Source organism: Amblyomma maculatum, chromosome 3 (genome assembly GCF_055883805.1).
Source record: "Amblyomma maculatum isolate TAMU_Amacu chromosome 3, ASM5588380v1, whole genome shotgun sequence".
NCBI lineage: Eukaryota > Metazoa > Arthropoda > Arachnida > Ixodida > Ixodidae > Amblyomma > Amblyomma maculatum.
Genome location: NC_139346.1, coordinates 127,873,681 through 127,995,576, shown reverse-complemented (window position 1 = coordinate 127,995,576; position 121,896 = coordinate 127,873,681). Strand labels below are relative to the sequence as shown.

The 121,896-nt window shown below is 45.3% G+C and overlaps 1 protein-coding gene across 1 annotated transcript; it reads left to right on the top strand.

The window, feature by feature from the left end:
• Nucleotides 1–424: 424 nt before the first annotated feature.
• On the top strand, nt 425–65,447 carry LOC146195983 (uncharacterized). The gene is made up of 6 exons (XM_084597986.1): nt 425–579; nt 35,196–35,487; nt 38,629–38,772; nt 48,483–49,588; nt 52,335–52,482; nt 64,227–65,447. The coding sequence occupies exons 2-6, from the start codon at nt 35,235–35,237 to the stop codon at nt 64,376–64,378; spliced, it is 1,803 nt and encodes a 600-aa protein (XP_084454112.1). The 5' UTR covers nt 425–579; nt 35,196–35,234; the 3' UTR covers nt 64,379–65,447.
• Nucleotides 65,448–121,896: the final 56,449 nt, after the last annotated feature.

Below are 121,896 nucleotides of genomic sequence, written 5' to 3'. Positions count from 1 at the left end.
CTGCGAAATAACGTTAACCGGCATTATTAACAGCTTTTTGAAAAAAATAATGGGCTTTTTTATCTCATATGGAGAGTCCTTGTCTAGGCAGCACTTTTGTGACAAATAGTCTGTGCTTGACCATGCTTTGCGGCCAGTGCCTCTCCCTCGACCAAACCACAGTTCGTATCTGCGTTGACTTTTGTTCCACAAACGCCACGTGCGCTTCCAAAAACAACAACCATGACCACTGATTATCGTGGTTCATAAATTGCACGAACTGCATCCTGTGTACGGTGCCAAAAAGGAGACTGCTCGACAGAGCTTCGCTGCGTTCCTATCGCACGCCTCGCTTCCTCTTCTGCTGTTATAGAGAGCAGAATGGGCTAGCATCCAAGCAGCCGTCGACAGCACCTGCACTGCCCGTAAACACATGCGATACGGGGTGTGCGCATGAAAACAGAGACGGCGCGGCTTCGTGCAATGAACTGCCGCACCTCAACGAATGCGTTTTGCTTTCCACCCTTACGCCGTTCAAGTTCGCCATGGGATGCCTGTGTGACCATGCTTCAGGGGTCGGCGCTTGATGAAAACGACAAGGTGAGGAAGGTTGCTGATGCACCGGCCAATGACTCTTTTGCTTTAAAACTAGTACGCTGATCGTTACTACGCTCACAAACTCATGCAAAAAAAATTCGAAGACATTTTGGCGACTAAAGTGATGAAAAGCGAAAGCCTGAGTGTTGTATTCTGCTACGCGATTTTATCGAGTGCGCGGCAATAAATAGTAATTAAATAATTATTTCGCAAAAGTCACTAAATAGTGATTATTATATAATAGTCATTAGGTAGTTTTATTCAATTGGTAAATAATTAGTAACTGATCATTTATTGACATATGGCCACATAAGGAGACAATAATTAGTAAATATTTATTAGTTAAGCAACTGCCACCATTTAGTAACTAATAATTTGTAAATAATAATTGAAATTATTTATACTATATAATTATTATTCAATAATTAGCAATTGATCATTGATTGGCATCTTAGGTGGCCGCAACGACCGTGTGCATAACACCAGCCGTAAATACATATTCCTGAAGGGGAGGGAAAGCAGGCAACATGTTGCGAGCTTTAAGAGGGGGAGCACACTTGCAAGCTCCTTTCGGTGACAGACATTAGTGGGTACGGTGGTTCACTCTAACGGTACTGATAGCACCCAGTACGCGAACGTATGCAAACAGGCATAACAGTTAGATTGCGTGTGGGAGTCACACTCAGCCTGACTATACCCACTGCAGGGCTAAGGCTTCTCCCATGTTCCTGCAATTAACCAGGTCGTGCGCTAGCAGCATACACTTGACCCCTGCGAGCTTTTTAACCTCATTCGCCCATCTACCTTCCTGTCGCCCCCTGCTACAATTTCCTTCACTTAGAATATAGTGTGCTATCACAGCGACCATCGGTTAATCTCTCTTCGCACTACATGTCTTGCTCATGTCTATGTCTTCTTTATTTTAACTAGAATTTCAGTAACTTAAGTTATTTATCTTACCACAAAGGAAAGTGGAAACGCTGAGTCACAAATGAAACTAGGTTCACCAGTACATTGAGAAGACTTGTAAAATCTATAGAACAGAGTGAATAAAAAAGACGAAGTCACCATACATTAAAAAAATATACCTTCAGCCTGAATGCTGGAGTCTCAAGTAACACTTGTAGCGGTGGCTTAATCGTTCTGATTTTTAGCGGTTAATCCTTAAGTCGCAAAGAGGGGGGGGGGGGGGGGCATCTGCGGAGGGGGCTTTCTCGTGGAAAAAAAAAGCGTGTGTGGACAGTGGGGTCAGCGCCTGGTGGCGAAAATTTGGAAAGCAGAAATATTTTTTGGCGAAAAGAATGCAAGCCTGATTAAAGGGAACTATTGCGGTACGTTGCTAAATTGTATTTGAGGAGGGACTTGTGGACGAGCGCGAAAGCAACGAAAATCTGAAATGACTCTAAACATTGCCATTACCGAGCTTCTCCGCACTTCTCCGGCCCTGCCAAAGACCTGAATATCGTTGTACCTTTTGTCCGCTAATGTATATTTACTTCGAATTCTAGTGTAGAATAATTGGCACATTCCGAATTCCAGCTTCACACATTCGAACTCTCTGAAATTTTATTGAGTACTTGAAAATGAGTCTGCGTCACGTTTACTGCGAAACGTTACTGAAAATATACAACGCAATAAGCAGAGCTTCCATGAGCCGTCCCTGTTGCAGTTTTTCGGTTGTTTCCCACAAGCACTGCGAAAATATGTACAAGAAATATCCCTACTGAATGCTATATTTTTTCTTCGGTTAGGACTGCTCAGTACTTTGCCGCTGCTTCAGAAGAAAGAAAATAAGCAGTACGGCAGGAAAGTGAAAAAATGAGATCTGTTTAAACACAGCCGCCAAAACAACCTGCGTGAGAAAACAATTAAGCATGAAAGAACCCCAAGCGCCACAGTGGAGAGGCTACCAGCACGTTAACCAAAAAAGTAGAAAACTGCGTCTCACTAATATCGTGCACTCAAGTTGGCGATGTTTTTCATTTTAGCCAGATAATGCCTGCGGCCAACACTGCTTGCTACATTTGCTAAAATCACCCTTAGCACACCACTCTGCAGGGTAGTGGTGAAAATCTTTTATTTAACAATAAAGAGACATGTGAAAACCTTATAATTGGAACCTATATACTAGGTGGCGTGCCTAGTCTCGGACATTGTTGGTCAAAGTCACCGTCCTGGACCAAATCACTTTGGTCTTGTATGTCTGAGCAACACAACAGAGAAACCTCCCAGTCGTCTAGAGCAGGGTTGGGGTTAAGGCTGAAATTTACTAGTAGGCCCATACCATGTAGTAGCTGTCGGCTACCTCGCCGCAGGGCTGGCACCTACTGGTGACCGCAGTGTCAAATTCCTTCGTAATAACCAGACGTTATGTGGCCTATCCGCCTTAGAGAGTATTTAGGAGTAAGGGCATGCGGTGACTCATACCTCTCATTAACTTCCCAAAAGCGCCGTTTGAAAGTGCATGCTGCTCTATCTGGGTGGAACTCGCGGAACTTTAAGTCAATTTAATGTCAGTTAAGGCACCGCAGACACAGAGATTGAAAGACGCGCGTTTACAATGGTATGTTGGACCGGCAGTACGCGTTGTTTAAACGACTGGCTTAGGGAAAACTTTGTTCTTCCTACAAAAACGGCTGCTCTAAATTAGCTGAGCATTGGAGACAGCGTGAAAACACGTCACCTCGTTGCTTCATCAGATATATGTTACTTTCGTAGATAAGCATCAAATAGTCAGAGATAGTCGTAGGATATCACATTGAAAAGCGGGGTTCCGCGCGCGTCACAAGGCATTTGTTTTTACTGGTTAACCGCAATTTTGCCCTTCCTAAGAAACTGTCCGAGGTCTTAAACAGGAAACAGCTGTTTTTTTTTTTGTGTGTGTGATTCGCCTAGTGAAAAATTGTCAAATGTCGTCTTTTGTAACAAATCTGCAGATGAAAGTCAGTGCTCGTGTTATTCTTGTTCCGTTCTCGTCTTTTTATTTTCGCGCTGTTTGAGGATAGATAGAGGGCCCAGCGCACGTGCGGCTCAGCGGCCTTACCAAGGACGAATAGAAGGGCGGATGCCTTGGTGGCGGCGGTGCGCGTAGTCGTTCGTCCTCGTGGGCACATATAGCCTCCATTCCGCCTTGTTGCTGGGATGTTCTATACTTTGAGTTGCGTCGCCTACCAGAGCGGCGCTTTAAATCTGCATGAAATCAGCAGAGTTTTCTGTGCACCCTCTTGACTGTTTTGACACACACACAGAAATATATCTACTGCCGGTATGTCATCGCCGCTTAACGCATGCTAAGTGGAACCAGCATCGAAACGAGAAAAAGTGTTTAGGATAACGTATTGTCTCACATATTGTGGGCAGTGCGACTGAAACAAAGCCAAGTTGTTTGAAATGTACAATATGTGTTCCTGTCGTGCGTGGTTAGAAACAGCCTGATAGGCTAAATTACGTAGCACTCGCTGTAGGAAGGGAGTACGTATCTGAGCGAAACTCAACCCGAAATGCAGTGAAAAGTCCTAATTACAGTTGTACTGAGACTGCACGCCTTTGCATTAGTCAAAGCATTTGTCCCGGAGCTGGATAAGAGGATGCTGCTAGAGAAGGAGAAAATATCTCTCCTCGTGAGAATCTAACAAACTGTTAAACTCCAATAAATGCGCATTTGCTCTTTCTTACTTCCCTTGCTTTGTGGTTTTGCATTTTTATCCTTTTATTGCATTTTCAGTGCCAAACACCTTCGTTTACTTATCTTCTCGATTTCCAGGCTATAGCTGCTAAAGCATATGTTCAGCTCTTCGTTCATTAACATTAATATTTCTTTTGCAAGACACAGTTCACTGCGTACCAAAAGCAATCGTAGACTTCTTGGGCTCTCCCTCTATTTATCCCAAATTTTTGTATGTCTACTTCATACCGCACTTTTTTATGGTTTTGTGTTTCGAGACAAGTCGATATCTGTTGCTTAACTATTACCCATTTGTAGTTATGTCTGCGATGGATGGGGAAAAGAGAGAAATCCGCCTAGGGCTGGAAGCGCTCTGGCGTGAAACAAAAACGTTAAAAATTCGACTTTCGAACACCCAACGGACCTACCTCGCCCTAATTATGACTTTTACGAGTGAAATGATAGTGTTTAAATCATCGCATGTAATTCTAAGTAAGGAACGATGCATGTATGAATTGACCCCTTCTTGTAAAGGAATATATTTCCTTTAAGGGTATGTTCCGTCAAAATTTCATCCTTTAGCTAGGACCTAAACCCACGAGTCTTTCGGTGGTAGCAAGCAATTTTTCGTAAGGGTGGGAACTAATGGGTTCATACATGTAAATTGTACGGCTTTTGATTTCAATATCTTACGACTGTAGATAAGTTAACTCGGATAATGTGGAACACATGAACGTGAGAATGGTAACTGTAGAAACTGTAAACTGCTCGCCTGCCAGCCTTTTACTTTCGTTCAACTGTTCGAAAATGTTCAAGTCGCTCAGCATGTGACTCCTCAATGTGTTTCCTTTGGCTGGCATATGGAGGTTATCTCGCCCCCTAGACTAAGGTTATGAGGGACTGTCGTTGAGAAGTGATCCGATTATTATCAATCACCTGTTGTATTTTTTTTACGTGCACTTACCTATATTTCAATACAGAGCTGTTATTTGGTAGCAATTTTCTGCTCCTAATATCAATTATCTGTAACGGGTGAGAAAGAAAGTAAAGAGGTTTATCCTAATCCAGTAGCCATCATATATCAGCTGCAGTACTTCGTGGAGAAGCAAGTTTGGAGTCGCTATTGCATAGAAATAGCATCAGTCGGTTGCGTTTTTTTAAGCCACGAAAGAAAAATTCAAAGCCGCAAGCATCTATTATTGGTCAGGTGACGTTATAAGCCATAAGAATCTGTTTACTTTGCTTCGTTTTTTGAGAAAAACAATATGTAAATATTTTTTCCTCGTGTGGTAATGAATCGAACGACTGCAACAGTAATATTGGTTTAAATAGAGGAGTAGATATGTTCCAAGGAGTGATAAATCGCTGATGTAAAGATTGTTTCTAGAAACGTGATGTTTTTGAATGAATTGTACGCCCGGGCAGCGACAACCGCTTTCGAGGGAGGTTAAAAGCAAAGCGCTTGTGTGCTATGCGATATCAATGCACGTTAAAGAACCCTAAATGGTCGAAATTTCCGAAAGCCTGTGCTGCGACACTCCTCCTAGCCGGAGGCGCTTTGGTGCGTTAGACTATACAAACCAAAGCAAACCAGCATTCCACTTCCACTCTTTTCTGTATGTAATTTTGTTGCGAGCGCCTGTTTTACATCAATCCCATAATCGACAATTTACTAATGTTTACTGAAGCGAATACTATATCTCTGCAGGGTCCCTTGAAATGGATTAGATGTATTTAAAATAAATAAATGTAATAGTATTGCGGTTTTTCATCGCAATGCAAAGAATGTGCTGGTTAGCGTTGCGTGCGTCTGACGTCAGATACACTGAGAGGTGATCCAAATTAAGGGCACTTGCACGCATACCAATTTTATTTTGCGCCGAAGTTGAAATATTTTTGCACGCATTTCACTTACCTGTTGAAATGAGATTAATGTTGGCAACTGACATCGGAACTGGAGAGAAGAAAATGTGGTTCAAACTAGGATATGTGTACCTGTGTTGTGCTTCTTCCATATGTTCGTGTAAGTTGCGCCGCAGTTCTGTGTGGGAAATAGGCCATTTTTAAGACAGAAACGCACCCAGTAGGCGTGTGGCGTAATTCCCACTTCCTTCCGAGTATAGTGGTGTTTCGTCGAGAATCAATATTTGTCCAGATTCTCTACGCTTTGTATATCTGCCGGCAACCGCCAGCCGACTTTTATTGTTAGGCTTGCTTCCTGCGAAAGCCAGTGTTATCACAAGTCTGCGCTGTGTACAGCCGAGCAGCTGACATGTGGCCTTGTAGCGTCCGGAGTTATCTGATAAAGTTATTTCCGCCATCCGCAAGACAATGTGTACTTGTACGCCATACTTGCGCCATAGCTCGGCTTTTTTGCACAGCTTGCACACTCTTCGCGCTTTCAGGAGTGGCTCAAAAATTATGATCGTTTGGGGCTTTCGGCTGTGCAAGCCACGCAGCGGTCTTTTTCTTGAACTCGTTCTGCCAAGTATTCAACGCATGCCCAGCTGGATATTTAGCTTGTGTGTTCCTAAACTATTTTGCTCTACGTTAGAATAAAAGGACCGTAAGAATAAAAAAACACCTTCGGCCTCGGTACACCGCAATGGAAGATCTTTGAAGTGCGCATCACTAATATAATCATAAATCTGGCAAGATATGGAAGGGAAAAGGCATAAATCACTTTGACTCTCACTTCAGCTCTTGCTATCCTTGACTAAAGATTTGCTTCGATAAAGTAACATTATTGAGCAATCAAGTAGAGTACACGTCAAGCGCTCATAGCAACTTGACAAGCTGCTGTCATGGTGCTGATTCGTGCGTTACTATCTGCGGACTTCAGGTTACGACGGTTACGAGAGAAAAATTGGCAAATCCTGATCCGATCTGAGCAGCTCATCTTGAATGCAGAGAAGTCAAAATTAGAAAACAATGTTGGATTACCATGTGTAGCAAATTTCTTAAAAACGGTCCACCGTGAATAATAGTTTGTCCCATGAATGTAAGGTTTCTTTTTGATTTTGAAACTGCTGGACCTCCAGAACTAGAGTTAAAAGCTGCATGCCACAAATTCCTCACATAGAACAGCCTTGCCAGCTGCTCACTGGTATGCAATACAACAAGATAAATGACAGAATACGTTTTGCTTCAGACTAAAATAGTTGAAAATCAGCACAGGAAAGCTTTTTTTGAATTCAAACAGGTGATACAGTAAAATAAATGAAAAATTTAATTTTCTAGCTTTGCTGAAAATATACATAGGACACACTTTAAATTCCGTGCAGCGAATTTTAGCAAAGGCAAAAAATACTAGGCTGTGTTACTGTTGTGACTAAAACATCAAAGGCGAAAATTAACGATGCATAATTCATCACTGGCGTGGCTTAGGTCATGTAATGCAGCAATAAATCCACTTATTCAGTACAGACAATTTAAAAAACGTTAAATTTAGAATATCTACTGTCGAGCATCACTCCCTAACCGAACAAATTTTTTTTGAAATAATAAAGACGCATTTAGCAGAGTTTTTTCTTTTAGAAGTTTGACTATTGCTTTAATACTGTGCGAACTAGAGTCACTATAGCACGGTGGAGGATAAGCCAGGTAAGATATCAAAGCGAAAGCGGTTTTGATTAAGCTTTCTTCTTGACGGCTAAAAAGAACTCCACTGCAATAAAGGCGTTAAAACACAATCAAGGGCTGTCGTTTTGAGATATTTGTTTATAATGAAGTGGAATGCGCGACAGAAACGCTAGTGCAAGAGAGACCTATCGAATTTTGAAACACGAGTTAAACGGGAAAAACAAGGACTATAATACCACGCGGGTGGTGCACTAATTAGTTGAAGAGAAGAGATCTTTAGAAGGCATAAATGCGTTTCATTTTCAATAAGCCTGTCATGAATAATTTTTAGTATCTTGTTTCCATCTAACCGGGCACAACTTATATGTAGCGCCACTATCTACATTAGGTAATTTCAAAATCCCTTCAGGGTAATAAGCGCTACATTTGCCTATGTTTCAATGTGCTTCAAGTGGAGAAAACTCTGTAATCTGAATCGCCCATACCATAAAGCTATCTCCCCGTCGTAGAGATCGGGAGAAATCAAAACACAAACACACACACACACACACACACACACACACACACACACACACACACACACACACACACACACACACACACACACACACACACACACACACACACACACACACACACACACACACACACACACACACACACACACACACACACACACACACACACACACACACACACACACACACACACACACACACACACACACACACACACACACACACACACACACACACACACACACACACACACACACACACACACACACACACACACACACACACACACACACACACACACACACACACACACACACACACACACACACACACACACACACACACACACACACACACACACACACACATACATACATACATATATATATTGTTACGCCGCGTAGAGGCGCACTGTGAAGCAGCAGAAGCAGAAGAAGAAGCGCAGACGATCCGGGTTTTCTCAGCCGTGTGCGTCCTACCTTCATACGAAGTTCATCTGTATTAAAATCATTTCATCCGTTGCAATATATATATATATATATATATATATATATATATATATATATATATATATATATATATATATATATATATATATATATATATATACTGGGCGTTACATATAATTTGACCCAAGGATTAAAAAAGAATGGTGCAGTGCAGCTCGGTGAAACCAAAGGATTATATGTTTCCGTCATGTAGTGTTCCTCAGAGTATTTTTGCATTTCACTCAGTTAACTAACAAAGAGAAATTTTGCAAAACACATATTATTTAATTTGGGGCTAACTGGATTTTATCACGTTGTGGAAAGAGTTTGGAAACAACGTATTCAGTTTTTTCTATGAACGTACCTATCAGATGGCCGTGTTTCCGGCATTTGAAGAAAGCCCGCGAAATACTAAATATTGTCACGTGATTACGCCCGCGCGTTTTAATATTCCAGCATTCCCAACAACGTGTCGACGAACGAAACGTACGCGGTGACCGTGCCCAAGTGAGCGGGCGCTGCTCATTTTACAGGCTGCAACGTGAGAAGAATAAAAAATCTAGCCTAACTTGAATTTTGTGGTTTGAGCGTTTTTTCTTTCTTTTTTTTGTTTCGTCAGTATGATAGCTCGATGCAATCTCCTTCCACGATTGCTCTCGGTGGCCTGCCCATCGCTTATATCTGACCGTTGCTCGGGCCTTTCGTGCTCCGGCAAAATGTGCGGACGCAGTTTTGAGACTACACTGTTGTGACTGGGGCTACGGCCGAAGTTTGGAGGCGATTCTCTAGCATCTGAAGACAGAGACGGGTCTGGCGGAAATTGGCCTGCTACTGCTGCAAAATGCGTTGAAGCGGCGGCGACGGCGGGGGAGTGACCCTTTGTCTACTGCAGCAGGACTACATCAGTTGAATATCGTTTCCCCAGCTAGAGAGGTGGGGATAACCGACCCTGTGGCCCACAGTGTCCAAAAGGTTGTCCCCTCTCGCCTGTTTTGTTTGCTTTCAGCTTAGTCTTATTTAAGGGCTATCATTACAGACCAGAGTATCCATGGTCTTCTTCTCCTAGGATGTCAGAGGCTGCGAGTAACTATACGTACGCGGATGACATTGCGTTGTATCTGTGTGATTAAGCGTGCCTGAAGCGCTGCCTTCCTCTTTTTGACAGATACGGCAAGGTGTCTGGGGCTGTTTTTAATTTTAATAAAAGTAAGCATTTTTGAATTGGCCGGCGAGAAGACGCCTGACTGTGCCATACAACTTATACAGAGCGACATAATCCGCATCCTCGGCATTGATCATGAGACGCGTGAGAATGTGCCTTCGGTATAGAGTTCCGTTTTAAACGAGGTGAGCGGCAGGCTGGCTAAAGGTAGTGTTGGAGAAACGCTACCTTGTCGACACTGTTTTTTATCGGCGCCGAGTACAGTACCTCGCACATGTAACGTATCCTCTTAGACTTTTACGGTCCCTTCAGTCTCTTGTGAGCTCATTTTTCTTGGGAGGAAGGGGGGGGGGTGCAGGGCGCACAGAACTGGTATGCCGCGCGGCACTCGGCCAGCCGCGTTCAAAGAGTAGGATCGCCTTCCCTTCTCTGGCTGTCTGCTGCCGACTGCTTGCTCTGCGCTACCTTCTTCATTTGCTGCAAGATGATGAGTGCTCAGCGCAGGTCCTCGCTTACTATTATTTAGGCACAAGTGTTAGGAAGCTTGTCCCTGATATACTACTCAACAAGTGTCCACAGGCTTTGCGGATGCCGGTTTTTGTATTCGTTTATTGTGGCAATTCAGCGCCATGCATGCCACGTCTGTCCGGATTTATACATCTCGGCAAACAAGTGGGGGATCTCGCCTACAAGAGACAGGCTGCAACGATGGGCATTGCGCGGACAGCGCAGTGCCCTAACTGCCCGCTTCAGGAATATAATCGTCCCATGGCCCAGCAATGCATCCTTGCTTGTCGTTTGGAGGGCAGTTCATGCAGGCTTCAGAAGTATTGCCATCAATCGATTTCAGATAAATTATAAATGCCCTCGCGGTAGCTTTGCACGATTGCTGATTGTAGCTGGCACTTTCGCGTTAAGGTGTAACCATTGTGAGGCTATAACCTCAAGCCGGCATCAATGTGCGCTTTTCCCGGTCGTGGCTCTTATGCCAAAGGAGATAGTGAGCTTTCTGGCTGATCAACTACCCTTCCTCGGGGAGCGAGAGTTCCTTCGCCAATGGTCTTGCCCTTTTGTTTCCGTGTCGGATGAGCAGGTTCGGGTGGTTTTCAGTCCCCATTTGGTACTTGTAATATAATGTAAATATTTATGTCAATTCACAGCAGTATACATCCCCAAACACATGTGTAATACACACTGTGCATGCGATTGCTGTATATGTTTGTACATATATTTATTTGTGAAATTATTGTACACTGTGTATAACTTCATTCACATTGTCATTTAAAATTCTATATATCATCATTACTAGCACCCAGTGTTTTTCCGCACTGTAAATAGTGAATTTTGATGTATTTCCTCGACTTGATATATTATATGTGCAGTAGCTACTGTTCTTAAGAGTGACGTCTTAGGTTTTGTTCATTTGTCATCCCACACGTCAATTTATAATGTCTATTAAACGTTTAATAAACGTATTCTTCCATTCTCATTGAACAACCACGCCGGCCTGAAAGGTGAAAAATAATTAACTTCACTGTATGTTGAGTCACTCCCAAATAGTTTAGGAAGTTTAGGAACATGTTTCAGTGTTCTAAAAAATTGGTGTCGACTACAAAACACAGTAGAATATTGCCTTGAATCACTACTTGACAATGTTTGATCATTTAATTACTTCACGCAGTGTGCTCCTGTATTCTAATTCGGCACCATATATAGACAGCTAATAATAAGCAATATTTTTAGCGCCATATTATCCTGTCATCAAAGTTGATACTGACGAGTAATTTTCGTCTGGAATGTCCTTTACGCATACGGTATCTAACGTAGGCCTACGCGACAAACCATGCAGATGAGAAATTGACACGATAAGACCATTCGCGTGAAAGCACATGAGTAGTGCTTTCTTCATTATTCTTCATAATTCATTCACGTTCATGCACTTATAAATAACTTTCATCGGCTTTAAAACGGCAAATGGCGTTTTCAACAGTGCTTCCCTGTCTTGTGCTTTTGAAGTGAGCTGCCACTAACGCACAGCACACTTGTTCAAGAGCCTTACAAATAGACGCTGTTGGATCAAGCATTGTGAGCAGTATATGCAGTGACTGCAATGTAGCGTGGGTTACAAAAAAAACCGACGTATTCTTCAACGTTTAGTTCATTTCCTTTGCAGGATCAAATTCGACATCACCTATTATTATTTTGGACGTAAAACTATCTTTTTCCGGCTCTAAATTACGACTGAGCTTTATAAAAAACCAACTGAGAGGCAAGAACCCATGCAAGCCATTATGACCCGTATATCATATAGCCAAGCACTTCGTTTTTGACGAATCTGCTCAAAAATTCAGTTTTTTAATACATGTGGGAAACTTCGTAATGTCCTAACAATACAACGATGTCCAGTGCCAATTATTGACGACGCAATAAAATGTGCTGATGTAATGGACCGCAAGGACGGGATATATTCAGGCGTGATATATTCGCCCCAGGTGCGCAGCCTCCTCAGTCCAGGAAGCCACAGACCAGAGCCATGTTCCTAGTTCGTTCGACGAGGCTGCGCTGGTCATCTATGCTGGGGCTTGACAACTGGGTCTTCCACTGCTCTCCTCTTAGCTCTCTGGCAGTTATGGAACTCTATGGCCCGTTGCGTCCCCGCACCATATGTAGTAGGGTGCACATGACAAATGTGTATTAACCCAGTGAACACAATCTTTGTGTGCAGTGTTGGTATAATTTTCGCTAAGCCCGGTCCTGAAGAGGGGCGAACATTGCCAACACCCTACCAACACTAGTCCCAAGATTTGTGCTGCCTGGCATATATGTCTGTGGTTGACGATATCATGCGTAGTATAGTGCCATGAACGTAAATGTTGGTTTGTATTCTCTGGAGGGTGACTGCTTCTTAGAATAAAAAGGTTTGGGGCCCCACAGCCCCTTTTAGCGTTTCAAACCGCGCTCATTTGTTCCTGTTTGTGGTGGCGTTTGCCCGGGAAGCGCAAGTACCCATGAGCGAGCTGCCTGGGGCGGGGGCGATGCAGGGGCGGCATGTTGTCTACGCGAAAGTTAGGGTAGATAAGTGCGTTGGAAGCAAGGCTTGAGGCTTTTGACCCGGCGGGAGGACAGCGAAGGGCGGTCAGTGAGCGTCACGGATGTGCACGGACGATGGAGCGAGGTCACGACAGACGAAGACTGAAGTAGTGCCTACAAGAATGGCTTAGAGTATTTGTTTGAGCTGCTGCCACTCGTGAAGCAATGTTTTTTTCCGGCTTTGCCCTATTACTGGCCCTATTCGCGGCGAAGTAGTAAAGCCCTGACCCTGGTTCTGTTTTATTCCAGGGAGTAGATAGTCGCGCACCTGGACTGCATTTTTTCAGCACAGTTGCGTCCAATTTTTTTCTTTTTAATTTAATGCTTTTCTGTTGATCCAAAATGAACCGGCGTTTTTAAGGAAGATTTGGTTTTTCACTCGTCTTGCGAGACCATGGCACACGGACCCGTATTCTAGAAGGTGGAGCCTTCAAACGGTAGCGCAATATGGACGAGGATTGATGAAAGAAACCACAAACACGAATGCTACTTACTCCCAACGTTACTAACAACTCCCTAAGCGAGTTATTAGTAGCGTTCATGTTTGTGGTCTCTTTCCACTGTCCTCGTACTTACTGTACTACCTTTTTATTCTAAGAATGTCGCCAACTCGGTCAGCAACAAGTTTTATTGTCTGCTTCTTCTCTGATTAGTTTCGGTAAGGTGGAATTATTTTCTCCTCTCCAGTGTTTAATGCAGGAGAATGACAGTATACTTTCTGAGTACATCCTGGGCTCTCCCCAAAATTTCCGGAATAGTAAGGTTAGCTTGTCCTCCAGCTGGGAAGTTGGCGGCCTCGTTTTCTTTATGGTAGATATATCCCGGAGTCACTGTGATGTAAGCGTCTGTGATATGGCGTCCTCTGTTGCGACTGAGGCTATCGAGTGCTGTGCTGGAAATTCTCTCTTTTGGTAAGGCATGCATGCAGACGTCGGATCACTCAGCAATATTAAATGTTAATTGCACGAGAGGAGCAAAGGCAACTGCACCCTCTTCTGCTGCTTTCGTGTTATTTGTTTAAATAGTGGCAGACATTTTTTCTTCAAATTTTGAATATATGACGCTATTGCTTTGTCCATGCCTTTCCGTGTACTTCCGTGTACAAAGCACCTACACACTTTGTGATATGTAGGATGCTATTTCACGGGACAGGGGCTGCGGTAATATATGAGCTGATGTCATCAAGGATGGGCAGCTTAGTGCAATTTTCTTCAATGCGTTCTCTGTATCAGAGTTTCTTGGGGATTCCACGTCCTGTTTCAGTAACTTTTAAGCATGCCATTTGGTTGACATTGTGAGCCTCGGCAAGCTCCTCCCACTTATTGTGAAGGGCAAAGCGGAGGAGGCGTTGTGTACAGGTCAGTTCAGATATAACAATGGCGATTTTGATGTTTTTGCGAATGAGAATGTTACGTTTTTTAACTTCTGTTTTCTTTACATCTAAATACGTTCTTTCATTGGCTATGCGGCGAATGACGAGAGCCTGGATGATGCTTATATTGTATCTTCTTTCATGCCATGTCCTCTGCTTACTACACGGTGTACCACGTGTGCCACTTGAGCTTTCGGTAGACTGAAGTTGCGGAAACGGAGTGGTCCGGGAAGTATTTTCATCATGTTTAGGATACGAATGCGGAGACAGTCGACTTGAGGGATAGAGGTTCCCTCAAGAAAGATTTCCGGCTCAGGAGTTTCACATCTTTGGGGTCTTCCTCGAGTTCAGGCTTTAAGAACCAGGAGTGCATATTTCTCTGGTGCACAAATGAGGCCACATTTATTCAAGTACTTATTGGTGCATTCGAGGGCTTCTTGCAGGGCGTCTTGAGGCGGGCCTCGCAGACGCCTCGAATAGAAAATATTATATCGTTGGAGTACAGAGCGTGTCCTATGCCGCCGATTTAACAAGGGGGAGATTCAAAATAACGATATTAAATAAGAGGGGTGATGGCGGCTTACGTTGGCTTGTAATTCTGCAAGAATGTTTGGTCTTAGGTATATAAATGTTCGCTTACCGCACTTCGTGTCGTGCAGGTAACGAAGGACTCCTGCATTTGAGACATTGTCAATGCCCTCTTATTATGTATTGCACGAATTGCGCTATTGCTGTTTTTCAAGCTAGTCAATTAGGATCCTTTTTGAGTTTAAATAGGAAGCTTTGTGCTGATCTATGACGCAAGGTAAACTGGATGTCGTCAAGCGAGAAATGGGCAGATTGAACATTGATATCATGGGCATCAGCGAGCTCAAGTGGACCGGAATGGGAGAATTTAACTCCGGCGACCATTATGTCTTTTATTGTGGACACGAATCCCAGAGAAGGAATAGGGTCGCTCTCATAGTAAACAGAAGAATGGGCAAAGCAGTGCTAGGGTACAACCCCAAAAACGACCGAATGATTTCACTTCGGATCCAAGGTCACCCTTTCAACATAACAGTTATCCAAGTCTATGCACCAAACACTACTGCTGAAGGAGCTGGCGTTGAGAGATTTTATGCGGACCTACAATGCCTTTTAGACCGCACCCCATCATCAGACTTCGTTTTTCTTATAGGAGACTGGAATGCTAAGGTCAGGAGTGAAGAAATATCCGGAATTATAGGCATGTTCGGTCTTGGCGAGCCAAATGAAGCTGGGCAGAGGCTAGTAGAGTTTTGTCAAGAAGACAACCTGACCATATCGAATACTCATTTTCAACAGCTCAAGAGGCGCCTGTACACATGGACTTCACCGGACGGTCTGTACAGGAATCAGATCGATTATATTCTTTGCCGGCAGAGATGGAGACGCGCTATACAAGCAGTAAAAACAAGGCCTGGGGCCGATTGTGGCACCGATCATCAGCTTCTTTTTGCCAAAATTAAGCTTCGATTGAGGAAAATGCAGAAAACTAGAAGGCCTTTCAGGTATGATCTGGATCAAATTCCATTAGAATATGCTGTGGAGTGAGGAATCGATTTAAAGAATTAGATCTAGAAGACAGAGAGCCCGAAGAGATGTGGACTGATGCTCGTGATATAATACAAGAAGTTGCTACTAAGGTAGCTCCAAAGCAAAAGAAATGCAAGAAAGCAAACTGGTTATCTGAAGAGGCTTTGCAAAAAGCTGAGGTAAGGAGGATGGCAAAGGTTATGGGGGAAAGAGAAAGATACGAGGTTCTCAATGCGGATTTTCAGAAAATAGCAAGGAGAGATAAGAATGCCTTCCTGAACATACAGTGCCAAGCAGTTGAGGATAACAGCCAATTAAGGAACACAAGAGCTCTTTATAAGACAATCAAAGATATCAAAGGAAGCTTCTGTGCTAAGCTGGGCGTGATAAAGGACAAACGAGGCAAGTACCTCACTGAAGCCTCAGAGATAAACAAGAGGTGGAAGGAATACACAGAAGAACTGTACAAGAAGGACCCGAATGTGCAAACCCAAAATAAGACAGTTGGGATTACTGATCTCGAGCCGGGCATCCTGAAGAGTGAAGTTGAATGGGCCTTAGCCAGCCTTGCTAAGAACAAAGCTAGCGGAATTGATGGCATTCCAGCTGAGTTGCTTCAAAACCTCAACCATGACGCTGTTAACACTCTGCATACATTATGTCAGAAGATTTGGACAACCCTGCAGGGGCCACAGGATTTTAGGAGGTCAGTTTACATCCCCATTCCAAAGAAAGACAGTGCCAAAGATTGTTCCAACTACCGCACGATCGCGCTTATTTGGCATGCTAGCAAGGTGATGTTGAAAATCCTCCAAGGTAAGCTGCAGCAGTATGTGGATCGGGAGCTCCCAGACGTGCAAGCTGGGTTTCGAAAGGGCAGAGCAACTAGAGACCAAATTGCCAAACTTCGCTGGATCATGGAAAAAGCAAGGGAGTTCCAGAAACCCATCTACTTCTCCTTTATTGATTATGCGAAAGCGTTTGACTGCGTAGATCACGGCAGATTGTGGCAAGCTCTCCAAGAGATGGGAGTTCCAGTTCACCTCATCTGTCTCCTCAGGAACCTCTATGAAGGACAAGAGGCCACAGTCAGAACTGGGCATGGTCTTACTGATTGGCTTCCGATTGAGAATGGAGTGAGGCAAGGCTGCATACTGTCGCCCTGCCTATTTAACCTATATGCAGAGTGCATCGTGAGTAAGGCCGGTCTGGATGAGTCTTCAGCGGGAGTGAAGATTGCTGGAAAACGTATCTACAACCTTAGATATGAGGATGATACCAGTTTAATGGCAGAAAGTGAAGCGGAACTCAAGAGACTTCTTATGCGCGTGCAAGAAGAGAGTGAGAAGTTTGGGCTTAAGCTGAACATTAAAAAGACAAAGATCATGGCGTTTTGCCCTATCAAGTCCTGGAGCATCAATGGACAAGAAGTGGAAGCTGTGACAGATTTTCTCTTCTTGGGCTCCAAGATTACCTCGGAAGGAGACTGCAGCCATGAAATTAGGAGACGCCTGCTTCTGGGAAAGAGAGCAATGGTTAGCCTTGACCGCCTAGTAAAGAGAAGATACATTAGTCTGCCAACCAAAATCCGTATAACTCGTGCTATGGTCTTTCCAATTGTGATGTATGGATGCGAGAGTTGGACTGTGAAAAAGGCTGACCGCCGAAGAATTGACGCGTTTGAATTGTGGTGCTGGCGAAGAATCTTGAGAATTCCTTGGACAGCCGGAAGATCAAATCAGTCGATATTGTCGACCATAAACCCTAACTGCTCATTGGAGGGTCAAATTCTAAAGTTAAAGCTCAGCTACTTTGGTCGTCTGATGAGAAGAGAGGAGTCGCTGGAGAAAGATTTGATGTTGGGAAAGGTTGAGGGTCGTCGGAGAAGGGGTAGGCAGCGAACGCGATGGTTAGATGGCGTCCTCTAGGCACTGTAGATGAAGTTATGTGATGTTAGGAAGATAGTGAGAGACCGGAAGGCGTGGCGTGACATGGTCTATAGGGTCCCGAAGAGTCGGATACGACTGAACGACTGAACTGAACTGATCACCTAATATGCAATATTATGAGTGAACTAAACTTTGTGCTGATAGGTGTTGTCTAAAGCCCTAAAGTGTATAGGGGATGTGTCTTTGACCTTCTCCGTCGCCATCGACATGGTTCAGGACCATAGGCTCGTAAAGCTTCCCTGCGCATGAAGTAAGGAATATAGGTAGCATGTTAACAATTCCTGCTGGCTTTTTTGGGCCAGGAAATTATAACCACCACAGCATGTTTCCGCTTTTCTTGTATATCCCCTGTCACACGGTTGTTAATTTTCCCAGAGGAACGGCATTGCTTCTTGATTAAGTGTTGCATACAATTTTGTTGGTTATCCGCTCCTTTCGAGGCGTGGTATTTCGGGTGAGTTTTGTGTATGCCAGTAGTTCCATTTTAGCAAAAGACCAGTCTAGTGCTGAATCTCGGCTCTCTCGATATTTTGTGTACAAGGGTGTGGTGCGGAGGATAATGAACTGTCATTGGCGAATTTCTTTTTTGTCGCACTGAAGATTTCTAGCTCCGTGACATCACGGGCATGTAATAGTCTAGTGAAGTTGTTGCTAGATTTTGATTTGCACCCCATGGTGCCAATGAGAAATTTGAGAATTTTTCAAGTAATATGCGTACTCAGAGTTCCTTGTAGACGATCGTAAAACTGGCATCAATTTTGTCTTCCTAGGTGATTGGCATATTCTTCGGCCTATTCGGTGATTTGGGCGATCCGAATGTTAAATTTTAGTGTCCGGTTTCTTCCTGCATTCTCCCTCTTCGAAGGAGTTTTCGCCGGGCGTCCAAATGATTGGGGAGATGAGTATAGACCACTGGTGTTCCTGCCGTTGGGGACATTAGTTCAGTGTGGCGTTCGTCCTTTTTCATTAAATAGTTTGTGCACGCTTTGAGGTTGGCCATCGGTGGGGAGCGGTGTCTCTCCGGAAGGCGTCCCATTTCGTAAGGCGAGCCTTGCTGATGCGAAGCTGTGTCTCTTTATGGGTAATTTAATTTTGTATTATTTAGTGGTCACTGCCAAGAGTCTCTTCAAGCCTTGTTTATGTCACTTGTGAGATTCCCCTGATGAACATCGTTAGGATTTGTCCGTGGAAAAACTGTTGGCAATTCTGGTGGACGTGTGTGGTTCGTTTTACAGGGCTAATTGGTGATTTTGCATGGTGTCGTGTATCCGGGAATCCTTTTTGTCTCTTATTTGTCCCCCCAGGTAGGGAGGTGGGCGTTTAAGTCTCCAACTATAATAAGCCTGTGATCTTTGTATCAGTCCATTTCCTTGCCTTCTAGGAGACCTCTGTGGGGACTGTACACATTAAAGGCGAACAGGCTTTGCTGAGTCTTCTTGTGCGGGTTTACTCCCACAAAAGTACACAAGTGTTCTCGACGGAGATGCTTACGTAGTGGTTGAGAGCCTTGCTAATATAATGAATCTGCAGTTTGTACTATCAAAAGCGAAATTTTTATAGCATCGCATACCGGGTCAGTAGGTATGGGTTTATTTATGGCTACGATGTACGTATGGTCTTGCGCAGTAAGCTAGGAAGCGTTTGTTTTTTCGATGGGACAGATCTGCACTTCAACTGCAATATTTTCAAAATTAGTGGCATTGTTCTTTCGTTAGTGTTGCTGGAAGCCACAATGTGTACATTTAATTGCGAAAAATTTCTAAAGCAGATTGATGAGCTTTTATTTCTAAATTGTGCATGTTTTAGCTGTGGTTATTAACCAACCTTCAAGACTCACAAACAGATCTTGATTTAAGAACCATCCTCAGTACCTTTTAGGCCTCCATTTCTAATTTCATCAGGTTGCTTTAAAGAGATCCTGCTTGAAGGATTCATAAAAAACTAATTAAATATTGAAGCCCCGAGGAAATATCTGTCATCAATCTTTCCTGAATTATATTACAGTGCTCTCCTTCGCGAAATATATAATTGCCAGGTCGCTTTTAGCCTAGCTGCTTTTACATTGAAATGAAAGCACATTCGCCCTACTGAAGTACTGAATAGATTAGGTTTCCATCTTGAAAGCGACATAAAGCCTAAACTATATATGTGCATCACCAACAAGACGGAATGCATTCCGATGAGAGGGGTAAGATTTGTTTTCTATAAACTTTTTAGCACTGGTAAAATGGCCGGTATAAATATTATTGTATAATTTATGAGCAATCAGACATATAAAACGATGTTCTGGCGAATATATATCTTTAAAGGTTTCATAGTTATGCAATTCTAGTCAACTTGTTTTAACCAATACACTGAAAGAATGCAAGTTTAGCTACATTTAAGAGTAGAATTGCAATGTATATACGGGGTGATCCTCTTTTAGCTAATACCGGGCCACTGCTTTAAAAGCACCATTGCGTCCGACCCGCCCATTCCATAAAGCTAGGTGGCAGGCCATGCGAAGCATCACCTCCGGGTCCCACTGTGCATATATAGCTTTGCTTCGATAAGCGCCTGCATCCGACGCAATGCTGCTTTGAAAGCAGTGACTGTGTTATAGCTAGAAGTAGATCTTCCTGTACATCATAAGAGTGTTAATTTCGTTAATGACATATTTTTCCTCGAAGCTTTATAGAGAGGCATGAAAGGGAAAGGGTTTATTAAATATTGCTTACCAGGGAGCGATCACAATTCTATTTATAGAGTAAACAAATCTAGTTGCACACTTGAAAACAGCAAAAAACACTATCTTATATGTAAGCAATCATCACCACAGAACGTGTTCTGCAGCACCATGATGTGTCATATTAAAATACGTTTTCCTTTTCATAGTATTTTCCAGGTTATAACTCATGCTAGAACAGAGCAAAAGTAATGACGCATGAAAGCTAACCCTGAATGGCAGCCAAAAATCGTTTTAGAACATGGCTATGCCTTCAAATTTCGAGTTTTTAGCTGTCGCGTTGTATCTGAAACCTTTTAGAAGACACAACCGCATGCAAATGTACTGTACGTAGCTTCCGATGGATGTTTTTAAATATCCAGTTGTGGAAATATTTATTTGTGCCATAGTTATTTTTCAGAATGCTTTTACGCTTCCAGTATGTTTTCATAAATCAGTCCTTAAACCTCAGGCCACGACACCCCCAAAATATACGTAATGTATCGTGACAAAATTTGGTGACTTTAATGACACGAGGAATGAAAAAAATTAGCCATTATATATTCATCATAAAAAAATTGATGATAACGCACTTTGTGAACAGAAGAATACCAATGATAGGCATATTAACAGACTACATGCAGTTCCCTAAGCGATCCCCAAAGATCGTTGTACAACATCCAGTATTAATATCAGTATGCGTGTCAAAAACAATTGCCCGTTGGTGTGATACAAGCAAGCCTTGACAGTGCCCTGTTGATTGGACGCTGTATTGCTGTATAAGGCAAAATGCTTGCATTAAAACAATTTCTGTTTTTACTTTTTGATCTAAGCATTTATTCCTAATTGAATTCTTGTAAGTCTCTCTGCTTTTAAGTGGTGTACGCTTAATGGAATAATAAAAGTTTACTACGAAATTATGTAATCAATATTTTTCTTCCACCACTACCCTCCTGGTTAACCAATTCTAAGCATATTGCAGTCATCTGAGTCATTAGAATTGGTTATGTGCGGTTGTTCACAAAACGCCGGGGGTGGAAATCATACATAATAGTAACAGTAACTTGTAGGAAGAACTTACGCTGACCGGAGCCGACAGAATTACTGGCCAATTTAAATATGGTGAAAAGGAAATATTCAGCAAATAACCGTTCGTAAGAGAAAGTGTGGAACACAGGTAGCGAGTGCAAATCAAAATTAGAACTATCCAGAAGTTACAAGCATCTACAAAACTACGAAAGGCTACATTAAAATACCACCGTGAAAAATGGACAACCTCATTGTGGATGCCGGTTTACCACATTTAATTTCTATTTAGACGATGTGAGGCCCCGGATACACATGGTTGAAATGTCTCAAAATATAGGGAGCCTGATCGCGAAGTGGGCTGACAAATTATTATATAGGTATAGAATGGGGGGACGAAGCAAAGCCTTTTGAAGTGTTATGCTGTCATTTTACACATTCTTGCTGTCCAAAACTAGCATCTCTCAGTAATTAATCACTATCCTCATAAGTTCGGCAGATTACGCGTACAGGAGTTGCAGTCAAGTGAAGATATTAACGCACTGTTCCCGAAATGCAGTGCGCAGGTATAATCGCTTCAGAATTAGATATTCAAAGATATAGCATTTCCTGTGCCTTCATGCGGACATGATCTTGGGTAGGGATGCGTACAGTGTGTCCACGTGTATTTGTGCTCACGGATTCAGTCAACGAAGTGGCATGTAAACTGATAGCCGACAAAAGGGGATCTCCCACAAACCCTAGAGGACGCTGGTGGTCACTTCGCTTGATGCTGTTGGAGAGCGCTGAGGAGCGGAAGACTCAGCGAGACTGATTAGGAGTAGGCATATTCCAAAACGTAGAGTTGAAATTTCGAATTTATCTGTATCATATTTTCTGCTCATATTGTAATGTTTTAACTTTTATGAGCGAAATAAATTTTACATCACCTAATAACGAATTGCAACTTGGTCCATGTCAGTGAAACTTCAATTAGTGTTACGCTATCACACTAGATTTACACAGATTTATTTCATGATATTTCATCAAAATGCTTTTATGTCCTAAGTGTCGGGATGTGAAATTTAAGTGTTTAGCTTGACATTCTCAAGCAATTGAATAAAAAGTGACCTGATTGTGAGTTTTGTAATATGCTTTAAGGATACTTTCTAGAAACCGTTTTATTGCCTTATTTTTTTTTAAACTTTGCTGTTCTTTTTTTCGACTTCAAGTCGAGTTCGGTTCACGTGCTTTTGAATGCGAGCTCCTTCAGTGTCTAATGACTATCAAGAGTATTTGTACATTCCCGGATGGTGTAACACCATCATTCGCGATAAATAAATAGATTGATCAGTAAAAAAATTGACTATGAGTTATAGAGTGAAACAAAGTGTCTGTGTGAAAAATTGCCATAATATGAAGTGTTCACTTAATGAATTGACACCAGAAACGTCAATTTAATGTGAAAATAACCATGGACGTCGATTCAGTGTGCAGACGTCAGAACATCTACGGATGTCTAAATTATGCAAACAACGTGCAAAAACGCTGTGATGTCATGCCTCGTCTTTGTGCTACAGCATCGAAAATGTTAGTCATGAGTAAAGGAGGGGAAAAGCAGTAAAAGGAAAAAAGGCTGAATCAAGGAAACAACGCAAAGAAGGAAAAAGCAGAAAAGTAAAAAGAAAAAAGAGCAAGAAGGGAAAAAGGATCCCAAAGAAAAAAAGAGAATCAAAAGCGGCAAATCATTGCACACTGTCGTAGGAAAGGGGTTTGCCTTACCGCCCTTAGGAAATGTCTAAGTGCTTTAAATGATTTTTTTTTAATTCAAGGCAGGTGGGATAACAAGTTCTCGCGTTAAAGATATGAAGGGCTAGCTTTAACGGCACCTGTCTGCGGCTTGCCCAACGGATCCTTTTCGTGCATATTGTTATGGGGCGACAAGCGGATGTACCCAGTGAACAGAAACCGATGGTTGATGAATGAGAAATGATTTAATGAATCACGGCGGGTCTAGCGCGAGCGCTCTTGCCCGCTTCTTCCTCGTCCGTAACATTACCAGGACCCACCTAGCGGTCGTCCCGATCGCGGACGAGGAAGTTTGCTGATGTCGATGCGATCCGTGACATGATGATGGGTGTGACTAGAAGGCTGAAGAAGAAAAAGAAGAAGAAAGAAGACAACAGATTGCCGATACAATCGCTTCGGAAGAATCCTGGCCCAGGACGCTTTCTGGCCACAGGACGCCAAGACCCGGGGGTGGAGGCCCAGGTACGCACCGCATGGCATGGGCAGGGGTGATGTCTTCGAATGTAGCGGCGTCTTGGGCCATGGGGTCTTGGTCACTAGGGTCTTTTGTTTGCACATCGGGCCAGTGGGCTCATATAATGTTCGGCTCTCTCGTCGTGTCTTGAGGTCGTGGCGCGACCGTCTTGTGCCTCTCCCTCCTTCTTCGCGTCCTATAGTCGGGGCAGGGGAACGAAGCGGTGAAAAGGCAAGGTCACATCGGGTCCGGCAGGCTGGGGACCAGCCAAAGAATGCCTCCCAGACCATCTGCAAGCGGCGCGAGAAGACGCAGGGCGCCAAAGCTCTGGACCAGGATGAGGAGAGTTGAATCATCCCGCACCTCAACCAAATCTTACGGGGAGGCAACCGATGCACGCAGAGAACAGAGAGAAGATGGTCGATGAATGAGGGATGAATTAATGAATCACGGTGGGGCCTAGCGCGAGCGCTCTTTCCTACACCATTGCCCTCTTCTTCCTCGTTCGTAATAATATTTCCTTTACTTCTCACTTCAAGGAGTATAACCACCTAATTTTGGTGCCATTTTTCTTCTTGTTCATGATGCATAATACATTTCTTTATATCGATCACCACGTAATTTCGCTTACGAGCGCTCAATACTTTATAACTAAACTTTCTTACCTTGGGAGTTTCGGTTTTAGCAGCTGATAGATGTCTGGGACGTCACAGCGAAGTCTAGGTTCAGCGCAGCGAGAGAAAAACATATATAATCGTTGAATTTTCATTATTTGTTATTGCAGTTCTTGAGTCAGGCTGCCTTTAGTGTTGTAACTGATTGAAAAAGACAGAGGAATGATTGTATTGCTGTTTCCGTAATCCCTCAGCTGATCTAGACTTGACACTGACCACACTGTCATCTCTTGGCGCCTGAAATTGAAAGTGATACAGATGAGGAAAGAAATTCGTCTATAAGTTTTTCACCGGTCGTGCTCGAATATCACGTACTTACCCATTTACAGTAATGCCTTATCATTACAATGGATAAAATACGAACTCAAGAATTCGTTGTCTATACTCCCTTAAATCCCAATTCAATAAATTGTGCCTCTTTATCTCACACAGACAAATCAGCATGCAGCCGTAAGATACCACATTATGTGTCCGAGCACATAACATATTTATATAGCTGTAAACTAACCAAACCGGGATGGCGTCCTTACGTGGCCGGAATTTCGTCTCTTGCTCAATGGCTCCGGAATATTCCTATTTTTCTGAAATAAGATGACTGAGCTGGCAGCGCCTGACCCCCAGCCATTCCATGTAACTCGCCTTCATGGCTCACAACACCCACGACGACTAATCCAAACGCGCCGACAGTGAAAGCTCCGGATTTCACGGGTAATAGAGCCTTTAACACTGCAGCGCTAATAATCAAGTTTTTATGAACGTAGAAGAATATTGTTTGTTTATTTTGACTTCTTTTGTTTTGTCTTTGTAGCGTTCGCTCTTACTTGATTTTTAGTAAAATATTATTCAGATCTACATTACGTAACCCTGAACTGCCTTACATTTTTCCGTGTTAGAAAAATACTTGACCTACTGCTTACCTGCCTACATCATTTTTTTTTCCTGCCTTACGGTGGAGATGAAACAAAACATGCTTGCGGAAACAGAAATATCACAGCGTCGGAAAGGCGAAAATACAACGTCATTTTGTTGCCGCGCTTTATCTGCCAAAGCTTGCACTGAAGGTCGGTTCAATGCTAGTCTTAAAACAGCTGCAGCGGGGTAGCTTCCGGCCAACTGCAAAAGCCTCACTGCAAATTTGCAGCTTTCAGACCGTTCAAATAGGAACGTAACTGGCAGCCTTGCTTCCACAAATCACCGAATTTTTATTTCAAACCCTTTTGCTTAAAATTACTGAAAACACCACGTGCTTTCCAGATTCTGCTATATTGTGTGGTCTATATTTCCCATTTTTTGTTTGTTGTAACTGGAATGGAGCGCTTGAAAGTGAACCCTAATGTAGAAGACTGCGGACAGCTGACACCTACAGAGCGTAGCATCGAGAACTCCGTTCGCAATTGCATGTGAGTTTGCTTCATGAGAGGAATATTTAAAAAATACTACAGAAACATTTTTCCCACGCTTCACACCTTTGATCCTTTTAACGAGGCCGATCTTGCACACTGTTCGAAAAAATGGGTCGAAAGAACGGATTTCAATGAAGTTCTCTATCTCAGACAAACCATCCCTAACATACTGCCGGCCCGCCAAGCTCACCTTTCCTTGGAATCCCGTATTTTACAAGCAACCATCACTTAATTCGCGGTGCAAAATTGACGACATAATAAATGGTAAGGGTCCACTAGCACATGAAGCTCAATGCCAGTGAAACGATATGGAGTAAACGGGATGATATAAATCTACGGCTGACAGTGTGACAATAACGACAAACTCTGACCACCGTTTACATTCAAAAATGCTCTTTGGAAGCCTAGTCCAGTGTGCAGAAGCATGTGGAAAGAATAAATAGTTCGACAGTGCATTTGAAGAACTTTCAGCTCATGATCACATCGTTTAGAGAGGAAGTGGGGAGGAAAAATGTACAATTTCTAATATAATCCTGTGAGACCGAATTCGGATATAATAGATTCGAATTTTCCAACGAAGGTTGCCGTTAAATAATGTAATACTGCAACTGAAGTTATAACTGCGAGAAACAAATCTTGAAGCTCGGTTTTGGATGCTTTAAAGTTTTCTGTAAGATTAGAGCTATGAGGATTCCATACCGCGCAAGCGTATTAGGGTACCAGACAAACATTTGTTATCTAATGCAGTTCTTTACCCTTCTGCGGGCCTTTATAAAAATTTCGTCGAACGAGGTTAAGCATACGAGATGACTTTAAGGTTCAGTATTCATTATATCTGAGCGATATTAAATCTTCTGAATAATAGGCCCCGAGATATTTGTAATTTTGGACCTTTTCAAGAAGTAGAGCGTCGAAATTATAAACTGATCTCCGAGGAAAGCGTTTACGGGTTAATAACACAAGTTGCCACATAGCGCTGTTCTAAGACATGCCCCACTTAGTGCACCAAGCTTGAATTTTGTTGAGATCATTGTGCAACCTGCTAACATCAGAATCAGTTTGTACATTCCTGTATATATGGTACAATCATGAGCATATAACCTCACTTTTCATTCTAGAGTTTGTACAATATTATATTTAATGACTAAAAGTAGCAAAGCACACAGAACAGACCCTTCGGGCACGCCAGAGGTTACGATGACATGTGTTGATTTAGTGCCGTTTATTAAAACATGCTGCATCCGTTCAGACATGTATTTCTAATCTATTCCACTATACTAGAGTCTACACCGAGACAAGATAATTTATGTAATAGAGATGCATAAGGAACGGTATCAAAAGCTTTCCGGAAATCCAAAACATGAAGTGTACCTGAAATTCAAGGTCGAAGAGTGAGAGAGATCGTCGGGGAACTCTACCAGTTCAGTTGTACATGACAAGCCAGGCCTGAATCTTTGTTGAGTATTTGAAAAGAAATTATTGCTCTGAAGGAGTTCTATCACAGCACTTTGTATAGTGTGTTTCATTGTTCTGAAACATATGCAAGTTAGAGAAATAGGCCTGTAGGTTTCTAGTACACTTTTGGGACCGTTTTCATGGACAGGAACGACGCGGGCTACTCTGCAATCTTCAGGTAATGAAATGGTAATAATTGATCTAATAAAGAGAGCTACTGAAAATGCGCAATTTCTTGTGAGCAGGAATTTAATACCTGCGATGGAATGCCACCAGGACCGCCAGCGGATTTGTTGTTCAGATTGGAAAGTATCTTGACAACACAGGTATATGTGACAGTAAACATAGGCATATTCTCGTAGACTATTTCTTGCATTTCAGGTAGCTCACCAGAGCAAATCTCAGAAAAGTCTACTTTAAAATAGGAATTAAGACAACAAGCCTTTTCATAATCATCAAACACTGTTTTCTCGCCATTTGATAAATTAGAAACAGTGGTGGCCTCTTTACTACTGGTTTTATCAAATTTTCAAAATTATTTAGTATTAACCTTCAGCTTGGCGTGAAGCGATGAAATACAAGTTTGTTTATTTACTTTTATTTCTTTTTTATTACTGTAGCCCACGTAACGTATTTCCTAGAAAACTGACTGAACGCAAGTCTTTAAATACGAAGCATATAGGCGGCGTTTTTTGGTAGTCAGTGAACGAATTATCTTATGCACCCAATGTTTATCATTCTGGCCCTTGTCAAAAGTTTGGAAGGTAGGAAGTTTTCATTTAAAGAAGCCTCTACCTCACCTCTAAAAGAATCCAAGTTTCATTCATTTCCACTGACTGGCTGCCCTCATAAAAATAGGAAAAAATGAGGAAGCTTTCGTGATGAAGACGTGTAACCTCCACGGTCATAAAAAAAGACCTTACTAGGGTACTTATGAGCTGATCTGAAGCGGCACTACGCGTGGCAACAACGCAGTTGTGATCACTGATGCCCGGTATAACAGCTGCATTTTGGGTCAACGACTCAGAGATAGCGAAAACTAAATCCAAAGTGCTGGCAGAAGAATGATCTCGTCGCGAGCATTCAGACACTAATCGGGTTAGGTCATTAGTTGTAATGAACTTTGAAAAGGCTAGAGATGCAGGCAGTGGAATCTGTGAACACAAATTTTTGCAATTTCGCAGTCATCACCAGGCATGTTAAAATCTTTCCTATGTATATAATCACTATTTACGGTAGTTAAACAGCCTGATAGCTCGTTACCTGATTCCGGATTATCGGAACTAGGAGGCCGGTAAAATGAACCAACAGCGAGGTAACTGACATTGATCATTCTAACCCTGCACCATACAGATTCAGAGTAATTTAAAGAAGTAGGCAGTTCACTACTTTAAAGGCATTCATTGATAAGAAGAAAAATGCCGTATCCATTTGTGTTTCGGTCACGCCGGTGAACTTCCTAACCACACGGAAATACTTCTGTACTGGCAACGGATTCATTAAGGCAGGATTCAGTTGCAATCGCTATGTGCGGTTGGGCAGCGCAAAGCAAATCAGTGGACTCGTCGACATTGTTTTTCAAGCTTCATCAATGAACTAACACAGCATTGAATGTTCTTTTTCGCGATTGTCCTTTAGCTATCTTTTTATTTAGGTTACCATGATTTTTCCCGCTATCATAGCCACAAATTTTGTTACCTATGTGATGTTTATCAAAACGTAGCTTATGAGCACATTCGATATCATCTATTTCATAGTTTCTTCGAGCTGGGTCTCAAAAAACGCGACGGCTTTTTCTCAGTCTTTCCAACTTCCATTTTCACGAACAGATAGGCCAGAAACTCTCAGGTTAGTTCTGCGCGTCTGGTTGTTTTCTTCAGTAAGGGACGGTTTTTTTTCGATAATTTTTCGCAAATTTCCTGAGGACTCTTCCTTCGTTAAAAGTAGATCACTTTGGAGAATAGCGACAGTGTTTTGTAGTTCTTGTAGCGAAAAAGCCAGAGCAGATTGTTCTCTCTTGACGTCTTCCAGCTCGGAGAAAAAAAACGAGTCTGCCCTTGCTCAAGCCTGCGGACAATCGCATAAATGTCTTCAATACTAGCAGTTTCCTGAGTCCTACCAGCATCTGAATCAGGGCCAGGGTTTGATTCGACATCCCTGGAGAGAAGCAGAAGCAATCCAGAGAAAGCATGGTAGGCAAAAGCACGTAAACCGATACATTTTCTCACGTACTCCAATAGGCTGTCGGAGAACAACACCACAATCACATATCGATCAGAACACCGCTAACAAGACGTAGGTTACTAACCTGTACAGAAAGACGAGTTAAGCTCATGTGGACAGCGATGTCGCGCCCCGGCAGCGGTCCATCGAAGCAGCGCTTAAAAAGTGCTCCCGCCCTCCTTGTATCAGTTGAAATAGGCGATTGCTAGGCAAGACGAATGAATGTACCAAAGTGGGTGACTGTTAAATCATATCCGGGAAAGGCGATGATTGTGTGGCGTCACACGCGTCCGTTTGCCACGTAGAAACCGAAGGCGGAGGCAGGTTTTCAGCCACATTGAAGAAACCGTCGCCGGGCCACGAGATCGCTATGGCTAAAAAAACACCTGAGCAAAAAGACAAGGTGCGACATCGACAGCAATGTCGCACCCCCTGTCATAGTGCAAGCCATGATTAGCTGTGAGCTGGTGCCCTATTCTAGATAATTCGCCATTTGGTTCAAATTTTGACAATTGCGTGAGGTGCGCAGTAGAACGATGCCAGGTTATGTAAGCACAACAATCGGATTACGCATTCTGAAAAAAAAGGGAGAAAAGGTGGTAAAAAAGCGCTGTCGTTCGCTTTAATATTTGCACCAAATAATAAAAACGACGATCCTCCATGAACCGAACCGCTGCGGTGCACAGCAGCTGCATACGGAGAAGCTGAGCAAATTTAGAGACGCGACGAGCGTTACACCTGAAGAGCAAGAACAGTAACATAGTATTCGCAATGATTTGGCTCAAAATGGGGGCATTGCACCTAATAAGCGCCGCCAACCCCTCACATTCACTTATCAGCGGCTTTTACAAGCAGGAACTAAAATGTTTAAGGACCTCGATATAAGTAGAAGGTTTCAACAGATTTGCAAAGTAGCTCCAGGACTGGCGGAGAGGCGCCTGCGTAGCCGGCAAGGTCCATGTCCGAGGAGAACTCTCGATGACTGAAAGTTTCAATTACGGTTAGCTACTAGCTGTGCTGCCCACCGCTTTCGAACAGCCACATTATGATCTGCTACCGTGTACTTTCTAACATCTTGTGTCGGGTTAAGTTGTACAGGGCGCGGAAAGAAGCGCAGAGAGAGAGAGTGTGTGTGTGTCTCTTCCACACACACACACACACACACACACACACACACACACACACACACACACACACACACACACACACACACACACACACACACACACACACACACACACACACACACACACACACACACACACACACACACACACACACACACACACACACACACACACACACACACACACACACACACACACACACACACACACACACACACACACACACACACACACACACACACACACACACACACACACACACACACACACACACACACACACACACACACACACACACACACACACACACACACACACACACACACACACACACACACACACACACACACACACACACACACACACACACACACACACACACACACACACACACACACACACACACACACACACACACACACACACACACACACACACACACACACACACACACACACACACACACACACACACACACACACACACACACACACACACACACACACACACACACACACACACACACACACACACACACACACACACACACACACACACACACACACACACACACACACACACACACACACACACACACACACACACACACACACACACACACACACACACACACACACACACACACACACACACACACACACACACACACACACACACACACACACACACACACACACACACACACACACACACACACACACACACACACACACACACACACACACACACACACACACACACACACACACACACACACACACACACACACACACACACACACACACACACACACACACACACACACACACACACACACACACACACACACACACACACACACACACACACACACACACACACACACACACACACACACACACACACACACACACACACACACACACACACACACACACACACACACACACACACACACACACACACACACACACACACACACACACACACACACACACACACACACACACACACACCGCAAAGTAAAAGTCCCACGCTGGGCCTTAGACTTGAACTTTCATGTCCTGTCGCGCCAATAGGTTCCTGCGAACAGCCAATGATATCTGAGAGAGAGAGACAAATAGAAGAATGCAAAGCAAAGAGGTTAACTAGGCGATGCCCAGTAGGCTACCCTACACATGCTGAGGGAGATAAACGAGAGTGCGGAAAGAAAACAAAAGCTGATTGAGAAAATCGTGCCATGAAGCTAGAGCAGCGCTGCGCGTGCATATTCCTCACTGTTGAAAGAGTAAAATGCAAAGCAATGATTAAAGGGAGATTATTTTCTGGCAGTATTAAAAAAGCAGTCAACACAAAATGTCAGTAACCATATGATAATATTAGAGAGTATTGTGTTCTGGAGTACTTTTTTCTAATAACAATTCAGTAAATGGAGAGCATGCATGCACACCTGAACAAAACGTTACATGAAACACATCGCATGTGCAAGGCAAGAACACTTGGGACAAGTACATGGCACATACATTCCTTTATTAAAATAGAAGCTGTCAGCACTTTTACTTGCATCCCCCCCTCCACCCGTCGTGGCAACGCTCTTCAATTCAATAGTATTGAAGTGAGTGCACAGTGTTACACAAACTAAAAGGCAGGGTTTAGGGCCGGCGTTCAAGAACGTCCTTGGCGATCGCTCGTTGCATGTCGCTCTGAAGTTGCTTGCACAGCCACCGCACGATATGCCTCCTCAGGTTGTCATACTCACGAACCGTCCAGACAGATAATCAGCAAGCATCGTGGTGCTCTTTGCCTCGTCTCGCGCAGATGAACCGCTTCAGTTGGCAGACCGCCATTTTTGCGCTTTCAAAAACCGCGCGGTCGATCATTTCTCTATGAGGGCAAAGCGTTTGCAACAGGAGGGCCGCCATATCCGTCGTGCAGCTGAAAAATTTGCGTCTTTATTATTAATCCTCTAAATGATTGGGCAGGTGAAAAGTATCTTATGACGTCGTTTCAGTGCTTTGAGCAATTACAAGAATTTTCAGCTTTCTTCACTACACCCCAAACTGTTTACCAAACTGTAGTGATCTAATTGCCGCTTATACTTCAAGTCGAATTTGCCATGCTTTTATGCGCTTCTCTCTACGTGGTACCAAACGTGGCGCCCAACTTCCGCCATCAATGATGGCACACCCTTTGCGTCAGGAAAAGTCATTTTGACGTCACCGTATAATGCGTATGCATGACGTATTTCCCACTACACATTGTCAGCCAATCAGAATTCAGGAAACGCCTCTTTACTGCAAGCAGTATATTTTAGCCCAATCGTAATACAAGCACGCGTGTTTTCCTTTATACCATATTTATCTTCCTTTAAGGAAAGCCTTTAACGGCTCATACTCGCGGCCATGACACTGTGCGTTCGGCCACGAGAAATGCCACACTTCTTCGCGAGATTCCGCGGGATAACGCTAGATTGTGGCGTCATGATGATGTCATATGTCCGTCCACCGTGTGGAAGATAGATGAAAATAAATAAATAAATTCTGTCTCTACGGGGAATCGAACATCCATCCCTTGGACCCCCAGGCGAGCGTTTTACCAACTGGGTCACGCTTTTTTTTTGTCTGCTTACGTCAATGCATCACAACAGAACACAAGAAAAACTGCATTGGCGAACAGCTCACAAAGCGTTGCATGAGGTAAAACTATGAGCCAGACCTTGGCTGGCATCAACAGGCTAAAACTACTTCATGTGCACAATCGGCTAAATTATCGATACCTATTCAGATGCCGTGTACATATTCTTATGGGTTTTGGACGAACCTCGCTATGGACTCGCGGAACTAGTGGTGTCGGCCCGTCACGCCGCCATGCAAGCCTTACATATGCAGTGCAATCCCATCAGCATCACCACCCGAGACCCTGAAACACCCACCGTAATTCTCCTTGTGTACTGTGAGGATGATACTAACGATGACAATGACGCTGAAATTAGTGTTAAATTGGCTCGATCAAACACTCCCTAACGATAGAATTAATTAGAGATACGCCGGCGCATTCGACAGCAAGTCTCTTATGTTTCGCTTTTCAGTTCTATTTCCTTACGCTCGGCTTGTAGACTAAGCAGCCCGCAATCACGTGACGTGGAACAGCTCTCTGCAAGGCGTAATGCTCTGAAGAGTGAAAACGGCGACGTCTTCTGTGGGGTCGCGGTCAACCCGGACGCTCTTAGCAGAGAAAAGGAAAACGGCATCACAAATTATTCGATGGACACTTACGCTGGAATTTAAATATAAGACCTTACAACGTCGCGTCCCTCCATTTGGGGATTCTGATTGGAATATATGAACGCCATTACTCGCTATTTAATTCATTCCCCAATTTGTTCTGTTATTTTCTCCCAGATAATAGAATGCAGCAGCCAACCGCAGTGTTATGTGAAAGACTAACACCTGAATGTATTCAAACCGTGAGCTTCACGCCGGGGTGGCGCAGTGGTTACGGCGCTCGACTACTATTCCCAAGGACGCGGGATCGAATCCCGGCCTCGGCGGCCACTTTTCGATGGAGGCGAAAAGCAAGGCGCCCGTGTGCTGTGCGATGTCAGTGCACGTTAAAGAACCCCAGGTGGTCGAAATTTCCGGAGTCCTCCACTACGGCGTCTCTCATAGCCTGAGTTGCTTTGGGACGTTAAACCCCACAAACCAACCAACCAACCAACCCGGTTATAGATATAAAAATGTCGAAGGCGCATAAACGTGCCTGCGTTTCTTACGCGGGATCAAATAATTCTGATGTCAGCCTCCTATGTCTAAGGAGCTACCCGCATTGGTAATGTTTGCCGACTAGGCCCTGCCATACGCTTGAACTCGATTAGAGAGCCCCTTGACCAGTCATTGCCTGGTGATGGGACCTGCAATTAGCTCGCTCATTATTGTTTTGCTCGCAACGCCGGATTTTCCCCGGAATCGCGCCTTTGATTACGTGGGCCCTAGATAGTGTCGCCGAACTGGTGCCCTTCCACTAAGATTTCTGTAAGATAAGCATTTAAATTGGCTAGTGTGGTGTTTAGATAAAAGAAGACACATTGGAAAACAGCACGGCCATTCAGGCGCAATCAACAATCTGAGGTTTTGTTCTCTCTTTTTTTATTGTCATCATTATTTTTCGCGCTCTTGTTTGCTTTTGCTACTGAAATGAAGTAAAATGTCAGTAGGTAGATTGCGCTTAGCCATACGTGTATCAGTCTTCAACCCGCTCGTCGTCAGAGTAAGCAATGGAGGTCCTATATCTCATAAAACATTGAAGTTTATAGATCATTTTCATGCCAATACGAATAGTCCTACAAAGTTTTGAAACCTACCGGTCTTCGGTATTCTTCGCTAGACAGGCATCTTGAGGAGTGGCTAAAGAACGGCCGTCACTATGGCCTCCAGCCAGACCCAATCAGAAGTCACCAATCTACGGCAGGACGCCGCAGTCGTCCGGGAAAAACCACCTCGAGACGTGGACGTCCGCTGGAGTGTGGCTGTGGCAGCCGGCTTCATCGCATTCTTCGGAGTGGCGTCTCTCTCCAACCTGGGATTCTTCTACATATACTTCCTGGAGGAGTTCCACACGACAAGGGAGAACGCGTCTTGGCCTGGAAGCGTTCTGCAGATCATGGGCCACGTGTCCGGTAGGTGCTGGCAGCAAAGAACGTTTTATATCAACTGGCATATCGGGTTCTTTCTGTGTGATTAAGACTCTCATGACATTCTTGGCATCGAGCGAGCTGAAACTGCATTTCTTTGAGACTTCGCTGTCTAAAATGACAGTGACACAGGTAACAAAGATAAGCACTAGCAATTTAATGCGATTTACGGACTGACGTTCTTACGCGGATCAATTAGGGCTCCCGTCCCGTCGAAAACATGGCGTCAGTATTGTAGTCGGCGCTGTGAACCAAACTTCGCCTCCATGCCGCTCAGCTGGCAGTTGTAGGTGACATTATCGGACACTGTTTCGTCATTAAGCCCCTTGATTACATGAGCTCACATGGTATGGCCGACTTGGCGGTTGGGCAGGTGTCAGCAGGAGATAGGAATTGAAGCTAAGACCCTTGGATTCCAAGTATGGCATGCTTTATTTCCAAGGGCATGCAGACACGTTTGTATGGCTCAGTTGACGTTAGGAGTTACATCTATGTTGGGTAGTCTTTTCCATATTGTGGTAGCTTACTACTGTACTCCAATGAGTGCGTTGTGGGATACTAGAGTAATAATTGGGGGATTAGTGATAAAGTGTGCAGCAATTGTCGCATACGGGATCTAGTATCGCAAGCGAAGCTAACATTTCGACAAGGGGACTGTTCTTCTGGACCCAGAAGAAGGTGGCTAGGCTAGCGAACTGAGGCTCCCCCTCAACCCTTGTTCAGTGCTTTTTCATACTGTGTCGCCATCTTCTTTCTCTCATTTTGCACCAAAGTAGGGCTGCCTACATTTATACGTATAAGAAATTAAACAGATATCAGTTAATGGGAAAACAATACTGCATGCGCATAGTAGAATGTCCGGAACATTGCGATCGACCGATATATAAAAATATAGAAATAACAACAGATAGACTTCGGTGTTCGTTTCCGAAAAAGTCAAAAGTACAGTTTTAGTACAATGTCAAGCAAACAGCAAGCAAGCGGTCATCAAAGGGACTCTTTTTCTCTTTGGGTCAGGAGTTGGAATAGGGCGGTGGGAGAATATTACCCTTTAAATGCCCTATTGGCGTATAAAAATACCTGCTTTGGAGCTCAAAAAACAACGGGAACGGCTACTAATGTCCACATGATCAGGCTTTATGCTCTTCCGAGGCAACTTCAAACAAAATTATCATAAAATGCATACAATACCTAGCCTGACGAGAAGATTTCATAGCTGTTGCAGAAGCTCTTATTCTAATGAATTTCACATGCTTGACTGTGATAAGCTTTATTTGCGCCCACGTGTTCTACCACGGGAAAAGCTTAAAAAGTATTTTGAAAACGGTGCCATCATCCAAGCAATAGACGTTACAGATATGTCGACAGAGATTTGATTTAGTAAGAGAGTAGGGGCTTTTAGGGGCTGCGAGTATATAAAAAATAAAAGCCTTTAAGATTTTTAAATTTTTGCCATACAAAAGTATCTTCTGAGACGTTCATTCAGGTTCCACTACAAGGAATTCGAGACTTATTGTGGCTGGCCTTGGCTGCACGAAATATTGCTCAATATTTAGGAAAATAATTGGCACGCGAGAAGATGCGTATTATGCAGTATTATGCAAGAGTGTAGTGTCTCATGCTGTATCTGTCTTCTTTGCAGTGTTTTGAGAACAAGCACAATTTTCTTTCAATTCCGCTTTACACGTTACATTTTGTAACGACGTAATTTTCACGAAGCGTCAGTCCTTATTGAAGCAAGTTTGCGAAACTTCCGACAAGAATTAAACAGCCATTTTTTTTTAAGGATTCATTTTTTTTGCAGGGTTTCGGCAGTGGTAAATCCCAATATGAAGAAAGCAATGCAGAGGAGGATTGTATGCAGCATTTGACATGATCTGAAAGCACATTTCAAAGCCAAGCTTGCATTCAAGCATCATGAAAAATTTCACCAAAAGCTTTGTGGATTTTAAAACACCAAAGCCCATCAGAGAAAGAGCGAAGGAAACATTTATTGTTGGGATTGCAATTTTATTTTGTTTTTTCCGTCAATAACATCTACGTCTATAATCTAGAATATTAGTGTTGCTTATTTAATACGGCATTTGTTTTATTGTTTTTTAACCGACTTGCTGCAGGTAATTTCCGAAGCTGTGGGAGAGCGTAGACCGCAAGTTTACAGTGTTCCTTACACTGAAAAAAAAAATATATTTTGAAATTCGTTTATTGTATGTGTTTAGCTTCTACACGTATACAGCATTACTGCTTTAAACAATGCATATTGTAACGTAGATACACGGTAGCCTAGAGCAAGCACGGAACTCCGCAGCGGTCTTCGACTTCCCGGCTCTTTAGCTACGCCCAGCACCTCCACCAATAATGTAACGTAGATACACGAATGTATTTACAGATATTTACAAAGGGGTAGCTGACCAGACGAACAACTTCAGGCCAGCGGCTCCCAGCACGAATCACACACCCTGCGTCGTTCTCCACAATCCACGCGCGAGCACAGCACTTTGTCGTCGTCGTCCCTTGACAATATTGTGCTCAGAAATAATTTTTCTGTTTGTTTCAAGTTCGAGCAGTGTACAAATATTCGAACAGATTTCTGCCCATGTCCAAGTATAATTGCATACTGTTCAAGGAATGGCAGCATGTCAATGCATGTCAAGTTTTCATTTCAAGGAAGACTCCTTATTGTGGTCACTTCTAATCTCAGTTAAAGAGAAAGTACAAGGGTTTTATACTGTGTAAAAAAACTCGCTGGGTTTGGCAAAATGGTTTCAACCGTATTCATGTCTTGATCATAAAACAAATTTGAGCAGCGTTTATAAATATTAAGTTCAGAAAACATGAAGAACTGCAATAAATAATTTTTTATAGCTAGTTCTTCAGATATTAGTTGCACTCATGCAGGGCTAAAGGTTTCTACTATTACTATTACTTTCATCATGAGTAAAGTACAAACCTGGCGACTTGCCTAATTTTTGAGAAAGTATGGCCTGTTAAATGTAACAGCAATAATAATAGTAAATAATAATAATAATACCCAATTTAACCGCCTCCAAATTGTTTGTAATGATAGCCACGACGACGAATCATATCGGAACTCATCCCCGCGCTTACTCCAACTGCTCTTTCCAGGTATCTTCGTAGCCCTTCTTCAGCCCTTCATTTCCACTTTCTCCATTGGTATGGCTGGAAGCGTGATCCTATGGGTTGGACTGCTCTCTGCTGCGTTCGCTCCAAATATTACGTGGATGACGATCACATTCGGATTCTTGCAAGGTGAGAATACGTGAAACCTACTATCCTATTAGATTTCTGGCATATTATTCTATGCAATGTGTCCGATATATTTTTGCCACATTTTGCTCAGGAAATTTCTGTTTCAAAGCCATGCTGCGAATTCCAACCAAAGCATTTCTGAAACCTCTAACTTTCAATAGATGACGTCAACGACCGCGGACAGCACAGAGGGCGCAAATGAGTTAGATAAAAATACCACACGGAGGATAAGAGGGCAGAAACCCCGACTGCATAGGCTTTACGTAAGAGTTGAGAAAAACATTTCGCCAACACTTTTGCCTTTCTAGAGCATTTGATCTACTGCGTACATTTAAACCATTCCAGTTTGTCATCATTCCAACCCCTAGCATTCGATGTGTATTGCGGAGGGCACACACGTACTCGTACGCCTCAAGTTATTTCACCTCGTGCTGTGCAAGAAACATCGTCGTATTTATCGTCGTTTCGAGTCAAGAGAACACTGTGCTATCGCAAAACCTCGTTTAAGGTTCCAAACCACTATCACGCTGTGCATTCAGCATCGTAGTCTTGATGAGTTCTGTCGGAGCCGCTCAGTTAAACAAGCCATAAGCGTATGACGTTTGTCTACATGCCAACCATTGGGTGAAGGCAGCACTGCTAAAACAGTTTGCGCCAACATACAAAACACACGTCCTGTCATCAGCGATAAAGATTCTTAAGTACCACTCGATATTCATGTCGGGTGTTGTCGAACTGATCAATCATTTTCTCTCGCGATTCGTCAGAGAGGCGCAGGCGAATTAAAACAGATAACACTGCAGTGACCGTCTTGAGCGAACACCCTTCTTTTCAAAGATCGCCAGCGCTAGAGACATTTTCTCCGTGCTTCTGTTTTAACGCGGTTGGTTAGCGGGAGCGTGTGAACTTGAAGCTCGTGAGAACATGGAAACGGGAGCCACAGAAGCAGGCTGAGGTGTTGGAAACATCTTTTCCCTCCTAAATGGCCTAGCACTCCTGCACTCCAGCCTTGCACCTGTCGTTATCTTGGCTGGATCTTTCCTCGGGCGGAGCATTTTGCAGCAACCGCTGCAGAAAAATTGTTGTACATACTTCCGCTTACGCTGCACTATCTCCTCCTTTTTTCATGGATGGCTCCAGTGTCAGCAGCCTAGCGGCGGTGCATTCCTTCCTGTTATTATTTCACAGTACCGTTTTCCTCACATTTCCGCTAACTCCGGGCGGTTCACATGAAAATCTCTGTTTGCTATCTGCATACTTCACTTTTTCCTTCCACGCTAAGCGCCCTTTTTTAAAATGGCTCCGAGGATAAGCAACCCCCGGCTACGCGTTGATATACTCTCATGAAACCGTCTGCTTACCTAATTGTGCTCTCGCCATACCTTCCTCCTTCTATAGAAACCACTCAATTGTTACGCATTATTACATTGCCACTACAACATCTCCCTTCCGCGCGCTCATTCCCTGCACTCTCCTCCACTCCCTCCGGTTCTCATGCTGTTCATCCCCGATACCACCCTGTGACTTGTTTCCTTGGTGAGCGCCCCTGGTTGCCCACTATTATCAAAACAAAGCAAATCCGTGGAATTGTCGCTTAACAGGCTATCACTGTGACTTGTGGGCGTTTCGCATTAAACATCTTCGCATACGTGTTATTGCTCAGCCCAGGTATGTTGTCTTACCTTCGAAGTTCTGTGATTTATTAGGGTGAACTGTATCATTTCAGGCGAACAAATTCTGGTTAGTTGCTCGTTGTGGGCTAGCATACGAAATAATGTGCTATAATTTAACAACATTTCGTGCGATAATATGCGTTCATGAACGCTCAAGTGGTGCGGTAGAATGTAATTACGAGGTCGCTCAGTATGACAAAGAACATGATTTCAGCTCTTAAAAAAAAAAGGTTACTCCGCGTTATTTCGAGCTTTAGCATGAATGTCCCCTCTCACCCGTTCCACCTATTTCTGTCTGAACCACCCAAGCTCACGTGTCCGTGGTGTCTTTGGATGAACGCCTAGCATGATTTTAAAAATTGCGGAGAAGGAAAATTGAACGTTAGGAAGGCGACGCCAGATATGTGGTCTGCGGAAAGAAAAGCTTTGAAACGGATTAAGTGCAGAAGGTTGTAAGGAGCTGGCTTATCAAGACCAGTTCGAATTCCTTTCACAAACAGAAATAAAAGACGTTAAACAATTGTTAGATCGACAAGACAGCGAATACAAGTGCACATGCAGTTCCTTAGCATTGCTTCAAGGCATACGAAATCTTTTATTTTTGTGTCCAGCACACACTTCCTGCTTGTTAACAAGATTTGTTATCCTAGTACAGCAGGAGATGAATTCGCCATTTGCGCAAAATATTGTTCTCTATAACATTTGGAGACTCCCTGTTCGATGAAGTAGTGCCAGCCAACGGCAGTCACGCGCAAAGTAAGAACGAATTGATGCAACGCTACGAGGGCTACCACCTACAGGAATACAGATGTCATTATGGAAATATATACCTTACACCAATAGAAGAGCCCTGTTTATGTTGATGTACCGAAGATAAATTGTCAAAAATCTTGTCGACCTAATATTTCAGGCGAGTCGTTCATATATTGTGGTTCGCAGTAGACTGCGCAATTGAATGCTTTTCTTCGTCAAAACATTTACAATTGTAATTAAAGACTATACTGAATAATGGCCAATAGCACCAAGAAAAAAAAAAAAGGTGAGAACCTCTGCCTCCGGGGCTAGAGGCGATTTTATTCTACACTCTGTCACAGAATAGGCGGCATCCATTATTGTGCCCATGTTGCATTTATACACACGTGGAATTGTTCTGTAAACCCCATATGTTCACGGGACCTGTATATGTGACCATCGGTCGGGCGTGCAAGAACACGTACGTGCACGTTGCCTCGGAACAGTATAGCTTTCCCTGTGTTAGCTCCAACTCTCTCCAGGCTCGAGCAGAAGAGTACGTGGTGCCTGTGTCGTACGGCCCTCACTCAAAGTCACCCCTACTACATGCGCTCTACGTGCGCCTTCCTTTGTGAGTGAACTATTTTGTGCGCTCTAAGCTCTACGTGCGCCTTCCTTTGTGAGTGAACTATTTTGTGCGCTCTAAGTGTGTGTTTTGTTTCGGACTCCGACCCTGCACGCAAGGCATCATCGACAAGGGTTTAAAAAGAAGCCGCGGAGGCCCCAAAGTCAGTCCGCCCAGTTCGCTCCCGAAGAAGGAAACCCGAGCGGCCGCGTGCTCCCGCACCGCATCCTCAGACCGCGAGCTGCACCGGAAGGATCGTCGCCTTCGAGTGCCGCCCGTCTGCGGCATCCCACCGATGGACTGCCGCCGCGTTCCGCTGTCAATTGTATCTTCGAAGCTGCTCTGCACTTTCTTTCCCTTGCTGTTACTTAATTGTTACCTCCATCCCGGAAAAGCATGACCCTGTATACGTAATTCGAAGTATTTAATTGGATTGTTTCTTCACTCATGTCGTTGCCTTTTATAATGTTATTTGCTGCCCTCTAAATGTTTTGTGTATTTGTGATGACCTCCGGTGATTACCAAGCACGTGACACACTCCCTAGTCTCCTAGTCTCCCCGTGAGGACTAGACTCCTCGTTACGCCTAGTCTCCTAGACGTTACACTCCTAGTCTCCCTGTAGGTAACTAGACTCCCTAGTTACCTAGTCTCCCCGTGAGCAATCGTCTTCTTGTGTTTAGTATTTTTGTCTGCAGCTTTAATTGATTCCAGAACATAAATGCGCAAAATAATCAGGTTGCCTCCAAGAAACAAATCAACGTATAGGTTAAAAACAGTTTTAAAATATAGGGTGTTGGAAGCAAATTTATTTTAAAAAATAATGAATTAGCTAGCAAATTGACCCTCAATTATTAAATATCTTTAGTTTCCCCAGTCTAGCTGACGCTGACGGCCTATTTGCATCCAGGCAGAATACGGTGTCTTATTAGTTCCTGTCAATGTTCAAATTTTGATACTGCCATGTATATTCGCAATGTAAGGTTTACAGCACAAAGAAAGTGAAAAAAAAAAAAAGCAGGGAGCTGCGCGGGAAGTCTAGTTGCGATCGCATTGTTGCCTAGTGGCTTGTTAGAATACATAATGTGCTTCATACGAGCCGTCTGTACTTTGCACTGCCCATTAGCTCTTCAAAAAAAAAAAAAAAAACAGACAAGAGATTGGCGATAAATATTCACTCTTGCGCAGCGCGACGTGCTAAACAATAGCGCACCTGGCGATAAAATAACGCAGGTTCTACAAACCATAAATTGTAGAAAACGCAGCACCTCACTAGTGAGGTTGCTTTTACACCGAGATTCTTACGCCTCTGTTTCACTCTACTTACGTTTACGACAGTAAATATGTCCGCTCTCTTCAATGAAATGGTTTTCTGCTACACTTTCTTCCTTTCATAAACAGTGGGACAGTATATCTGCGGCTACGAACTTCCTATTTGTCCGATTCATAAGGTTGTTCTAACGACGTATTCGGATAAGAAACCGGTAATAAATATAGCCAGTTAGCATTTTTTATACTTCTATCTTAAGCCGACACTAAATATATGTTCTTGGAAAGATTTTGCCGTTCACAGCACGAAGTGGAGAGTGTTTACATTTGGCCCTAAGAATTCTGGTAGCAGTGCTGGCGTGGCTATTAAACGCAGTTTGGTGAGCACCTGGTAGCTCGCAACCTTTCATGCACCAAGTCATTATTACATATATTGTATTTCCGAGAGCACTGCATTGTTGTTGTAGTCGTATGTGTTTCTGCAGTCCCAGTACACACTGTCAACAATATGAGCTATGCTTACTGTGCGAAGACTGACAATCATGGAAGGAAAATTGAAATTGAATAGCTTCATATACTCTACTTGTTAAAGGAAGAGATGAAGGTCCACGAAATTAATTTACTCTTGAAGATAACATTTCTACAACGTTCTTACTGAAAACTAAGTTGGTTGCGCTGCCTACGTGTGTGGCCCCGAACGTTGAGCACTACTACTAAGGCAAGCGTGTAGTTCAGAGCATGGGTGAAAGAAATGACCTAGTATTTATTTTGTTATTTTTGTAGGGGTCCCCTTTATCGTCTCAGCAAGGCGCAGAGGATATCTTTCGTTTGAACACTGCATAATAAATTGCAAAAGTAATATTGGGGTCGCACATCTGCTCTTCATTGACTGTTTTACAGGCGGCTCGGCGCTGCGCGTCTGTAATTGGGACGAATGGGGAAGAAATACAGAGCTTAATACAAGTTTCAAGGTATTTACAAGAAGAACTTCTCGGCTACTAAGGAACCTCATTTAGATGGTGTACAATTACGCAATGTTCCTGCGTGGCTCTCGATGGTCTTTCAAGCCATGTCCGCTAACCATAGTATTGGTAATAAGAAAGTAACTACTCCTTAGCATTTACCATTGGATGAATACAAATCACTAATTAGGCAATTATCTGAAATCTGCTCCGCCCTAGGTGATTACCCTGAACATTCGGCCAAAATAATTAGCATTGGCAAATGGAATTAAGTGTATCCTGCTTGCAAAAAACTGTCGCATCCTATTAAATCATAAAGTGCATAGGAAGCTGACGTTCGGAATCGAACATCAATACAAATACTAAATTTTGAAGTCATATTACATATTTGGGACATTTTCACACCGCTAGATATTGCTTATTAGCGGTTAGATATTACCTTCGATGGTACTTGCACGAAAGCAATCGCTTCCACGAGATGAAACACGCAATGAATGAGAAACGTAAAACTAAATTTTAAGTAAAGATGGTTATTTCGCCCTTTTAATCTGCCTTTCTAATTTACGACATGTGCCGCATCTGCATGTGTTCTAGATTAGCACCAATGAATTTCTGTGCACATGGGATGGACATTAAGGCCAAAGAATTACAATGGTTCAACGCCGCTCAAGCGAATATGGAGCGAAAGCATTAGCTACGGGTGACCGAGCGTTATTCTTCTTTTCGGCTTCGTTTTCTTCCACGGATGTTCAAAGTCATTCATGACTGCGGTCACGGACTAAGCGACGGGCCGAAACCTGGCGTAGTAGTTCCTTCGCAATAAAAGCCTTTCTTGGCTCATCAGCTGCGGATATGTTCACAAGAAGTGCCCGCACAAACTGACACTTGAAGAAAAAATAGGTCTGCATCAGAAATCGAACCACGATAAAGTGCATCCCCAGCAGAGCGCTGAAACCCATACCCCTCGCCGTGCTTTTTAAGGCGAAAGCTTTTAATGCTCATGCTCGCGGTCGTGTTCATCCGTGCGCTGGAATTGTGGTGGTGGTGGCGGTAACTATGATGAGGGGGGATGGGTTAGTTTTGACCTCTCCTGCGCGCAGCGGCGCAACCTCCTCTCCTCATTAGGAACCGGCGAGCTGGTGGGAGCTGCAGCTGCGCATAGCAACCGTGACGTCACACTGTAGCGGTAGAGCGAGTGAGCGCGCGTGCGTCGGCGTCGCAGCTACACCGGCTCCTACGCTCTCGTTGCAGTCGAGTGAGTGAGGCGCATGGCTCTTGAAGCGATCCGGTGATTTCGCCTTAAGCGGTTCGGAGAAGCGGCAGCGGACGCCGGATTCCCCCATCACCCAACGCCATATAAGCACCTTTAGATACTTCAAAGGGAAATCGGTGTAAACTCACTGGGGCGCCGTATACAACTTGGTATATGCAGTGGGTTGACTACAAGGCTTCCGCCAAGCACATTTTAGAATTTCCAAAATGTCTTCGGTAAATTTTCTTCAGCCGCCTAGTTGGCTACTGCATCTCGATGCTTGCGTATGCCTCCCGACATTTTGACATTTATAATAGTGGGGAATCGCTGTGTTTTATCGGGCTTGCATTATGCATTCCAGTGATTCGAAGCGTGAGCTGTTAGAAGTTTCTTAAATTTTTCCCATGCAATAACCAAAAAACATGCTCTACGTTGGGCTCGTGAGAAACCGAACGTAATTTTCTTTGTCTAACGTGACAATGAGGCTGCAATCAGTGACAAGGGTAGTGACGACGATGATGATGATTATAGTATTAGTGATTACAATAATGGTGCATTTAGTTGATAATGATAATATCCGAGAGAGTGCTGATGATAGTGTAAAGATGACTGACAATACGCTTAAAGAAACAATCGTGTAAAGTGGGTTTCACCGTTTGCACTCTTAAGCTTATTCAAGCGCACCCTTGTACTTTTCTCAGAGTTATCTGTAGCAGACAATTGGTACTTTATGGGTACAAGTAAGACCGCTCTTTCCGCGAGGACGTCACACGGGCCACATTACAGTGAAAGGCTAACGAGAGCGCCCTGTAGTACCACACTAAGGCTACCTTATTACTGGTAGGAAGAAAAAATAATTTTCGGTGGATTTGTTGAGCCAGGACTGGATATACCTTGCAACCGCTATGGTACGGCGACGAAATCATTGAGCACTCGTAAACCGAGGGCATCGGCGGCTACCGACACCCGTGGCTAACGCTGTAAATAGCAATCCATTGTTTAGCAGGAGGACCCTTACACATGGTGCAAACGCTAGCTGTTCGGACCATCTTGGGAGGCTATTTGGGAAAAGCTAGCACTAAAGGTAAATAAATGGATGCACTCACCGTTGTCAACTCCCGCTGATGCCATAACATTTCGCACACGAAACGCACACACCCAAACTCATTATTTACATAGTCAGATTCAAACTTTCTCATTGTCGATGCGCTGGCCGCCAGCCGAATGATGTGTTCACTCATCCGGCGAGTTTTCTCGGCGTCTTGTGGTTATTCCAGCAATACTGTCTTTTCTACACTGCACCTACTACCTACTTCGCAGTGATTTGTTCAAAACGGAGAGCTTAAAAGTTCTTCTCGTCTTGCTCTCTGCTCTTAGTGAACTATTCATCGCGCCATATCGGTTCTTGTTAAGCCCATTCGAGGAAATGACTGCGTACAAGCTGTTTTGCATGCTTTCAAGTGTCTCTTATGGGAGCCATCCGGAACAACGACGTACAAAATGGTTTCATTATGTGGATTTAGGGTGCGTTGTATGCATGCGCGCGCTTTAAGTACTATAGGTTTTGAAATGCATTCCGCAGACTAGGTACAGCTTTATTGATTCGTCATGGAATCAAGATAGAAGGGGGGGATAGGAAGGCTAGTTGTCAAAACATTGAGAAGACAAAGGCAAGGAAATATGTTGCCCGCTATTATATAGACGTAAAGGAAGACATTAGTCTTTTAAACCAATAAAAAGGAACAGGCAAATCTTTTGATTATTTTTGGCATGGCAGAGAGAGAACAGTAGTGAACTGTTTTACCGCACTGATGATTGACTAAAGAACAGAGGGAAGGACAAACACAAACCACTGATTGGATTCAAGACCACAACCTTGACATATCACGTGCGGACCTCATTCAATCAGAAAGAGCGAAACATTGCGGACCGCGGTACCATCAGAGGAATGCTCTTCCTATTTTACAACCGAATCAAATATATGTAGGATAAAAATATTTAATCTCCTGCAGCGTGACATATATGAAGGCCACAAATAAAAATGAACACCTTTTGTCGTGCGCGTTGCTTGTTTTCAAATGTGGTTGGCATAATGTTTTTACAAGTGGACATTTAAATTTAAAGCTCATGAAATGGTCCTAAGTTTTTTATAGTTGCGCTTTTAAATAGAAATTTTTTTTAGGCTATTGTAGCCCGAAACATTTCACAGCTGCCTTGCAGTCTTTTCCCTTTGCAATCATTCGGTTGCCCGCACACCTGCCGAACTAGGAATAACGCTTCTCTGTCCCGTACCTGCACCCAAAATAAATTATACGACTGACTTCTATTGCTGTTTTGGTTCAATGGTCGTGGAAAAATTAGATTTTGTGTTAATAATAAAATAAAAGTAAGCGCTGCTTGCGTATGATGCTTGTGTGCATTTGCATATTATTGATGTGTTAACAGCTTGTTTTAGGCAGGGGAAAAAACGTTCGCGTGTAAGAAAGCCATTGAAAAACTTTATTTTAGAAATAATGGACCTCTTTTTTTGCTGCGAAGAGTCTTGCTGCAAAAGCTCTTCATAGGCTCAAACAAGGCCATGGCTAATATATAAACAAAGTGAACTGTAGTGGTAATAATTATAATTAACGTTAGTAAAGAGGATGAACCAGTACTTGGAAGCACTGATTTTGTGCACCACTTGTGCAACTAGTCTTTGGGGCTAGCTGCGAAATGCGAAAGTGAGAAATTGAAAAGTTGAATATTCGTTTTAATGAGCATCATTATTCTGCACGAGTGGCCTGATTGCTATCTCACTTATTGTTTCACGCAGTATAGTTAGTAACTATCAGTATATTACAACAAATAAGGTGTCAGCTGAAAGCAGGCCTGGCCCCACAGTCATGCTTGTGAAGTTCGCTTTAATAAATCAATTACTCACTAGTTAGCATCGCATGACACCTACAAAAAACGTTTTCCTATTACCTTCTCTTTTAAAGTCAAAACATCTAGATTTATATAATATCAAGAATTTTGAGTTTTTTTGCCCATTTCTAAAACAATTTTAACATTCAGTTTAAAAACTCTAGCATTATTTGAGCCCACGAAAACTTGCCGCAGTTTTCGGGCAGCGAACGCATTTAAAAGCTGCTATTGTCTTTAATGTTTATTGGGGCTGTGTATCTGCCCCGCTATTTCTAATAGTGGAATTCCTTTCCAGGAACTGGAATGGGCATCGTCATGGTAACCGCGATTGTTGCCATCATGACACATTTCCAGAAGTATCGTGGACTGGCAGCCGGCTTCAAATACACGGGAAACACACTCGCCTCACTCCTATTGCCAAAAGTGCTCTCCTCACTACAGGACGTCTATTCATTCAGGGGAACCTTGCTCATCTATGCGGCGTTCACAATGAATGCTACAGCATTCAGCCTCTTTCTTCGAGACCGCGAACCTAAATACAACGAATCAAAGCGCAGTCAACTAAATCGTGATTCGTTTGCGACTAACCGTACATCATGTTCCCCTGAAATTAGGCCTGATGACTATATTTCCGAAAGCGCAGCAAAGTACGAGTACGCTACCAGTGATGCCATTAACCAACCTCGCGGGTTAGATGGTAACCTGCACGCCGACTCTATAAATGGCGAAAACCCCACATCGAGGGAGTCAAGGGTAGCAGCAACAGAAGGGGAGCATCTAGATAGCAAAAACCAGCGCAAGGTGTACCACCTTACCGGAAAGATTAGAACTGTGATCACAGAAGAAAACGAGCGCTCAGTTAAGAAGATCGAATTCTGCAAGAAGCCTTCTCACGCTCCTAAAAATTCCAGTGACACTGCGCGCCATCTGCAGGCACCAGAGGATGACAAGATTAACGGAGGCAGCTGCGAAAAAAGTAGACATTCTGAAGGTTGGTATGGAGCCGTTGCAGACGTAAGAGAAAAACCGAACTCAGGAAGGCGTTCATCGCTTGCGTTACGGGAGCCTGATCCTTCCTCAAGCGGCTTACTGAAGATTTTGGGGAGACCAACATTTTACGTACTGGTTCTTGGAGCCATTGCCGCGGACTACACGACGCTCGTGGTGCACGGTACAATTGTGGACTACGCGCTCGACAAGGGCGTGGTGCGAAAAACGGCAGAGGTGTCTATGACGTACTGCTCAGCGACCGAATTCTTCGGAAGGCTCGCTCTTCCCCTAGTCGCCGACCTCCGGTTTGTGGGCCGCACCAACCTGGTGGCAATATGCTTCGCAGCGATGGCAACGACGTCTCTGGCGTTACCATACACCACATCATTCGTGAGCTACATCCTGGTGCAGGTAAGATATGGGTATCTCTTGGGTAATTAGCGGGAAGGGAAGCTTAAGCACTTGCAGAAAACCTTATTTTCTGGAAGCGTAGTTCAGTCACTAACAGTAGGCATAAAATATCAGTAGTTCAAAAAAACCGGTGGGTAGCAGTTTCGTTGAATATCCAAATCGTCATCATTTTTGAACGAAGCGTAATGCGCTTCGTGTACATCTATTAATTTTGTACCCTACGGGTAGCTAAGTTGTTAGGGAGCTCGACTACTGTGTCTGAGGCTGCAGGATCGAATTCCGGCCTAGGTGACAGCTTTTCGATGGAAGAGAAAAGCAAGGCGCCCGTGTGCTTTGCGATGTCAGTGCACGTTAAAGAACCCCAGGTTGTAGATATTCCTGGAGTCCTCCAGTATGGCGTGCCTCATTGTCTGAGTTGCTTTGAGACGTTAAAACTACGCAAAACAAACCTGTAATAATTTCATGTTTTGAGACTAAAATATGTTCCGTGTTAATTTTTGCGTTGACTTGAAAAGCGCTAGCACAGTTGTGTTTTCGGACTGGTAATTCAGGAAAATTTCCAGACCGTGAATTCACTGCAGTATGTCGGGCTAAAATAGATTTAACACGCGAAACTGCGTCAATGTGGCCAACATGTAATAATTCTCACAGGGCGAGGTAAATTTTAATATCAGTGGCATATCCGCCTGACACGCAACTGTTGTGCCTACATTGACGCATTTTCTTTTTATTTCCGCTATAAAAACCGACTGCTCTTGTCCCGTTGAAAGTTTTCCATGTGGATGCTGCGCTCTTTCTCCGTTCTGAAATAATATTATTGTCAAGAATTTCAGAATAACATTACCTTTTATTATTTAAATGAACAAGATGTCTTGCTAACTTTGTAAAGCTGACGAGGATGCATTTCTTATTTGCAAATTATTGTCTGTACTCCTTTGTTTCATACGGCAGATATCCTCGGCAAGCTGTGCGCAATCTGTCTCAGTTATAACAGCGAACTATGCCGATTATCGTCGCATAATGCTCGACCGCCCTTGAGAATAGCACATAGCTCGTTAAATCTGCTCTCGCTCATGGGCTGGCAGACTGGAGATGTGGCCAGCTACTAAACTTTGGTTAGTTGCATTAGTGTGACACAAAAGAGTGCAGGAGATGTGAGTCTTTAAGCAACGGCCCTTGTCGCTCGTTCGCGTTCTTAATGGCGGGGAGCATATAGGAAATTTCTTACGCCACAGCTCTCGATTTAATTTCGCTTTCTTTTCCAAACTATACAATGGAGACAATACTAACACAGAGGTGCAAGTCTTTCTTCATAAATGAGTGATAACCTCGTTTTTTCTATTTTACCAATTAAACTTTAATTACCCATATTACCGCAGGTGTAAAATGCTTTAGGCATTTTCCGACGTTAATCGCATGTATTACGATGCCCCAAAACTACCGCTTTCTATTCAAAGATAAAATATCTGATGTTATCAACGGGCTTTGGTGATAAAGCTAGTAGAGGAGTCATCTAAACCACCTTGGTAAGGAGACAATAAGTTTCAAATTATTGATGCAGCAGAATTAAAAAAGAACGGGGACGAAGAAAGAAACACATCGAACGTGGACTAAGCTGCATCAAAAAAGCTGAAGTATGTACCAGCTAGCTTAAATATCCATCCTTATAACTTTTAGCTTCCACGTCTCTATACAGATTTTTTATTTCCGACAAGCTGCCAGCTGCTTGACGATGGTCCTTAACCTTTGGAGATTTTAGGAGCACAGTTAAGCGCGTATCGAAATCACACCTTTTATTATATGCAATTTCTAAGAAATGAATTTCAAGGAAAGCATAGTGAGGTAGGTTGAAAGTAAGGTAGGCAAATGGAGATTGGGAAGAGTGGGAGCGCTGTGTTTGTCGTTGTTTGTTTCCTCAACTTTGTCCCGTTTATCGCACTGCAGGTAGAGAAATCGTCACCGATTCGCCCAATAACTCACCTTGTAGAGATAATCAGGTGACCGCATCTGGCTTAAAATAGGGCTGATTGCAGTAACATGTAAGAGCTTGTTTCATTTCGTGTAGCTGAGCTAGGCTAATATTGAACGGGAGTTCGCCGCGTGTTTATCTGCTGCCATATATTTTTCAGATCAGTTCCTTATATATTCTCCATGCATTTTTCTAATCGATAATCTCGAGTTAGCCTCTCACTCGTTTCGTTTTTGTGTACGGTATTCAAGGCCGTGGATGGATTAACCTGATGTTGCAGATTTACGTCACCTAGTTATTCGCTGCCAGGACGCTCTTCTTCTTACGTTTAGTTCGACTTGATTTGCTCCCTGCTCACTGTTGCTTTCCCAATCTAGTGCGTTCACATTAGCAAAATTGGCTCCACTATTTTTGTAACTTCGCTCGCGCTTCGATCATCATATTGAACTTTATAATCTGGACTTTTGGTGTGGCCAAAGAAATGCACTTCCCAGTTTCTACGCTTGTTATCTCAAAAGACTACCAATAATTACCGCGGTAAAGCCTCCTCTTGACATTAAAGGTTTTGTATCATTTTCAAATGTGCATTAAACAGTCGTTTGTCTTTGCGGACATTAGAGCTATAAAATTAAGCGCTCGGGTGGGCATTTAGCGCTAATGAGGTCATTTATCTGTGTTGGCGGAAGCCCATTCACGCCCAGTGCTACATTTCCCAAATAATGCTTCACTGTTCTGCGTTGTGCGCGTATGTTAGGTAACTAGATAATATTTGCGCAGGTAACCACGGCTCTTTTCCTGTCCTGTGTGTCTACTCTCAAAGGAGTCCTTGTAGCCGACAACTTCGGTGCCGGAGCGGTTCCTATTTTCTGGGGTGCCAACGGTCTCGCCCTTATTCCTCTGCTGTTGGGAAACCCTTTCATTACAGGTGAGTCTGGTAACTGCGGGAAGCGATAAGCAACAATAGCTGACAAAGGGCATCCTGCTTTCAAGTAAGAAGTCAGAGTAAATAACAGCAATGTTTGCGGGATTTCTCTAACGAGATCTGCCTAGTCAGGTACTGGTGAGGTACGTTTTACTGTTTAGCTGCAATGATTATTCGATTGGTCTTGTATTCGTATTTTGTACTTCAGCAGCTGCTCAAAAAATTGCGCGCATACAGCGCGGCTGCAGATAACGTTCAGTTATCTCAATGTCGCTACGACGCTAGCAAATAATACATGACGCATAAGCGTGCATCTTGCTGGGGGATGTCGTGAAATGGAACAACGTAAAAAGCTGAGAAGCGCATGATGTAATGTGCCCATCACCTCGCTATAAAGCAGTAGAAGCGAAAACTTAAAGCGCTTTTTGACGGCGCCCCTTAAATGGGTCATGTCGAGGTCATCCAGTATATTACTTTTTTTTTGTTTGGCCAACAATACTGGATATTGCTATTCTATTTCAGAAAGTTGAACTCCCTGTACGCATTCCGTATTTCGATATAGGTGGCTGAAGTTGACACCGCGAAGCTGTTCCCACCGACAGTGATCGCCATGTTGAAATACCTCTTGACGTCACTGAGCAACGTCGGCTACCGCGTCGTCTGCGGCGCTACCGGCGCCGATAAGCTGCAGATACTGTACTGCGTTCGTGCTTGGCTTGCTAAAAGACCGGAATGACTGCCAATAAGTGTGCTCAGCACGTTTCTGAGAACAGAGCACAGGCTGTAGTGAAGCGCGACTTAGCTCTTGTCCAGGCATCCACCTTTGGCGCGACCACCACTACCACTGTCACTGTTCGATGGTAGCACTGCTCCCACCGTCGTAAACATCGCCGCTCCGGCCACGGCAAACCGTCCGCGCTAGCGATACGACGGTGTCCGTGCTCTTGTACGCAAGCTACGCTGCTAAGGCGTCGCCGAAAATAATCATTTCATATAACACTGAACAGTAGTATTCAGAGTTGAGAAGTTTCATGATCGAGTGACCCATTTAGAAAAGCGCCTCGCTGATCTATAACAAAATGCCTTCCGCTGTAACTTCGACGCGAAGTAATTTAGGTCTGGTGATGATTAGGGAGAAGCAGACAGCCTGAGCTCTGTCGTCCTCCGCGCTCGCCGGTAGAGCCATTAGCTTGCATCATACGGTGCTGTAAGCCTCATAAGCCGCACGCAAGAGCATCGGGGTTCGAATCCCGGTGCCGCGCAATTCTCCACCGGATTTAAAAAGAAAAAAAGAATATTCGCGTGTCGATGGAATTGCATAAACAGGTTTGGGGCGCGACCTGATGCCGGTGAACACCTCCGGCAACGCACTCCCTCCCCAGAACAGGAGTTGGCCACCCGAGTGCAGAAATTGGCCGCAACCTCCTATGATAAGCTCCAAACCGGGTTAAGTGGAGAAATATGAGAGAGGCCTTCGCCTTGCAGTGGGTATAGTCAGGCTGATGATGATGATGATGATGAAGCCTCATAAGCTTATCATCTACTTTCATGATGTGGCTAGGGCTAGGCTTGGGCCTGAAAGTAAGCAGCGTAAATGATGCTGCTAGGACAGGAGCATTCGGGGCCTCGATGTAGTGCACCGCGACCGATACACTACGCTGCTGCGCTTTCGTGCGGTACTCGAAGATAGTAAAAAGACGCCGTCGGAGGGCATTATTTACGTTGCAAATTTTATGTGTAGCTTTTGGGACTTGTTTTAGTGTACAATGTGTATGCTGTTCAAGCAGGTCAGGTCGTGCGCCTTGCGTACTCGGGCGCCGACGTGCACCTGAGTCCCGCCCACTGATGCCGCTATTCCCTATAGGTGGAAACCGCTAACAGAGATCGACGAAAAGCTTAGTTTGCGGTAACCTCGGTAAGCGGCATGGCTACTGTCTCACTGGCATTACCGCAGCTTTGCGTAACAGTGTTTCACGCTGCTCTTGCACAGAAAATGCAGACGACGACACGGCTTCAGCACGTGTAGTGACCGGCTACGCCGGTTGCCAGATCACTAAGCAGTTGACGAAGAAACGAAAATACCTGTTTTAAAAATATCTGCAGCTCCGATGCAGCTCAAACTTTGAGGTTGAGTTGCTTGGAAGATCAGGAATAAGATGCAATAAACAGTTTATGTTCGAAAATAGGTGTCATGACCGCTTTAAAGGCAGGATGTATAAATCAGGCCACTGTCTGACGGTATCCGACCGTTGCGTGACGGTCTCCTCTCCCCTTTTCTTTCTTCTGTTATGTTCGGTATTCACTTATTTCCCAGTACCTTTCGATAGGAGTTACGGATGAAGGGTATCGATCTAATAAGGGCTGGTGCCTCTAATAGTGGATTCGAAATCCCCACCTATCACGACAAATATCGACGTTTTTGAGTTTTTGATACGCGTTAGCGATCTTTAACGTTATCTACATAGCTCGAGTATTGTGCGGAGTCTCTCCAATTCGCTGAATATTTCTCAACCTTGGACCTACGCTCAGGTTTTTGGCAAATACCTATGCACGAGGACGACAAAGAAAAAAACAATTTCACAGCTTTCAATGGACTTTACGAGTTTATTGTTATGCACTTTGGCCTTTGTAACGTACCGGCAACATTTGAAAGAATGATCGATACTGTACTTCGTGGCCTAAAATGGAGAACCTGTACGACATTGTTATCTTTTAGTCAACTTTAGAGACCATCTCACGCGCCTGAATTGAGTCCGCTCGTGCCTTGCTTCACCGGGCCTTCAGCTCAACACCAAGAAGTGCCACGTTGCACAGAAGGAAATTAAAATATTGGTACATCTGGTTAGCCATAGCGGCATTCATCTAGACCCTGAAAAAAATCGTCGTGGTCTTGAGCAGGTTTGCGCATTTTCTTCGCTGTGGCATCCTATTTCCGGCGATTTATAAGCCATTTTGCAACTAATGCTGCGCCACTTCATGAACTACTTAAAGCGCGCACCCCTTTCGTGTGGACTGAACAGGGCAACACTGCTTTTTACGGCCGAAAGCACGCCCTCAAATCAGATACAGTTCTTGGCCACTTCAACGACAGCGCTCTTATTATCCTGCACACTGATGCCAGTGGTCACAGCTTTGGCGCTGTCCTTCTGCAGCGCGATTCAACTTCGCGTGAAAAAGTGGTTGCTTTCGCCAGTCAAATCATGACTCCAGCGGAGAAAAACTACACCATTACCGAGCAGGAATGCCTTGCCGTCGTCTGGACTGTTCAAAAGTTTCACCCTTACCTATACAGTCGGCACTTCACAGTTGTGACTGATCGCCATGCTCTTTACTGGTCGTCTTCACTAAAACTTTTGAAAGGCCGACTTGGCCGTTGGATTCTACGCCTGCAAGAATACCATTTCTAAGTAGTTTATAAATCAAGTCGCCAACACCAAGACTCCGATGCTCTTTCTCACTGTCCACTTTCGGAATCAGCCTGCTGTTTTTCTTCGCAATGCTTTTTCACATCTGACCACAGCGGACCATCGCTTCCCCCGACGCACATCACAACAGTCTCTTTTGACGACTCTGAGAACAAATACGCTCTCGGCTCACAGCAATTAGCCGATGCCTGCTGCCGGCCTATCATCGACTGCCTCATTGGCGCTTCGAACTCGCCCAATGCTAGGCTTCGCCGACAGTTTCGCAATTTCAAGGTCGAAGATGGCATACTACGCCGCTACGTAAATTGCCCTGATGTTACTCGCTGGCTCTCAGTCATACCGCGTGTTCTTCGCCCACGTACACTGAAGGCTTTCCATGATCACGCTGCTGCAGGTCACCTTGGTTGTGACAAAGCATACGCCTACGTGAAAAGACGATTCTTTTAGCCTGGCCTATCTGCCACCGTAGCTAAATATGTCGCTTACTGCCATCTGTGTCAACGTCGCAGGCGGCCGACTTCTTCCCCCGCTGGCCTTGTACAGCCCCTTCCCTGTCCCGCCATGCAATTCGACGTATTCGGCATCGACTTATATGGTCCCCTACCTCTTTCCGATGGGGTTGGATTGGAAAACATTTATTTCTTCAAATGCAGATGCAGACGGTCCGCTCTAGATGGCCACCAGTCTATGGCTGGCGGCGACCTTAGTGGCCCACTCGGTGGCCAAGGCTTGAATGCCCGTTTCCGAGCTGACCAGAACGGCCTCCCATCACTCAAGAGAAGGAATTTGTACTAGAACGGCCTCCCATCGCTCAATAAAAGGAATTTGTACTAGATCTTCCGGTGGATGTTCTTTACATTGCCATAGTATGGGATCATACGTGGCTGTTTCGCCACAGAACCTGCACGCGGGGTTAAAGTCATCCGGGTACATTTTTGCTAATAGGTAAGGGCTAAGAAAGGATCTCGTCTGGAATCTCCTCCAAGCGGTCTCCTGTGCCTTATCCAACGTTTTGTCAGGTGGTGGAAATTTGTGCCGCTCTAGTCTGTAATGACTTGTGATATCGTGCAAAGATGCCAGCCCCTCCTTGGAGTAACCCATGGATACGAAGGACCCACCAACTCGGTTGACGAAACCTCGAGCCATGTTGTGGGCCGCCTCATTTCCCGGATTCCCCGAGTGAGCCGGCACCCATATCACCTCAATTTTTCTGTACGGTTGCCTAGTCAGAGTCAGTATTTTCTGCGCTGCAGTTGAGATTCTGCCCCCCCGCAAAGCTACGGAGAACAAATTTAGAATCGAAGAAAATAGTATCCGCTTCGGTGCTAGCTATGGCTAGTGCCACAGCTGCCTCTGCCGCGGTTTCCGAAGCTTTTGTGACTACCGTACCGACCCTGATGCCTGTAGCCGCCCGGGCACGTCCACCACCGCTGGTGCGAACGCTCCTCTTGTTGCCTATTCTGCCGCGTTACCATAGACAGCTCCTTCGCTCGTTGCGTATTTTTCGTGTAAAGCTATTGCCCTAGCTTTCCTCCTTCCTTCGTGGTAAGAAGGGTGTATATTCTTTTGTAGTGGTTTGGTCGTCAGTCGCTTGCGAAGGAGTTTGGGTAGCTGTGTTTTCGCGTCATCGGGTGGAAGTGCCACGCCTATACCTATGCTCTCTAGTGTGGCTCTGCCTGCCTTAGTGCGCTTGAGCCGTTCTTTTTGCATTTTGAGGTGAGCCTCCTTGAGCTCCTCTAGTTTATTAGGTATTCCCAGTCCCATGTGGCTTTCTGTCGATGTGTAGTTCGGCAGCCCCAGGGCTGCTTTGTATGCTTGCCTAATTAATGTCTCGGCTTTGCCTTTCTTCGCAGCATCTAGTTTTAGGTATGGTAGCGCATACACCATCCTGTTCAGGACAAATGCCTGCATTATCCTACAGAGATTTTTTTCTTGGACTCCTCTCCTACGGTTGGCAATTCTTCTGGTTAGCCTAATTGACATATTAACTGATGTTTTCAACTTTTGCAGGGTTTCTTTGTTTTTCCTGTTAGCTTGCAGATACAGCTCTAAGATCCTTATTGACTGCACCTCCTTGATTGGAAGTCCCCCCACGCACACGTTAAGCGGGGTTGGGGGCGCTTGGCTCCTGGAACCGGGACCCCTGGGTTTGGGTCTGATGACCAGTAGCTCTGATTTTGGGTGTGAGCATGATAGGCCTGAATGACATGCGAGCTCTGCGATAGTGACGTTTCCTCTATCTGACCGTCACTCCCGTTGGTGGTCCAGAGTGTGATGCCATCTGCGTACAATATATGTCTCAGCCCAGGAATGGCTTCCAGTCGGGGTGGAAGCTTTATGAGGGAGAGATTGAAGAGAAATGGCGAGAGTACTGTTCCTTGCGGTGTCCATCTACCCCTTAGCTGAAAAGGTAATGACTCTATTTCGCCTATTTTAAATATCGCGTTCCTATGGCTGAGAAATGAGCGACTCTATCGGAAGGTTTTTTTCTCCTGGGTTAATGTCTGAGAGGTTCTCGAGAATGGCTTCGCGTGCCATGTAATCGAAGGCCTTGGTGAGGTCTAGCCCTAGCACTGCTTTGGTGCCCGTGCATTTCCCAGTGTCTATGACGTCTGCGTGGACCTGAATCATGACATCCTGTGTAGATAAATTAGCTCTGAAGCCTAGCATAGTGGTTGGCAAGATCTTTTTGCCCTCTGCGTACTCCTGCAGTCTGTTTAGTATCACATGCTCCATGAGCTTGCCTGCGCAGGAAGTGAGCGATATTGGACGAACATTGGCTATATCTAGTTTCTTGCCTGTTTTATGAATAAAAGTAATCATTGCATGCCTCCAGGCTTGCGGGATTTCACCATTATTCCAGTACCTATTAATGAGCCCCGTGATTGCCTCTACTGATTTTGCGTCTAAATTCCTTAATGCTTTGTTTGTGACCCCGTCCGGGCCTGCCGCGGACGTGGTGCGGAGCTGTCTCATGACGAAGCGAACCTCTGCCTCCATTATTTCTGAATCTAGCTCTGGATTTGGGAGTCCTCTGTAGTCTGGCAGCTGAGCCCAAGAGGCCTTGCTGAGATATCGATCCTGTAGTTCTATCAAGAACTCTTCCGTGGTGCCCTCGTATTTATGGCTCAGTCTAGCCAGCTGATTTTTCTGCGTCGATTTTGTCTGTGTCGGATCCATTAGATGTCTGAGCATCTGCCACGTTTTTTTACATCCTAGTTGTCCATTCATGCGGTCACATATCTGACCCCTCTACTCTTCTTGAAGCTCTAGTGTGTAGGCTTCTATCTGTTTTCTAGCTTCGCTATACATTTCCTTAGCGGTCTTAGGTGTTTGTGCTTCCTCAGTCTCTTTTGCAGGCTGAGGTGGGCTTCCCACATATGGAGTAGCCGCGAGTCGGAGATTTGGCCCTCCTGTTCTATCGGCACCACAGACGTGGTTTGCTTTATATCCTTTTTAAGTGATTCGATCCAATAATCGGGATTCGCGATTTCTGTTTCGGCTGTTTGCTCTCTTAGGTCCCTGAATTTATCCCAATCCGATCCGTAATGTGTCTTCCTGAATATTGTTTTGTGCTTAGCCATTTCGAAGGTGGTGGCTAAAATATAGTGTCACTACCTAGTGTGTGACCTGTGTTTAGCCATTCGGCTCCCATTATATTCCTAGTAAGGGTGAGGTCTGGTGACGTGTCGACACTGATGCTATTGCCTAGCCTTGTGCATTCCTGTGGGTTGTTTAACACGGAAAGACCCATGTTCTGTATCGCTTGCCATACTATGTTGCCTTTTTGACTGGCTTTAACGTATCCCCATTCCGGAAGCGGTGCATTGAAGTCTCCGACAACTAGGAGCTGGGCTTTGGATGCCAGCATTAGGCTTCTAACTAGTAGCTCCGGAATGCCCGTTCCTCTATCTCTCGGCGTGCTGTTTAGATTTAGAAGAAAGAGATTTTTGTCATCTCGACTTTTTGGCACTATCTCGAGCAGAATGTAGTTTTCCTTGGAGCTGTCAATATTGTGCTGTATTGCAGTGCCATTGCGCTGCACCAGCGTTGCAGCGAACGCACCCGTGACGGTACCGGCGTCGTATCCCGGTGGTAGGAACGCTTTGTAGCCCGGAAGTTTTACGGCACCACTAGCTTCTTGTAGATAAATAACGTCTGGTGGACGCTGTAGGTTTTGTATGTGGAGCTGCACGTTCCCCCGCTTACGGCGGAAGCCTCTGCAGTTCCACTGCCACACTTCAATTTGCTGTCTGGGGGCCATGATGATGCGTAGCAATTGTGTGCATTGGCTGCTGACTAGGCAGCGGAGAAGGGCGTGCTTCCATTGCGCTTTCCATGATTCGTTGGAACGACATGGCTACCTGATTTTGGAACACCCTAAATTTGTTGGTTAAAGTATCCTGTATCCAACCTAGCCGAGAGGGTGTCTACTTTAACCTCCATGGTGTCCACCCTTTCTGTGAGTGCATTTACATCGTTCCTGAGTTTGTGTGGGGCTCTCGTGTGCTGCGGCATAATAGTTTCTGAGGCTTCTGCTACACGTTTACTGTTCTCCTCTCCGCTCGGGGGAGGGAGGTGGCCTTTTGATCGGGGCTCTAGCGTTCGTTTCCATCGCTACCACCCCTACCGGTGGCACCGGTGGCGGGGCTCGCGTCTCCTTAGTTATTGGGTGTTCTAGCGCCCTAGTATTCTTAACTAATTGGCGAAGCTCTGCCATCTCTGTTTCTAGTTTGGCAATTTTATAATCGCGTGCCTGTATCTGCTTCCGTAGTTCCTTCTCTTGAGTATTGTTAGTATGGGTGGCCGTATCCGGCCAGCTCACCTTATTATCAAGCTTGTCTTCGCTTTTTCTACGGCTCGAGCTTCTTTCTTTGCTGTTGCACCTGCCCCCTTCCTTTGTTCGGTAGCGGCGGGAAGGAGCTGGATCGGTTTCGGGGCTTGCTGTCGTGTCTCGTCCAGCTCGAGGACCTCTTTCTGTCCCTCGGTTGATGTTCCGCGTGGCGTCGCCCCGCGTGGTCGCTTTGTTTCTTCGCTTGTTTCCGGATCACAAGACGATGTTTGCAGTCGCGGCTCCCAGTATGATGCGTCCCATGGCACACTATGCAGTCTGGAATGCATGTTAAAGGTTCCCTTTCTGTAGGGACCGGGTGGTCATTACCACAGCGGCGGCATAAGTTTGCCTTTGGTTGTTAGCAGACGTCAGCCCTATGGCCGACCTTGCGACAATTGTAGCAAGTTTCCACTTGCTATCTGTATGGGAACACGCAAAATACTGTGTTCCAGTAGTATACGTGTCTTGGAATCTTGTTCCCTTTGAAAGTAATCTGGAGGGTTCTTAGTCGTCTTGCGTCGACGATGATGATGTCCTTGTTTCTCCTCAGGAAGCCTTCTCGGACTTCATCAGGCGAGGATCCATCGTACGCTCGGTAGATTACTCCTCTAATCGAGTCATCCGGCGCCGCGACGTACGACGCCACTTGCTTGGCATGCCCTTCAAGCTTGAGGACTTTCATATCGGCGTAAGGTGATGCCCTTAGGGTGTTCGGTGTGCTTATGGTGAACGTGTTGTTCACAATGTTTACACGTGTATGGTCTACGTCTTGTGCTTCCAATGGCGCCACGTTCGCTGCCGCCCGTATGGAACGCTCGAAAGCTCGTGGAGCGACGCTGCTCAGTTCCCAATTTATCGGTCGACACACGATTTTGTAGTCGTCCATTGGTAGTCTCGGGGACGGTACCCATGTTTTAGTGACTGATGGCCCACGCTTCTTTTTGGCTGTAGCGTCCGAGTTCGACCTCCCGTTGGCCTGACCCGGCTTAAGCCTAGCTTCGTCGACGTGGCTGTTAGCACTTTGTTTCAAGCGTCTGGCGCGAACTTGAAGACGGAAAACGGGCTCCCATTTTCCGTTTTTTAGCTCCTCTGGCGTTTTGTCTTCCCCTTCGACGGGGTAATGCATCTGCTGGGTTAGCAAGGTCTCGAACTTGCTCACGGAGCCCGTCGGCACGGAGCCAAGCAAGGCCTACACGCTAGGCCTAGCTCCCTTCGTCCCTTGGTCCGGGTAAAACGTCCAAAAAATACGGAAGCTGGGCGTCGACTTGCCAAGACTTGGTATCCATAGGGGCCGGGTGGTCCCTCAGAGATGTTCCAATAGATGACAGGTCCAAGAACCGAAGCGTTCAGCCAAAAGTTGACTTCGAGGCGGGTCCGCACTGCTCGACAGCCCAAGAGAATCGTGTAACCAATGGATTATAACAGGTGTTGACTACCTTACACGCTGCGCTGAGAAAGCCCCTGTACCGACGGGTTCCGCTTAAGGGACAGCTAAATTCTTTTTGCGATCAAATGTATTGCGTAATGGCGCTCCACGGGTGCTCCTAAGTGACCGCGGGAAAGCCTTCTTGTCGGCAGTCGTTGCCGAAATTCTTCATTCGTCATCAACCCTCGATAAAACAACCTCAAGCTACCATCCCCAGACTAACGGTCTTACTGAGCGATTTCATTGCACCCTATCGGATATATCCATCACACCGGATCATTGAAATTGGGACACTATTCTACCATTCGTCACATTGGCCTGACAGCAGTACAGCGGACTACCGGTTACTCTCCATTTTTCCTCGTTTTCGGCCATCCTCCCACTGCAATTCTCGACAATTCCTTCTTCTCTACGCCCGACTACTCTTCATCTACCAGCCCAGTTCTTATCCCGTGTGGCCAGATGCCGTCATCTTGGCCGCCTCAACACGGAAGCTTGTCAGCAAGATAGCAACAGTCGCTACGATTCTACACATTGTGTGGTCTTTTTTCGTCCTGGTAACAAAGTACTGCTTTATACACCACTGCACACCCCTGGCCTCAGTGATAGAATTCAGCTCCGCTATATTTGTCCTTACAAGGTCATAAACCAAACTTCCCCAGTAAACTACCAAGTCACACCGGTTGATCGCGAGCCGATCGACGCCATCGTGGAGCTGAACCTCTTCATGTCTCTCGCGTAAAGTCGTTTGTGCGCGACGGTGCGTCGGTTGGTGCTGGCCGCTTCGACCCCCCGGGCAGGTTGTCAGCCCTCCACGGATCTTCTTTCATTTGTACATACCACGATCTTCTTTCTTTTTTACATACCATCGTCATCGTCCTGCGGCGCCGGCTAGCGGCACACGCCCGGGTTCACCCTCGGATGAAACTCTGGCACGGCACACCTTGCCTTGCCATCACGACTTTGTCGTCTAGACCTGGCCTTCTTTCACAATATTCTATGGGTTCCTACCATCCATGCTTATTAGGGGCTATTCTGCTTTGAAAGCAGCAAAAGTGAAAGGTATGCACTCAGTGCACTACCGGGCTACCATTTGAATTCGTCCACGGCTCTAGATAGGCACTTCTCATTTCATAGCCATTATACTGCACAAATACAAGATGCTAACACCGCTGAAAATTATGCACCTAGAGTTATGCAAGAGTGAAACAAACACGATAGAAACGTTTTTCCATTTATCATACTTTGGGTTACTGTAGGTTTTTTTCTATTTCTCACTATTTCTTACTCCGTAATAAGAGCTGTTCTAATTGTTTTTCGGACATACCTAATTCTTCAGGCCTCAATTACAGTAACGCGATCAGGATACTCCTGTCCATGAATTGATGTGTTGTTCTTTTCCCTTAAAGAAGCAAATCGTTGAAACTACCTGAATACCTTGCTAACATAACCATAACACAAAGAAAATATATGGCAGAAGAGAATTCTTTTATCACGTGCTGTAAGGTGATTCCAGGCAAGTATGGGTGTTAGTTAATTATCATATTCTGAAAAATAATTCTGTCAACTTACTCTGTGTGTGTAACGCTTGTGGGCTTGTGTGATCATTGGTATTTTATTCATGAGCTTTTTATATTCTCCTATTGTTTTTCTTGGCGTTCGAGGCTTGGGTGTTGGTTTTGAAGTTTATGTGTGTGAAATAAAAAACGCTTTGTCCAGACGTGGTGGATAGGTGGTTAGGTCACTAGTATACTTCATCATGAACCACAGTTCAATCCCTCTCCGCGGTTTGGATTAAGCCAGGTGAAACCAGAAGAAACGCTATGCGCGCACATGCGATGTCAGTGCGCAGTAAAAGCTACCTGGTTGCCGAAACGATCCGACGCACTGAGCTACGGCATCCCTCGTAGCCTTAAACGATGGGCGGTCTAAACTATATAGACCAGGAACAATGTTTGAAGCCAAAGCTAGTTCAGTTGCGCTTCGGTCAGCCCCATAAAATTTTCGTACTTTTTAAAGTTAACACATACCTGCCTGTTCACGCTTTTCTCTTTTTTTTCAGGCTATTTTCGTGACACAATGGGATCCTACGACAATCTTTTACGTCTACTTGCAAGCCTACAGGTCTTCACAGCTCTGGGTTTTTTCACTCTTGCGTTCATCCAACAAAAATGGAGTGCACGAAAGCCCTCCCTACTCAACAATACTATATAAAATCCATATAGGAACTTTTATACACGTTTATTGCACAAGATCTCTTTTACAGGATTGTGTGCTATTACAGGAGATTCCGGAATGAAACCGCGCGGAGCTCTGATACTGGAATTGCCTGTGTAGGTTGATGGCTCTCGTCTTCGAAAAAAAAACTCGACGTCAGGCTGGAAACAGCATGCAACAATATAAAAAAACACGACTATATTTTAAAATAAATAAAAATATTATAAACAGAAAATAACAAATCTAGCGGCGACAAGCCTGGATTCGAACTTCGGTATTGCCGCTCTTGAGACAAATGCTTTCACCACTACTTTAGTTTTTTTTCTTTATTGTATGGAAGGACTTCCAGGAATTTAACCAGGTCGCATTCCGCAACCTATCAATACACTCACACTAGCATCGACTCTCACTTTGCTCACACAATAAAATTCCGGGAGACATTTACATGCATCAAGTAAAGATAACCAGGCAGGAGGTCGATCCTGCGCGTCATATATCCTCCGTATCATAGTACGTTGTTCTCTAAACAGACACTTCAATGAACGTAGTGGCTCTTCGTGGCTGTCATGCGGCTCTTCCACAGGCTAAAAAGTCCCATGAGCACAAAAAGGTCACATGGCGCCTCATAAGCTTCCATTGTAGGCAAAAGCTTATAGCATAGGGCGTAATATCAATGCGCTTTTTGAGAGTCTGTCGAAGAATGTCCAAAAAAGCACTGCATCACGGCAATACACAAAGCAATGATCTATAGTTTCTGCTGCTGACACAGGCGGCAGTCTACTGACCATGGCACAATAGCCCCTTTGCACGAAGCCACATTTTGACAGGTAAGGTTGATGTGTGAAGTTTAAGAACGAAAGTTTTTGCGCCTGATTGTATATACATTGATTGGACCCGCTTTAATACACTATTGTCTAAAAAGGAGAGGTAAGGCTACCAATACATCGGTAAAGGAAATAAAATCTCAATAAGAACTTTTGTCATCTCACTTCTTGATAGACTGTAAGGTATTCAAAGGAAAACCGTACAGTTAGGAAATGGAATGTTTCGGCAACTTCCTTAAGAAAACCCCAAAAAGGGCCCCATGACCAGTGGGCCTAAACAAATTAGGCAAATGGGCACTTCATTGTCTAATAAACGCAGCTAGGAGGAAAGGATGGTTAGCTGTTTTAAAAGGAAAAACCTTGAGAAAAGTTGATGAACAAACAAGTGTTCCACCAGCTTCCGAAGGGAAAAACAAATTATCTCGACGCATAGGCTTTTATTCAGAGCGCCACAAAAAAGTTGCAAAAACTCTATGCCTGGACTGTACTTTGTTTCTTGAACATTGTAAAACCTGCAATGCATAGATAAGCTTAAAAATCAGGAAGACATTGCAAACTTGTGCTCTTGCAAATAGAGACAGCTTCCTTTCCATCCATGCCTGGGTTTGTCGCCTAACTGATGAGATCTGAGAGTCTAAGTGAGGCCCACTATTGCGATATTGATGGAAAGGAACCACCAAATACTGTTAGTTTTCAGAATCCCACCTGATGCCGGCAAATATTTAGGCTTTGTACCTCTGTGTCCTAATCAGAACCCCTTTGATTAATCAAGGTTAAGAGATGCCCCAAATTATCACAAAAATGCTCAGTTACGCTCAAAACCTCGTTCACACTCTTTTTATCACTACAAACGGAACAATGTCATCAGCATAAACGAAAACCCTAATTTCACATTGCAATACTGAGAAGCCACGAACTGCTTTGTTTTTGATGATACTACGACATAAGGGCTCAAGATATAATGCTATTGCTAATAACAAAGACTATAGAGGACAGCCCTGTCGAACAGATGATTTGAGACGAATCAGTTTTGAAAACCAGTCTGGATCGCCAGATACTGTGCAGGCGGCGTTTTTTTTTCTGTTGCATCAACTTGAAACAGGTTTAATCCCGCAGCCTGTCTATACAAAGGTGTATCAGCATCGAGCTCTCATTTTGGCCACACATCAAAATTCCAGGACACATATACATGCATCTAGTAAATGTAACCAGACAGGAGGTCGATCCTGCGCTCATGCACCCCCTGAATTATTATGCTTGTACTGGTTACACTTCTGTATAAGTAGATAATTTTCCTCTTTAGCACTTTTTGTATTTTCTTTGGCTGTAGAATTTGTGGCCGTAATTCACCAACCGCCCTTTAAACACGCTGAATATTTTTCCAGGCTATCGCGATGGTTCACCAATGTCCCGTATCTTTATAGTGCGTGGCGTTATTGCAGGCAAACCTCAAGATATTATATTTTACTAGTGCTGATGTGTTTTTCATTGTCTACGAACGCATGTACGTTTTCCTATCTACAGAGATATCCGGCGCTCTAATACTTGTAATAATTGGCGTTTTAGCTTCACGTGCTGCCAGCGGAGCAGCAACGTCGATGAGTACACTTCCGACTGAGTGGTTGCAACATGTAAACATTCGTGAAAGCGTCTTCCGGTATGCGGCTATTTGGGCATCTTTCAAAAGTCAGTGCTGTTTGTTTATTTTTTCTCGAACATATTTTCGTCCTCGCTAGCGAAACGATACGTTCGCGCTTCCGCTTTCGAGTTGAAGGTGGCAGATATTCAGTCGCATATATAAAGATGCCCCGCAAGATCGTACGAGCTGCAGCGACTGTAGCGAGTGCAAGAGCTACGCGATGCGCGTATATACTTGCTAGCGCACACTTCGACGGCTTCATATTTTTGAGCTATTTGTGAAACGTCACGTGCTCTTTATATACAAAATATTTCTATATTATGTTTAGTTTCACGCTTATTTAGCGCGCTGGCGTGCTCCGGCATAGTCATTCTGGTTGAACTTCATCGATCCACCCTGCTTCTGTTCCGAAGCGGAAATACTCTGCCCGGTATCAGTTCCAGAAACAACGGGTGTGTCCGGTTGCTGGTTAATAGATACAGTCTTAACCGTCATTAAACCAAGCGGAGCACTGATTCCGGAAATTCCTGTATGGTCCATGGCCCTCTTTTCTAAAAAAACAAAGAACTCGACGCCAGGCTGGAGAAAGCACGCAGAACTATAAAATAACACAACACTGGTTTGGTTTGGTTTCTGGGGTTTAACGTCCGAAAGCAACTAAGGCTATGAGAGACGCCATAGTGGAGGGCTCCAGAAATTTAGACCACCTGGGGTCTTTAAACTGCACTGACATCGCACAGCACACTGGCGCCTTGCTCTTCACCGCCATCGAAAAGCTGCCGCCGAGGCCGGGATTCGATCCCACGTCTTTGGAAACAGTAGTCGAGCGCCGTAGCCACTGCGCCATCCCGGCGGGGTAAAAACCTTACAAGTTGCGATTCGAAATTTGATCTTCACGACCAACAAGCACGCTCTCTAACCACTCGACCACGGCGGGATGTTTCTTTTTTCATTGCATGAGAAAACTTTCGTAAATGAAAGTAACAACTCCGGCTACTTAAACTTGCCCATGTCTGAAGGTACCGGGCTGCTTAAACGAGCCCGCCATGTCCCTAGCTCGATAGTTCACCGTCATCAAAACAATAAAATTCTGGGAGGTACACTCATGCATCTAAGTACGGCATCCAGTTTGGAGGTTCTTGGCGTGAGGCATATACAATCCTCACCTAAGCTCACTGCTCCCAGAACACGGATTTGGACGGTCTTGGTGACCTGGCTTGCCTGTCCATCATACGGCTTTTCATAGAGAGAGCAGGCCCTATCAACACAAATAGATCATAAATCACGAGAGAATTTTTTCAAGAGGCAAAAATCTAATAGTATATGGTGTAATTTCAATGTCATTTTTTTAATTTGTTTATAGTATGTCCCGTTGCTTTGCTTTATCTTTTCATTTTAGAAAACTGCTGTATTTAAACGGGTGATTCCTGCAATAAAACCTCAGTTATTAGTAGCCCTGCGTTCTGTCTTGTTTTCAGTGTTCCTGTTCTCTTTTCTTCCCGCGCTTAACATCCAGCAAAATACATGCACCAACTAGCCTGTAAGAATGTTCTGGTAAAATCTTAAGTTCACATTGAGTCAGAGAGAAACCACGGATGGCTGCACTGTTAATTATACTGTGACAGAGGGGTTCCACATATAAGGCAAACAACAATGAAGACAGTGGACATTATTGACGAACAGATGATTCCAGTTGAATTGGTTTCATTAGCTCCCGATTTAAAATTAGTCTTGTATACGAGTTCATATCGCACAGCCTTATGCCTTTGAGCGGAACGTCACCAATGTTTCCAAGACAGCGAACAAGAAATTATGCCGTACTTTATCAAACGCCTTCGTGAGGTCAGTTTGAATCAGAAGTACTTGGCCCGTCCCATCTGAGACTGTCTTCATTACTGAACGTCAATACGGATGTGTGTTTGAATACTGCGTTCTCTCATACCACATACCTGATGCGAACCTATCAAGTTCATATGACCAGCTGCAGACGAAAACAAAGAATTTTGGCAAACATTTTATAATATACTTTACAGAGGGAAATTGGACGATATCCTTCGACAGTTTTGAACCGATTAGTACCTTTGCTTTTGGGAACTAATATTGTGTGACTGGAATAGAGAGTGGGAGGCAGGAAACCCGCATCTTAAGATGCTTGAAAAATTTGCATGAAAACAGGCGTTAGGCAATGCAAAAATGTTTTATAGAATTCGCTAGAAATACCATCTGGGCCTGGAGATTTGTAGCTTTGAAGGCCTGAAGTGGCAAATTTTTTTTTCGGCATGATATTTTTCGGAAAAGTGATGGGTCCCTCTACTATAGCGCTTCTCATCGTCTAGTCGAGGAAAGTTCTGAAGTAAAGAAGACTCTTGAGAGTTCCTTGGACTGCCAGAAGATCAAATCAGTCAATATTGTCGACCATAAACCCTGACTGCTCATTGGAGGGTCAAATTCTAAAGTTAAAGCTCTGCTACTTTGGTCATCTGATGAGAAGAGAGGAGTCGCTGGAGAAAGATTGGATGTTGGGAAAGGTTGAGGGTTGCCGGAGAAGGGGTAGGCAGCGAACACGATGGTTAGATGGCATCCTCGAGGCACTGCAGATGAAGTTATGTGATGTTAGGAAGATAGTGAGAGACCGGAAAGCGTGGCGTGACATGGTCAATAGGGTCGCGAAGTGTCGGACACGACTGAACGACTGAACTGAACTGAAAGAATTATAATCAGGAGCCTGGTTTAGATGTTCATAACTGCCGAACAGGTTTCGATAATAGTTATAGAAAGCAGTAAGAATACCAGAAGAATTACTGTGTGGGCAACCACATTACTTAATTTCCAATATTTCCTTAGTAAGAGCATTCTCTTATTCATTACTCAGGGCCCGACGTGAAGGTTGCTTGTCAAGAAACTTTCTGATCCTAGATCTTATCAGGGCCCCCTTGCATCTTTCTGTCGCAAATTGTTGAAGCTCTGCCTTTACGTTACTGATTTGGTCAACAAAGGCACCCCGGCTAACCCTCTCTAGCTCATGTACCTGAGTTACAGTGCGCCAAGCTCACAAAGGTGGTGTCTCTTTAGGAACGCAATTCTTTAAGAGGCTTCAATTGCCAACCTTTTGGTTTCCTCTTTAAAAACTCCCATTTTTGAAAAAAAAAGTGACAGATAATGGCGCGACCATATGTCTTTCAAGCAAGTAGGTACAGCAAGCGTAAATATTTCATCAGAGAGCAGACAGTTATTGATCTTCCAGAGCTCCCATCGAGTGTGAAGTACGTGCCGACTGCACCTCTCTATCTGAAGAGACGCCACACAGTGGTCACTGAAGAAGATGGGTCGAACCCAGTTACCAGTCGCATTTGCTGACGTGTACACAGAAACATCCCCTTAATGGATGACTGACTTGTTGTGGCGGAGGGGCTTGCAAAACTCGATGAAGTCGTAAGCTCTGCTGTGTAGGGCCACCCACGATAGACAAGTCACGGCAGGGAGTACTGACAAAATGTGATTCATTGGAGAAGGCAATGGTAGCCCACTCCAGTATTTCCTGCCAAGAAACCCCAATGGCCAGTCACAATAGCATTAATGATATGGCGCCGAAAGATTAGTCCTCCTATCCCGTTGGAAGGCGTCCCACTGGGGATGAACAAAGCGCGATTCCTGGTAGCTCCAGTACGAATGAAGCGGCTGGGCTAAAGCCAAAAGGACGGACTGTTGTGGATGTGTCTGGAAGCGACCGGAAAATCTGATGTTGCAAGAAGATATATCACATAGCAACATGGAATGTAAGATCTATGCCGCAAGGTACACTGGATGTCGTCAAGTGAGAAATGGACTGATTGAACATTGATATCTTGGGTATCAGCGAGCTCAAGTGGACCGGAGTGGGAGAATTTAACTCCGGTGAACATTGTCTTTTACTCTGGGCACGAATCCAAGAGAAGGAATGGGGTCGCTCTCATAGTAAACAGAAGAATGGGCAAAGCAGCGCTAGGGTACAACCCCAAAAACCACCGAATGATATCACTTCGGATCCAAGGTCACCCTTTCAACATAACAGTTATCCAAATCTATGCACCAACTACTACTGCTGAAGAAGATGACGTTGAGAGATTTTATGCGGACCTGCAATGCCTTTTAGACCGCACCCCATCATCAGACGTCGTTTTTCTCATAGGAGATGGAATGAAGGTCGGGAGTGAAGAAATATCCGGAATTACAGGCAGGTTTGGTTTTGGTGAGCCAAATGAAGCTGGACAGAGGCTAGTAGAGTTTCGTCAAGAAAACAACCTGACTATAATGAATACTCATTTTCAACCACACAAGAGGCTCCTGTACACATGGACTTCACCGGACGGTCTGCACAGGAATCAGGTCGGTTATATTCTTTGCCGGCAGAGATGGAGAAGCGCTATACAAGCAGTAAAAGCAAAGCCTGAGGCCGATTGTGGCACCGATCATAAGCTTCTTGTTGCCAAAATTAAGCTTCGATTGAGGAAAACGCAGAAAACTAGAAGGCCTTTCAGGTACGATCTGGATCAAATTTCATCAGAATATGCTGTGGAAGTAAGGAATCGATTTCAAGAATTGTATACAGAAGACAGAGAGCCTGAAGAGATGTGGAGTGATGTTCGTGATATAATACAAGAAGCTGCTACTGAGGTAGTTTCAAAGTAAAAAAAAATGCAAGAAAGCAAACTGGTTATCTGAAGAGGCTTTGCAAATAGCTGAGGAAAGGAGGATGGCAAACGGTATGGGGGAAAGAGAAAGATACAAGGTTCTCAATGCAGATTTTCAGAAAATGGCAAGGAGAGATAAGAATGTCTTCCTGAACATACAGTGCAAAGCAGTTGAAGACAACGGCCAATTAAAGAACACAAGAGCTCTGTATAAGGCAATTAAAGATATCAACGGAAGCTTCTTGCTAAGCTGGGCGTGAAAAAGGACAAACAAGGCAAGGGCCTCACTGAAGCCTCAGAGATAAAGAGGTGGCAGGAATACACAGAAGAACTGTACAAGGACCCGAATGTGCAAACCCAACATAAGACGGCTGTGATTACTAATCTTGAGCCGGGCATCCTGAAGAGTGAAGTTGAATATGGGGCTCAGCCAGCCTTGCTAAGAACAAAGCAAGCGGAATTGATGGCATTCCAGCTGAGTTGCTTCAAAACCTCAACCATGACGCGGTTAGAATTCTGCATACATTATGTCAGAAGATTTGGGCAACCCTACAGTGGCCACAGGATTGGAAGAGGTTAGTTTACATCCCCATCCGAAAAAAGGCAGTGCCAAAGATTGTTCCAGCTACCGCACGATTGCGTTTATTTTGCATGCTAGCAAAGTGATGTTGAAAATCTTCCAAGGTAGGCTGCAGCAGCAGGTGGATCTGCAAGCTGGGTTTCACAAGGGCAGAGGAGCTAGATACCAGATTGCCAACCTTCGCTGGATCATGGAAAAACAATAGAGTTCCAGAAGCCCATCTACTTCTGCTTTATTGATTATGCGAAAGCGTCAGACTAAGCAGATCACAGCAGATTGTGGCAAGCTCTCCAAGAGATGGGAGTTCCAATTCACCTCATCTGTCTCTTTAGGAACCTGCATGAAGGGCAAGAGGCCACAGTCAGAACTGGGCATGGTCTTGCTGATTGGTTTCCGATTGAGAAAGAAGTGAGGCAAGGCTGCATACTGTCGCCCCGCCTATTTAACTTATATGCAGAGTGCATCGTGAGTAAGGCCGGTCTGGATGAGTCTTCAGCGGGAGTGAAGATTGCTCGAAAACGTATCTACAACCTTAGATATGCGGATGATACCAGTTTAATGGCAGAAAGTGAAGCGGAACTCATAAGACTTCTGATGCGCGTACAAGAAGAGAGTGAGAAATTTGGGCTTAAAATGAACAAAAAAAGACAAAGATTATGGCATCTTGCCCTATCAAGTCCTGGAGCATCAAGGGACAAGAAGTGGAAGCTGTGACAGATTGTCTTTTCTTGGGCTCCAAGATTACCCCGGAAGGAGACTGCATCCATGAGATTAGGAGACACCTTCTTCTGGGAAAAAGAGCCATGGCTAGCCTTGACAGCCTAGTAAAGAGCAGAGACATTAGTTGGGTTGGCCAACCAAGATCCGTATATCTCGTGCAATGGTCTTTCTAGTTGCGATGTATGGATGTGAGAGTTGGACTGTGAAGAAGACTGACTGCCGAAGAATTGACGCGTTTGAATTGTGGTGCTGGCGGAGACTCTTGAGAGTTCCTTGCACTGCCAGGAGATCAAATCACTCGATATTGTCGACCATAAACCCTGAATGCTCATTGGAGGGTCAAATCCTAAATTTAAAGCTCAGCAACTTTGGCCGTTTGATGAAAAGAGAGGAGTCGCTGGAGAAAGATTTGATGTTGGGAATGGTTGGTGGTCGCCGGAGAAGGGGTAGGCACACGAACACGATGGTTAATGACATTTTCGTGGCGCTGCAGATGACGTTATAGGATGTTAGGAAGATAGTGAGAGACCGGAAAGCGTGGCGTGACATGGTTCATAAGGTCACAAAGAGTCGGGCACAACTGAACTGATAAAGAAGCATGAATTCTGGCAGAGCGGACATTACTGGAAAGCTGAAAATGAGTGAAATGAGTACTGCCGCCTTTTCCTGCCCCACATCCACAAGGTTATATTCTCAAGCCAAATTTTTAAGCAATGCAGAACTAGGGTCATATTTCTTGCATAATAGTGATCGGCCCTCATCTCTACAAACACAATTAAAATTTCCCAACAATAGTATTTTGCGATCTGTGCACGAATGGTTAACTAATTATATAAAAAAGCCTTCTGCCTTGCTGCTTTTAAGGGGTGTAAATATAAATATTTCGCCGCTGCAAACCTGAAATTGAGATAGTCCCCCTCGTAATCTGTGCGATAAGGCCAGGAATAGCATACACCCTCCGGACAAGCATCAAACGTGGCTAATAGTAATGTTATATTCCGGCAGAAACGGCTCGAGAGCAGCTTCTGTCTCTTCATCAACAGGACAACTTTGTTTCCGGGATTCCATTCCATTTCCACATTCCATTTATTTAAAAATGCCTTAACCGCTGCTTCCTCCTACGATTACGCGTATCCCTAACGTTAAGGGTAGCAACTTGATATGCTGCGACGCTCGCCATTTTTGATACCAGTCCTACGAAACATCCCTTGAAATGAGGTGGCCCGCCTGCAAATTGGCGGCCTTTCGGGTAGACATCGTGCTCCTGTTTAAAATCACCCTTCCCGTGTCCTCTACGCAGTGTGCCTTCTGGCCAGCACCATCGATACACAGCTCATTATATGTGGGACGCTTCAAAGGTGGTGTGTTGTCCATGTCCTCCTCTGAGACACCTGAGCGTTCGACTCACGAACCGAAATGGAGTACATCGCTCGCTGCCAAACTGACAGCCGACAGAGAACCAGACGCACCTGAAATCGGCGCCACACACGGTTCACTGTTACCCTCCAACGACGAAGGAGAATCAACGAGGAAGGAATATAGGCGAGCATCCACTGGCAGTATTGTCTCCACTAGTTCCACAGGAGGCATATCCACATATCCTTCAGTGACAAGTGGTTCCTGCGCAGCAAGCACAGCACTCTGAGTGGCACTCACAGGCAGGCGCGGGTCCCGTGGTTGCGGCTCTGGAAGCGCTGATTCTAGATGGCCAGTCGCTGCAGAATCTTCATGTTGATATGAAGTGCAGAATGCTTCTGGTACCCGCCAATTTGGGGTTCCAGACTTAGCTCACCGGTTACATTGACAACCTGTGACCCATCTATGACATGTTCTGACGCCACGTCATCTCCTCGTGACCGCTGGCCTTGACTCAGACTATCAGCATAACTCAAGATACACTTCTCTATACTATGGCAAAGGTGCAGGCGCTGGGTGCATCGAGGCGTCCAGCACTGGCGCGTACATGTCCGACCCGGCTGCATCGAAGACACATTGGAGGTCTCCCTTGGATAAGAACTAATGTCTGTCCCCCGTAAACATTAAGAGTGTGAGGATGTGTGCTTGCTGGCACTCAATCCTGGAGCATAAGGGAGATTTCGCCGTTTTCATATTCTCCATCTCTGGGCACCGTCACTTATCACGCTCTATACTGTCGTGACGCTGGGGCTAAGTCGATCCGGCCTTCACTTGGTAGCGTGCAGAGACTCCGGGTTAATGAAGGATTGAATCTTCGAAGTTGGTAAAATATATACAAGCAGGTTTATTGGCACTTTGAGAAAACTTATTTACATGAAAAAAAGAAGTGTATATAAACAAAATGGCAAGCGTCAAGAGTTCATAGCGAGAACCGTCTGGATGAGCCGTTTACCCAGGCCTCAGAGCGTTATTTCGTGCTCTGCAACGTCCTTAAATCCCCCCTATGTCCAGCCCTGACCGATCAGTTCCAGGGCACACCACTTGGATATCGGCAACCAAACGAACACAACACTGCACTGATGGTCTGATGCACTGACTGGTCCAGTATTGTTTCGTTGGGCGTGGTCACTTGTTGGCGTGTAGAGAGCTTGGGAACGGCGAGGAGGTACATTTCTATTCTTCTGCAAAGATCCGATATGGCGGTTCCGGCAAGTGGATTTCCTTCTCAGAAACCCAAGTATACGTGCGCGCCACGAATACTGCTCCCAGCATTGTCCCTTTCCGGCAGTTGCAACTCTTTCCTGCATTCCGGGGAAATCCTCTAATGGCCGTATTCGTCATGCTCCTTTCTTCTCCTGTAAGTCAGCGGACGTGTCATTCCAATCGTCTCCTTTGGACAATAGGCATTCCTCACTTGACAATAGCGCCCTTCGACGGGAAGGGTGAACAGTTGAACAAAGCACTTCCGGCTATTTCTCACAGGGCGACGTTTCTTTGTATTTTTCTTGAGGTTCCCTTGACAGGGCCAATTTGGCAGTTGCAGGGTCTCGAGAAGGCAAAGCAGGCTCACACAAAAAGACTCATGGAAACAGGCTCACTTAGAGCCCTTGCACCAACAGCACATATCAATATCATGCCCACAGGCGAACAATAGGGCGCCCAAGCGCGGACCATGCAAGGTCACAACAATACATTGAATCGTTCCATAAAGCTCTAAAGCTTCCACAATCCGCCGGTGCAATATATGGCGGGGAAACCAAAGGAGCTTAACATTGACGTTCTTTGTATCCGGGTCAAACACCATGCACCTAAATCCTTTCACAGGGACCTCTGCTTTGTTAACTAGCTTTTGCTTGGAAGAACTCTCACAGGTAATAATCCACACGTGGCTCACTTGGTATTGAGCAATGCAAAAATTTTCCAGGAGGTCCAAAATTTGTTCTAATGCGTCTCGAAAGGCAGGTGCTCGGTACGGGCGACCCTTAAGGTCAGCATGCAGGAAAACGGTATTAAGGACAAGATTACTTGTCGGCAGTAGTGGAAAGACAACTTTGTACGAGTCTGTAGCATTCTGGGATGTCGAAGCACCTCGGCCAACGGCCGATGCGCTGTTTCCCGCAAGGAACATTTTTATAGCACAGCCGCCGAAAACAAATCAACGCGGGATGTGGTTAAAATGGTTATATTTCTGTTTACGGAGACGACATTGCGCTTTCGTACTTTGTGTATTTTTGAGGGGTGTGGTCGTATTTCACCGTAAACACGCTGAATCTTTTTCCTGGCTATCAGGAGGCATTATCCGTGTCCCGCTCCGTTACAATGCATCGCTTTCATGCAATAAACCTCAGAATGTCGCAATTAAGTGGTACTGATGTGTTTTGTCATAGTCTTTCAATGCATGTAATTTTTGCTAAATACAGAGATATGCGTGCACCAACATTTGTATTTACTGCTTGTTTTAGCTTCACCTGCTGCAACGGAGCAGCGCCGTCAATGAATTCACTTCAGACCAAGTGTTTTGCGTACGTAAACACTCGAGGAAGCGAAGCGCGATATCCGGATAATCTGTGGATATCTCGATGATCAGCGATATGTTTCATTTATTCTCGAGCGTATCTTTATCCTCGCTAACTAAAAGCTACGTTTTTTTGTGCACTTTCGCGTTGAAGGTGAGAGATTTTCAGTCGCAGATATGAAGATGCACCGCAAGATCGTACAAGCTGCAGCCACTGTTGCACACGCAAAAACAACGCGATGCGCGTATGTACTCGCTAGCGCTCACATCTACAGCTTCATATCTTCTTGGTATTTGTGAGCAACACGTACTCCAAATCTACAGAAAAGTGGTAACTTGTAGTATGTATGTTTTCATGCCTAATTAGCGCGCAGGCATGTTCCGGTGTGGTCATTCTTGTTGTCCTTCACGATCCGTCCGACATGTGTTTAGAAGCGGAAATACTCTGTCCCGTATCAGTTCCAATCATGAGGGGTTTGTCCAACTTTCAGTTAAATCGGACATGACCTGTCCTCTATATGAGCTCCATACAGGACTGGTCCGCCTGGTTTCATATCCACACCAGACTTTATTGTCGTGTTTGAGATGCATACTGAAAATGATCTCCTTGTATTAGCTCCGTACCAGACCGATACGGCCGGAGTGAGATTCATACCGAACATGACCTGTCCGGCATAAACCTGTCTAAGCTTTATACAGGACTGATCGTACCAGTATGAAATTTATATGGGATAATACAGGACCGATCAAAAACAAGTTTGGCGCGATACGGGATATTTCACTAGTGCTAGCAGGTTTTCTTTTAGGAATGTTAGACTAAAGAGCCTAAATCGTATATTTGCCTGTTGCCCTCCTCAGCCAATCACCGATGCAGCTTGAACGTGGCAAGGACGCTGAGAATAGAAGCACCAAAAGAAAGTGCAACTCAAGCAAATGTCAACTATGGGCGCCTTAGCTGCGAGGACGCAAGGAGAATTATTATGTTTTCTTTTATCAGAACGATTATGCACGTTTGAGGGTTGACAGCTTGCCGGATTGAACAAAGCCGTCAGCGATTATCTTGAACAGTGTCTGTCGCAATAGTGACTTTTCCAGATAAAAGAGGCTAGCTTTTCTTCTGGACAGCTTAAACGTACAAAAGCTGGGATAAAAAAAAAACGATTCATTCATGTCTACGATATGTCTTCAGAGGTATTTATCCATTTTGAACACCACCGTCTCTTTTATTGTTTGCCGCCTGTCAAAACCACATCAGTGATTAAAGACAACAACTGAAACAATACTTAGAATAATGCTGAACAGGTACAGACTGAATGTGAGCATACAAGGGAAATGTGCATACAGGCACGGAGATAAAAACGTTGCGATATGCTAAGATAAAAATGTCAGGCATTTTATATATATGTTTGTGTTGTATACATATGTTACAGACAAGTCGTTTGCAATGGCATAGGTATATACACAATTTAACTAAACATGACCCTCGAACAAATACAAATAAATTAATATTCACGAACGATCAATGAGATAAAAGACGTATGTGCGAGTGTTACTTATCTGCAGCACGCTGCATGATTATGTAATTATCATCTTTGTAAAGAAGTGACAGAACATTATGGTAAATTCTGAATAATTTATTATGCAGTATGAACTCACGTTGCGGTGACGTACCTAGACCGCATCAGGTGTCCTGTAGTCGTCTACATTGCTCTCAGTTTGTTTTCAGCTAATTTCCATCCACATAGCCTTGTGCTCAGAGTAGAAAACACTCCGATTACCAACTCATAAAGACATGCTCTTGACGGGGGGGGGGGAGGGGGGCAATAATGAAAGCGGCCGGAAAGAGGCTGGCGCATGTGTAGAGCTTGAAGAGTAGCGGCGTGTTCGACAGAAATGTGAAAGTGTTAGGTGCATAGGGAAGGAGGAGGAGTGCCGTTGAGAGGCGGGAGGAATTGTTCTCAGCTTCTGCCGTCTAATGCGTAATGCGCTGAGATGAAACATTACCGCGCGAAAGAGTAATGGGCTGCCTCGTCCAGGAGTCGTCAGAGGCGAGAATCGACGAGGCGCGGTGACTCTCCGCACTCCTGTAGCGACCTCGCGTCACTCAATGAATAGACCTCGCGTTTCGGAACGCGGTGTTGATCCAGCTGCATAAAAAAACATGTGCAATTCTCACATCATAGATCTCTATTGTAACAGTCGAGAGCAACTACTGGAATCGGCTGGAGGTTGCTTCTGTGAGAAACATCACTTCACTATCCCCAACCGACGGACTAAAGAGCATTTTACCCAAATAAAGCAGGAGAGGAGGAAAATACTATCTAACCCCACTCAGTTCACTGGCCTATTTTTGAAAGTCACGAGTGGGCTGGGAATTTGTACACTTCATGAACAGTTTTTTGCCTTTTAAAAGACCTACATCCTCTCGGTATTGCAGTTGTTTGTGGTAATTAATCGGGACAAGAATAGGTGATCGTGGACTGCAGAAATGAAGACTTGGAAGCTGATAGCTGGGTAGTTTGTGCCCCTCAGTTATGTATAAACCAGAAAGACTTCTCAGCATCGAGGTCTCTCGAATAGGATACTCGCTTTGTGTCCTCGATTCACCTGCGTAAACATTGCACGCCGAGTCAACCGTGCTTCCAGCCAGCCCTCTATGCCAATGGTACGATGCGACAGCGTCAGAACATGGTAAAATTGATAGGTGTCAAACATAACAAGCCAGGAGCCAAAACAAATCTTGTTTGAGGGTCAGCTACCTGCACCATGTTCTTGATATTAGTGATAACTGCAATGCAAGCTAGTTTTCGCTCACCGGCAGCTGTTGCCGGTGCGCCGCGGCTTATTGTCTGCTTGTGCGCTGGCTCCGCGGCTACTAAGACGTCGCCGAAACTTTTATTACAAGACAATGAGATCGGGAGTAAAGCAGTTCCACGAAAACCCATTCACTGCTGCGCAAAGCAACTGCAAAGCGCTGTTCGATGTGTCTTCGACGTGAAGCAATTTAGGCCTACGACGACTAGGCCGAAGGCACTGCGAGAGCATCGTCGTCAGTCGCGCCTGCCGGCGACGCAGCTTCTTTGAGGGGACCCAAACTCGTTATTGTGAGTGTTGTCATCTTCTCGTCTACTTTCATGATGCAGCTCAGACCGCACGTTTTTCACCGTTCTGGTCAACAACACGCCGTGCAAATTATACTGCAACGACGGGACGGGGCTGCGCTGTTGCGGCGTCGTCGGATGTACTCGACGTCTGCATAAAAAATCATCATACGGTATTCTAGACGTAGCTTGATATATGTGCTGTTCTTAATGTGTGATTCGGTGTGAAATGTACGTTGTTGCGCGGACTAGATCGATCACACGGTTTTTAATCTGGAGTACCGGCTCGCAATTAGTAGCGGTTAGCGACATCACTATGATACACGCTGCCCATGTATGATAAGCTTCAAATCATGTAATGCGATTTGACGGCAACGCAACGCGGATTAAAAATAGACACTGTCGAGAAAATCAAAGTATAAAACACATTATGGGTCACACTTCTCGCTAAATTAATGCGGCGATGGCTGGACAGCATTTGTGATAGTAAATTTGTATTCTGCGTTCGCTAGTTGCCAGTGCGTACGTATGGTTATTTCGCACTGTGATTTTGTTCACGGTTACTGTCACAATTATAACATAAAACTGAAAATACATGCATCGTGAAGGATTTAAAGGATACGTCGTCATGTTAACTATGCATTCATCACTAATGAGAGTTCAACTTACGGGAGTGCTTTGCGGTTCCTCTAGCTGGTTCTGATGGTTACAACAGGTTCCGCTAAGCTAAACAGATTTTATGGTCTGCTAACACCTTTATATAAAATACAGAATAACTAAACTGTACTGGGCAGCTTCCAAGAGCACCACTCAGTAGCCATTGTACTCTGCCGCTACTGCAGCACCAACGGCGTACGCACAGCACAAGATGGCGTCAAGAGCAGCTGGTGAGACTTTCTCTCAACCTTATATGGGGCACCACCGTCAAATTAATATGGTGGTGACCAGGCCTCGAAAGTAAAATGGCCTATACCCACTGCAGCGAAAGCCTCGCCCTAATTCCTCAAATTAACTAAGTCCTGTGTAAGCCGCATCCACCTAACCCACGTCGACGTCATGATCTCATTCGGTCATTTATTTCTCTGGCGCCCCTGTTATATATGCTTTCCTTCACTTGGAATCCAATTTGCCCATTTCTTCTTCATTTTGACTAGAATGGCATTTACGTTTACTCTTTATTTCTCTGAACCACTCTGCATGCTTCCTAAATTATAACGTTGTAACATATAATTTTTTTCGTTCCATAGCTCGCTTTTGCCCTTGACTTAACTAGAACCTTTTTTCTAGCCTCGATGTTTCTACCCCTTAGGTGAGTACCGGTGAGAGGCATCTATTATATACTTTCCGCTTGAGGGATATTGCTGGGCTAATAGTCATGATCTGCAAGCAATTTGATAGGCACTCCATACCAATCAGATTCTTTGATTCTTCCCTGCCTACTACGACTCTCAAACAGACATGTTCTCTTGCCACCTCCAGCGCCTTGCTACGTTTGGTGCATTGCCAAACTTCCCTATGCTCTTACAGATTTACTAGTCTTATGTACAATTATTTTTATGTCTATCAATGTGTTGCCTGTCTAAACACCTAACGTTCTTAGTAATTCATGCCCTGATTTATTAGGAAGACAATGCTATCAATAAATCGCAGCTTACGCAGCATTCTCTAAGGTTTCCATTTCAGCCCTCTGAATACTTCCTTCAAGGAAGTGGTGAAACTTTCTAAAGACATTGTGTCTCCTCGCCTAAGACCTTTCCTTATGGATGTTTCACTACTTTCTGGAGTGCTGAACTTGCTTCACAGCTACTACAAGTATCTTCCAATAATTTTCTGTATGGCTGTTCTAGACATTATTTCAGAATGCCTGCATGAGGATTGTGTTGCGAAAGCAACATTACGCCAAGTTTCAACTCACCACGTATGCCTTGGCCGCGGCCACAGATGACCTTGAACAGCCACGAAAAAAAAACTTGACAAGGCCAAGAAGACGAAGAAGAAGAAGGTGATGAAGGAGGAGAAGACCGCTCGGTCACCTGCAACTAAGGCTTTCGATTCACATTTGATTCAGCAGCAATGAACCCTTCTCATTTTTTTTACCGAGTCAAATGCTTTCTCCCAATCGATGACTACTATGTATATGGATTACTTATATATTTTTGTCGAAGTTTACGTCCGTGGATAAGATCATTTTAGCGTTCGTTGTCGATACTGTCGCCTCAAGGTCATGAATGATTGCGTATACATGTAGCAAGTTTGTCTAGCAGAATCTAGTGACTGCTTTTCAAAAAGCTCCGCATTTAGCTGATTATCCGCTGCTTTTCACATCTTTTAGTAAGGCGGATGTTTTCGTTCTTCGTACTTCTTTACAGATGAAATGTTGATATTGTTTTTGCGTTACTGCTTGTGTTGTCTTAATTGCTCAAGCTCCACGGCAAATTTCACTACCATTAGTATTGGCAATGACATTGCCTGCATTGTTTTTACTTTTGAAATGCAATTATACACATGTTTCCTTCAAATTATCCAAATCTTAGGTAAAAATCGAAACACTTGGAGGTCGCCAACCCAGTTTCCTATTGACGAGAATCCTAATCATCTGACTATTTTTGCCGGATTTTGTTTTGTAGATTTCAAGCACAAAAAGCCTTGTCGTTTAAAGGAAACTTTGGATGAGACAACTCGTCAGCGTAAATTTTCATTTTGCTAAACCCACCTTCTATCGCCATTGACAGGTTAGGTTCTTTTGTCCACGGAGTATGTACGGAGATGGCAGTCCAAGAGATATGGCCTTTACAACCATCGTAGCAAAATGATATTGTACTACCATTTGTTCTCAGTTATGGATGGGTTGGAACCCACTCCGGGTCACTGGAAGTGGTGGCGGACCAATTCAGACCAATGAGGGGGTGGGGGGCAGGGAGTAATCCTGTGCGGACAGCTGCCGCGGTGCCTGGAGAAGGCCATGGAATAGGGACTGAGTCAAGGTTAGGCAGTCCTCTCCAAAAAGGCGCAGCACTGCCAGCGCACCACGGCTTGCAGACAGCCTGCAGACAGCGTGCACCACGTCGATCGCTCGTCGCACACTCGAGATGCTTGGCATTATACAGATCCATCCAGCAGTGCAGCCATAGCTCGAGGTTACCCGATTTATGCATCAACAAACACCGTAGACGTTCCCTTTCTCTCCCTACCTCTCTAGCTTGTGCTACCCGTTTTTGCACTCCTCTCCCGCTTTTTCCGCCCTGAGAAAAAAAATCGGCTTTGAACATACATGGCTTTAACCCTTTAAAACTGTATCCAGTCAAGCCAGATGGTCTTGCGATCTTTATTTTTTGTGGGTGTCGGTTTCGCGGAACCTCATTTGAGAAACAGTGCTAGATATATCACTTTAATTGTGATTAGTTTTTATGGCACTGTGGACACAGGTGTGCAGAGACATCAAACAACTTCCCCGAATCTAGTCGCCCCGAGAGACGACGAGAGTAATTAGTGGTGTTTACACAGCAGCCTCGCGCACCTACCTTACATGGCACAAGGGAGAATCTGGCACTGCGAACCTCAATTCACGGCATCTCACCTCTCCAATATGGGAGTTGGTATGAGACGCACAACAGTGCCTCTCACATTGTTGGTTTTATACTGCTGCGCTGCGTGTAACGTGGACCAGAAGCAAGGTACGCAATTAATTTGTTCAGCAAGGGGTAATAGCAGTCGGAATTTCTAGTGAGCTCCCGATCAACTGTATTATGCTTCATAGACGACGTGTTCTGGTTATTACGAACAGCAGCCGTCCGCAAGAGGCACTTCGTGTGGCACTCGAGGTAGCGAATGTGTACAATGAAGCCAGACTTCATTTTGGTAAATTCCCCATCAAGTATCGGAGACGCAGTCACTTCAGCGCAAGTAACCATCGTTAGGTGACAGTTATTACTATGAAATAGAAGATGTCGCACACATACCACCCTTGCAAAGGCATACATTTCCTAGCCCATGTTAGAGCCAGCTATATACCAGCAATATTGGCCCGGTGGCAAAGCGTTTACTTTTTTTTGAAAAGCAGGCAAAGTGCACAATAAACATTTTCCCTTTTTCTTAAAGTTTAGATTGAGCTCACATTCTCCGCTGTACCTGTCTGGTGCTGCCAACAAATTATACTTGCCCCCTTTTCCTTTGGGTGGTTTGTGCACTGACGGGAGCCTCAGCTGTGGCCTATGACCTGTCCTAGTTCTTTGATATAGCCAAATTATTAATTCCAATACTGCACAGAACGACTTAAAGCTCTAAAATGCAACCAAAAATGCAGCGTAGTTTGAACAGTTGTCGATGACCAGATTCCAACCTGTCGTTGCCAATACGTTATGTCGAGCCTACGTTTGCTATGACCACACTTGCTCCAGGAGGGTCTGTAAGTGGCGGCAATTGAGCAGGAAATGAACGGGAATCGTACCTGGGATGCGAGCACGCTACATTTCTTCTCAGTTCTCGCTGTTGGTTAGCGGTCCCTACTGTCAAGGTTTGCAAAATCTATGTTATATGATATTTCAGTGTTTTTTTCACCATGACTTATTGCAGTTCAGTGAGCGTATATTATAGTAAAAGTATTATAAACCTATGACACAGCGAAGTACCAGTGTGCATATCCAGAAAACGAAGGACCTTTTCGCAATTGACATTACGTCCTAAATAATAAAATCTGCACTCTCTGCTGCAGGAACAACCTCATGTTCCAAAACAGACAAAGAAAGGTGATGTCTTCGCCTATTATATTAGAGCCAGTTAAATGCTCATGGCTGAAAGATGCCTTTATTGTATATGATATGACTCCAGATATCTTACAAAGTAATGATGTTTTAACGTGGAGATAATGAAATAACATACCATAAAATCCCGATCTAGCATCCCCACCCCCTTCCCCTGACTAACTTTACTGTTAAATTTATGGTTTTAGTGCTTGACTTTGTTTTCGATCATTATAAAATAAGTAACTACTTGCTACTACTCCGCGCCTACCCCAAAAATTTTAAACTCCAACTCTCTGTTCCTTCCTTTTACCACGCACCGCGCTGAGGAAACACTGCGGGTCACATCCAGTCTAAAGAATGCAATTGAATTTCAACCCTAAACACTGCCACAAATGAAAGCGACACCAGTATGGCATCCCTCACCTCGATAAACTGACAGCTGCCCACCGCGAGCAAAACATTCGCCCTTTGGCGGCCAAGGAACTAATGACCGCTACCTAGGAAATTACTGGCGCCGAAATGAAATGACTATCGATGGCCTATTGAAATGACTGGCTGAGAGAAAACGGCGGCGGCGGTGCGCTGATGAGTATACATCGGTGGCGGTGTTACGCCGATATTTCCGTGCACATGTCTGCGTCAGAGCAGCGCTATTAAAGATAAATAAAATTTTACATCTATGTACACCGCACTCTATTGAGTTCCTGGCTGGAAAACTATGACGCTGTCGTCTTGAATTTCAGTTTTGCTCACCGCTCGGAGAATGCGGCCCCCTCCATATTTCTTGTTATTTTGGCACATTTGCGTGGAAATGGGGGGGGGGGGGAGGGGGATGGCGAGGGGCAGGAAAGTGGGGTTCACTTGCTCAACATTTTACGGCACATTCCGAGTACTCATGCACGAACTGATAAATTATATATTAGAAGAAATATAACAAAAAACAATTGGCCTACCATGATCACATAGCTAGAATAACGATATACCGAGGTGTTCTCGTGAAAATCGCGGCGTAGTCTATGAAACGAAGAAAGTGGATCTGACCTCGAGAAATGTTTGTGCCATAAAAGGAACATTCACAGCCGTATGTAAAGACTCCGATTCCAGAACAGTGAAATTAAGGTGATGTGTGCACCTATAAAATTATGAGAGAAAACCACCCATAAAAACATTTATTCGTCCTTCGAAATGCATCCGAGGTTGCTTCACCGAGTTGCTTCACATTTAAGGTCAGAAGGATGAAATACGACATATACTGCGCTACTAACATGCACAAATGGTAAAAAATATAATACTGTAAAACAACCCCTGAATGTCCAACTAACCAGGTAAAACAGCTTTGCATCTGTACACGGCTATCGCACTGGGAGTACAGGGGGTGTTCAGAATTTATTATAATTTTATTTGTTAAAAATATTTAATCACGATATCGCTACGAAGGTTTAAATATCTTTCAGATCACCTCATTTAGCTTCCAGACGTTTTTTTGCGCCGATACTGGATGTTATTAAATGTACGCATCCTGAAAGTCGTCGACTGCACTCAGGTTCAATGCCTTTGTCATGGCCGGTTGTACTGATTTGATTGCCCAGGGCGGATTCCTTTAAACGCTCTCTTGATTTTCGACAATAAGTCTGCCGGAGCCAGATAATGACTAAAGGAGGCTTGGCTGCTGCCAATTTTGATTTGTCGGAACTCCCACTCGACGAAGTATGGCTGGGGGTGTTTTCGCCGTGCAACTGCCACGCATAGGCGATCTCTCGAAGGATTATTTTGTCAGTGTCTCGAGCATAGACATATCACGTGCGGTGATGTGTTGAATCACTCTTTACGATTTCATAAGCAGGCAAGCGTGGTTTTCACTTTCGACATGTTCATTCTCCTCTTGGGGCGAGGGGACGCCAAGGTGTGGCATTATCAACATTGGCGCTTCGTGTATGGGCGCTACATAATAGTCATGCATGCTTCTTGGACGGTAATGACACTAAAAAAATAAGGTTGCATTTGCATATGCTCGAAAAGACCGCTCGCCATCGACACTAGGTGGTTGTGGTCTTCAATCAACAGTTTGGGCATCGGCATGGCTCACTCATTACGCATGCTGAAATTGTCACGATGGCTTGCATGGTGCTTTTCAGAACATTGGGAGTGCCTAAAATCACCCGCGCACTCATTTGAGGGTCGGTGTTCGAAACTTTGCGAAGAAGAGATACGTCGTCACTTCTGCTCGTTGATGTCTGCCCAAGTGGGATTAATCCTCCACGACTTTGCATCCCGCCTGAAAAGCCTTCAGCCACCTATACATCTTTGAACTTAATGTGAAAAAGTGGTATTATCGAAGGCTTGTTGAATTATTTTTCGGTGTTGGTAAGACTGTTATAGAGTTAAGGCAGCACTTCATTGCGTACCGTTTTTCGCGTGTGGACGCCACTTTGCCTCGGTATGGTAACGGCAACATCGATCCTGAAGCTTCCAGAGATTGGCGTGGACTGCGTTAAGCAGTAATAAAAAGATAAGCTAGAGGACCTTCCCCGCTCTTCCATCGCTATCGATCAAAACTTATCCGAACGTGGTAAAAGCAATAGGAGCGCGTAAATATTTATTGGGTTACTTGCCTTACGTATGTCGTATATAAAGTTAAGAAAGATATTAGAATTGAATAAATATTTGTTTAAAAAAAACGCAATCACCGACACATAAAAAGCCTCCTATCAAAAACAGTAAAATAGGGATAGTGTGTTCTTTAGTAAAATGAGAGCGGTTAACAGCCCATCACGAAAGGATATGTCTTGATTGTTTTTAACAAATACCAGGATTGTCCATAAAGTTGTAGCTTTATACCGCCGAAATGAAATGACTGATATTTGAAAAACAAATTCGCTGGCGAAGAACTTAAAGAATTGCAAAACTATTCTTAGGACTGAAATGTTTGTTGAGCTCTATAGTGGAGGCTAGGCGTTAAGAAGCTCAAGTGCTGAACCCAAATAGGTAGGATCGAATCCCGCTAACTGCAGCTGCGTTTTGACGGAGGCGAAACTGAGAGGCATCCGGGTGCTGTGCGATGTCAGTGTGGTTTAAAGAGCCACATGCGGCCAAAATTTCCGGAGTCCTTCAGAGAGGTGTCCCTGATGATCAAGCTCGCTTTGGGACGTTAAACTTAGCAAAGCCAATCAAATGCTTGCTCAGGTATCCCGACCAAAAGCTCAATGCAAATGGCTAAAATAACTTAATAATATATATATATATATATATATATATATATATATATATATATATATAATAACAATATATTATTACCAATAATAAACTATAAGAATTTGTCAAAGCAGTGCATACATGAGCATTCTGAGGAACGCTAGAGCGAGCAATTCCTTGGCGGGAGAAGCTCAGCAGCAGGCGGCGATAATTTGTTTTGCTATCTAAAAAGCATCAGAAATATATAAAGCAATATGAAAGCTGTGATACTGAATATATTGACAGCAATAGTAACGTTATAAATTTGCGGTTAGGAAACAGCACATTGATACCTGCAAGGCTAGTACAAGAAGCACAACACCTGATGACACAGCAAACGAAAACACACCAGCGCCAAGAAGCACAGCACCTAATGACAGAGCAAAAAAACACACCAGCGCCAACCTTCTCTTAGCACAAACCGTTGCTGTCAATTCGCCTTCTGTATTGTTGATCGTTGTCTTCTGCTATCTGCAGTGATATATATGTAACATTACCCCCGCTGCGAAAAGCACGGTCCCGGTGCGACGTACTATGTCGGATAACTGCAGTTGGAGAAGTACGGCTTCATTCGGGCGACATGAACGATATCAGTACGCGGCAAAGCGGAGCTGTTTTTGCAGATGCACATGGGTGATCTCGTATGTCACGGATGTGACTGGCCGTAAAACACGGTAAGGGCCTGTGTAGCGCGGCAAGAGCTTCTCACAAAGTCCAACTTGACGAGCGGGAGCCCAGAGTAAGGCGAGAGAGCCCGGAGAGTAGGGGATATCCCAGGAAGCCAGTCGGCGGCGAGCAATAATAAGAGGGGGGGGGGGGGGGGCGGAAGTTCAGGAGATGGCGTCACGAATGTAGGAACTGGTATTAGAGGTGGAAGGCAGTACGCTGTAAAACGGAAATGAAGGGTCGCGGCCGAATACAAGATAAAAGGGCGAGTAGCCCATTGTATCGTCACGGGACGAACCATAGGCGAACGTTATAAATGGCAGTGATATCCCAGCTACGGTGATCATCCGATACATATATTGACGGCATGTCCGTGAGTGTGCTGTTGAGGCGGTCGGTGAAGAATTTCGTTTGTAGATTGTAAGCGGCGGGAACTAATGCTTAATGGAGCAGTACCTGAGCACTTCGTCGACTACACGAGCAAGAAAGCAACGACCACGTTCAGTGGGCAGCTGGCGTTGAGCACCATGGTGCAGGATGACATAATGGAGAAGAAACGCAGCCAAGCTAGTGGCACGTCTGGCGGGTATTGCTCATGTGACAGCGTATAGCGCGTAGTATAGTCCGTGGCCTACGCAGTCTTATCAATTCCTCGAAGCAGACCGAAGGAAAGGACCGAGAAGATCAAGGCCAACTCGGGAAAACGGGAAAATGTGTTCCTGAAGATGCAAGGCCAAACGCCCCAGGCGACTAGGAGGGGTCTTAACGTAGAAAGCCAACATAAGGCGCGGTGGTCGGTGATGACCAATAATGGGTGGCCAAGCAAGTAAAGGCGGAACATTGTAATGGCCCACATGAGGGCTAAACACTAACGTTCTGTGATCGAATAATTCCGTTCAGCCGTGCGACTGGCATAAGCAATGACGGGAGTGTGACCCGTCTACTGTTTGGCGAGAATGGCACCAATACCGTGACCACTGGGTCAGTGTGTACCTCCGTTAGGGCTGAGGGGTTGAAGTGTGCCAGGACGGACGGGTTGGTGAGGGCTGCAATAAGTGCCGAAAGGCTTGAGATTGCTCTTGGCCATCGCAAAACGGAACGTCGTTCTTCAGAAGAATAGTGAGTGGACGAGCAGTCTCCGCAAAGTTTGGGACAAACCGCCAAAAATAGGAACATAGGCCCAGAAAACTACGCACGTTCCTGGTAGCGCGGGGTGTAGGAAATGCAACAGCAGCACGAATTTCTTGGGGGTCGGATTGAATGTCACAGGCGTCGACCAAGTGACCGAGAACCTTGAGTTCACGTCGGCAGAAGCTACACTTCTGCCAGCTCAGCTGAAGACCAGCTTTCCGGAAGACTCCAAAAATGGCATTAAGGCGATGAAGGTGGCTCTGAAATGTCGAAAAAAGCACAATGACGTCATCATGAAAGGTAAAAAAAAAAGCACAGTAAAATGTTACGACACATTACACAACCCCGCCGGGGTGGCGCAGTGGTTACGACGCTCGACTACTGTTCCCAAGGACGCGGGATCGAATCCCGGCCTCGGCGGCAGCTTTTCGATGGAGGCGAAAAGCAAGGCGTCCGTGTGCTGTGCGATGTCAGCGCACGTTAAAGAACCCCAGGTGGTCGAAATTTCCGGAGTCCTCCACTACGGCGTCTCTCATAGCCTGAGTTGCTTTGGGACGTTAAACCCCACAAACCAACCAACAAACCAACCAACCAACATTACACAGGCCAAAAGGCATCACCTTGAATTGGTAGAGGCCATCGAGAGTGATAAAGGCGGTGTTCTCTCGGTCCCGTTCATCGACTGCGATTTGCCAATAATCGAAACAAAAATTAATCGAAGAGAAATAGCTGGCACCGTGTAAGCAGTCGAGGGCATTATCCATCCTGAGCAGGGGGTAAAGGTCCTTCCAGTAACCTTATTAATGTGTCGGTAATCAACGCCGAACCTCCAGGTAATGTCCTCCTAGTTGACGCCCAGGGGCTACTTGAAGGCTCTATAATGTCTCTTGCCAAGATCCTGCCTACTTCATCTTGTATGACGCGACATTTAGAAATGGAGACTCTGTAAGGCTTTCTGTGAAATGGGCTGGCGTCTTCGGTATTGATGCAATGAGTAACTACAGGGACGTTTGACCCAAGGGGCCAGTCACCAAAATCAAATATATTACTGTACGAAGTCAGAAGGGTCGTAAGTGCTTTAGCACGATCATGACGCATGTCAGGAGAAACCACCCCTGAAATTCGGGACTCTAGAGGTGGGGATGGTGCAGGTCATGGCCGCACTTCGGCATTAAGGTCTGGTAAATGAGCAGACACTTGGAATTCAGACAATGGGGTCGATTCGTCGAGAGAAATGCCCTCACAAAGAAATTGCACTAAAAAGCTGAAGTTCAAGACTGGAATATCAGTGTGGGTGTCCGCTACGTGCACAATATTGCAAGGGAGAGCAACTGTACGCTGCAGAGTCACGTCGGTACTCGTCCAGCATGTCGTCAATGTCTGACTTGTTTTTGCCATTAAAGATAGGAGGGTCGCGGATTTTTATGTGCACGGCTGGTTGAGCCGATGTTGCTGTGGTGGTAGGGGCTACCTCGGAGGTCATAGTGGCCGCTGTTGACGTTGTGATCCCAGATACGTTGCGGCCAATGCGCAAATCTAGCTTTTAGGTGCTGAAGTAAATTTATCTGTGCACAAGGGGGTCGTCAATCACCCCCACCAAATGATACGGGACAAGGCTATTCCAAGAATACAACAACTTATGACACAGCACACAAAAATAAAGAGGCCAACCTCCTCTTAGCACCAACCGTTGCTATCACTTCGTTGCTGTTGTTGACCAAATAAAAATGGCATATACCTACTGAGGGGATTGACCAAGAATTGGGCTGCAGAGAAAGTTTTTGAAGTATATTTTATTGTAATAAAAAAAGTGATCAGAGGGGTTGAGGAAAGGAAACTAATATAAATGAAATATAAAATGAAAAGTGATTCACGGAAGATTTAGACTGGAATTGTAGAACAAGTGGTGTTGAAATGTTTAAAAAGGTAAACGATCGATTTGATCCAGTAACAATTTTTTCATGGCGGTAAAAACAGACCTGTGACTGTTTCCAATGATGGTGGCGCCAAATTATAACAATATCGGGCTACTTAAACTGAGGCCAAGCTGTTGCGAGAGCGTTTCAATCCACTGTCTTCTCAACGTAGTAAAGCGGTGGCAAAACAATAAAAAGTGATCCAATGATTCCTGTTCGTAGGCTGGGGAAAGTGGCAAACCAGACCTGTAAATAGAGATTTTAAGACAAGGGTACGACATCGCACCCTTGAGAAATCTTAAGTTTCTTTGAATGGCATGATTTGCCACTCCAAGAATATTTTAGAGGCAGGTAGTCATTGAATCTCAAAACGTGTCCAGTTTGTATATTCAATAAAAGGTTTCTTCGAAACCTCGCAACGGTAATGTACACTGCTCAGGAAGGATCGATAATACGAGGCCATTGATTGACTCTTTTGCCTAACTATTAGCATATTCATTTAAAGTCACATTGCTGTGGCCTGTTACCCATTGCATATGTACAAGTTTCGATGTCGAGGTATCGGGGAGAGAAAGGTTTTTACAACTGTAGAATCCACTGACGAAGGGAGGGATGAACAGAAGGATATAGAGTCTGAAATTACAGCCACTTTAGAAAATGAGGAGTCTAGTTTCCCTAAAGCGAGTACCATCACTAGAAACTCCGCTTTAAAAATTAAGGTGAAGTCCGGAAGACGAACAGAAAAAGACCAGTCTAAATGCGAACAGTATTAGACCTATGCCTGCCTTGTTGATTACACTAAATCCGTCAGATGCCTCAGTTGCAGCAGAAAGGCTTCTTAAATAATCTTCTAATAATCCGTTTAGAATAGCGAATAAGTACTTAGCATTATTCGGGAATATGTCGTCAAAGACAATCTCCACAAACGAGCCGCTGGTTTGATGAGAAGAATACTAGGAAGGAAAAAAATTTAAAGGGTCTAGCAAATTTTGGACCATAACTACCAGCTTGGTGTAAAATTAAGGCCAATAGACACCAAAAAATGAGGTCTGTTGGCAGCAAAAAATAGATAGATCGGTTGAAACTCTGATTCACGTTAGAATTTAGAATTTAGACGTTAGAAGTTAGAATTTGTAATCTACATATCGAAGGAGGAATCCGGGATTCAAGGTAGAGCACATTGTTGGCGACAAATTTTGGAAGTCCAAGACACAACCGAAGCGCTTCTCGCTCTAAGAGAACAAGCGGGCGAATTTTATTAGCTGCTGAACCAGAAAACAACACTGAACCAAATTCTAAAATGGGACGCACGTACATAACAAACCATTAAAAGCATATCTCTCCGCATTCCAGACCGGGGACGAATAACTCGGTGCAACATGCCCACAGCCCGAGCACCTTTCGTAGCCATATGGTTAATGGGGTGCTACCATGATAGGTTATCATCACAAGCGACCCCTAAATACTTAATGATTTAACCTGTGGTATTATTTGCTGCTAATGCATTACATGCAGACCTATAGGAATTTTTATATTGAAAACAAGGAAAGCGCGGTAATTTTTAATGTGAGACGGAAGCCCCACAACCAATTCTCAGCAGAGTTCAGGTACGTTTGGAAGCGGAGATAAAGGGATTGAATATCCGATGCAGCCGCAAGAAACGCAATATTATCTTCTTACACGTAAGTGCGGACATCATGATTAACTGGCACTGAGCTGAGTAGTATGTTGAAAAGCACAGGTGAAAGGAGTGCTCCTTGAAGAATTCTCCTGGCTTACTTGTGTCTGCCAGAATGAACGTCATTTAAGGCACAGAAAAACCCTCGGTTTTAAAGGAACGCAGTTATCCACGCTATAAACATTGTAGAATCTGAAGAGCCTGTAACGTTTGTAATAAAATGCTATGCTTACCACTATCATAGGCTCTGGCTGTATCTAGCGTTATCAAGGCAGCGTGCTTTTTTTTTTTTTTTTGGCGTCGCGCTAAAAGAGCTCGACTCTAGAGGTCAGCAGGCGCATTCCAGATGGAACACGCTTGACGCAAACCAATTTGGCAAGGGATGAAGATATTTTCTTGTTTCACGAAGTCCCACAGATCATCATCTTACGAAGCAAACGAACAATGTGCGGCTAGCTCCCGTAGAGCGATAATAAAGTCATGAACGGACTCACCTGTGTTTTGGGTAATTGTGGTGGTGAAAACGACGGCGCTCGACGATAGCATTACACGACGTTGAAACCTGGTGCCGTAATGCGGCGAGTGCAGAGTCGTATTCGTCAGGAGGGACAGACTTCTCATCGGCGAGGGCTGCGGCACTTGGTGCTGCTGCGGCGCTGGTCCCTGCGTGTAACGTCTGATAAACACGCTGGCCCTCCGCCCCCAAACAATGGAAAAGAATAGCCTCGCGTTGCTCTGGCTTGAATGCGGCGGATCCGGATGCCAAGTACACGTTGAACATCTGCTCCGATTGCTCCTATGATAATGACGGACGGCCGGGCGTCAAAAGGAAATTTCCTTTTTGCATCACCCGGACATTCGTTTCGGCGGTTTCAGCGGCTAGACCATAAGCTTCTGCCTCTGCCAGGTTCAACTTCTTTTTAGATAACATGTGCCGTCGAGCTTGTTCATCACGGATATCGCTGACAATCCGATCATCCCGCAACAAACGATCCAAAACTGTATTAAAACTGCAATCCTTGGCGAGATGCCTCAGGTCGGTGATGTAGTCCCGTACCTTTTCGCCATCCGCTTGGTTCCGCGTAAAGAAAGCGCAGCTAGCTGCTATCTCTTTGGCTTCGGGATCAGAGTGGTTGCGCAGGAGTTGTACGATGGCTTTGTAGCTCAGGCTGTTCATCGATTCCGTCTGACACTAGCCTTGAAGCACACGCATCACGTTGTCACTCAGTGGGTTCGATTATCAGTCACGCACTGTCCGGGACTACTTGCTGACAGCTGTCCGGCATTTAGTTTTCTTTGGCCAGCCCAGAAGCCCCGCCCACAAGTAAAGCTGCTGAGCCGGCGGTCATATTTAGTTAAACTAGACAACGAGCGCATTCTGAGTACGTTTGTGCTCCTGCAGACGATATTGTACACTAAATAATGACACAAGCTCCAGCTTTAGATCTTCGATTTCGCATCCAATGTTCTCTATAGTTGGAAGCGTTCAGAGCCCCGAACACTGATTTTTGTTCGGGCTGTCAAGTTTTTCATAGCTGTCTCGCAGTCGTTTCTACGCGCAGGTCTGAAAACGTCGCATGCGAACCGCTGTGTACTAGAGAAGCTAACGCTTATTGTAAATGTCTTTTGAAACGCTTTTGTTAGCTTTCGAATGCAGTCAGCTGGGTCCTTGGAGGAACTTCGCTAATAGCAACGGCAAACTAATTACCATGCACAGAGTTCTGTAAAATGCTTCGCATCCAGGAATGTCACGCTCCGTTTGCAAAAATCAACATTTGACTGACACCTCTGGTACTATTTTTAGTGTTACACACACTCCAAAAGATAAACGTGCGTGCGGCGTTACTGCAAAAGAACTGAGTCCAGTGACATGATCGTCCGCGGAAAGCAAACGTTAGACGGAGCTTGCAAGGCCATGTGACCATCACGTTGCTTCCTGTCAAAACGGAAGCCGAGACCTGTCAGCAAGTAGTCCGAGACTGAAAAATTGAATGTAGCCGGCGCCACAGAGCAAGAAACCTTTAGGAGTCGAAACAACGCTGTTTGCGGCGACCAGAAAAGGTCACAAGCCCGCGGCGCCACTATCATGCTGGCGGCGTCTATCGGCATGGAAAGAAATTACCTCCGTCGGTTGCTAAGGCAACCAGTCCAGGTTTCATTCATTCATTCATTCATAAACCTTTCTTCATAAGGATGACATGAGGCCTAGAGGGGAAGGGGGTGGGTTAGGTGAGGTTGAGGGCGCCACACTCTGACATGAAGTCTAGGAGGGCACTAAGCTTGCGCTTGGCGTTGGTATTGGGGGCTGCCCAGTCTTCGTAACTCTGAATGTGGTGAGCAGATGTGTAACGTGCGTGGAGGCTAGCCGTGGCAGGACAGGTCCAGACCAAGTGCTGCAGGCCAACGGAGTCAGTAGGGCAGTTGGGGCAGCTAATCTTGGTTCGGCGCCATTGACTCAGGATGTCCGGTGTGTACGCTGCACCGGCTCGCGCCTTGTGAGTTAGAACTTGGGCTGGACGAGAGAGGCCGGAAGAGATCGGAGGAGTAATACCGCGGACAAGGTCCCACAACAAACCCCTCCTCTCATGTTTGAGCCGCGTGATGACAGAGTCCGGTATGATGAAAGAGACGGGAGAACAGTAAGGGTGGTCTGATTTGGACGGGCCCACATCAGGGCTATGCCGCCGGTCTTCCTCTAGCTGCGCGCCAACGGCCTCATGGGCCATTCTGTTCCCAGTTACTTGTGCGTGATTTCCAGGTGTCCAATGAATCCGTACCGAGACTTGTGAGGTCTCTCGCAGGTATCGGCAGCGCTCTTTGATGCTGTGTTGTACAGAGGTCTTGTAAGAACGGGCTGGGAGGGTTTTATAGCCTCTTGACTGTCGGTGTAAATGTGGATGAAACGATCTGTTCCTTTGGTGCAGTGTTGAAGGGCCTCGTCGATGGCTGTTAATTCGAGTTTAGTTGCGGACCAGTACCTGCGACCACTGTGGCTAGTAGCGTGCAGCTGCGATTCCTCTTGGTGGTAAGCGGTGGTTGCAAACGTGATGCCGGTGTCATCGTCATGATATAGGGCGGCGTCGGTATAAATGCGGAGACCGATGTGCTGGTCTTGTGTATCAATTATGTGGCGTTGTCGGTGATCTCTTCCTGGCCCTGTGGTGTTGGTTGGAAGGGGTTTTGGATCTGTTACCAATGTTTCTGTCCATAGTGCTGTAAGGTGGTCCAATATGGGCAAGTGTAGGTTAGCTTCGTCAAAAATTCGAGTGAGGAGGCGATACCCGTTGGGTGTGTGATGCAGGCGAGTTTCATGATTGGCTCGGTGCGTAGCAATAAGTGCATCCACCGGTGGGAGCTGAGCGAATCTGTGAAGCTCCGTGATGCGCCTGTGTACGGGTAGACCAGTTATAACCCTCAAGGCAGAGTTATAAAGTAAGCCAAGTCTCTTGTAATTGGCTGCGGTCAAGTCAAAGTAAGGGGCAGCGTAGCAGAGCTTAGCGAGCAGAATAGCGACGGTGAGGCGACGCGGAACCTCCGTCCTTGCGCCCCCACTCTTGCTGCTGAGCCGTTTGATTAAGTGGAGCGTTGGCCTCCATTGAGATTTTAAATGTTGGATCCAATCCTTAGCAGTACCATGCTGATTGATGGGAACGCCAAGTATCCGGAGATAACCTTCCGGGGGTTGTGCGATGTTTTGACCGCCGAAGTGAAGGTTAACGTCCACGCCTCCAGGCGGTGGATGTATGACCAGAAATTTATTTTTTTCTGGGGATGGACGCATGCCTGTAGAATGAAGTTCAATCTCGATTTTATCTAGTGCTAGCCGCAGCGTCTCCGTTCGTTCTCGAGCCGTATTACGGTACGTGGTCCAGAGCGTGATGTCGTCCGCATATATTGTGAACCATAGGTCATCGATTTTGTCTAGTTGCCATGCGATTTTCGCCATGACGATGTTAAATAATGTGGGAGAAATGGCTGATCCCTGACGCACACCCGTGCGGTTAGAAAAATGTTGTGCCGTGTGGTTGGTATCGATTTGAATTTCATAGGTTCTTTACTCAGGAAGGATTTCACAAAGTTGATGTTGGGGCTCCAACTCCAGTGTGGATGAGCGCGTCCACAATGGCTTGATGGCTGAGGTATCGAACGCCTTGTGTAAATCGACAGCTACGAGTATTTCAGGACGGCCTTTGCACAATCGGCGTGCGCTGTTCAGGTTGGTGTGTAGAAGATAAAGGCTGTCCTGTGTTCCTAGCTGAGTGCGGAAGCCAGTCTGGAACGGGTGAAATTAATTTGAGGTCTCAAGGTAATGTGCAAGTCGATTGGTGACCATGCGTTCAATTAGCTTACAGACGGTTGAGGTTAGAGAGATCGGTCGCAAGTTGGCAAGTTGCGTGGGGTGTTTTCCAGGCTTGGAAATGGGGACGACTACTGAGTGTTTCCAATGTGGTGGTAGGCAGCCCGTATCCCAGTGCTGGTTGATGAGGTCAAGCAATTTTTCCTTAGTAGGTGTGCTGGAGTTCCGGAGCATGCTCCAAGTGATGCCATCTTTGCCGGGAGCGCCGTTCTTTCTAACTTGCGAAAGAGCATATTCGAATTCAAATGTGCTAAAGGGGCGTTAATGCCAGTAGAGTCTGTGGATGGAACAGGTGCTTAGGTGTCAGGTGGGGGTGGTGAGACGGGTTGCGGAAAGAAAGTGCGTGCTGCCTCCTGTTCACGCTCGGTAGCAGTCTGACTAGTGCGGAGGAGAACGGTTTCTCCGGTATTTGCGGATTTGCTTTTGCCGTTCATAGCCCGGAATACTTTCCACAGCTTGCTGGTGTTGGTCCTATAGGATAAAGTGCTACAAATTCAAGCCATCGACTTCTGCTAAGGCGTTTGCTATAGCAGCGTGCCTCAGCAGTGAGGCGACGAAGTTTTAGAAGCTTTTTGTATTCTCTTCCAGATTGGAGATAATCGAGTTCGGCTTGTTTTCCGCTATCCGATAGGTTCAGCAGGTGAGGGTCAGGTACAGGAACGTCTTCTGTTACTTGTGTGAGTGTTCGGCGAGATGATCGTCCAAAGCCTGTCGGAAGTTTTTCCAATGGACGGTACGAGTATTTCGTTTGCGGCGGCGTGGATCGAACTGGAGCTGTATCCATATAGGGTAATGATCACTGCCCATTGTTTCAGGGTCACATCGCCAATCTTGGATGATGTTGTTGGAGTGCCAGGTCAGATCCGGAGACGTATCATGTTGACCAGGATGCATGCCTCGTCGTGTCGGATAATTGGTGTCATTGCCAAGGTATAGTCCCACTACCTCTGTGGATGTGATGTGCAGACGTGTTCCGAGAAGACTGGAGCGTCTGTAACCCCATGTTTGATGCTGCGCGTTGAAGTCCCCGCCAATGAGCATCTCATCTTTAGGATGAGCGTCGCGAAGTTTCCGTATCCAGTCAAAACTGACTTCGTGAGGCTTTGCGTGGGGTGTGACGTATGCGCTGACAACCACAAGATGTTTGCGGTTGTATCGCACTCGCGCTGCTACGGTTTCTTGGTGCGGTGAGCAGAACGCGGATGTGTCAAGTTGGGCATGGGGAGTATTTTTATGAATAAATATAGCAGCCGGAGCGCGGATTACAGGGGCGTTTTGGTAACGAGACGTATGCATAATACTTGGAGAATAAAGTGCCTTGTAGTGACGGATTCCAGTGGATGTTCCGTTTGTTTCTTAAAGAAGGAGAATTGGGGGGCAGCCTATGCGCTCAAACAAGAGATTGAGTTCGTACGCACAGCTTGCTAGGCTTCGGCAGTTCCACTGAAGGACATCAGGTACGGTTTCGATTGAGGCGATAGCCATGTTAATCGGTGGGGCGAGGCGGAAATTTATCAACCGAAGCTATGTTGGGACGCCTTAGAGCGGGAGGGCCGTTTTCTAGAGCGTGTAGGCGTTGCGCGAGGTGAGCCTGGTCATTACGTATAAGCTGTTGTTCGGATGTGATTTGCGTTTGATCATTATTGAGTTGCTTAAGTTGGCTGCTAATAGTGCCGAGGACGGTAAGCTGCGTCATGACAGTTGCAAGTTGTGTTAAAATCTTTTCTTGTGCGGCTTGTGCTTCGTAAGCATCAACTCGTTTCGTGAGAGCGGCCAGTGCTGCAAATACTGTGTCGACTGATGTGGTGGTGGGCGAATCACAATTGATCTGCGTTGCGGAAGGAGGTGCTGCCTGGTTTTGCGGTGCGCTAGGAGGCGCTGTTTGGTTTTGCGGGGCGTCTGGCGCTGGAGAGGCTGTTGAAGAAAACTGAGAAGGTGGGGATGTGCCAGTCAAAGGGGCAGATTTTTTAAACCATACTGAGGCTTGACGAAGTTTCGCCTCATTGTCTTTGACCTGTTTGGCCTCAAGAAGCTGTTGGAACGCTAACTGCTTGTCCAGCATGAGGGAACGCGCGCGTTCGAGATCAGCTTGTGCTTTGGCGAGTGCCTTGTCTAGATCAGACGCGACCATTAAATCCGATGGTTGTAATTTCTGTAGCGAGATGCTTGAGGCGGATTCTTCGCTGTTTTTTTAACTGTTATGTGACTCTTTGAGAGTTTTTTGGGTGAGTTGTAGTTGCTATGTAGAACAGGTAATCTCAGATGAGCCGGTGTCATTGCCGAGGTTGTTGCTGTGTGACCGGGCCTGCGTCGGCGGCGTGACTGACGGTTTCTTAGAGGGGCATGTTGTGCTGGTAGCAAGATGACCCTGCAATTTACACCTAACACAGTATGGCAAGGTGCAGGCCGTGTCTCCAGTATGTGCAGTTCCACAACGGCCGCATACAGCGGCGTTCTTACAGAACGCTTGCATGTGTCCTGCTTCGTGACAATGAGGGCACACAACAGGTCGATGTTTGAACGGTTATGCCTTTACAGCACAGTTGTAATAATAAACACGTTTTGGTATGTTCGGGGCTTCCATTGTAATTAGGGCAGTGTTCGATTTCCCAAGCATGCGTGCGGTAAGTATGGTTCCATGCGGCGAAAAAATATTGGCAATCAAATCTTTGCTGGAGCTGCCTGGCTCGATGGAATGCAACACAAAGCGTACAGTGTTTTTAGGCGGTGCCATGTAGCTGGTAACTCTAACTGAGCCCCATGTGGGGTCGCAAAGCGTCCGAAGATGGCGGGTTATGTTTACAGCATGCTCCGATTCTTTCACGATTGCCGTTATTGTATTTTAGCGACTGTCAGGTCGGTACACTGCAAGTTTTTCAAGGCTGGGGTCTACGGCGTGCTGGTTGAGTAATGTTGCTAGTCGGGCACGTGGGACCGGTGAGTTGTCTCGGCGTTCCATGGGTTTAATAACTACCACATGGTAAGGCATGTCTCTTAACATTTGAACATTGTCTTGCTTACATTGCTGCAGAAGACGTTTCTTGCCGAGCACAGTCTGCCACTGGTGCGGGTTGTTGGCCTGTGTGTCGTAATCCATGTAGGAGCTCCACTTCGCCTGTAGATCGGTGAGGTAGTAGTTGGTAACCGTTTGCAGGTTCTCGGGCGTCAAGTAGCTGGCGTCCGTACTGGCACAGGGGGGTTGCTGGGCGTCAGTGTCCATCGGGTCAGCGGACTCTGCATCAGCCGAGACATCCGGCATAGCATTGGAGCGAGGGCTGCTAGGCCCTCTAAAACATACCTGGGATTGCTGCCGATGTCAGTTGAGCACAAGAACTCTGTTATAAGTTCCGGGTTAAGAATTGGAGATAGCGGGCGGCTGAAGAGCTGGCGACGACAACTCAACCGGCGCGAACCTCCGACACACAGAGCAGCAGCAGCAGCTGGACGTCCAGGTTTCTTTTTTTGTCGCTGCGGCTTCTACGAAGCGCCGCATGCCGCCGCCACTGCACACGGCCTCGTCATGCTCCATGCTATCGGAGCTCTAATTGTGACCTCATCTTGTCACCCGCGCTCGCTCGTGCTGAGAGGAGTTTCACTTCCTAAATTGTTTGGTGCCCCGTGCCCAGTGCTGACATCAGACGCGCACGCTGTTTCCCTGGATCTGTGATGCTGTGGCCTTCAAAAAAGGCCTCCAAATGAGCACGGTAAGTGCCCCAGCTACTAGTCGTGTCGTCGAACTGGTTGGTCTGGCCTCGCGGCCATCGTGCAACAGCTATCCCATCTCGTAGTCAATGTGGTGTTTTCTAGGGTGGAATCAGATTCCAGCTGTCCCGAACGAACACAACCGATTATTCACACATACACACATATATTTAACGAACAACAGAAACGTCCCCTGGGGTATAAAGAATACAAACCGAAAACGAAACTGAATGCAACACTGAGCAATATTAATATCCACATCAGTTTTCGGGAATCTGAAAAGGGAATTACCCTCGATGCTACGGCCTAATAAATTTAGGCGGTTTAGATCCAAAATACCTGCTTTAAAAAAAAAGCGCCCTCTAAAAACCACGCTTAGCCTAAAATCGGCCCACCAAGTGGCACGCGATTTTCTCTGGTCTGGGCGAAGGGACAGCAAGCAGCGACAACACCGCGGCGTAGGCGAAATGGATTGAGCGGTAGCGCCTAGTTCGGATCCTTTGGAAGCTTGCGCCTTTTGGCGTGAGATAGCGAAATGTTGTTGAACCATATAACTGCTAACTATAAAGGCCGGCTACAATTCTGGTTGTGTTTCACTATTGCAGTTAAGCAAAAGTTTTTATCAGAAAGTAGTTAAAAAGTTAAATAGTGAATGCTTGCAACTATTTTTGTGTACCGAAAACCAGGGAATGATGAAATAAACTAGAAGAGAAATAAAACAATTTTAGAGCACTGCATGAACTGCACTGGAGAAATGCGATATACTTGGTGTGCTGTGGTTGCGACAATAGACCCATTGTGATTTATATATATTTCATTCTTGCTAGTTTTTAGTTTTACGTCAATATTATTCATTGTAACTGTTGAATGTTATTTGGTGATATTTTTTTATTTATCCTTACTTATCAATTATTTTATTTATTTATTTATTTTCTCAAGGCCCTTCAGAATTCCTACGCTACGCAAGGATAATAATGGGTGCCTTGAAAACAAGTAGGCCTAGAGTAGTGGTAAGCGTGCTCGGCTTGGACAAAGAAGTGATCTTGGGTTTGACGTCGACGTGATTTTTTTTCTTAAGTGTCCGTGTACGAAAACATCTGCCGATACGCTCTTTTGTCACGCTTTGATGGCTCCACTCAAGGGCCAAGAAAATCTTTTGCATAAGTAAAAAAATTAGATGGGGTCTACCTTTAGTTAAATCCGGTAGGCTGCGTAAGCAAAGACAACGCAGCATATTTTTCAGTTCTTTCTTATTCTTAATCTTCGTCTTCCACTTCTTTTTCTTCCTCTTCTACTTCTTTTTCTTCCTCTCTTACTTCCTACTTCTTTTCCTTCTTCGTCTTCCTTTTCTTTTCTCCTTCTTCTTCTCTAAAGGTGAAAGATCAAACGTGGATATCAGCCGGGTTTGCACGACTGGCTGAAAACTCGCGTAGCATTGCTTAAGCAATAGAATCAGTGTATGAAAAGCCATCAAGAGAGCTGCATGTAAAACTTCCATTTGCAAACGAGTTAAGTATAGGTGGTGTGTTCCCCTGCTAATTTAGGAGCCTATATTGTGTCAGGGCATTTCGATTCCTTCACAACACGTCGGGAATTTCACTGAGCGGATATATTTTAATGTGCAAATAAACGAATCCGGATGATGGAAAAAAAAGTATCGCAATAGTACACCTACCTGATGCGATTTTCTCTAATAAAGCGCAAAGGTTCGTAGATGTTCAGTTTACTCCTTCTTTTGTAGTAATCTATTAGTAATAAAATTCCTTCTTTTGTAGTAATCTATTACGCAACCCGGATCGGAAGGGCAACGCAGTTATTTGTCCGTAAATGCCTCCCAATGGTTCACGAACTGAAAATTAAGGCTCCTGGCAAAGACCTTCTCAAGGCAAGTGTTTCACTTTGCTTTTCTGTCACATTTAATGAGATAACTATTGCGCCACTACCCGGAAAGCCAATTTTCAAATATTACCATATAAAGATGGCCAAGCTTGCATTTATACACAGAATGGAAAATAGCGCAGCAAGAGAGGGACAGAAGAAGAAACCAAATGAAAAACAAACTCTGATTTCTACTGAATTCTCTGCGAGAAAAGAAAAATAAATCTTATTTTTTTTCATTAAAACCAAATGTTTCCATAACTTTGCGTTGCAAAGGAATTGACACTAACACCTTAGGTGTATATATCATACTAACGGTTAAGTCTGTTAAAATCACGAGACGACGGCAACCAAAAGGTTCTCAGAATAAATCCTATTGAAAACAGTCAGGCTTAAGCAACTTGGATCAGATTGATGTTGTTGCTTTAGTTCTTTTTTCCACTGGCTAAAAATAGCATAGGCATTAATATATTTTGTCAAGCAGAGCACGATCCTTTATTTACCAGGTGCTGTTATAGCCTTACGTTGTCCATGTCATGACAGGAACATGTCTTAAAAATGGGTTGCACGTAGCGAGAAACGCTACATCAACGTCGCTAACCCAAAAATGCAATACCTAGTTTCTAAGAGCTGATCAAAATGAACTAACCTTTGAACAATTGCTAAGGTTCACAAGTTTATTTTCCAGAACTCTGAAGTGCATGAAGTAAACTGTTTATACTTAGAGTATAAACAATTGAGAGCACTGTGGAATTTACACTGCAGAAATGCGAAAGCTGGAGATTTGGTGCTGCATATGATGCATTACGTTTGCTCTCATCATTATTATCAACTAAAGGCACCGCCATTATCAATGCTACTGTCATACAGCTGTATAACGTCACACCTGTGGCGCTCCTGGCGGAGAGAGCGGGAATTAGGCCGCCGTTCATGCGCACCACCGTCTCTCACGGACGGCGCGAGTTTGTCGCCCAGCTTTGAGGCGTTACGTCATAACACCTGTGGCGCTCCTGGCGGAGAGAGCGGGAGTTAGGCCGCCGTTCATGCGCACCGGCCGTCTCTCACGGACGGCGCGAGTTTGTCGCCCAGCTTTGAGGCGTGACGTCACATAGAGGTCATGCGAAAGGTGATTTCATGTACACCGCCGTCGCACTGCAAAGGCTTGAAAGTGAAAGTAGTATTGCTTTTGCAATGAAATCGAAGTGATAATATTGGTATGATTAGCAATACGCCCAACCGCAGCTACAGTTACTGATTGCTAGGCGATGTTTGGATTGGAAGAGCGGCGGCGGCATCCTGCCAAAGCGTAGGCCCATAAGCGTTCTCAAGCATTAGCGCTCGCTCTGCCTCATCCTCTTCTGCATGTAGGCTGCGCAGGCAACGAAAGGCGCCAAAGTGTAAATATACATGAAAAACAAAGCGCCAGACTGTGGTTACTCAAAGCACCCGGAAGCGTATTGCCATTCCCCGAAAACTCCAGCAATGAAAGTGACGGTTGCGTCACTCAAAAATAAAACACCTTATGTTTTGTTCGTGCATAAAGCACAGTAGTGAAACTGAAATGCACTAATAATAAAATAGTTTTCTTGATTAAAATTACTTACTGTAAAGAGCATAATATATCAGCGTCCTTCGCACCATCTTTGCTATGTTGAATAATTTGAAAAATCGGCGCGACGTAAATCCGTGAAAAGTGTTTAAAGTGGCTTAAAAGGCGATTGTTGCCAGGAAGCTGTCTCTGAAGAAAACCTAAAGGTGACATACACTCACAGAGGCAGGAATTGATTACAGTGAAGGTAAATAAAAAGTGTAACCGTTGTCATACCGTCACACCCTGGCTGCGTTCGCAGCAAGTGTTGCTGCTATGAAGAATAAAAACAACATCGCAATATTCAACCTAAAGGGAACACACACCAGGAAATATGGTCGTAATTTATTCGGACGTTGTAAATTTAAAAAAAAATGTACCTACAGAAGTCGGACACATGTCTTACAATCAGGTACGTGATGTGAATCCATTGCGCCACAGAAGCGACGGGTTATGGGGTTTTTAAATGCAGTCTTATTCGTTTTGATGCAACGTACTAAAGATGGCGCCACGGACGAAACTGGCATAATCAGAGGATTACTGCAAGCAATTTTATTCCAGCAAACTATTTTATTGCTCATGCATTTTATTTTATGCAGTGCAATGTATACTAAAAAACAATATAGCTTTATTGACTTTCTTTTTGTTGTGATTTACGTTTTAGTGACGCCACTCGGCCTTCCGTTGCCGGAGATTTTGGGGAATGGCAATAAGCTACCCGGAAGCATGTCCTTTGTACGCGACGAATTCTAGGCATTAAACATTTACTACGTAAACCGCGATTGGGACGCCACTCAAAAGTTTTGAAATATCCGCTGCAAATATGCGTATAATATGTGCTTAAAGCGGACTTCCCTCGGAGAAGTCTATTGGTCGTTCCTCTCAACCTTTTGTGAAACCAGGAGTACATTGTAGAGAACCATCACTAAACATAAGCCATGCCAGTAAAATGTTGACTGAACTAAAGTTTTCATTCTTCTGCCTTCGAGAACCAATCCCGGAGCCCGACCGTTCCCGGAACACGGTCATTGTCCCTTATTCGTTTCCACCCCTCTCATTGCGCAGAGAGCGCGCTGCTACAACCAAAAAAATTAACTGAGAGCAGATGTGAAGCCAATTCTTCGCTTCCCAAATCATTTTGGGAACTCGCTAATTGAGGCTGAAACCACGATTCAGCACTGCCAGACGGGTACCACCATTGAGCATGGTGCAGATATGATTATTACCTGCAAATAATTTCTTCGCTCATGAGTGGCAGGGACAGGATATGTGGCCATGCTTTTTGGACAAAATCTCTATGAACGATCAATAGAGAAAAATTATAGACGCCGCTGGGTTTGATACTCGCGCCAGAACAAACACGTAGCTTCCCAGGTCCAGTCAGTCAGTCAGTCAGTCAGTCAGTCAGTCAGTCAGTCAGTCAGTCAGTCAGTCAGTCAGTCAGTCAGTCAGTCAGTCAGTCAGTCAGTCAGTCAGTCAGTCAGTCAGTCAGTCAGTCAGTCACTCAGTCAGTCAGTCAGTCAGTCAGTCAGTCAGTCAGTCAGTCAGTCAGTCAGTCAGTCAGTCAGTCAGTCAGTCAGTCAGTCAGCCAGTCAGTTCAGTCGTTCAGTCGTGTCCGACTCTTCGTGACCCTATGGACCATGTTACGCCATGCTTTCCGATCTCTCACTATCTTCCTTACATCACATAACGTCATCTGCAGCGCCACGAAAATGTCATTAACCATCGTGTTCGTGTGCCTACCCCTTCTCCGGCGACCACCAACCATTCCCAACATCAAATCTTTCTCCAGCGACTCCTCTCTTTTCATCAAACGGCCAAAGTTGCTGAGCTTTAAATTTAGGATTTGACCCTCCAATGAGCATTCAGGGTTTATGGTTGACAATATCGACTGATTTGACTTCTGGCAGTCCAAGGAACTATCAAGAGTCTCCGCCAGCACCACAATTCAAACACGTCAATTCTTCGGCGGTCGGCCTTCTTCACAGTCCAACTCTCGCATCCGTACATCACAACTGGAAAGATCATAAGCACGAGTTATACGGATCTTGGTTGGCAGACTAACGCCTCTGCTCTTTACTAGGCGGTCAAGGCTAACCATGGCTCTCTTTCCCAGAAGCAGGCGTCTCCTAATTTCATGGCTGCAGTTTCCTTCTGTGGTAATCTTGGAGCACAAGAAGAGAACAGCTGTCACAGCTTCCACTTCTTGTCCCTTGATGCTCCAGGAGTTGATAGGGCAAGACGCCATGATCTTTGGCTTTTTATTGTTCAGTTTAAGCCCAAACTTCTCACTCTGTTCTTGTACGCGCATCAGAAGTCTCTTGAGTTCCACTTCACTTTCTGCCATTAAAGTGGCATCATCCGCATATCTAAGGTTGTTGATATGTTTTCCAGCAAACAGGTCCAACCACGAGAACGCTATTCTTTTGCCAGCGAAGCCATCTGCCGAATCCACCTGTCGGCATGACAGAACTTGCGGTGTTTTCTTATTAGTACACTTAAGCTGACTTAAGTGCAACTCTTGCATTTTTATGTCGTTGAACAAATGTGAACGGTCCGGTTCACTGTAAAAAGATAGCGAAGATATTTGCTAAGGAAGCTTACTCTGTATGGATACTGCCGTAAAATATTTCGAGATAGAGCAACTTCATTAAAACCTTGTAGCCGCACAACGGACTCACTCAGCATTGGCGACGCTAACTCGGACGACGACGCCAATGAGTGCGGCCGAACTAGGTCCCCGCCTAGTACCAAGGCTCAATCTATTTATTTATGGCTGGATCAAACCATCACAGCTTTTTCTAACATTTAACTTTGTGAATTAGCCGTCGTCTTCATTGTGCCATCTCATCCTGGCTAATTCTACCAGTTCGTGACTCTGGACGTAAGTTTGAACACCGACTCGCTCAGTGACCAACGCCAAAGAAAACCCCTCCGTCTTGCACCGTGGGGTCCCTAGTGCTTTATCTGCGCGGTCCTTTCACCTTCTGCAGGTCTCAGCGGCCAAACATCAGCTCTGGTTTTGTAGCTACCAACGCAGATTGCAGCCTAAATCTGAGATATCCTCTTATCACCTCCAGCGTCAGTTCCGTTTGACGCATTAGCTGCTGAACCAATAAAGCGCACAGGCGCCTAAGTGCATCGCTGCCAGAAGCTGCTAATCTCATCCGAAGGGGTGGGGGACCGCAAACCTAAACAATTGCTGCGGCGGCTCCAGCTGCTCTTGCACGACAAGGCTCCTACTTTCGGCCAAACTTTCCTGCGCTAGCATTTCCTTCAGCGACTCTCCTCGTCAGTACGCATGGTGCTCGTGTACGTCCAAGAGTTGTGTTTCGAGAACCTCGCTGAATGCATAGCCTCTGTTATGTACGTGTTACATATTACATTTTTTTTCCGCGCAGCCTCGCACCTTCTCACTCTTCCACCATCACTTCCCAAATTATTGGTCATACAGAACCTCCGTGACAATTTAGAGGCACAGATGACAAGTTTAGCGGAACAAATCACCATACTGTAGACTTCGCATGCTCGCTCGCGTTCCGGTCGAAAAACATCACCTCGCAGGCATAGCGCAACAGCACCTACTTGAGCCAGCGAGTGCTCATGCCACCGCGCATGCGGCGAACCAGCGCTGCAATGTGCCCTTCCCAGTCGCTTGCAGGGAATCTTCGCACAACACCATAGAAGGGGACTACTTACCCTTTCTAGTCGTTCGGTCAACTACTTGCGCCCAATGAGTTTTCCTCGACGCGGACATGTGCTGCCCGATCCTCTAAGCCGATTTCCTGCACCACTACACTTTGCCATGAACACACACAACAAATGTCTCGTAGACTACCGCGAACTGATGTGTTCAAAGCTCCTCCCATAGAGAATGGCTTGCCACTAAAGCATTTCACTCAAGTCCGCCTATGAGATCCTACTTGATGAACAGCCTTCTCTGCGCCGTCCCTCCAGCTTCATACTTCCCGTCAAGCACTAGGTCACAAATCGCAACTACACTGGGACGCCCACACAAGCTCTATCCTGTCGCATTCCTACAGGCTTGTTCCAGATCACTCGCAATGATTTTTAACACATGGTGGAGGTTGGCATTATATCCTATGTTTATCTAGTACATGGGCGTCCCCTCTACGCATAATACCGCAGAAATCCCCCATTTACTGGCGGCCATTTTATGATTACTGCGTTCTCAACAACTCCTCCATTCCGGATCGCTATCCCCTACCTCGCATGGCGGGTGTCAAGGCATCGCTGCATGGCCCCACCATTTTCTCGAAAATATAGGTGGTCAAGGCCGGTCGCCAAATCTTTTTGGAATAATTCGATATAACAAAAGTTTACGGTCGAATGCGTGCTAAGCCTAGGTTATTCCACTGCAACAATGAATGCCCGCTGACCAATGCTTTTCTTGACAAAAACAAGATACTGATTGTGAAGAATCTCAGTGCTAACCATGCGTGTGCTCCTGGGCTGTTACGTAGGACCGTGAGTGAGTGAGTGAACTTCATTATCTGCTCGGGGATCTTTTTCTTCGCCTCTTCAACCGTCGCTGACGAGCGGTTGGCGCCCCCAGTCCAGGGCACCACTGGCTTTCGCCAGTTTGCGAGCTCTTGTGACCAGGTAGAGCTGAGCCTCCGGGTCAGGGCTGGCCAGCAAAGCCTCCCACTGTCTTTCATTTGGGTTTTCAATTTTTGGTAGTTGATGTGAGCTGCATTCCCATGTTATGTGGTACAAAGTAGGGGTCTTCCCACACCACGGGCACTCGTCTCTGAATGTCGTGGGATGTATCATGTGTAATATGTGCAAATTAATGAAGGTGCCCGTCTGGAGCCGCCTCAGATCTATGGCCTCCTCGTTGCTGAGCTTTTTATGCGGCTCCGGATATACTTTCCGCAAGCCTCTGTAGTGTTGTAGTATTGTGGTGTAGTCAGGGTCAAGCGGAATCAGGTCCTCTGTCGCGAGACTGTTGGGCGCACGGTAGGTTGCATGTCCTCGTGCTACCCTGTCTGCGTACAAATTCCCCGTGATCCCTGCATGCCCCGGAATCCACACTAGTGTTTGAGTGTATTGTTTTGTTGGCTCGCTTGTGGAAGAAAGGATTTGGTGCGCTACCTTAGATAATTTACCCCGTTGAAAATTTCTGCATGCGGATTGAAAATCTGACAGTATCGTCAGACTCTCTCCCGTTTCTCTTCCTTGCCTAATGGCCAGTGCGATAGCCACTTCCTCTGCCTCCGTGGCTGTACAGTTTTGGATCGAGGCGCTAACTACCTCCCGGCCTTCGCAGTCTGTGACCGTGGCTATCGCCCTCTTTGCGTTGGTTTCGTATAAGGCTGCGTCGGTGAACCTTGACGTGTCTTGTTGGCTGAATGTTTTTTCATAATACTCTGCCCTTGCCTGCCTTCTTCCCGGGTGTAGGCGGGGGTCCATGTTTCTTGGTATGGGCCGAGCTCGGTACCAATTTCTGACTTCCCGCGATACCTCTCTTGTTTTGTTATAAGCCTGTAGGTGTGTGTTATATCCCAGTCTTTCCAACACCCGTCTTCCCGTCCTCGTTTGTAAAAGTCTGTTTAGCTGCGACTTGATGTGGGCTTCTGCTAAGTCTTGTATTGTATTGTGCAGACCCAGAGCTGCTAGCTTGTGGTTCGGTGTGTTCTTGGGGAGCTTGAGTGTGGTCTTGATAGCCATTTTGATGATGGCGTCCGCTCTGTCTTCCTCTCTTGTGGTCATATTGAAGTAGGGTAGAGCATACGCTACTCTGCGAATAACGAGGCTCCGGACAAGTTTGAGTGTGTCGGGCTCTTTCATCCCCATCTTTTTGCTGGTCACCCGTGCTATCATTTGGGCGACCTGCTGGGTCGAGGTCTTGAGCAGATTAAATGTGTGTTGACACCTTTGATTCGATAGGAGCCACATCCCCAGGATCCTCATGATTGCATTTTCGGGTACTGTCTCCCCTTGCAGCCGGATCTCGAGCTTGTGGCCTTGATCTGTGGGAGCAGAGCGGTTGCCCTTCCCTCGCCAGAATCTGATCAGTTCTGATTTTCTTGATGAGCACTCCAAGCTCCTCTGCTTTAGATATTCTTCGATGAAGATGCTGCTTCTTGCAATTTCGCTTCCTTCTCCCCTAGTGATCCTGTGGTCGTCCAGATGGTGACGTCATCAGCATACATAGCGTGCTGTATGCCCTCCACCTTCTCGAGGCGCCTGGCCAGGCCAATCATTGCCACGTTGAGCAGCGTGGGTGAAATGACTGCTCCTTGAGGTGTCCCTTTGTTGGGCGGGGAGAAGGTCTCTGTTTCTATATTGCCAATCTTGATTTCGGCCGTCCGGTTACTCAGAAAGCTCCTAATGTACTTGTAGACTCTGGTTCCACAATTCGTGTCTGCCAGACCATCTAAGATCGCCTTGTGACTAACATTATGAAATGCACCTTTAATGTCCACTGCCAAAACTACATGTTCTGCTGAGCGTGGGATACCTGTCAAGACCTCTTCTTTGATCTGCAGGAGAACGTCCTGGGCTGATAACTTTTCTCTGAAGCGAAACACGGTGTCCCGCATCTGAGCGCTATCCTCTAAGTAATTTTTCAGTCTATTATTGACAAACCTCTCGAAAATCTTTCCCAGGCACGAAGTTAAAGAAATGGGCCGCAAATTCTCTATTGCCAATTTTTTCCCGGGTTTCTGGATCATGATGACCACAGAGTGTTTCCACTGCGCTGGCACCGTTCCTGCTTCCCAATGCTTGTTCATGAAATGCGCCAGTGCCTTGATATTGCTTTTGCTCATGTTCCGAATTATGCCATTAGTGATTTTTTCATCACCAGCCGCTGTGTTTCGAGTGGCACTTGCTATTGCCGTCCTGACTTCTTCCTCCATGATCGGCTCGTCCATTTTCGGATTTGGGTCTCCTTTGTAATCTTCTGCGTATGGATATGGATCCTCTAGCTCTACTCCGTTTGTCGTGGACGGCCTTGATCACATCTTCCTTCGTGCCTGGGAATGTGTGTAGCAACCGCTCCAGCGACTTCTGCCCCTTGCGCTTGGTTTTGGTGGGGTCCATGATGGCTTTTAGAATTCGCCATGTCTTGGAAGTGCTGAGCGTCCCCTGCAGAGAGTCGCAGAATTTGCCCCAGTTGGCTCTCGTCAGCTGTTCAGCGTACTCCGCCGCCTTCTTTGTGATCTCCACGATTTTCATCCTAAGCTTTCGATTGTGCCTTTGTTTCTTCCACCTTCTTAACAGTCCCCTTCTCGCTTCCCACAGGTGGAGTAGATGGGCGTTTATTTCTGGTGTCTCATTTGTGCGTGTCAGTTCTTGCGTAAATCTCTGCTTGTTTTTCCGCAGCGCCCCGCACCAGCTATCAAGATCCTCAATCTCGCCTTGGTCCACCTCCTGCGCTTCTCTGAACTTGTGCCAGTTGGTAATCCTGGCTGCGCCAACCTGACGCCTGATCTTGTAGGCGTGGATGGTCGTGCTCACTATATAGTGATCACTGCCCAGATCTTTTAAGCGTGTTTATCCACTCAACATCGCCACAGTTCTTGACCATCGTAAGGTCCGGGGTAGTGTCCTTGCTCACACTGTTGCCCATTCTCGTGGGCACTCCCTGGTCCGTTACCAGTGTTAATTCATGTCTGTCTATTAGCTCTCTAATAATGTGGCCTCTCTTGTCCTGTCGCGTGTATCCTCAGGCCAGGTCTTTTGCATTAAAGTCGCCTAATATAATTAGCTGATTTCCTCTTACCAAGTTTAATGTTTCTCCGAGAAGCCTGTCGAAGTCGATCTTTCGTTGGGAGGGGGGGCTGTATACATTTAGGATAAAAGTGCCCTGTTTTTTGTCCCTCTTTTGGACCACCTCCACAAGGATATGGGGTGTTTCAATCCCTTTAAATTGGTCATGCCGAATTGTTGTAATGGTCTTCTCCACCATTGTCGCCACGTTCCAGCTCTCTTCATCGGCAGCAAAGACCTCGTACCCACTAATTGAAGGGGAACTGCCAACCTCCTGTAGGGCTATCACAGCCGGTGGTTCCGCTTGTGAGGCCAGCAGCTGTGACAGCATCCCTTTCTTGCGTCTGATGCTTCTACAATTCCACTGCCAAATCTCTAGGCGGTCTTGCTTCGCCTGCTGGTGTCTAGTCATGATCGGTCTCAGATTGCAAGCTGGTCAGTCCGGGCCTGTGATACGGCTTCTCAGCCCTTTCTCTTACTGTGGTGGCTGTTGTTTGCTTCCTAATCAGTTTGGTCATCTCGGTTTGCATCGCCTGAAACTTTTGCTCTATATAGCCTGTGACTTGTTCCATGGCTTTCTTTGTGATTTGCTCAATGATGTGTGGGAGCAGCTGTGTTAGCGTTTCCTCTACTATTCTTCCTACGTCTTCGGCAGTCAAAGGGGGTGTCTGATTTACCGATGGTGTGGATTTTTCGAACTTGTTTTGTGTAAGTTCTAAAAATCCACACCATCGGTAAATCAGGACCGTGAGTAGCAGCGTGTGATAACAGAAGTAACACGCAGCTCGTGCTGAGTACATAGACTTGTAGTGCATAGGTGTGATCAATAGAACAAGCACTACTGGTAATGGATTAAGTGGTTATTAACAATAAACATATCTCATAACATCCTAGCAACAAGGTGGCAGTTGCCGAGTGGGCTATGCAAAAGAAAACATGGCCGTTCAAGAACGACCTAATTTCAAACAAGTTGCGCTATGTGGTTTTTTTAAGCAGTATTGAAACAAAATTGATGTGCGCGTCAGATGCACCAGATGGCGCTACATGTCCAGGCCAGACACTTTCTCAGACTAACAATCCTATACCTTCGCATTGTACTTATTGGAGGTAGTTATAAATATTATTTACGTTAGTGCTGCTTTATTTGACACTATTGTGAAGTGACACTTCCTACTACAACACACGAGAATCTCTCAAAATCTTGTGAAAGTACCCCGCCACCTTGGTATGTCCATCTGCCTTTGTGATGGGCAATGGGAGCCGGAAATGTAGCCTTGAAATGCATTCCTGCATAAAAACCGTCAGTCCTTGCACCGTTCGCCATCTTTGAATACATCCGCATAGCCTTTGCCTCCGTAAATCTTGGCAGACACTTCAACGCTTCGTGGACACCGTTATACGAGGTCTACCGTTCTACATGGCGTACATCGACGACTTCATCATCCGATAATAGTCACCCAGATATAGTCGCGGACGCACGAAAAAGGCAAACGTAGCTTGGCGGGTGGTAGGATTGTTGTTGGTTTCAGAGCTCAGCAGGTTCCATGTACCGCTGGATTCAACCTGGTTTGGGATAAGAGCAGCCAAACTAAGAATGTCTTTGCAAATTATTGGAGTTTGCTGATTTATGAGATTCGACCAACTGCCTGAAGGGTGCTATTTATAAAGAGAATGACCGCTACAGAATGCATAGCAATGACAGTCGCAAAGTAAGGTGCTACGTGAAGACCATTCAGCGGTGCGGCACAGGAGTAAGAACAATTTTCAATGGGTGGAAATATCTTATTAGGATTAGGCTTGCAAAAATTGTAAGCTACAGTTATTTGAAAGTCTTCAAAGATTAAATTTATGTACACAGCGCAAAGCTATCAAGCAGGCGAGCGTACTGTTTATTGTTTCGTCCGCTTAGAGACGATGCTGTTTAGATTTCAGGAGATGAAATGGCCAAAATTTGTCGCTAGGCTAGATGAAATTGCAGTAATGGCTGACTGGAGGTGTCGGGGACAGTACGCTATGTAATGAGTCCTCAGCACAAAGTTCGTTTCTTGTGCAAAAGGCTGCTTCAAAGCAGCACTCTGGACACGTGAGCATAACAAAGAAAAACATACCGGACTAGAACCCCTAGAGATAGGACAATAGAAGAAAAGACCTAAACTACTACACGCAATGTACACCGAATTAGCAAGCACTGAAAATCAAACCTCGAAGCACATCATTACATTTCAAATCTGGGAGATCACATCTTTAACATAAATAAAAAAACCTGCAAAACAATCCGCACCAAGTGTTCATTTTTTCCCGCAGTGTTTCCGAGTGAAATAATCTGCCGATTCAAGATGAGCGCGCTGATCCTAATGCAGTTTAAAGATAATCTTTTTCTTTTACAACGAGTGATCCTAGCTAGGATGGACTGCTGGCTCTGCTGTTGGCATACAGTTCTTTCATTCAAACACTGTAGCTTGGATGTACGGCTCTTCGTGCTGTTTCCCTATTTTACCGCATTTGAAACACTGCTCTTTTGCCCCACCTTCATTTCACCTAATTTTGTTCCACTTCAAAAATTTATTCATTCATCATGTATAATGCTTCGGCGCTAAAAGGTGTGGTGTAAATAAATAAATGACACGAGCCTCACGTCGTTATTGCACATGATCATATGCTGCTCGCCACTGCTTTTTTTATTCAAACGTCGCTACCAAGAATGCAAGGAAGGCAAGTCCGGAATTTCACAACCTGCATATAGCTAGTTTTGAGAGCTCCCTGCTTTACAGTGAACAAATACTAAAACTGCATTTCTAAATGAGATGCGGTCGCAAAGTTACCCTGACCAAATATACGATGGCAAGAGGCCGGCACCACTTCCTGGGGTCAACACATCTTAAACACCTAAGTTCTACAATCCTGTTTACTGAGCATGGCAACGACACGCAGTCTCTGTTCCCTATTTGTGGGTCGTACAAGTTACAATGTTGCCTATCGAACTTTTTTAAAGTGGGTTGTCGGATATTGGGAAATAGCGCAGCGTTGCAGGACTGTACGGCAAACACAGCGGTTGGTAACTACCCTGGACACAGGTTTCCAGAAAGAAAGCTAAAAACGGGCACTCTGCATAAATGACGGAAACATCTCAGGCGGACTGTAGGGAAGGTGTTTAAGCAGTGTCACGTGGGTACTGTCATCACCAAAAGCAAAGGATAAGTCAGGTCGGGGTGGCATGTTTGCGTGGACAATTATTTAGCATAATTTTTTGGTGTATATCGTGCGCTGATAGATCGAGACCTGTCTACGCGTCCGGAATACAATACGGCTGATAGTTTCGGGGATGACGTACTTCGTAGTAGCACGTTTTTGGAGTAGCTAGAAAGGAACCTGCTATGTAAATGCGCAACATGTAATTTTTCCAGTAGCAACACAGTTCGTATTTCGAGAAAATCCTGCGCCGTCGTGTGTCACAAAATTCTTGATTGAATGTCAATAAATGTTCCTATAGGTTTAATCATTTGATGTGGCCTCATGACGTGAAACACGTCAATGATCTGTCGGTGCCCGCCAGGGTGATGGACTATGTGAAGTCAACAACATCTCAGCTGATAAGGCATGATATGCCCTATGCGACAGCATAATACAGTGGACAGCAGCCACGTATTACATTGCAACACATAGTTAAAAATAAGGTGGCTATTGCCACTATAGTCAACCCCCCTAAGAAGCACTCCTACGCTCTACTTATCTGTACCGCCAATAACATTACTGCATTGCGAGAGCACTTACTACAACATATCAGCCATGCCAATCATGACTGCTAACTATAAAATAATTGTGACAGTTCCTGAGCAACATTTCACGATTTTCATATCGTAGTGCTAATATATCGAAACTGTAGAATGCCTAAATGACCCAGAAATAAATTTCGCCATTACCAACAGCCGTACTACACTCACTCCAGGGAGGAGAGCTCTTCCACGCTTCTCAAATTAACCCGGTGTTGTGCTTGCAGTATCCTTTTGACCTCTGCTCACTTCTTAACCGCACCCGCCATCTAACTTTTTGCCCCCACCTGCTACACTTGCCTTTCCTTAAATCCAGTTTGTTACTCTTAGTGACCATCGGTTATCATCTCTTCGCACGACATACCTGGCCATAATTTATTCATGTTTTTCACTGCAATATTATTAACTCAATGTATTTCTTTCAGCCACTCTTCACGCTTTCTGTTTTTTAACGTTACCCCTACCATTTTTCGTCCTATAGCCCTCTGCGTTATCCGCAACTTAAGTAGGACCCTTTTCGTTAGCTTCAACATTTCAGCCCCATATTTGAGTACTGTGGTGTCTGATTCAGACCAGACGCATGACACGGGACCACGCAAGCGCAGTATGCAAAAACACTCCTTTATTCGTCACAGTGAAGGCACTTATATAGGGAATCATATTGAATGACGATGACGATATGTGCACTGAAAGAAACGAAACTGAAACAATAAGGATACAACATCGCCTCCCGCTTGAAAAATACAACATAGCAATTTGCAACAACCAAAATAACACGAACTAAACACTTATTGTTCAGGTAAATAAAACCCAAATCTTTCTACAAGTCGGCGTACCCTAGTGCTGCGACGCAAAGGTTGCTCCACCGAATCCTCTAAAGGAGCAACCACTTGTTCATTAACTTCAGCCCTTGTTTCCGGCAATCGCAACAATTAACCCTGTTCAGCGTCTGCGCGGCTTTCAGGCCCAGCGGTACCCGAGCAGTGATTAGGCAATTCCCATGCCCATTGTTCTATTGTCTGCGATTGATTACAGGGAACCCGAACTAGTTTAGACGCGTTCCAGCAACGACCGTCGCTCATCAAAAAGCTATTTTTGCCTTTTCTGCCGACAATCTTGAAAGGTCCCGTGTAGTTTACCTACGCTTTCCCACCGTCTGCTGTCTTGCGTACACGAACGAAGCCCCTATTTTAAAGGCTGGTCTTTTCGCACCTCGCCTCGTGTTCGTATACTGTTTTGCATACATCTGCTTCGTCCTAACCCTAGCAGGAGCATTTTTATTCGAACCGGCATGGCCACTCTCTCTTGTCGGCAAACCCACTGTATTGAGTCTTGTCCTTGGCTGGCGCCCGTGGAGCAACTTAGCTGGTGACACACCCGTTGTCGCATGCGGCATCGACCTATATATGCCAAGACAGTCAACCACAGCAGCCTGGAGCCTGGTTGCTCCAATCGGGCAACCTGCATGAAATCTTTCAGCACGCGATTAAAACGTTCAATCGCGCCGTTTCCCTGTGGATAGTACAGAGAAGAACAACGATGCGCAATACCCCTTTCTCTCAAGAATGTTTCAAACATTTGCGAACTAAACTGATGCCCATTATCTGTGACAATTTCTTCCGGATAGCCTTCTCGGCTGAACACAGTCTGCAAAAAAATCGACCACACTCTGTGACGTCACTGTGGATGAAAAGGCCACCTCAGGCCACTTGGAATGATAATCGATTAGCGATATCATGTACCTACAGTTTGAAGGGGCCCAGCCAATCGGTCCCACTTTATCCATTGCTAACTTCTGCCATGGTAGTGCTGTAAACGTCACCGGCTGCAGCGGTGCAAACGACGGTTTAGAGGACTTGTCCGCGGCCTGGCAGATATGTCAAAAATGGATTGCTTCTTCTACCTGTTTATTCAAATGCGGCCACCAGTAAAGATAACGTAGTCTCTGGCCATCCTCGTCGCCAATATGTTGTGTCTGATTTAGACCAAATGCATGACACGGGACCACGCAAGCGCAGCATGCAAAAACACTCCTTTATTCGTCACAGTGAAGCCACTTATATAGGGAATCATATTGAATGACGATGATGATATGTACACTGAAAGAAACGAAACTGAAACAAGAAATAAGGATACAACAAGTACCAGTAAAATGCGACGGTTATATAGTTGTCTCTTCAACGATACCGTAAGCTGCTATAGCTGGATACAGAGCGGAGGGGCCGTAGCGTGGCGGTTAACCACGCAGGCGAAATCTTAGTGTATGCTGCATTCGAGGACAACATTCTGTGGCTGTGCTGAGAAGGTGCGGCTGGAAAGGGAACATGACGGGCTTTTGACTCCGTCCCGTGGAGAGCGGGTACTATTGACTCTCTCTCCAACTCCCCCCTTCATACCCCCACACCCTTACTCCGAATAATGCTCGTTACTGCACGATAGCAAAGTGTGTCTCCTTCCCTTTTCTGCCTAGCTTCCGTGTAATGCCACGGAACAAGCTGTCCGCGAGATTTACCACGAACAGTCGTGAACAACGCCTTTTGACGGACGGCCTCCTATGGGTATTTGCCACTCCGTTCTGGAGGTGAAGATTATAGTCCCAATTTGTCAGTACATGCGAAATGTGCTCCATACGAATCTTATTGCGCTAGTTATTTTCCTTTCTTGGTCCGGATCTGCAGTTACTACTTGACCTAAGTACAGGGTCTTTAATATTTGGGGGCTAGGAGTTAAAAAATTCTTATGCAAACTCTACTGCCCCATTCGAGCTGAAATAACGTTCACAAAGTAGCAAAATATAGTCTACGTTATCTGATAAGTGATTCAACATCGGTACTTGCCTAGATTTTCCGAAATCAATAAAAAACTTCCTCGGTGGCGCGCACAATTTTCGCAGAAGAGAGTCGAAAAGCTATTTTGACATTGTGCGTCATATGTTGGGCAGCGAGGCAAGCGCGCTAACGGCCGGGATGGAGCTTGCCTGAGTTCAATGAAAATCGGCGTGCCCGAGCGTCATCGTACGCGCAGGTTGATCTGCGCGTTGAGTTGTCGTCGCCAGCGCTTTAGCCGCCCACTATCTCTAATTCTTAACCCGGAACTTATAACAGAGTTCTTGTGCTCAATTGACATCGGCAGCAATCCCGGGTATGTTTTAGACGGCTTTTTACATATACAGCCACACGCTCGAAAAAGACGACGCTACGCCTGTTAGGCCTAGCAGCCCTTGCTCCAACGCTATGCCGGATGTCTCGGCTGATGCCGAGTCCACTGACCCGACGGACGCTGACGCCCAGCAACACCCCTGTGCCAGTACGAACGCCAGCTACTTGACGCCAGAGAACCTCCAAACAGTTACCAACAACCGCACCGATCTAAAGGCGAAATGGAGCTCCTACATGGATGACGACACACAGGCAACAACCCGCACAAGTGGCAGAATGTGCCCGGCAAGAAACGTCTTCTGCAGCAACGTAAGCAAGCCAATTTTCAAATGTTAAAAGACATGCCTTACCATGTGGTAGTTATTAAACCCACGGAACGCCGAGACATCTCATCGATCCCACGTGCCCGACTAGCAACATTACTCAACCAGCACACCACAGACCCCAGCCTTGCCAAACTTGCAGTGTACCGACCTGAAAGTCGCAGCAATACAATAACGGCAATCGTGAAAGAATGGGAGCATGCTGTAAACATAACCCGCCATCTTCGGACGCTTTGCGACCCCACATGGGGCTCAGTTGGAGTTACCAGCTACATGGCACCGCCTAAAAACACTGTACGCTTTTTGTTGCATTCCGTCGAGCCAGGCAGCTCCAGCAAAGATTTGATTGCCAATATTTTTTCGCCGCATGGAACCATACTTACCGCACGCATGCTTGGGAAATCGAACACTGCCCTAATTACAATGGAAGCCCCGAACATACCAAAACGTGTTTATTATTACAACTGTGCTGTAAATGCATAACCGTTCAAACATCGACCTGTTGTGTGCCCTCATTGTCACGAAGCAGGACACATGCAAGCGTTCTGTAAGAACGCCGCTGTATGCGGCCGTTGTGGAACTGCACATACTGGAGACGCGGCCTGCACCTTGCCATACTGTGTTAGGTGTAAAGTACAGGGTCATCTTGCTACCAGCACAACATGCCCCTTTAAGAAACCGTCAGTCCCGCCGCCGACGCAGGCCCGGTCACACAGCAATAACCTCGGCAATGACACCGGCTCATCTGAGATTACCTGTTCTACATCGCAACTACAACTCACCCAAAAAACTCTCAAAGAGTCACATAACAGTAAAAAAAAAAACAGCGAAGAATCCGCCTCAAGCAACTCGCAACAGAAATTACAACCATCGGATTTGAAGGTCGCGTCTGATCTAGACAAGGCACTCGCCAAAGCACAAGCTGATCTCGAACGCGCACGTTCCCTCATGCTGGACAAGCAATTAGCGTTCCAACATCTCCTCGAGGCCAAACAGGTCAAAGACAATGAGGCGAAACTTCGTCAAGCCTCAGTATGGTTTAAAAAATCTGCCCCTTTGACTGGCCCATCCCCACCTTCTCAGTTTTCTTCAACAGCCTCTCCAGCGCCAGACGCCCCGCAAAACCAAACAGCGCCTCCTAGCGCACCGCAAAACCAGGCAGCACCTCCTTCCGCAACGCAGATCAATTGTGATTCGCCCACCACCACATCAGTCGACACAGTATCTGCAGCACTGGCCGCTCTCACGTAACGAGTTGATGCTTACGAAGCACAAGCCGCACAAGAAAAGATTTTAACACAACTTGCAACTGTCATGACGCAGCTTACCGTCCTCGACACTATTAGCAGCCAACTTAAGCAACTCAATAATGCTCAAACGCAACTCACAGCCGAACAACAGCTTATAAGGAATGACCAGGCTCATCTCGCACAACGCCTAGACGCTCTAGAAAACGGCTCTCCCGCTCCAAAGCGTCCCAACATAGCTGCGGTCGATAAACAACCGCCTCGCCCCACCGATTAACATGGCTATCGCCTCAATCGAAACCGTACCTGATGTCCTTCAGTGGAACTGCCGAAGCCTAGCAACCTGTGCGCACGAACTCCATCTCTTGTTTGAGCGCATAGGCTGCCCCCAATTCTCCTTCTTCAAGAAACAAACGGAACATCCCCTGGAATCCGTCAATACAAGGCACTTTATTCTCCAAGTATTATGCATAAATCTCGTTACCAAAACGCCCCTGTAATCCGCGCTCAGGCTGCTGTATTTATTCATAAAAATACTCCCCATGCCCAACTTGACACATCCGCGTTCTGCTCACCACACTAAGAAATCGTAGCAGCGCGAGTGCGATACAACCGCAAACATCTTGTGGTTGTCAGCGCATACGTCAGTCCCCACGCAAAGCGTCACGAAGTCAGTTTTGATTGGATACGGAAACTTCGCGACGCTCATCCTAAAGAGGAGATGCTCATTGGCGGGGACTTCAACGCGCAGCATCAAAGATGGGGTTACAGACGCTCCAGTCTTCTCGGAACACGTCTGCACATCACATCCACAGAGGTAGCGGCACTATACCTTGGCAATGCCACCGATAATCCGACACGACGAGACATGCATCCTGGCCAATATGATCCGTTTCCGGATGTGACCTGGGACTCCAACAACATTA

Excerpts from the sequence above, each read along its gene's own strand:
- LOC146195983 (XM_084597986.1), top strand. The coding sequence starts at position 35,235 with ATGGCCTCCAGCCAGACCCAATCAGAAGTCACCAATCTACGGCAGGAC. Across the intron at positions 38,773-48,482 it reads CACATTCGGATTCTTGCAAG|GAACTGGAATGGGCATCGTC; the intron begins GTGAGAATACGT and ends ATTCCTTTCCAG. Across the intron at positions 49,589-52,334 it reads TGAGCTACATCCTGGTGCAG|GTAACCACGGCTCTTTTCCT; the intron begins GTAAGATATGGG and ends ATATTTGCGCAG.